Source organism: Empidonax traillii, unplaced genomic scaffold (assembly GCF_003031625.1).
Source record: "Empidonax traillii isolate 1590-97213 ecotype Southwest subspecies unplaced genomic scaffold, ASM303162v1 scaffold751:size306445, whole genome shotgun sequence".
Taxonomy (NCBI): Eukaryota; Metazoa; Chordata; class Aves; order Passeriformes; family Tyrannidae; genus Empidonax; species Empidonax traillii.
In genome coordinates, this window is record NW_020955944.1 from 137,925 (window position 1) to 282,103 (window position 144,179).

At 37.6% G+C, this 144,179-nt stretch overlaps 1 protein-coding gene and 1 long non-coding RNA gene across 4 annotated transcripts; one reads left to right on the forward strand and one right to left on the reverse strand.

Annotated features, from left to right (window-relative positions):
• Positions 1–20,310: 20,310 nt before the first annotated feature.
• Positions 20,311–63,450, reverse strand: LRIG3 (leucine rich repeats and immunoglobulin like domains 3). 3 transcript variants are annotated; one of them, XM_027900818.1, is made up of 20 exons: positions 60,637–60,934; positions 55,840–55,911; positions 55,498–55,572; positions 53,874–53,974; positions 42,269–42,403; positions 41,514–41,657; positions 39,218–39,361; positions 38,758–38,901; positions 38,195–38,338; positions 36,811–36,891; positions 36,074–36,145; positions 35,640–35,711; positions 33,052–33,215; positions 30,300–30,620; positions 29,483–29,764; positions 28,587–29,039; positions 28,226–28,384; positions 27,006–27,149; positions 26,645–26,920; positions 20,311–24,251 (listed from the first exon to the last, which is right to left on the reverse strand). In XM_027900818.1, the coding sequence occupies exons 5-20, from the start codon at positions 42,301–42,303 to the stop codon at positions 24,007–24,009; spliced, it is 2,880 nt and encodes a 959-aa protein (XP_027756619.1). In that variant the 5' UTR covers positions 42,304–42,403; positions 53,874–53,974; positions 55,498–55,572; positions 55,840–55,911; positions 60,637–60,934; the 3' UTR covers positions 20,311–24,006. The 3 variants fall into 3 exon arrangements, with proteins under 3 accessions (XP_027756619.1, XP_027756617.1, XP_027756618.1); XM_027900816.1 differs by lacking the exons at positions 53,874–53,974; positions 60,637–60,934 and adding an exon at positions 63,112–63,450; XM_027900817.1 differs by lacking the exon at positions 53,874–53,974.
• A 358-nt stretch (positions 63,451–63,808) lies between these two features.
• On the forward strand, positions 63,809–67,624 carry LOC114066265. Its single transcript, XR_003573151.1, has 3 exons — positions 63,809–64,048; positions 64,131–64,189; positions 67,263–67,624. It is a non-coding gene; the product is annotated as an uncharacterized LOC114066265 (long non-coding RNA).
• The last annotated feature ends 76,555 nt before the right edge of the window (positions 67,625–144,179 follow it).

Below are 144,179 nucleotides of genomic sequence, written 5' to 3' on the forward strand. Positions count from 1 at the left end.
GCATAGAAAATATTCCTCATTATATTCTGTGCTAATAATTAAATATTTTTAACTGGGATATGTATGGTGAAGGTATCATTTGGCCAGGGAAAATCTGATAAAGGATGGCTGAATTCAGACAGTATTAACTAATGTATTTGAAATTATTTAGGCAAGCATTTACTCTGAGAGACCACTAGCTGAGACTATAAATAATGCAAGAACCTGGAACTTAGGAGACTTAGTTACAAGTCTCCTCTTTTTTACTATCCAAGCAAAGTATCTTAACTACAAATATCTTCCTTTTCAACTATATTAGAATACTGATATTTTGTCCTATTAGGGAAGGAGAAAGGAAGAAAAACATCAGAAAGATTTCATGAAAAAGAAAAAAAAAACACATGCTACTTTTCTCTCTAAATAACACCTACACTGTTTGTAGATTATGACTCAATATCCCAGGCCTTTGATTAAGGTTTCCAAGAGCATTCATATGTTCATGAACTATGACTTAGGTACTACAAAAATTGTACATCCCAAGAGCTGACTGAAAGCTTCTTTAATCTGCTACTGCTATTTTCAGTAACTCCAGAAATACTGGAATAGTTTCAGAAACCAGAAGAAATTTAATGCTGCACCAGTATTTAAAAGGGATAAACAGGACAACTTGCCTGAAGACATTCTGTCAGGCTGTCCTTGACCCTAAATAAAGCAGTAGAACACATGCATTAAAAAATAAAATATTATTAATACCACTCAAACTAGTCATATGGAAAATAGATCTGTCAAGATAACATGACTTCTTTTTCTGATGAGATTACAAGTTGAGTTGACAAAGATAGTAATATTACTGTATACAACCAAAGTTCAGTCAAACTTTTGATTAAAAAACAGAATGCTACAAAGCTAACACAGTGAACACTACACATATTATCCATTGACCAAGTGACAGATGTCAGAGAAATCATCATCAAGCAGGTGTGCTTTTAGGGTGGTCCCACAGGTAATGCTGTCATAGTGTATTTTAATGAGCTTTTATTAGTGACTTGGAAGATGACATAAGAATATTATTAACAAAGTTTGCAGTTACCAGGAAAAACTAGAGCTTGGCAAATAATAAAGAAGAAATGTTATTAACAAAGGGCAATCTTGATTGCTTGATAAGCAATAAGCTTTCAAACAGTATGTGTTTTGATTTGAACAAGGAAAAAAAGAGAGAGAGAGGGACTAAAGAATAAAGGGCATAAATGATACTAACATGAGAGGAGATGTTAACACAGGAAAGAGTAATTCTGGGAAGATCCATGAGGATGGTCCTACTCTGAGCTAAGCTGAGCTTCATGTGAGATTCTGTATTTCAAAAGGCTAACAGTATCTTGAATTTAGTAAAAAGGGGGTACTGAATAAGTGTAAAGAGTCAATACACTTACATATTTCTCCTAAAGTAAATATTACTAGAATACTCAAATAAATTCCTTTGCCTGCAGTGCAAGAAGGATTGATATTTGGAAAGAGTTCAGAGAAGATTTGTGAGAATAATTAGATTTTAAAAAAACATGACTCATAGCAAGAAAATTCCAGGCACTTTATCTTTTGAAGTTATGAGGTGATTTTGGCCTACTTATACCTATGTAAGGAAAAAAAAAATTAAAAAAGGTTATTCATGGTCTATCTCCAGTAATATCTAAGTCAGGCTAGTCTGATGTCCTGTGTCACAGGCCAAGGTAGTTAACCACACTAGTCCATTTTTGAACATATAACCTATGACTCATACAATACTACTTATTTCAACCAAGCAGAATTACAAGTTGAATTTGAATAATTTGAATTAAGGTTATATTTTTGAGACAGACTTCTGTAAGAGATCACATCTTAAAAAGTTTGTCTTGACTGGATAGGACCTATCTAGCAGGAATGAAAATCAAAAGTTTTGTTAGACTATAAGAATAACAGGGCTTAGTTATGGAAGACATACCTCAAATATAGAGAGAGCAAAGGACTAACTTTTTTTAGGAAGCAGAATATCTGTGAAAAAAATAGTGCTCTTTTTAAATTCTTAGTTAAACTGACTTTTTCTTTTCTAGTTAAGATCCAATACTTAATTCTTCGAGATAATTAGGAATGAGAAAAGCTGTTCAATTAGAATATGAAATAAACCACATCTGTCCCAGATTCCAATCAAACATGGATGAGCATGTGAAGAATGAGGTCAAGACAAAGGGGTACTTAGTCTAAAGAGAACAAGTAATTCATATTCTTAGCTTTGCTCTGAAAAAAATGAAGTAAAAATAAGAGGCACATCTACTGCCTGAACTACAAGTGCAGCTGCATGCAGATACACAGAGGCAGCTTCAGAGAGAAATATAGCATCACATCTGCAATAAGAGACAATTCATAGTCATATTACTCAGTAAGCTGCAATCATTGAGCCAAAGAAGATACATATTAGTGAACAAAATGTTCCAGTGCACAAAAGGGAACACAGGAGGAAGGACAATATCACCACCAACTCTTGCTTATAGAACATTGCTCAATAACTTGCCTGTCTTAGTATGTTTTGCTTTATGGTTACAAAAGCTGAATTCAGTACTTTCAATTTTCTGACCTGAATACATGGAGAACCAGTCGGAGGTGTCTGCAGAAGGAAGTGACATATCCACGAAGAGCTGATGATGAGTCTGGGCTCTAGTTTAGGTGGGGAGAGGAAAAAGGAAGAAGTAACTGACTAGCATTCAAACTTTTGAATGCCTTATCCAAACCTCTCTGGTCTGGAATCAAGACTGGAAATAAACAGGATTTCTTGAAGGATTTCCAGAACCACTTTGTTTTGGCTGGGTCTTTAGTACAGCAAGAACAGACTATCTGGGATATTTCAGTATTGCTGTTTCCCATCTCAGACACAAACAGAAAATTTGGAGTGCCCTCCCCTCCCCTCCCCTCCCCTTCCCTTCCCTTCCCTTCCCTCCCCTCTTTTCCCCTCCCTTTTCTGCCTTCTCTCTCCCCCCTTTTAACTTTTCCCAGCAGTTCAGGCTGTGGTTCAGGTAGGTGTTAGGAGAAAAGCTTTGCATAGGATGAAATAAGAGTCACCATATTACCTACATGCTTTCCCAAGTAAGATTGATACACATCAAAGCCCAGGACTCTACATGGAAATAGGACATTTGGTACAGAAAGGAAATAGGAAGCTAATGAATATTATCATTCAGGAAAACATATTTCTTTATTTCTCTATTGTATAGACAGAAGCACAAATGTGTACACACACAGATTCTATCCCCAGCTATGCTCAAACTGTTCCCATTGAAGCACAGAAGCCAAACGTGTGCATTTGAGGGCAAAATGGGGACCCAACAGCTGAATGTCTTAATGTAACCACATTAATTACAGAGCTCAATAACCACTGCATACAGCTGAAACTCTGACCACACTGAGCAGATCAGCCTTGTAGTGCTGCTCCTGGCTCCTGGAGAGCAGACAGTGATGTCTGAGGGAATAAAAACAACACACTTAAAAATTCTCATCTGTTCATTCTCTCCTTGAACACGTGCATTGATACCCATCCTTCCGTCATCAAGGACTGACTCTTACATACATGGTCACACATAAAACCTTCCTGGCAGACAAAGAGCTCATAAACCAAGCGCTTTAATCTATTTTGCTGGCAGTACTCAGTGCTATGGATGTAACTGGGATAGTGGTGGTGTTGATTTGGCGAGAGTTTCTTTAGCTGTTTCTGTTAACATTTCAAGATTTGGCTGCCTTTCCAGCTGCCTTCTTTCACTGGCTTAGTTCAAAGGCCCAAGTGAATTGAGTGTATATAGACTGGTTTTACTTTGTTCTGGTATGTATATATACACACACAATTAGCTGCACTTATTGAGTTGAAAGTGGCCTGCTGTTGACAGCTGAGCAAATGAAAATAAATTTCAAACTTGTGATAATAAAAATATAAAATATTTTAAAATTAGAAAAATATGTGATATTAATAAATATTGGGTAAAAAAGATTTGATCAAAAAAAACAAATATGTAATTTCTGGGTGCTGCACGAGGCAGTAGGAAATGCCCACCTGAAATAAATAAATGTGCTTTTTTCTCATAGAAAAGAATGTGACATCATACACTGAATTCTGGTCTCCCCTTCAGTGTCTTTGACAAAAACTATGCATCTTGGCCTGAAAGTCTTGTGGAATTACAGCGTGTTGAATTTTGCTCTTTGTGATTCATTAACTGCTTGTTTACCTCTTCCTTTGTTTTAATGCACAACAACAACAGAAAGGTTCATTCTTTGGGGGAATCTTGTTCTTAAAAATAGAGGAAACACAAATTACTTTTTCCCAGTAACCTGTACCGCTGCACAGCAGCAAAAGACTTACTTTCTAACAGTATGTAATTTTTTTGCTGTGTTTGCCCAATATTGAATGCACCTTTGAAAAGTGGAAGACAAGGCCAAAGTCCCTTCCCCATACAAATAATTATCTTGATCTTTTTTTTTTTTTTTACAGACACAGTTCAACATCAAAAAGACTGACTGCATTTTACCAACTGGAAATCTTACCCTACAAAGCCAGAAGGCAGTACGACTGTTAGCATTCAGAGGAATGACACAACACGGAAAAGCATTGCCACCACAAAAGCATACCACATCAGGGGACATCTGTAGTTAATAAGATTTGAAGGGGTAGTTAATTCAATTGTGCACTACTTGATTTTGGGTTTTTTTTTCTCCCTGAAACTATTTTACAAATATTTTTACAAATATTTTGAATATTTTTTTCTTCCATGTGACAGATTGGCAACATTTCTGATTTACTGACTCAAGGAAATACTCACTGAATGCACAGTCTCCACTACAGATGATTCTGTGGCCCCAGGTTGAAAATTTTGCTCCATTTTTTTAAAATAAAAATAAATAAAGTCTTATAATGTGCTGCAAAACTAAAAATCCCACACCACAAAAACAGTGGCATTTCTTTAAAGAAAGAAGCAGTGTTTTTCACAGCAAGGAACAATACCCAGTGCAATTAAAGTAACAGAGAAAATAATAAGAGAATGGAGAATGACTATAAAGTACTTGCACCTGAGATATTTCCATTTGCTTGGTGCAGACCTTGTATTCCAGATGCTCGCTTAGCCCTCACCCACAGTCTCTGATCTTCCATGGGTGAGGTTCATTCATTCACTTCTGTTCCCTATACTGTTAATGGAAGTGTCATCCCTTGAGTTTGTTTTTGTGTAACCACGATTCTCTGTTTTCTTTCGCCGTCTTAACATTCAGCCAGTGATGAGCACACTAAGATTTTTCATTTCTTCGCATATCCTTTACTGTTCTTTAGACAATGTATTTGTACTTATTGCTTTGAAAAGAGTATTAAAAGAAAAAAGAGAAAACAAGCAATAGAATCTACTGACCAAATGGACTTCCTAAAGCACCTTCCTTTTGCTGAATAAATATAATTATAAATATAATATTGATTATTTATATATATAATCCAGACTTGTTGAAATAATATTCCTTTTAAAGATATGTTTTCTAAGTGTTTTCTCTGATATGTCACAGCACAGATTCATTAAGTACACATTCCTCAAAATTATATTTTCCAAGAGATAAGAACCTTTGCTCTGAGGCTGTAATGTTTAGCATTATAAACCTGATCATTAAGTAATATTTGGTCCCTGAAATAGATCTGAAAAAAAAAAAAAATTCATTTCTGGCATTTTAGCAAAACATTTGTAAATATTTAAAATGAGAACTTTTTAAAAGAAAATGGTATTTTGAAATAACGTACACAGAGATACTGATTATACATAGAAATACTGATAAAATTATTCTAAAAAGAATATCATTGAGTTTTTTTCATTTTGGTAGAGGAAGACAGGTTAAAAATAGCAAACTATTTACAGCTGAATTTTTTGCTTGCCTTTTTGCCTTACTTTTCTCCATGGAGTATGTTTCTATTGCAGTGATTTCACATGTATGAAAACATCCTCTGCTATAGCTGGGATAAGTCTGCTGAAGACATGACTATGTGTGAGAAGGGCAAAACCATGTAGAAATACCCATGTTAACTTTAAATGAACTACCTAAGAAACTTGGATCAAGAGAGTTTCTTTAGTGGGATACAACACTATGGGAAAAAAATCTGCCTGACTATCTTCCAGTACATATTTTAGCTCATTTAAGACTGGTTCTTATAGCTTAGTTATGCACTGTCTCCTCTGAGTTCACATTTAGTGAGTTTAATGCTTCAATGGACAACCCTTGAAGGATAACATCCTATGTCTCAGTCCAAGTCTACTCTGCTGAATTTCAATTCAGAATGTGTGAAGCTTGGACTGCATCAAATACCTTGATGCAAAAGATAGCACATGTCACTTTTAATAGCACCAAAGGGAGGATGCTGCCTGCCTTGCAACCTGGTCAAGAAGCTGAAGGAGCAGATGGCAAAGAGATTTGCTGCACTAAGTATCTGCTCTAATCTCACTCCCCAACAGTGATGGGTTCATATTACATTGCTTTATGATTCCACTGCCTCAACTGCTCCCTTTAACTAGAAATTCTGTAGCTAGACAGACATTAGGGACTTTCAGTTCAAGATTTTTAGTATCGTTATTTAAAGTAAGTGATTTTTAATTCAGCCATTGAGATGGTCAGGAGCAACGTAGCCAAGTTCTTGGTATTTTTGAGCAATTGCCAAAGATCTCACCACCTGCTGAGACACAGGTGCAAATCTCTGTCAAAGTTCTATCCACAAGTGTACGTAGATACATTCACTATTAATTTTAACTTCATTTAACTTTTATTAAATCTCATATCTGCATTGAAGCATACTGGTCAATATCTGATTCTCATTTACTGCAGAATACTTAAGGATCCTGAATACATATCACATATACCATTTTCATTATGAGGAATGCCATGTTTTGGAACACAAATCTGTGTCAATATCAAAAAATAGTTCCAAACCCCAAATTCTAAAAATTTTGAGAGGCATTCATCTCAGTGAACTTTTAAGAACTGATGCAGCAGGCAGGTACATTCAAGTTACTCAGATGGATTATTTTTATTATTGTTGGGGAGAAAATGGCCTTAATAAATCTTACATTTATTATTTAAGCCTGTTAATCAGTATGAGATGAGGTGTTTTTTAGGCATAGCTGTTCTCAAAGCAATCTGCAAAAGAAGACTAGAATGCCCTACCAGGTATAGATTTCTACAATACAGATACCTACAGTAGAGAGATTTTGAAAGCTACTATTGTTCTCTGAATATAAAAGCATCTTCTGAAATACAGCCATTCAGAAAGAGCTATACTGGGCTCTTATGTACATTAGATTGTTAAGTTTAATTACTTATTTATCCTGTCATTTCCTTCAATTTGCAAGACCTGCATCTTGGTCATATTTTTTTCCCTATGAATAATGCAGATCATGTCCCTTTTTCCTCTCCTCATGACAAAAAAAAAAAAAGAAAAAAAAAGAAAAAAAAGTTTTATTTCCATGTGCATGACACAAAGGAGAGAAAACTAAATATATTGAATGCTGCGTAGAAGATGTTCTATTAATATATGTAGGATAAATAGCAAGATACACAGATAAATGAACTACTTGTATCCACTACCCTTCTATGGTTCTAACATGTTGCTAGTATAGCATTAATTTGTGATAAGAATGTCTGCAACCCTAAGTAAGATAGGAGTTGAAAAAGAGAATAAATTAGTTAGATTTGTATTCCCAAGGCAAATTGCCAGCCTAAAATATACTATACCAGTAGCAAATTGTATCTAAAATGACTCATGTTAATTCAACAGAAACTTAGTCCAAAGATCTTTGCTTATATCTTTTTCAAGCTGTACTACTAAACCATTCAGAACAAAATAAATAGGAAAATAGAGAATAAGGGAATTACAGTCCCAAAGGTAGTTGACTGAGGCTCAGATGCTCTTGGCAGCATAACAAATTATGTACATATTATCAGCAAAAAGCATGGAAAAAAAAGCAAAATATAATGATATATTTTGCTATTGTATTTATTCTGCTTCTATTTTGTTCATTATGTACAAAATTAAAAGTAGAGGCCACAGCCAGGAAGCAACAGCTCAACACAAATTAAAACAGAAAGCCTATCCAAATAGCTGTCTTAAATAAACTGGAAAAAATATGAGGAACACCAACAAAACAAAAGAGATTTTGAGTCATGAAAAAAAAAAAAAAACCAAAAAAACCCAAAAACAAAAACAACAAACACACACACCCACACACACAAACACACACACCCCTAAAAAAAAAGCCCTCACCTTTACATCTTTTCACTCATTAAAATATTGAGAAAATTATAATAAAATAAAAATTAAATCATAGTCAGTGTTTAATTCTTGCACTGCCTTCAAGACAAACTTCTACCAGAAATCTCTGGGAGAATACTGCAGCTTCCCTGGGTCCTGCTGATTTCCGCCTTCACTTCACAGCTCAGCCACATTTTTGTGTGATCATCCTCATCATTACCTGCTGAACAAAATGAATTTGTGGGGAAATAAGAATTTTCTTCCTCAACAACAAATTCAATATGATTCCTACAGAATTCTTTTCTACGTTTACAGAAAATATATTTTAAAAGTGGAAAAAATATTAAAAAGTCAGTGTTTCTGACACCAAAAAAAAAATCTGTAGTTTTTTTTTAAAAGGCATTCTATGCCAAATAAAATTTTAAATGAAAATATTCCACCAGTTCCAACATGCTGTTTTCAAGAACATTTAAACCTATCTTTAAAATAATATTTTGCACTCTTTAAATTCACCCACCCAGAAAGCCTAACACAGGAGTTTGAGAAGCAAACCTAAATGGAGGAGAGATTGAATCCCTATAAAAATCCCTTAAAATATCATTGGTGGATATTTCAGTTTAGAAAAGATTGCACTAGTAGTGTTCGTGACATCCCTGTTATGAGTGTAAGGGGGGAAATTTGCTCAATAGAGTGGACAAAACCACAAGCTATAAATTCACTACATAAACAGACAAAACATTAAAACGTTTCTACTTTCTCTTTGTGGAGGGCTCAGCTGATAAACGAAAGTTACAAGTGTGATCCACATGCAAAATTAAGGTGATTGCTAAAGACTTAAAGGTTAAAACCAGAAATAAGTTATAGTCCATCAATAGTTCTAATGTACCCCATCTTTTTCTTTTATCAGGCAAGTGTGAAACATAGGCAGAGAGACTGCACTCTGGTTTAACTGAACCACAGTTGCTTAAGTGTTCTCAAGAGGTGATAAATTAAGAAGTGTTTTATCAATGAAAGAAATAGGTTTCTGCAAGTTGAAGAAGCAATATGGCATGAATCTAGTAATAAATTGTTGTTTATCCACTAACACTAAATTGCTACCAATAAAAATTATCTGTGAGCTTTTTAATAAGGGAGGAAGAATAAACAGAAAATTCTAGCGCAGATATGATGATGTTGTTTTGCCTTTTTTGTTGTTGTCAAATTAGTGTCAAGTTAAATGGACAGCTAGTTATATTATTTCTTGAAGGCAATTATTTCAGGTAATCTGATTTATTTTGCCTTGAATAAATGTTCCCCAGAATATATTAGATGGTTTTGTAGCTGTTTTCCAATTTTAAAATTATGACCTTTTCTGTATTTTTTCTTCTGAAAAAATTCTTGACAATTTTTAAAAATATTTGCATTCCCAAATCATATTGCATTGGTTATGTGAAGTCACTGAGTAGGGTAAAATACTTATGGGTTTAGCTACAAAAGTCTTTTCTATATTTTAATGCAATTTTTTTTTCCTTAAAATTTCCAAGGTAAAATCCTGACCTGTCTAAAGATAGCTGATTTTAGGAAGGGCAAGGTGCTATATTGCATGTCTTCTAAGTAACTTGCAATGGAATTAAACAGAAAAGGCATTTCAAAATAAGTAAAAAGGATGGTATCAGGTAAATTTAAAAATATTACCCTATATGATCTCTGCCTTTTCCTCCTATACTGATTTTGGCTGGGACACAGTTAACTTCCTTCACAGTAGTTTGAACGGGGCAATATGTTTTGGGTTTGTAGCTGAAGCACTGTTGGTAACACACTGTCGATATAGCTATTGCTGAGCAGTGCTTTCACGTCATCCAAACCTTTTCTGCTTCTCACCCTATCCACTAGCAAGGAGACTGGGAGTGCACAAGGAGTTGAGAGGGGACTCAGCTGGGACAGCCTGTCTTTTTTCTCCCTAGAAACCTTTCACAACCTTCTCCCTCTCTTTTCTCATTTCACACTTGAATAGAAGTCTTTGTTATGGAAATCAAGATCATAGCCACAACTTTATTAAAAATAAAAGTAATCATACACTTTAGAAGCCTGTTCAATAAGTGGAAACAGACATAAAAACACACCAAATAATCCCAAACTGATGGATACTTAGATCTATTCCTCCTTCTTCCCTGCCTGCACGTGGAGACTGATGGAGTTATAGCTCTTAATGGGGACCGGGCTGTGAATTCACGCAAAGACCTAAATTGCAACTTGCAAGATGCCAAAACTTGTTTTGCACCACACAGAGTCATCAGAGCCATCCAGCCATGAGACTAGATCAAGTGACACAGGGTGGTTTGTGCGCATGCTGCTCAGGACAAGCTCTGCTATAAAGCCCTGGTAGAAAATCTGTTGAGGACTGTGCTACAGCCTATAAAACCAATGGTTGTATGCCAAGGGCATGTTTTGTGAGCCCTGGACCTTGATTTAAGGCCTGTGAAAATGCTTTGCAGGGGGACCACTGTTACTCCTAGGACCCAGCTGACCACTGGGGACAGCCTTGAACAGAGTTGTGCCCAGAAACAAATCTGAATTTAATCACAGAAGGATTCACCAAAAAAAAAAAAAAAAAAGACAAAAAAGCACAAACAAACAAAAAAAAACCAAACCACAACAACAACAAAACCCCCAAAATAAAACAAAACAAAAATTAAAAACAAAAAACCAAAACCACAACCAAAAACCAAACAAAACCAAACAAACAAAGAAACAAACAAAAAACCAACCAAACAAACAAAATCAAAACCAACCAACCAACCAAAGAGCCCAACAAAAAAAAAAAAAAAAAAAAAAAAAAAAAAAAAAAAAAAAAAAAAAAAAAAAAAAAAAAAAAAAAAAAAAAAAAAAAAAAAAAAAAAAAAAAAAAAAAAAAAAAAAAAAAAAAAAAAAAAAAAAAAAAAGAAGATAAGGTCTGAACAGCGAAACTGAGATGTTAAGGCAATAAAGATACTCTCATCCACCTGCAGGGCCCCAATGTCAAAACCTTATTTTGCTGTGCAAGTTTATGGAGTTAATCTTTCTGATATCTGAAAGATGGGCTTTTGATTTATGAAGAATATCAGATATTTCTGGTTTATGAGACAAACTGATAATGACGTTTGGACATTTCTGAAAACCTCAGGGCACTGTTTGGGAAGCACCTTAAAATTCACTACAGGAAACTAAAATTGAAAAATTCAGACTTAGAACAAAGAAAGCAAAATAAAATTACTTTTTTTTCAGCCTGCATCTATTTCAGAAGCTCAACAATTTTGTCAGTATTATCAATATCAATACAGAACAATTTTTTTGTTGGAAAAAAACTGTTGATCTCTTTTTCCATTCTGTATCTTAGAAGATGCCTAATCTTTTGTTTATTTATCTGTCTAGTAGTATAAAGTTATAAGAGTTTTCCAGCAGCAAAATATCATTTTGCCATTCAAACTTACAAAATTTCTATATAGGGACTATTTTATAACAACACAGTAAATTAAATACAATACTGCTTCATATTCTTTGTCCTCACCTCTCAGGATTCATAATCAGACAGAATAGGTCTTTGGGGGATGTGTGACAAAAACTGTGCCTGTTTTCACATTTGGGTGCTTAAACAAACACTTCTTCATTCCACCCCCTGTAATAGGGAAATCTTAGCTGTTCGAACCTCATACATGAATACATTTTTGAATATTTTTTACTGATAAAGTAGTCTCTCCATCATGTGTGAGAAGAGCAATACAAAAGAAAAGACCAGAAGTGACTCTTGCTAACCAAGATGTTTCCCTCGGTCTCTGCCACTAGTACATTTCATTGCCATTAGAGAAACACAGGCACTTCCAAAGGCTTGTCTAGGCCACGGGCTCAGCCAGTCTCTTCAAGGCATGGATGACCATGCTACCCTTAAAGCACTCTTGCCAAGTGTTTCAGGAATGATAGGATGCATTAAAAAAAATAAACAACTGAAATTTTCTTTTTAATTTGTACATTTTCTTCTATCGGTGCTTTTGTACTCAGCTGATGAGGGGTTTGAACAACCTTTTCCATTAAAGAAGCATTAGTGGGGAACTAAGAATTCTGTTGTAAGAAAACTAATTCTCTTTAGCTGATGCTGGTTGCACAATACATAAGGGCAAAACCCTTCAGCAAATACACAAAGGTGAAAGTCAAACTAAAAATGAAGTTAGAAGAAAGCACCTATTGAGCTAAAGCAGATTCATCCTGCATCTGCACAGCAAAGCCACCTGCCCTGTTTGTGAAACTGTGAGGAGTGTGAGGAATCACAGAAAAAAAATAAGCATCTGGTGCCCAAAGCTGGACTTGAGGGGTGAAATAACCTGGAACTGGGGAACACTCTGCAGACAGCTGTGAGGCTGTCTCTGCTTACTGAAGGAATGACCCTTTCAAAGAATAACCTGCTTTGCCTGCTTGGCCTTCATGTCAGGACATAGACAGAGACATTTCATAAATATCTGAGCATAGCAGCATAGTAACCATTTCCACATAAAGTTTATAACTCATGTGATTTTAAACTTATAAAAGACCATGTTTCTTTCACAGTTTATCTCAGTTTATGCTCAGAAAGCAAAAGGGAGATAAGCAAGGAAAATAAGACCATTAAGTTTTGAAGTAAGCATCAACAACTCTGGGCATGTAGATGGTCTGAATATGACTTCATTTGCTTAGTTACTTTCTCAGGAAAGTTGAGGCTTTGCTTTTTTTTCTTTCACTGCTTTCTCCTGCATATGTCATTTCAGGTTTAAACCTAGAATTACAAATTGGTATAGTGTAGTTAAAATTATTTAATGTTAAACAACTAACATTCAGTGTAGTCAGAATGGAGATCAAACAAACTGAAATGTCAGAATATGTTCTTGCTTTTCACTAAAAAACAGGTTTCTGAGAAGTGACACATTTTGAACGTTGATCAAATTGATGTATTTCCATTAGTTGTAAGTGCCAATCAATTGCTTACTGCATTAATCAAAGATTAGATGATTTTAATAGAAAGATCCAAACATTTTCACTGTAAACAACCCCTTCAATCATCTTAACTGCTAGAACACTAATAAAATCCTAATTTAAATAGGAATATTACCACTCACTTCCAACAAGGCCAACTTGCACTCATTGTAACTTGACTTGTTTCAGATTTTTTTTGTGATTCTGTTCAACAGAAATTGATTTCTTCCTTCCTGGAGCTACAATAGCTCTTGTATGTCTGCAGAATTTGGTGGGGCTGTATTACAGGTTTAGTGGATTCCACAAGGGGTCTTTAATTAAACGTGAAGGGTATACCCAGATTCACTTTCTTTTCCTTCTCTTGGGGAAGGGTCAATACTCAAAGTTTTGAATAAAGCTAATTTTCCAAATTATTTTTGTTGTTTATTTACAGTGATCTTTGGTTGGATTTATAAATTTAGAAGAAAGAGATGCCCAAAATGGGTACAACTGATTAAAGAAAAGGCAAGGGGTATTCAAAAGAAAGTACAGAAATTTGGCTTTTTGAGCTCAGCAAGAGAAAGGCTGAGAAGGAATATGCTCAGTCTTTATAAAAACATTAGAATCTACATATTGGGTACTGTTACATCCACCTTCAGCAACTGAAAGCTGCCAGGGGTGGACCAGAAGAGGCCTACAGAGCGTGGAGAGAAATGAAAAAGCACTGCAAGGAAGGCTTAGAGGAAGAGATCTCTCTAAAAGACTTTTAGCAACTTCAGCTGTGCAGAACTGCCTGGGAACCAGCTCAGCTACAAGGCCGCAGCATTGCAACCTCAGCAAATTCCCTTGTCCGTGCACCCAGGACAGTTCTTCCATTGTTCCCCCAGCTCTCCCTTCCCCCTAAGTGACCTGACATATGCCCTTAGCCTATCCCTCCTAGTCCCCATATCAGTAGCCCTCAGGATTTGATGTTCCTAGCCGGGTTCCTACCCCTATTCCTGAACCTTCTGTGTTCCCCTGTATATAAGCTGTCTTCTTGTTTCAATAAACTGCCATTTTGTGTGTCACATCTCTCGTGTGTGTGTCCCATCTCCCAATGCAAAATGTGCCACTGGGTCTTGTAGCAGGTCCCCCCGTAACCTGCTATAGAAAGCTATTATTCCAAAGCTGTTATACTTAACCTCAGTAAACTTAGGTTGAAAATCAGAAAGAGATTCCTACCTTTGTGAGCAAGCAGGTTTCAGCAGACCCTTTCTAAGAGGATTGAAGGAGGAAACTCAGATGTCTTTTACAGAGGAATACTTTTTGCAATAATTTGTTTGTCATAGTATTGGCAAAACAGACCAAATTCTGACTATGTCTAGTCCTCCTGTCCTCCGTTCCTATTATGAGCATTTAAAGTAAGCAGAAAAGGTTAATGTTAAAGTCATGTTAATGATCTCACCTTCACTACCAGATGCACCACAGATTACAATTAAATATCTGTTAAATATCCAGTGGCAGTTTTTTTGTTTGCAGCTTTTATAAACCCTGTTTGGGGCTTTCTGAGGTCAGCTGAAGTGTTGTTTTTTTTTTTTTCATTTCTAGTGAGGAACAGATATTATCATATCACAAGATGTATTGACCTACCCCTACCTGACAAGTCTTTTAATTTAACCTGTTGTCTGAGGTTGTCAGCAGAGGTGTGGGCAGTCTTGAACAGCAGTGCAGCTCCTCCTGAGATAGATTTCCAAGGCATGTGGGTAAAAGCATCTCCATCTCCTGAGATGCTTATCACATATCCACTGAGCCCAGAGGAAACTAAGACAGTTACCAGAGCTTAGAGGCCTTGTCTTCCGAAAGCTAAAAGGAATCAGGAAGAACCAGAGCCATAACTACCACCTGTATCTGCTTGTATGAGTTAAAGCCTCCTCTGAGCTCACCAGACTGCAGAGTGTGGGCTTTTAATGGTGCACCTGAAGATGTGTCTTTAAGGAGTGTGGGTTGAGTGATGCTAATACAAGACAGGGAAAGTCGTTTATGTGATGATCTCTGACAGAACAAAGCTTTAACTTTGTTAAAGACTTAACTTTGTTCCAAATAGCTCACAACATGCAGAGCAGACCCTCTTTGTGGCAGCAGGACAAATGTCTGACTTTCTCTTCTCTTTCCTGCCCTACTCAATCTCCAGCCTGCAGTGACAGCTGCAGGGAGGAGCCAGTCAGACTCTCATTCTGGCTGCCAGGGCACTGCTGACTCATATTCAACTGCCAGGGACCAGGAGCCCCAGGTCCCTTTCTGTGGCACTGCTTTCCAGCATCTTTTTCCCCAGTCTACATACATACTGGGTTGCCCCACCCCAGGTGCAGAATCCAGAACTTTCTCTTGTTGAACTTCATATGCTTGATGATTGCCTAGGCCTTTAATTTGTAGAGGTCTCTAATTTGTTGAGATCTTGGGACAATGCACATTTCTGTCCCTACCCAGCGCTGCAAACTATCAACACAGCACTCCAGCTCACTGCTGATTTCTCTTGAAGACAAAGAGCAGCTCAGCTTAGACCCCTCAGAAGCAAAGCTCATGGTGGGTTCCTGAAATGGCTCTATCATCATTACCTGAAGGGCTGCTCTCAAGCTTGTCATGGCTTCTTAGGGTTGGCTCCTACGTAAAGCCACCACAGCCTTGCTTCAATTTGTGTGCACATATTCTCTCTCTAAAACTTTGTTAGCAAGATTATTTTGATTTTAATGAGAGTATTTATTTTTTTAATTTGCTTCAAGTAGCTGAATTAAATCATGGAAGTGGTGAACCACATAGAAGACTCTTTAAAAAGAATAAGAACATGCAACCTCTACTACCCACCCTCAACTCACACACGTGCACACAGGCACACATGCACACGCGCACATTATTTATGACTGTGTTTCCACCTGTGCTGACACAGATGGGAATTTACAACAGCATTGAGAAAGTTACAAGCAGTACCTCAGAAATTCCACATTTTACTGAGCTGTGTTATTATGGCACGTTTGTCAGGCAGCCAAATGCTATGTGAGCCCCACAACTGATTTATAGCAACATCTGCGAGAATATTTGAGGAAGAGGAGGAAAATAATGTCCACTTTTGAATTCAATGTTCCAAAGCAACTAATGGTCGTAGGAGATACACAAACAGAAAACACAGAAATAAACAGCATGTTTTAAGTGTTATGTGCTAAATGTTACAAAAAGGAGAGGGGAAAATAAGAAATAAGCTCAGACAGGAGAATAACCACAGCCTTTTTAGTCATGTCTCAGCTGTATAAAACACCTGGCCTTAAAAAGCAGACCCTTTTTCTTTTTTTTTCTAAAGAATATATGCTGTTTGAGCAGGAGGCCCACATGGGCTCAAAACTTGTTTGTGAAGGACCTCATTAAAAAAAAAAAAAAAAAAGGAAAAAATCCCACCAAATTTATATAATAGTTACCTTGTAATTGCTATGAACCAAATGAATAAGTCCTTACTTCTCCATTTAAGAATGTTTTGTGAGGAGAAAAGAGGTCCAATACTACTGAAGAGCTGGAAAGGTTTGGCAGAGGAAAGAGGTAGGAATGCCTTTCCCAAATCCCTCTCCTCAGCCTCTGCATCTACAATAACTTGCTCTTCTGTTAGCTTATCAAACAATTTCTTTGCAAGACAGTAAGATGTTGAAGAAAACAGGAAAGATAGCTGATGACATTTAGGAATGCTGAATATGACTTCCATTATCCAGCAACACAATATCGTTTAAGTTGTTGGGTTTTTTCAAAGTAGATGTCATTGGTCAAACATTACAGACTCTAAGAAGTTTCTGCAGCTGCCTTGTTTGAGAGATAGCTCTGAGATGCAGCCTTTTATTTGCACTTCAGTTTAACAGGAGAGATGATTTGGGCATTGCTCACACAGCTCCTTAATCTGAGGTGCTGCTTGAGATCTGCTGGAGGAAGGCATCCCTGGGGTGGGAGTCCCCTGGAGAGCAAAGCTGCCACTGTGGCTCCCATGCCAACAGCATGCACAGCAGCAATGCTGAGAGGCTGCGTAGTGCTTGTTCAGAACCCACCTTGGGTTACACAGAAAGTGCAGGGACCAGCTTCCTGCAGTTCTCAAAGTGTACAGAAAGCAGAACATTTCTAATCACACAGAAAAATACAGAGCCTGACTCTTTATGATTATAGAAACTTGTTGAGTCAGTACTTCTAAGAAATCAAGAAGAGAAACATGCTCTGGCAGCAGTGAGAATCAATCCGCAGGGACCTGCCAAACTCAGATCAGATGGATTTGGGAAAAGAGGTGAGCAGCAAGGAGAGAACAAGCAACAGTTCTACCCACTCCAGCTGTGTGTCTGGTCTGTGCTGCCCTGATAACCCAATGGGCTCTGCACTCTATATTTCAGTTCTGAATGCAAAAGGGAAAATTAAAAAAAAAAGGTCATTTCAAAGTGAAAATTCAAAGCATTTCTATTTTTCAGATTTTTTTCACATTATGATTTAAGTGATTTAGAAAAACAAGTGCAGTGACTCAGTGTCTCAGAGTTGTTTTTTTATTTCATCTTCTCTTTTTTTTAAAAATACCCCACTTTGAGTGAAAATGCTGTTCCAGACAAAACTGCTAGAGTGTGCTGGTAGGTGAAATAACACAGTTGTTACAAGCTACAGAGCAATAAACAAACACATTTTTAAAATAAGGTACTTAATAACCTCAGTTTATGTTAAAAGATAATTTTATTCATTGTTAATGCAGCTTTCTGATTAGTCATAGTTTCCATCATCACCACCATTTTACTAATTTACTTACTGTGTGGTCACAGTTGTGTGAAATTTAATTCATTCTAAGTACATTTTTAGACATAGGGTTTTGTGCCCTTGCCAAAATCTGAGAGCAGATTAACTTTTCCCTGCTAACAGCAAATACCTATGATGCTGCTGAGAGCACCCCTGACACTTTTCATTCTTTGGCTTACATGGAAGACTGTGTAAGCTAATTACAATGGAGGCCATGTTTCCCCTTTCCTAAGGGAAGGTTAATAGAGAAAGAACTTTACACTAATACAGAATCTGATCAGTCTGTGGCAGAATCCAGGCTATGGGCAGCTGGCTGTTGTAGCACTGATGCTTTCTTAATGCTGCTAGCATAACGACCCCCAGCAGGTAGCAGAACAAATAAAGTTTATTTTAAGCTAGGAGAGGGGCTAGTTTCAGTTCTAGGAGCTGGCTTGATTATACATGTCTTCTACCACTTACTCAAATAGTAGCACCTTCATTGCTGTGCTAGTCAGCCACAGCTCCTAAAAATCCGTAGAACAAAAGCCTCATTTGGAGAAGTATTAACAACTATTATGTGGTACCAGTGGATCCAATATTTTTTTGTGTGAGCTCTCTGGTTAGTCAACAGTCTGCAAAATTTTTCTGCATGCTGTAACGCATGTCATGAGGGACCTCCAGATGCCAAATGAAGGACTAAGTCTTTCTGGTTATTTCCAAGAGTCTAGAATCAGAATGAGATTGAAAAACAACTCCAAACCCCCAACATACTCTGTGTCCTGCAGAAAATGCACAGTTGTCCCCCTTGCACATTCAAGGGCTAGCAGTGTAGCAGCTCCAACTCCTTGATATGCTTATTGAACTGTGTTATGAGGAGTAAATGTTAAAACCTGCACAAATTATTCCCTTGGACCAAGGGGATTATTGAAAACCCCTCTAAGACATTACAGGAACTCCAGCTTTCCTCCCCTGCATTCACTGTACTGTATCTCTGTAAGAGAAGGAAGAGTGTCAAAGGTAGTTTCTTTATCTGGATAGGAATGGATCCGGTTTTTTATCATTTAGCCATAAAAAAAGCTGAAGCCTTTTAAATGGCTCTATAATCAATACCTGGATTTTGATAATCCAGCAGCATACCCAAATCATAAATCATAGCTTCTCCACGCACATCTACAAAGGAAGTGCTGAAAATAAGCAGGCTGCACATTGCTATGGCAAATGAGAGGGTATTTCGACTGTGCTGCACACCCACCTTTAAAAGTAAAGGCTTACAAAATCTCAAAGCCCACCTTATTTTCAGGGAATCTTACTAACACTGTCAAGTCAATCTTCATTTATTTGGCATATTTGAAATTCCCAAGTCTTAAAATCAGTCAAATTAGTCACCATTCATTTCAGAACATAGTATATAGAGGTGCTCAGATTGCAAACTCATGCACTACATTTGCTGGTGAACAGCCCACAGTCAACAGCCAAACTAAATGGGAATAATACAAAAGCTCTTGTTGAGTGCTGAGGAGAAAGGATCATGTGGAAGTGCTATCAGCAGTCCCTAATCTAGAGTAATTTATGGTTCTGTTCTCTGTTGTGTGGGAAATAAACCCCTGAACTCAAGTCACAAAGCCTAAATTTGTTTTACAAGCAGAGAAGTTAAATGCTACCAACTTCACTCCCAGGTCCTGCTGTCCCATGGCATTCTTGAGTCACACTGATCACACGCATTCTGTCACAGTGGATCCCATGACTCTGGGAAACTATGCATTGCACCAGCAATATTTAGACTTCAACACAAACACAGAATAACAAATGGATCTTGTTTCTTGTCTACAGAAAAGGAGATTTTAGATGCAGGAAGGCGTAACTCTCCAGATGACGTGCTCTTTGGTGCATAGCTGCTATCGCCATTTTAAAGCACAGAGGACGAGTGAAATTAAATACACAAAAAGCATTGTAAAGAGCACAAGAATGCACGTATTTTATTGTAAATATTTTATTTCTGCCTCCTCAATAATGCATTTACTGCACATTTGCACCAAAATCTTCCTAAAGCTGTGGCTAGCCTGTCCCCCCACCAATTCCCCTCCTCTCCTAGCATCCAACCACTCCTTACTACCTGCAACTGCACTATGCTCTGTAAACTGAATCCATTTGTCCTAGCCTGACACCACAGTGATAGGACAAGCAGAGAAACTGGAAGCAGAATAGTGTAGGTTATCAAAGAAGGTCCCCTGAGGACATGGGAGCAGCCTGGGAAACAGGAGAGGCCACATGTGCCTTCTGGTAAGCGATAGCGTGTGCACATATGCTATTTCAGTGGAACTACTGACCCCTAAATACTTAAGCACAACAACCACGAGAAACACCTCTTGCCACACATTAGTGAGCAAAGATACTGTTGCTTTTATTCCCTGCTGCAACACTTCCCTGAAACATAATAAAGGAAGGTATCTGGTAGGTTCTTCATGGAAGTAAAATGGTTACATACAAGAACTGCATCTTGTTATACATTGGTTTCTTCCCTTCACTAAATAGGCTGAGGCTCTCCTCTCCCTTTAGTGTCTTAATAATTTCATTAGGCTGGTAAATTGACATCCAAGCAGTCAGTCACATTCTCTATGACAAAGCAATACACAAAGTGAGGAAAAAAAAGGCAAAAACTGAGAAAGTGTAATTCTCTGAGATGTGTCACATCTGCAACAAGAAGTCTTGCAAGTAGCTAGTAAAATTTCTGATTATATATGTATTTAAAAAGCAACACAATCCTCAGTTATGGTCCTGGCCTGTAAGGTTGACAGAACACAAATGTCTGCAACGCAAATCTACCTTTTAGTTTTAAGTTTCTTTGAAGAAGCTCAAGGAGTAAGGCTGAAGTGTTCAAGAGATCCCCAAGACTGAAATGCTTGGAGACACTAATGAGTCCTTGGTTGGAGAAGTGGTAATATTCTCTGGCAGAAACTTTGGGCCTAGCTCTTTGCCATTTGTCAAGATCCATTTACAGTGAAGTAAAGAACTCTAAATTAAACCATTTGGTGCTGAAATACTGTAGCACTTTGTAAGGTTTTGTATTTGAAATAGTAACAGCCGCCAGTATGCAGCTATCCACCAGTGTTAACTTATGCACGACATTTAGGTTACTGTTTGGAAATGCTTGCTCCAGAGAGATTCTAGTAAATGAGTAACTCCATGTATCTAAAATTACTAAAATTATTATTCAGGGCTTGCAGAAACTATACCTCAGCAATTGCTTGCATGAGTTCAATGAGTGAAAATTCTGTTGCGTAAAGTATTAAGAGCATACTGCCTTTAAAGAACATTCTACAAGTTTTGAGTCCAAGACAAGATTTCAATTGCTGCTGGTCATGAAACTGCAAAATGTCTGTCATTCAGCAACACTTGTTACTCATTCTAAGACTCTGAGATGCAGTATAAAATTTACTTACTGTTGGCAGCAATATATTTTCCCATCACATCAACTTAAAATTTAGCTTTCACCTGTGTAAATACCCAACTCTCAATTCCCTAACATCTGCATCTTTAGAGGGGAAAAAGAAAGGGGAGGGAAAAAGAAAAGAAGATAACAGAAGCAAGTGCACTTGCAAGCCTTTAAAACAGATGTTTTGTTACATCAGTGGCCTTAAAAGAACTACTAAGATATTACAACTATCTTGAAATTTACAGATTACCACTCTATTTAAGCACAATCCATTAATTAAACACAAAAACAGACTCACAGAAAAGAGGACTTTGGAGCTTTCACTTCCATTTCTGAGTATTTAAGGCATCAAAAAAAAGTTTGAGTCATTTGTATGTTTAGGTTGCTAAATGAAATTTGATAGAAAGTATTTAAAATTCATTGACCCTGAACATTTATTTAGGTACAGAGATCCAAGCCTTTGGAAAATTAGGATCTTTTCAAGGAAGATGAAAAAGTAATAAAACGGCAATGCTACTGTTCTCAACCTTCCCCCACTACAGAAAATAAAGCTTGCCTTTTTATGATAGAGTTCTTAAGGATAAACATTAACACTGGAATGAAGAATGTACTTACTGTTTATAACTCTGGTGTTTTTAATATGTCAAAAGGACAATGTCTGGTTATAAACAGGAGCTATTACAGCCCCCAGCTCTTCTCTCCCTAAAAAAGGGGTCACTAGGGAGGGGGGTGCAAGGGGAAAAAAGGAGAGCTATTGAGTGAATAAAATTTAAGATTTCTTGCCTTATCGACTTATAGGTTTTGTTTAACTCATGAAAAATTAATCTCTTTCAAATGCACTAAATTATAATCAAACGCATATCAATGTCTGTCAGCACATCAGCACAGCTGGCAGCAATGAAGACAAATTAACAATAAGTCAAAAAATCTGGCAATATGATCAACTAAAGCACGCAAAATCCATTCTATACACTTAGACCACCAATGACTGAGGATGGATTAACTTCCTGTCTCTAATACTGGTGCCTAAATTAAAGGGAAATTGCATTGCAATCTGGGTACCAGGTTTCTGGCTACAAACATCTAAAAGCCCTTAGCTCAGCTACACCAGGCAACAAAATCTTTGCTTGAGCTTTAGCCATGATGCCTGTGATGGCCTACTTTAACAGCTGCTTGTAATTTAGTTTAAAAGAAGATATTTGGCAACCATGTAAGTTTGCACCTTCAAAGCAGGCAGATTTAAAAAGCCAGTCTCCTGCAGTATTAACCATTTTGGGATCTCACTGTTCTAACGGAGTGATGAGAACAAGATTCACAGCTTTTTAAAGTAGTAGGCATCTGCACATAGAAAACTAAGAGTGTTTTCACTTAGCTTTAATTACTATGTTATAGTAAGCATTACTCTTTCTCCAACTTCATATAGTTGAAGATATTGTGTTCATTACTACACAAGAATTTACAATTGCTCAACTTGACTGAGCAATTAAATAAAGCAGAGATCTCATCTATAACCAGAGAAGGGCAGCCAAGTAAGGAACAGAAGCACAAATTAAACTAAAGTAAACATTATCTTGTACTTGGATTACCTTCTCATGTTAGGCATGGAATGGTTGTAGGAGCAGAAAAGAGGGAGAAGAGGTATGGGAAAGCAAAAACTCAGGCATGCACTGCATATTTGGCAAACACTGAACACTAACCCACTCAGAAAAGAGCAGTGTTACCAGGCAGATATACAGTGCCTTTTTTCTTCTTTTACTAAATAGCTTAATATGCATTTGTGCATCTACTGTGTATATCCTCCAACAGATGCAGGCACACTACAACACAGGCATGGAAAAACTGCTGGTACTACAGCCTTGTGTGCATGAAAACTGGGAGCGTGTGCGCACATATCCAATAGTGGAAAATCGCTAAGAGGAAAAGATTTGCATACTTATTTTGGTTGAAACAGCTTCAAGCCACTTTTCCAGCAGCCATGGCAGGACCATACCAACTCTTTGAAGATGAACATATTTTACACAGTAAATCTAAAGGTACAAGTTTAGGTCAAACGAAGGTGCAAACATGCATCAGAGAGCACCCACATACCCAACACTGTCAAGAAACATAACTCACACTGTTCATTCTTCATACACTAATGTGGGTCAGAGACCACACAGCAGCATATTTTATTAAAAGTAATGTGCAAATAAGATGCATGATACCTGCAAACAGCATGGAGTTTCCATTTGTAAAAAGGTACAAGTAACAGTAAAAAATTAGAATGCTTACTGCTCATTTCAATAAAATGAAGTCTGACATACAAATACATATACTGTATTATTTACATCATTAATTTACAAAATATATTTGCATTTAAAAAGATAAAAAATAATTACAAATATAGTATTTTTATAAGGAATGTTTTCTTGGTACAACAAACATAGAGCACTTTGGCAATTATGCTTTATTGGAATAAAAATACATTTTTTTCTTCTGAATTCTTAGCATCATGTGGTTTCTTTCTTTCCTTCTTCTTTTACTTATTCCCTTTTTAAATAAAATTCCATACTGAGGTAGTAGTATGTCAAAGTATTTCTTTGGTTCCAGAAATCAATAGCAAGTCCAAAAAGAGCTATGTATCCAAATCACAGGATTGAAAAGTAGAAGTCCTAAAGTTTTCAAATGACTGTTTGCAAGTGTAAAAGCTATTTTCTCCTCTAGAAACTGTCCTTTCCTTTCCCTCCTCATCTGCCTCTGCATCAAAGTCCAGTGAGGCATGATGATTATTATGGGAGGTTTTTGGTTGGCGATTTGCTGGCTGTCTACAACTTGAAAGAGAGTCCAGCTGAGGCCTCCATAAAGGTTTTCCAAATGTTCCTGAAAGACAGTAAAAGAGTGAGTACAAGATGCTAAAAGCTTTGTGCCTCACCAAGGGCTGCATGTTGGAATGCAAGCCAAAGACTGACAAAAGAAAAAGTTCACCAAAGTGAAATTTTACTTAACTGTTGTTTTACCCCTTGAAAGAAAACATCCATGTGATCACAAGCATAAAGCAAGATTCTGCCACCTGAGACATTAAAAACATTTCCAAAACAGTTGTATTACAGCCACCCACAACTTTCTTTCATTTTCATAAGTACTTCCATACTCATTTTAATTTGCAGAGGGTGGTGAGGGGGGAGATGGGAACACAGACCAAACTGCAAACACTGCACAAGACACTTTCTAATGCAAAGGTCACAGCAGTCTCCCTGTTTTGTTCTTCAGTGAATATACGATCTGTCATGCAGTTCAGAAAAAATAAAACAGGTATTTAAAAAAAATTTAAACCCCTGACCTGTACTGGGTTATGCAACATCATCCCACAGTGCAATCCAAATGCTAAAGAATTTTTTTCTGGCTAGCATGTCTCATTAATAATAAAGGTCCAGCTAGCCACATGCTCCATTCATAACTGATCATCTAGCCAATTGTGGGCAAAGAGAACAGTCATAACCCAAAGAGAATTTAGCGTTTCGGTTCAATCTTTATAAATAATTATCTGGATTCACTAGTCAGAAAATAATTATCATCAACACCTCTGCAAGAAGGACCTTCTCTTTTTTCACTGATACAGTTATTGCAAATCAGTGTCTGTAAGAGACACTCAAAGGACTTATTTTTAGAGGAAAACATGCCACAGGCTGATTTTTAAGAACTTAAGATTTTATTAATAACTTAACGCTACAGTCTTTAATAAATTTTGAACTCAAACCACCACACTTGTGCTTTTGCTTAGTTGCTAGAAGCAAGGGTTTCAAGTAAAACTGCCATCTGAGAAGTTACTAAAAATGGAATTGTACAAGATCCACATTTGCATCAGTGATTTGTAGAGCAATTTTAACCTAACACAACATGAAAGGATGTTCCTCACAGCACCAAAGCTACAGATGAATCCCATCTTAAAAACAAAAATCCAAGCTATGAACTTCCTGATTCATGCATTGACAGCAATGTTAATTCCAGTTGTCTTCATTATGATTGTATAGGCAAAAGGGGAGTTAAATTTGAAGACAATGCTGAAAAAGTGAATTCACAACTAAGGACAAGAAATCTATCACAACTTCTTCCTCAGCCACTACCTCTAAAATCTAGCCGTAGGTTCTTTGAGGGAAGAGCACTAATGATTAAAAAGCATCCAAGGCAGTGATGATGCAATTTAAGTGGGGTAGCAGGATAAGAGAACAGATGAAAAGAGTAGCTCTGCATAGATTTTTAGGGCAGAAAGAGGACTATGTGCCCTTGATATGGCATTAACTCCAGGGTATACCAATGTAGAGCTGAACTGCGTTCTGCAGGAGCCCTATCTGCACAGTCCCACCACAGTAACAGTGGCAGGCAGCCAGGGGGCCGGCCATGTATAGTCAAAGGGCCTCTGCCAGATGTCCCGGCATCTGCAACATTTTATAGTTCAAACATCTGGCTTTCGAAGGGGGAAAACTTCAGAGGTTGAGCCTCCCTCCCCACCCCCTGAGAACAAAGAGCCCAGTGATGCAAATTCCCCCAGCTCCCCTTGCAGAGCCATCAGACCCAGGCCTTGATCAGCCAATGCTGACACACCAGCTGGGAAACAATCCACAGTACCAGGGCTGTGCTTGGTGCAAAGATATCACAAGGATGAAAGCAGTATGTGGTTTTATACGCATTTTAAACCAACCAGCCCAACCAACATCCAAAACTTAAGAAGCTTCAAACGTAAAGCTTTTCTCCTTACACCCACCTCTCCCTGCAATCTGGATTAAAATTGTAAACCCTAGACTAAACTTTAGGAACTCTTTTTGTTGAACCACGAGAAAAGGACAAAGGAGGGGTAGAGAGAGCACTTTTACATACTGCCTTACTTTGCAGGGTAAATAGTTCTGTCTCCCCATGTTATTTGGTACATAATCATACAAGTTCAAGTCTCCCCACCTGCCCTGAGCCTCCTGGGACCTTGCATACCTTTTGCCTGTTATGTATCCTAACATTTATGGAAATCTGCCATCTATATTAAGACAGAAGATAAGAATCACGTCACTGGGGAGACTTTCATGTAAGTATGAGCTATTAAGACCTCCCAGTAATCTAAATATTCTCATCACATAGTTTTACTATAATCACTTTTCTGTTCCTCAGCTTAAAATACTTGGGAAAGAAAAAGTTGAAAAATCAGTTTTAATTAGTGTTGTAAGGAGGAAGCAAGACAGCAAGGATAACAGCAGCTCAAATAAAAAACAACAGCTAGAACATACCCATGAAAGTGCTGTTATTCATAATAGATAAGGGCTCCAAACTTCTATTTAAATCAAATGTGTCCAAGTTCAGACTTTTGCATTTTAGTCCAGTTCCTTCATTTTGAGTATAAATAGAATTAATCAATCTGCTACTTGTAGCCTGGGTCCCAATAATGCCAACACACTGGTCAAAGGGATCGTCCAGTGGAGGCAAGTATTGATAGCATTCCTTTTTCCTTAAATATCCAGACTCATAAGGATCCAAGCATGCTGTTCTTTGGTCAGGGCTGCAACCTAAAGAAAATGAAAAATTGCTTTTATATAGATTCATCATAACACAAGACTGAATTAGGACTAAAATTCCCCCCCAACAACTTACTTGCATTGTATGCTTCAAATGCATCAGGACCATATGTGTTTCCTTTTAAATACAAAGTCCCTGAAGTCCCCAGATAGGGGCATAGGAATGGATCTGCAACACCCTCCAAGTCTGTTTCACTGCCATTATCTAGGTGACAAATGCCTTAAAAAAAAAAATTTGACATGTCAGTATCTTTTCTGAATCTTTAGCTTAAAGTTTCTTAAGAATCCCACATGTTCAATTACATTTCATAGTGTATTTTAGAGCTTGATTAGGTTTAACCTGACCTTTGATGAGACTTATAATTCTAGCAAGTGTTCGATTAATTAGCTTGACAGAGAATGTGTCACACTATGTTTCATGATACAACCCCTAAATAACAAAACAAATCCCATCACAGGGATCAGAGCCAGGGACTTCCTTCTTCTAAAGCACTAGAAGCCAGGTTCACGCTCTGTCTCACAGATACCTTCTGGAGCCCAGAATGTCAAGATAAAGTATCTGGTGGAAGTATCTGAGGGAGTCACTGGTTGCTTGAACAGCTGAAGAGATTTTCAGTTCAAATGTTCCTGAAAGCTTTAGACACAGTCTGTGGTTCTTGACCCACAAAGAGGCTGCTCCTCTCACTACCCTACAACTGTAGCACTATCTCATAACCACTCCATTGCCACCTGTTCCAACTCTTCATTGTATCTCAATCCGCACCTCTTCCCAACAAGATGCCTTTTCCTCCCTAATGCAGGTATGTTACACTGGATTTTCAGTGGCCTGATGTATAAATATCAAGGACTGCAGCTTTTAACTTGCAGTCACCTTAAATCTTTTATTGACTCTGACCCTAATGACTTTTCTAACTGTAAAGTTCAAAGAGTTAAACTAAAGTTACACTGTATTACCACATATATCTACATTCCATTAAAGGATCCTTTTCAAGCTGTAAGATCTGAAGAAATGCTGTTGTTCTGGACACCATTCTTTTGGAAATGTGATTATCAGCTTAAATTTACCCTTAAGACTAGAGAAAGACTTCATGTTTTAATAAAAGCCATAACATTATTTGGATGAACAGATCCAAGCTCCTGTCACTACGTTGTTGAAGCAATACCAAGCAATAAATTTCACATTCTCAAACTTCAGTAAAGATGGTTCTTTACTGTTATTTCTACTAGTCAGAAAACAATAGCAAAACTACAGCTACTCAAGCAACATAGAAAATTTGCTTCGCATTTTATACCTACCATTACTGTCTCTCTGCTGCAAGAAATACCCTCCTACAGAAGATGTGAGGAACTGATGATGACTACCATTTTCAGAAGAACCATATCCATCCTGCCTTTCAGCTAGTGTCCCCTGGGACGACAGGTAACTGGGAATGTCAGTAGGCAAATTTGTTTCATCTGTGGGGATGCAAAACACATACAAAAACCATCAGCATACTTCATTTTGTAGAAGCATTTTTAAATCTGTCAGCAAAGCACTGAAGTAACAAGTAATTCGCTCTTCTGAGTCAAAGCACTCAAATGTTCCTACAATAAAGTTGCTGCAAAGCAACCACAAACATTTTTTTGTCTTGGAAAGGAAAACCTTCAGCTTACACACCTGTATTTGTGATGCTGCAATCTTCATTTCTCCTTCTTGTGTGGTAGATGATGACCACCCACACCAAGGAAGTGCCCACCACGCAGCAAACCACAGCTATGATCACAATGCCAACCGTGGCCCATCCATCATCATCAAGTGATGGAGCAATATTTTGAGGAGAATCACAGGTGGGAGTAGGAATTACACTAAGACGGATGTTGCCACGTTCTGTTCCAAGTGTATTAGACATTTCACAGGTGTATTTTCCAGCATCTTCTACATCTGTATCCACAATAATTAGTAATTGATTGCCTGCAGCAAAGAAATGTCTTTCTGTTACCACGAGAGGGCTGTCATCCTTAGTCCAGTTCAGTCGGGGTGGAGGACTACCACCAGCAATACACTGCAAAACTGCAGTTTCCCCTTTTGTTACAGTTCGATCCATCAAAGGCCGCAAAAATGATGGTGTTTCTGAAAAGAAAGCACAAGCCTTATATCCTAAATGACCTTGTAAAAATGAGAACATGTCCCTTTCCTTTGGAGCTCAAGAGGAAAAGCTAAATTAAATGCATCAATAAGGCCTAATGAAGCTTACTCTGATTCTCAGAAAAAACTCAAGGACTTTGAATTTATCAGAGTCTACATCTTACTTGTCAATTGATCAGACCTAAATGCTTGATTACCTCAGAAAGCAAAAAGGCCAAAGCCTTAAGCTGCAGAGAACTAGAATAAAAATGGTTAACAAAATGTTACGAAATCAAAAGTTAAACAAAATCTACTGTCTCTGAATGCAAAGAGAAGCCCCTTTGCCCCTCCCCGGCACATCACCTGTGCACACACCGAGAAACATAACTAACTTTTATTATTTTGCATCACAATAGTGATTACGCCATTAAGGACTGCCAATATCTTACCTAGTACTGTTAATGTTGCATTAGCTGAAATGCTTCCAGCAGTGTTTTGAGCTGTACAGCTATAAACGCCTGTGTCCTCAATCTTTACATCAACAATAAAGAACACATCATCTTCAGGCATGACATGCATGCGCCTCTTGCGCGCTGCAGGAAAATCTGTTCCACCATCTTTCTGCCAAGCGATCTGTGGGACAGGATGCCCAACTGCAGCACATTCCAAACGCGCCATTGCTCCAGCTCGAATGGTTAAGTCCATGGGGATCTTTGTAAATGAAGGCAGCACTAAAGAAACGTTAGTGATACCAAAATGAATACATGATATACACTTTTTCTTTTTTGCACATTTTCTTAAAACCCTTTGTTGGCCTAAAAATGCCAGAGAAGCACACAACCTAAATTTATCAGTATCCAGCAGAGAGAAACGGAGGGAACTGTGAAGTATGTGAGACCCCCTAGATGCAAATCTTATTTCTGTGAACAGCCTCCTACATGACCTTTCTACAGCATCTTGAAACAAAGCATACACTTACCTCTGTGAAGACAAGATTAATGTTTTTTCCATCTTGTAAGATAGATTTTTGTCAGATATACTATGAATCTTGTTACTTGTTTTTTCCTATACTATGCTTCAACACAATGGGACCAGATGTAAAAATGAATGGTCTGATCTTGGAAGTAGATATATTTTCAGAAAGAATTCCAGCATAGTAAGGGGTCTTTAAAAGATGAAGATGATGAGAATGGGAAAACTATGTTCACGTATCTTGATTAAAATCATTCTACTTTTAAGTCCACATGCAAAAAGTAACATACTTACTGTTTACTGTAAGTTTGGCTTTGACTGAGTAAGATGAACCAAAGTGATTTGAAATAACACACTGGTATTTCCCTTCATTACTGAACTCAACATTGCGCAGTCGAAGGATGGTAGTGTACTCCATCACTTCACCGCCCTGTGCCCGGAGGTGCGCATAATTCTCCATTTCAGCATCTTGCAGTAATTCATTGTCTTTCTTCCATGCAAAAGTCATTGGGGAATCACTGCTGCTGGCTGCCGAACACACAAAACTCAAATTGGAGCCTTTGATTGCTGACTGGGTTTCTGGTTGGACAGTGATCTGTGGTTTAGGAAAATCATCTGCACAGAAAGGAGAAGTAGTAACACAGGGGAAGAGAGAAAAAAAAAAAAAGGTGAGGCCTGAGGACTCTTTTCAGAAAGAGTTTGTAAGGTTTGTTTTATAGGTTTGAGAGAGGAGTCAGATAACTGTTTATAAAATGGACACACAATGCTTTTAATTTTCATTAGCCTTTGCGCATTAAAGATGCGTTTATTGTGCCAAGTCATCTCTCATTGAAAAAAAAAGCACATTTAAAATCAGACTATGTGTATAGTTTGTTTAACAGTAGCACTGAAGACAGAAGAACTACCCCCTGACATCTGTAAGAACTATTCTGAACATCAAGAAGCCTACCCTTCATATTTACAACATCAGAGGCTGCTGTGAGTTTTCTTTATTGAAAGCACCGTTCTTCTGCCATCAGAAATTGTAAGTTATAGTCAAGGGTTTCACTCAAACCCACAAACAAAAAATCATGTACAAAAATCAGTGTTTCAGTGATCTGTGGCTGTTTGGTCCAAAGGGGATGAAAATCCAGTCTCCAGAAAAACTTCACAGGAACCGCATGAAAAGCCCTGTGCCTCAAATACTCTTCCCTGCACCAGAGTCCATTTTTATCTAGCCTCCTTGTCTCCTTACATCTCATTTGTTTGGGAACCACATATCAAGGTCAAAGTGTTATTTCCTAAAAGAATCTTCACGCTGTGTGTTAAAAAAGAAAATAAGATGTGCAGATAGCCTAGCCTTGAGCTGTCTGCAAAAGACATGCAGGTCTGAAGCTGTGCTCCAGTGACAGGGCAACCTCAATCTGTGACTCCAAGCATGGGCTTTAAGAATCTCCCAGGCCATTTCATCCCTTATACCCAGGCCTTACATGACAAACTATATCATTTGCAAACTAAGTTGATACTTTCACTGACTTTGCACAGGGATAACTAAAATAAAGCACTGTAAATACTTAAATTAGCCTTGTGAGAGGACAGGAGAATATATTTCAATCTTAACTGACAGGAAGGGAGGGATAAAAAAGGTCACTCAAATGAGTATATAGTATAGAATACAGAACACACCAGGATAATACTGGCACTGTGTTTTGTCAGAACAGAACAATTTGAATGCGTATTTGGATGAATGTATCACAAAGACACACATTTATACCCACATTTTAATTTCAGACAAGAGTCACACTTCTCTTTAAAATTCTATAAAAGCAAAAGCAGTCATTGTCAACTCGTAAGGTGAGGTGTGTACACCCAAATCTCTAGTGATGACACACTTTAAAGATTTAAGTGAAACACTTATTTCATTGTAATAAAAAGGTTTTAGTTACTTCTGCATGACAATTACATTAAGTAATAAATATAACAACTATTAGTATACTCCTTTTTGCTCATACATCATAAAGGGTCTGAAATTAGTTAATTAAAATGGCATTCAGCGGCTAAAAGAAACGTCAGAATTTGCTAAAGCCCCTGGTTTAACAAATAAAAGTTATACATTTAAATTCCCAATATAATTTTTTGACAGAATGAGTTTCTCATAAATAAGGACATATACTTCATATGTACTCCTTTAACCACCACGTAATCTATAATTTCCTGCACTGCTAACTTCTCCTTTTCAGCAGTAGCCAGCACCTACTCATTATTTATTAAATATTTCACTGCCAAAAGGAAGAGAGAAAACAACATTTTTTGTATACTATTTTATACTCTGTACCTGTTTTCCCACTGAAAAAAGGATATGAATTGCAACAGTAAAAATTAACCAGTTGTATTTGCTATGAGAGATAAATTATTGAGAAGACCGTTACTGTTTTGTCTACAAATACTGAGTTTGAATCCTTTTTAGCAAAAAAAACAAAATGTACAAACAAAAATACATGATATCTAGTTAGCTTTTAATTTCCTGATATTTTTTCAGTTCCCACTTTTTGTATCAGAGTACCTAAACACACATCTTTATTCTGAATACTTAGCTTTACTTTTCTTTAAATAGAGAACACAACATACAGGAGAATAATGAATGCTAGTAAACACATATAGAAAAATTTCATTTTCAAGGCAGATGCTATCACCTCAAATTCTCAAGCAAAAATGTTTTACTAGCACTTATTATCTGGTAAACTGAAATACAAAATATCAACGGTGTAAATGGAGGCATACACATTTACCAACAACAACTATCAAGCTTTCGTTTGCACACTATGCTACGTACTATGTAAGCAAGTTGTACCTAAAATAGAAGTCAAAAGACCATCACTCCCCAACTTGTACAAAGCTACGAGTTTTGAGCATCTACATCACAGTCTGGGAACAGAGGAAAATGTTAATAAATATCAAATCCTCTCCATTTTATTACAGAAGTCAAAACATACCAAAGAAACTACAACCAAAACTGAGCATACAGCAAAATTTGTTCTATGGAATGAGAAATAGAGGCTATACTTACCACAGACAAACCCATCCAGGCTGACAGCAAAAATACTTCTCCCTTTTAGCAGCTGAGGATGGGCACAACTGGCACTTACAAAGCTCTGGAAGCTGTTCTCTGACATCCACTGTGGTAGCCATTTTAACTGGCAGTCACACAAGAGACTTGATGTGTTGAAGTGCCTGAAAGAAAGCAGTTGCATTCAAAGGTGGTTTTTCTATTTGTAATACAGATCTGTAAGAGCACACATTAGTAACAAAACAAATTTTTAGGCTGAACACATGTATCACAAGAGAAAAGACAGCAATATTGTTCAGCTCAGGTGTAGTGACACTGTTGTCATGACTTCTACATTCCACAAAACAGACACATTATCCTGAACTCCCAGCTTCTGCTACAAATATGAGTTCAGGCAAACAGGTATATTTGTACTGTCTCAGGTACAAAAGTACAGTCAGCAGTATGACACGTGGAATGGCCTCACAGGAGAACAGTCCAGAAGGCAGGCACTCTGGAAGTCAACATCTGAGACAGCTTTATTCTCTCATTTCCCTCTGAGTCAGAATTTACCTTGGCGAAGATCTTTAAAAAGGGGAGTGGGGAGACAGAGAATAGTAACTTGTTGAAATAACTTGTGCAGAACTTGTTATCAGTTTACCTAACCTGTGGGAATATTTATACTCACATAGTGAAAAATTAAAAAAGCAAAGAAATATTCTGGTAAGCATCTAGAATCAGGATTTAAAGCAGGAAGAGCTCTTGGTTTTGGCTGAAAACTCAAAATCACCCTTTAAAAATATATTAAAACTCCACATTCAGTTGTAAAATACCTCTCTTCAAGTATCACCTGTTCTTCAAAGAAAAGCAAAAATAATTTCTAGATCTAGGGAGATATAAAGCTTTAGAGATAAATGAAGACGTAGTAATTCTTGATTTTTTTTTCTTGAAGAAAAGGAAGAGTGACTCTGAGCTCTTTTCTCATGCTAGCACTGCATAAAAACCTAGGGATGCCAGCTCACCATATTTACATTGAGATGAAACAGGTCATCTTTCACTGAAGTTCTAGAATCATTCTTATTATTCTTATGAGCAGAGAAACCACAGATGTTTTGCTGTCCTGACGAAGCAGGTAGGTATCTGTCATATTATTTTCATATTTAATATCTAGGGGCCTCAGAATAAAAATACTAGATATGAAGTTATACTAAATATAAAGCTTTTAGAGTCTAGTATCTTAGAGCATCTTACACCTCCTGGCACTGTGTTAGCCTGTCTTTCCATCACATTTGATCACTCTTCAGATCATCTGTATCAATTCCTAACTGTCAGCACTGTGCTCCCAATTCTCCTGTGCCAAACTAGCAACTGCCCTGAAGCTGGCTGAGCAAACTAATCAGGCCATAAAACCAGATCCAACTCAAGGAAGAGGAAAGGTAAAAAATCCCTGGCTATGGGTAGAACCATGGCTGCTGTTTCCTAGAGAAGTTACAGCACAATATGGGTAACATCCAACTGAACTTCAAATAAACCAAATATTGTCTACAAACAAGAAAAAAATATTTTACAGTGTGAACAATCACACACTGGAACAACATGTGACATGGTGGAATGCCCAGCACTGGAGGCTTTCAAGACACAACTGCACATGGTTCTAGATAACCTCATCTAGCTGCCCTTTTCAAGGAAAGGTTGTACCAGATGACCCTTTGAGGTATCTTCCAACCTGGGCTGTTTTCTGAGTCTATGAAATATGCAAGGTTCTTTCCTACTTTCTCTACAGCACTCAACATAAGAGTAATTCTGTAAGATGGAACAGAGAGTCAGCTTCTAATGATACCTGATAGGAGTCTGGAGAACACAAATGAAAAGCTCCAGACAAGCTTCAAGCAGTTTCTACTTGTGAGAGCAGCATCTTTTTGTTATTCTTTAGTCTGTTGACAGATTATCTACAGAGTAGTTAAGAGCAACAGGTTTGAGTAGAGAAGTTTGATAATAACAGAGAAGACACAAGATGCAAGAGGAAGAATTAGCTGCACTTAAAACACAGGGAACAGTGACAGTGTTGTTCCGCATCAACCAACAGAAAAAAATGGTAAGAGGACAAAAAGAAAATCCTCACTAGAATACATTTTTCCCAGTGACCACTTCACGACTTCTCTGAAGATCTGTCCCTTTGCTACTACAGGACAGAAGGACCCAATTACAAGCACTGACAACCAAGTCTTTACAAAAGAATTACAGCACTGTATTTCACTGGTCCAATAAGTTTTAGCTCAGTGATAGTACTGCTGATCTTATAGCATATTACATCAAAGTCTTCATTATTTAAAATCCCTCAGAGATCAGTCAATTTAAAATAAGGACTTTATAGACACCAAATGTAGCAGAAAACAAATGCCTCCTATCCTACACTCTCTCACTTAAATACACCTATCATATAAAAAATAAAGGAACCCAAAACACTGACATAAACTTTATACGTGACTTCAGACAGATTACAGCATGAGTTTATCACTGCGTTAGGTGACACCTTATAAGGTTTTTACTTATGTATTTATCAATATATATACATTTAATAGAGGTGATGCCTTTTGACAGAAACTTACAATTCTTTGAGTTTCTTCATTTGTGAAAATGCATTTCCTTGAACCGACATTATCGCATTGTTACTCAGATCTCTAGGAAAAAAAAAGAAAAATAACATTAGAGGAAAGCAGTAATTTATTAAACTGAATATATTTAAGACTCAAGGAACAGTTTGCAATTTTAGTGATACACAAAGGATCCTCAAGCTCAAAAGTGAACAAGACACAATTAAGGAGTTTTATAGCATGCTTAATACACAATACTTTTTGCATTAATTCCAAAATACTCAGTATAACTCTAAAACTGAAAAACCTTCTAAAGATCACAGTAGCAACCATGGTAAGTGTATTTCATCCAAAGTCACAAGTAAAGCTTATAAGTGCTGCTTTTATTTCAATTAGTATAAAAATTATTTTTTCCAATTTTGGGTTAAATGTCAATTTCTACTACTTACAAGTGTTCAAGTGCATCCAAACCAGAAAATGCTTTCTTTGTAATGGATCTTATCCTGTTTCCTTGGAGCATCCTGAAATATTTAAGGACATAATGCAGAGAAGATGAAATTAAATCAAAATTATTTTTAAGCTGAATAATTGTGGTTTTGGCATTTGTTTCCAAACAGCAACTAATATTCACTATTCAGCCTTCTCCAATGCAGCAAAATGTCTCACATGTAAAAGATAGTAATTTATTCCCCTTGAATAAATATCTAGATTTTACAATAATTTTAGAAGACATTTAAGGTGCAGAGTTAAGTGACATGGATTATTCTAAATATATATACATAAACATCTTTTTATTTCATAGATCTGCATTTGAAAATCTCACTGCAATGAAGCCACTTCAATTGGACACTGCATTACTTTATCGAAGACTATCTCTGTCACTATGCCTTTGTCATAGGATATACTTACTATTTTGTACTATGGGAAAGCCTCATTCTTTGATAAATATTTCCAGAAGTAGTAATAATAATTAAAATATTTCAGATTAGTTTGACTTGAAAAATCTGGAATTTCTTTTTTTAGAAAAGGAACATCTTGTTACAACAAAATGGTAAGGGAGAAAAAGAATCATCTCAGCTATGGACAATATAACATCATTAAGTGTTGGGTTTGCCCGCGAAACACACACAATCTAAGCTAATCTTTTTAAGAAATGATGATATACAAATATTGTAGCAATACTCACAGCTTCCTAAGTTTATCTAAGCCAGAGAAAGCACCATTCATATCTTCAATAGTCCATGATATTTCATTGTTTTTCAGATCCCTGTTTAAGAGGCATGGGAAAATCAAACCACAAAAGCTATTAAAAAGAACAAGGTATATAATTCTTCCACAGCACATTTTATTAAAAAAAAAAAAAAACACAACATTTCTAAAATAGCTTTCTGGTAGGTTGTTTTTTTGTGTAGTTGGTTTTTGTGCTTCTTAAGAGAAACTTTTTCTGACTAATTATTTCAATTTTTACTGAGACACTGATTCTTCGTACTGTTCCAACTGATGGTTAAAAAGATCACAAACTCAACGATTTTCAGAATCATTACCAAACAAACCCTCAATCCCCTCTAAGGCTATTCAGATACAGGACTATCACAAGACAAGGAGCATCACAGGATGGGAAGGGACCATCCCCAAAACACAATCATGTCTTTTTAAGTTCATAATATTAACACACAGAGAACAGAGAATCATTTCTGCATCCCAAAACATCCACAAAACTCAATTATCTATGAAGCATAAAGACATTAGAGATTTGTGTATAGAGTGGTGTTCAGCAAAGAGCCAACAGGGTGGGACTACAGGAGAAAGAAAAATCTGGGAGGAAAACAATTCCTAGACAACTCACAATTCTCTGACTTCCTCTCTTTATGATCTACACCTCCCTGTATTCTTAAAAAGACATAGCATCCATCCCTTTGAATAGCATCTGTGCTAGCCACCCAAAGTATTAGTATGTGAGCAAACCCCTGAAAGTAAAGCGTTAGCATCTTTTTCAAAACCTAGAGGGAAAGGCAATCATTTTGCTCATCTGGCCAACAGATGGGTCAATTGTATGCAATAGGATGATTTTAATGAAGCAGAATATATTTAGATTAGTTTACTTTGTTCTTCCCCTTTCTTTAAGAAATGCTATTTCAAAACATGCTCAAATGCTTAGAGCAACTGTCCAGTCAAGACAAGTATCAGCATCCATAGTAATACAGAGTTTTGTCTTTTTATTTGTACTACAAGGGAAAATGTTGATCCAGTTAAGACACATCTATGATCCAGATCCCTACAGCTGTGGGTAACAGTGCTGCTCACTGCCTTCAAATGGAGACATGCCTTTCCCATAATAATGCTACTGAAAATTCATATAATAATTACCACCATCCATTGTGCACAGCCTTAAGAAAAGATGAACTCCTCCCTTTCCCAACTATTCTGAAATCTTACTGTAAGAAAAACATGTTGATAAGGGAAAGGTAACAAAAGGTTCCTGTATATTTCACAAGGAAAAGAACTAACCTATAAACACTGAGGGTTTTTCTTAAGGTTTTTAACCTTACAAATTGAGTTTGTCAACTTACAAAATCTGTAGACTGGAAAGTCCCCTGAAGGCACAATCAGCAATGTAATTTACTTTGTTGTTTCCAATGTACAGTCCAACCAGCACGCTTAAACCAATGAAGCTTGAATCATCTAACCTTGCTAATTGATTGAATGTCAAATTTCTGCAAATTTAAGGGGGAAAAAAGCATTTTAATGTTCATCCTGCAGTGCTTATTTAACTCAAATCAACCCAGGTGAATTTTTAGGGGGAGCACATTTTTTTCCCTTACAGTTATCACAAAACATACTACACCATTTTGGACCACACAACTTATGAATTGTTTTGAACAATTCACGAATTACTGCAGAATGAATTTCTTTCATTTGAAAATGACTGTTACAGCTTTCGTACAACTCCCACAGTGAAATAAAGCAGTCACAGTTTACTTCAACTTCTTTCAACAAAATATAACTCTCTCATACAGAAAAGTTGTTGTCACCTTGGAAACTTTGTTATGAAAAATTCACAGATCAGTGGTAAGAAGCTCATGCTTTGGCATGTACCCGGTTTTCAAAATCGGAATAGAATAAAGCTACTCACAGCTCACTGAGTTTTTGGCAAAATTCCCAGGCATCAGGACTGATCCTGCTGATGGCATTTTGACTGAGATGGAGTTGCTGTAGCATCAGCAAGCCATAGAGCCAGCCTTTGGTTACCTCTGTTAAGTTGTTATGGTCCAGCTGTCTATAAACACACACAAACAGATAAGAGACATAAGGTTCAGAAACTCAGCAGCAGGCATGCTTTGCCACAGGTCCACATCTGACCTCATGACACTGGGTAGATAGCTGCAGCCTCTATTTACATCTAGAATTGTATACACACATTCAGAATGTGCTGCCCTACACAATGACTACTGACTGCTTACTGCTTTTCAAACCACACCAGAACAATTTAATTCAAAGACACCTCTAAATTTTATCACGCAATTCTATTAATTTTGTGCAATTCTACTTACTATGTTATCAGCAGAACCTCCCAGCAGAAGTTTAATACTTACAAGACTTCCATGTTGGTCAATCCCCAGAAAGCACCATCCATGAGCCTCGTAACTCCATTTCTCTGCAGCTTTAATGATTTCAAAGCTGGAAGTCCTTGGAAAGTAAGCCCATCTATTTTTTTAATTTTGTTGCGATTCAGCTCCCTGTATCAATAAAATTTACAGTTACACCACAGTAATTTTACCTGCAAGCCAAGAACCTTTCTTCCCTCTCCAGAAGAAAACCTTATTTAAATGCTTTTCTTGCACATAAAACAGAGACAAGGAGTAATAAAAATCAAATATTTTATTGTAATCTGTTACATTTAACCATGCTGATACTGTTCTGCCTTTTTGATACTGAGGACAAGTACTTGGTAGTTCATTTTTCAGACTTAAAGAATCCCTGTAGACCTAGAATGTCATGGTTAAGCCTGCTCACAAATTCAAAAGCGAAAGCAAGTTTCTGCAGTTTATCCAGCAGTAGAGCTGTTAAGGTTAGCTTGTAATTGCAACCAATAATCAATCAGAAAGAAAAACTTAACATTTTAGTTGTCATAACTAGGCAAAAATTATTATCATGGGTGACCCCTCTCTTTCTTTATCTTGAGCCAAGCACTCATTATACATTTCTCCCTCCTTCTCCAAAACCAGTTACACAAGAACATCTTCCCTCTTTCTCAAGTGGTCTTGGCACTCACCCTTCTGCCACTACACATAGCCTTTGCAGGTCAGAAATTGGGACCGATGTGTATCCTGTGAGGGAGTTATAGGGCTTAACTACCTGGAGGGCAAGCTACAGTGCAACAGTACTCAATATTTTCTATTTTCCTGCTGGTCTTTCTTAACTCCAAACCCCACACCAACCCCAAGCAGCTTTCTGACTTATGAAAGAAGTGAAGTCTAGCTTCATGCAGGCACAAAGAACAATGTTAACTGTTTTTGTAACAGGAAACTGCAAAATAGTCATAATTTTCTAAATTATTAGTTTATTTATTAGTAACAACTGATAAATAGTATAAAGAGATAGGATTAGAGACAGTACTAAGAAAAGGCCCTTGTGGCAACGAGTGATCATCTGCTCCTTCAGAAAAGTCTTAAGACTACCAAATCAAGAAGAATTCTCTCCTTCCAAAACTTACTTTCCCAGGCCTCAATAATTCTCTCCCCATAGTTATACCACCATTATTTTTCATTTTCTCTGTAAGATTCCAGCTCTCCTCTATGGAAGCCTGATAAAAAAACCTACCTAGTAAGAAAGACCTGATAGAGAACCCTACTCCTCCTCAAGTGTTTAAACATGAATAAGCAGTGAAGAACACTGAGTAAGAACAGGCTTCAGTTCTTTCACACTCCTCTCTGAATACTTCTTTCAGGTGACAATACAAGTTTTCAGCCTTCACTGCTGATAGTTGCCTAACAAAACTAGGTCAGCATACCAGTTGTGAACAAGTGGAACATTTTTAGGCAAGAATATCACCAACATCCAAAATTTCAATTCAATCTGAAGATCAAAAAGTCTACCAAGATCATAACAAAGCCTGAGTTTTGCAGGACTGTTCTCATACTCTTGTACTGAGGCTTAAGTCTTTCTGCACTTGTATACAGATGAGACATTGTTTCCAGATGTGTCAAGCATCCTAACATTTCAGTGTTCTTATGACCTTTCATGTTCAAAGTTAACCTAAGAGAATTTGTAATTTTTAACTCTTGACTATCTGATATGGAAAATAATTATTCAGTATTTGCAAAGTGTAGCCCATCCTCTTGTCCATTTCCTGGACACTTTATAAGTTTTTCAATTAAAAAAAATTCCCCAGTCTCTTTCATATTAACTTACTTATTTAATAACTTTATTATTCCTTTGGTAAAACATTTATAGACAGCATTGTATCAGTGAAGCTGAAGGTCTGTTTACTCAAGCATATTGCTTACAGTCATACTTTCTGAAAGCAAATGTATTTCCTTCATTTCACCATGAAAGCACAAAAGTAAATGACTGCTGTAGTAAACTATAAAAGGTTACTTCACTTACTATTTTCCCCATGCTTTTTTACAGGAATATTGCTATTACCCCTTCTCCAGCCTTTTTTTTTTTTTTTTAATAGGCAAACAATTTTGAACACAAAGACTATTCACATCTCACCAACATATAAGACTAGTTTTGTTCACTACAATGCTGCAGTTAGTAAGGGTTGTCGTAATGTTTTTTGTATCTGTCTTACTCTGCCTCTGATTAAATTAAAGGCTAAAGTTCAAGCACTGCCAGTGCTCTGGAAAACCTGAAAACAATTAGTCAATTGTAGCTTGCACTTACAGGTGCTGCAGATGGGTGAGTTTAAACATCTTTTGAGGGATTGTTGAAATTTTGTTCCTGTTCAGTTTCAATACTTGAAGTGTGGTAGACAAGTTGTCAAAGGTACCAGGCTCCATGGAGGTTATTCGATTATTATTAATATACCTATTGAAACAATGTGTAGAAGTTATTTAATTATACCAAGTAGCAAAACATAAAGCTCTTGAAGTGATTATTCATTTATAAATGGAATTTTGTTTATCATATTACTTAGAGCTCGACAACTTACTCTATAGTCAAATACTATTTCACCACCAACATTTTGCTCTAGTCTTCAGGAGTGTGATAATAGAGGAGGATAATATGTTGCAATACAATTACTTTATTCTCAGTCAGTATAGCTCTGGCATTGCAATATTCCTAGGAAAGATTCACACAAAGTCTATCAAACTCCATGTAACTTCAAACTAGCCTATCCACGGAGAACTTAAATTCATTTTGTTATATAATTATTTCTCTCAAGATACATCTATTTGCTTCATCTCAGGATAATGGCCTTCGCTTTTTTTATGAACTAATACATCTCATTGTAACAACTCACATATTTAAGTTAGCAGCTGATATTAAGCAGCAAAGGTGAAAACAGCAATATTTAATGTCTGTCTAATTAAAAGAAGATTTTAGTACCTTAACAAACAGTTGCCAATCTAAGTTTTCAAACAAGTTTTTTGAAAGTAACCTGAAAGAAAAATAAAATAATGCTTAGTTTTACTTACAGATACTTGAGCTGTAATGATGGAAATGATGACATTTTTAGCTCTGATATGTTGTTGTTGCTCAAGTCCAAAGTTTCTAGACTCTGAAATGGCTTCAGATGTTCAGACAAAACATTGGCAATCTTGTTACTGGTCCTGAAATTTAAGGGCAGTAGACAAAAGACTATCATTTCCAGAGTAAACACATGTTAACTACACAACCCTGACAAGAGTTAGTTCTTAACACCCCTACTTGAAAACAATTTCTCATTATAGAAAACTAATAAACTACATTATCTATACATCACACTAATTTTTAGCCATCTAAAATCACAAATTGGAATACTCTAAATATGTGTTCATTAATATTTCTTAAAACATAATCCCAGTAAACAACAAAAAAATTGCAATATAATCCAATGACTGCAATTCATCGCTTTTAAAATAAGATGTAAAACTCTATAATCATGTTTTTCTGAACAGTAGAAATGCCTGGTATTTGCATGGAACAGTACATCACAGTACTGTAATGAAATCAAATTAGAGTTGTTTTCTATTTTAAGCAAATTAGTATCACAGAACCTAGACACAGTGCTTCAGGTTTTTTGAAAACTCCCTTGGCATGAAAGTCAAGACTGAATTTCCAGAAAAAAAGCAGAGCTAGAATAGAAAAGATGGATGACAGTGTACCCCTTCTGAAAAACACTCTATAATTGTGCAATTAGACCTAGTATTTCATCCAATAGATTTTTCTAGCAAGTTGGCAAAGAACAAAATTTCTGCTTATTAGAGCTCTTTACAGGGGTTACGGACTTCACATCTGGTCAAACTTCAGCTAAGCATCACACCCAATTCAACTACAAGAAGTCTGCAACTGTCTAAAGACATGGGTATCCTAGTCTGCTATAAGGAACACCCCTTCTTTCACTTCCAATGGCATGTGCTTTTTCCAGCGATCATATTTCCTGTTCATACCCAGCAATCTACCGTTTTTTCCATCTCAGCTGCATGTACAGATTCATACACGCATATCAGCAATATTAACAGGGTTATTTTTGGGGGGCTAACAGTACATAGGGGAAAGCAGACCAATTAAATAAATATTACCTCAAATGACCCTTGTTACTTTGGGAAGTTCAAGTCAGTCCTAGCTGACCTGTACCTATCCTGTACCTTGTATGACGAACTATCAAAATTCCAAAGCTTCCCCAGCTCCTAGAGATTGTAGGCAAAAGCTCTTTCAGTAAAACTATCAACAAGAATGTTGATTCTGGGATGTGTTTGCCTTTACTGGAAATACTTGCTCTGGATTAAATAGGAAGCCACACATTAGGATAGCACGGACAATGCTCACATATTCCAAGGGTGTGGGGGGACTACTGCTCAAGACAAAAAAGTCTTAACTCAGAAACTGAACCAGAGGTTAGATTAATGGGCCTTCTGACCACATGTGGGAATGGGTAAGTGATCTTGCAGCCTCTCCAATGCTGAGCTTGTATCATGTTTCATTCCTCAGGCTGTCTGCAGAGGTACACTGCATTTTTTAACTCTTAGCTGAAAGTATTTATAATAAATGGAAACAAATTACTTTAATAAAAAACAACAAACACCACCACCATGTGTCAGTTCCACTGCCCAAATAAGACTGTGAGTTAGATAACAGGTCACAGAGCCTTGCCTTTATGCATTAGTTTGTTTATAAGGTAATTACTATCAAGGTATTAAAACTGCCAATTACTTGAGTGACGAATAAAATTTTCCTTGCAGTAAAAGTGCGCTCCAGCAGAAGCCAGCAATTTCCTGAACTGCACGCCTCCTAAATTGCAGTGTGAAAGTGTTCAGTTATAAGACGGCTTGCACAGTGCTGTCTTTGTGTCAGCACTGCTCCATAAAACAGAAATTCCTCACAACTGGCAGGATAATAGCTCCTGTATTACAAAGTTTAGTTGGACCTAATGGAACTAAATAAAACTCTTACACAACCTTCAGATTAGCAGTTACACTAACTGGCAAATTACCTGACACAGACCAGGTTACAAGAAAAACAACCAAACAAAAAAACCAGCTTCTTTGTTTCAGGGAACATTTTTCTTTATCAGAGACAGTAAGGTCATATTGTGGAGAGAAAAGCAACTTCTTTTGTTCACTGAAACTGCACTACACATCGAAGCCCTAGTCCATCTCACAACAAAAAGCAAACCAGCCCTCACTGGACCTTCCTGCTTTTGTAGAAGTTACTCAATTCCAAAACAGCTCAATGGTTGAGGTTACTCAAGAGCTTAACTCCCTATTGCTCCAACAGCCTCGTCCAGTTTCTCTTCAAAAAAATTTAAGTGTGACAATTCATACCTGGAAGGAGGTTATTCAGCATGAAAGACATCCAAGCAGTTCTACTTTAAGGCCCAACTCTACTTAAAATGGACATCTTCAAATCTAATTTGATTTTTCTTCATAATCATCATTTAAGCAAATCGAATAAAAACATATTATCTTCCTCATAACTGCCAAATCATCATTATAACTAGTCAAGAAGGAGATGTTGAAAACACAGGCCTATCTAATTGTCAAGATCGCAAGAAAAAGTATGTTAGCACAATGACATAACAGTTTGTTCACTGAGAGGAGGTTGGGGGGAAGAAACCCCCCCAAAAAAACCTTTCCAGAGAAATGCTGTTATTTCTGCGCTCAGACAAAAGGAATTGCACACACCCCATTGGCTTCATTTCACACACATTAAGGGAAAATCAGAGAAAGAGAAATCCTCTGCAACAAGAGAACCAGCACATCAAATTCTCTCAGAAGCAGACCTGCAGCAATATGATAACAATTTCTTCATGTGCAAGGAACAGCAACATGCTGCAGCTTCCTTTCAACTTCTCCTGTTACAGCTAAAGCAGCAGGAGCACCAAGCAATGCAGATAAACACACCAAAAATATCTGCACAAATTTGAACGTGCCTTTTGCTATTTGAGTGCCTATACCCTGAGTTGGAGCAAAAAAAACCCACAAGCCAACAACCCATGAGTGCATACAGCCTAATTTAATTACTTTTACATAAGCCTGTGCGAATACCAGCCTTAGACAGAATATCAGTTTTTCATTACGGGAATGAGAAACCTTAGCTTTGCCTCTCAGTATTCATAACTTTAATCACACCACTAGGCCAAAACATCTACAAGAGCCCTATCAATCATAAGTCTCAAGATTCATTCTATATAAACAACAGCTTCAACATATCTGACATATTGACTTGTACTTTCCTTGCCTCTGGGGAAATACAAAGCAGGACAGAAACTTCTGTAACCATTTTGTTGAGGATCTAGTTAGCACCTTTTAGACATAAAAGTTCTTAAGTGCTGAAAAAAAACTCCAGTTTTTTTAAGATCTGAGATAGTATGACTGGGTATCTCTTGATAAAGGTTGTCAGTACGTAATGTTTTCTACCTGTATAAGAGAAATACTATGTAAGCTTCATAACTGATCTTGTAACATGGAGAACCCAACTCATGAACAGATTAGGACCTCGCATCCTACCTATCTTTTGTTTCTATTTGAAATCTCAGAATAACACTCTTGCACTTCCACCTCCAGCACAACTCTTTCCTCCAGACAGAAAACCTCTTAGTAATATTATCCTGACAGGGAGAATGTGTAGGAGCCTCGAGGTGGAGCAACCTGGAAAAAACAAGTTGTCCAAAGACAATTTTGGAGAACTGTGTTTGTGCAGCCTGTTCTTCAAAACTGTAAGACGTAAAACAAGTGTTTTAACATCTATGTGATTTTGGACTAACACAGTACCTCCTGTCCCTCAACTAAGCTTTGAGAGGCAGGATATATTGAATCTGAATCACAAATGAAGTCACAGTAGAGTCTCTTACTGGAGACTGAGGCTAGGTGAAGAGAAAAAAAGAACTCTGCTAGAGCTAAATGTATCTTTCTGAGCAGCGCTGAAGCCAAGACACTGAGGTTCACAGATGTTCAGTTTGACCACTTTGTGTTTCCATGGCTTCCAGAATAGAGGTGGTTTGGAAGCAGCCTTATCAGAGCACAGGCAAAGCAGATCTGACTGTTCACATCCGAGAATATTCCCACTGGTATCCATTATGTGCCACTACAACTCACAGCCTCCCTTTAAATTTATGTGGTTGTTTCATCTGTTTTTCCCTTCACTCACCCACTGACATCACATGCCTCCTGGCATATCATCTATTGTTTCCTGTACTCCCCCTCCTGCCCTCCCAAACTACAAACTCCTGTAAGAAAACAATGATGTCAACACACTGAGCAGAAGTAAATTTAAGCAAAAAGATTTTAAAAAAGGCACTAAAGGTGAAAGATCAAGACTGTAATTGAAAGTGTTTGAATATATATGCTTTGTGGCTTCTAGCATAAGACTGGAAACTTTGAGAAGCACATACCAGAAGACTCTCAGTAACTACTACAACAACAAAGAGTAAAAAGGTTCTTTTTTTCTTCAATTTCTACTCATTCGACTACTAAAATTAGCCAGATTGTAATTAACATCATTTAAATACTGAAATTATGGTTTCAAGCTGAACACTGTTCTTATCAAAAAGCTCCCGATATCACAGAATATTCTGAGTTGGAAGAGACTCACAAGGATCACTGAGTCCAACTCTTAAATGAGTGACACTTACAGGGTTAGTGTCCCATGGCCTCGGTGTTATTAGCACTAAGTTTTAATCAACTGAGGTCATCTCGAATATCTGATGAGACTATTTAATGGATCTCACCATTAAGACACTTAACCACACTGAATTATGAAAATCTGTTTGGTTGGTTTTTTTGTTGTTGTGTTTATGTTTTGTTGTTGTTGTTGTTTGTGGTGTTGTTTTTTTTTAATCTTTGCAGCTGTTAGACATAGAAATATTTCAAGTGATATTGTTTTTCTCCAAGATAAAGCTGCCAGGAATGGAGCCAGAATTCTGGCTCACTTCCAGTTCTACTGGTAGGTCTACAGGTCTGATGCGTCTTTCACACACAAGCTTCTTGTGTTCCTTAAGGCAAGCAGTTGTTTTTTCTTTTGAAGTTCTCCTTCATTTCATGATTCCTGCCTCTAGCTGCTCTTTCGATGCAGATGTCAGCAAGTCTCTGGGTTTATATTTTGCGGGTTTTACGGTATACAGGTATAAAGCAGACAATGAAAACTCCCAACTCTGTAGACTACTGATACTCTGTCCAAAACTTGAAACCAAAGGTTTATTGATTCCCAAATCAAACAAACTGGGAAAACGGAAAGATGCAGACTCAAACAACTCTGTGATTGGAAACGTTTCCATCATCAAAAATAAGACAGAGGGAAATCCAAACTTTCAAACGTGATACTTCCACAGCAATTCTTTTCTGATTCCATCGTACCAATGTGAACCTAAAAAGCTTTCCTTCCCAACTCTCTTAATACCTGAAATCTGTTTCCCATTCAGTTTTCTGGCTTTTCCAAAATAATCGCAATGACCTTAGCATGTGATAGGCAAGTGAATGTGTAAGTTTATCCCTTTATTTTAACAACTGCAAACAAAAGCAATGCAAGCATAACTATTTTGGCATGAACTGAAAACAGGAATAATAGCCTATTTCAGATTTGGTGTACTCTGTGACTGTTATATAATGCTTAAGTCTTGGACAATTTTAGGTATGACCTAGATTAAACCCAGCATAGTGTCCTCCAGTGCTCCAGTATAAATCATCTTTCTAATCTGCTATATAGAGTCACTAAGTAAACATGTCTATATATATGGCTACAGAGCCAACCTCCCTTTCAGAGGATGCAGACCAAAGTCTAGGCACTTCAGATTGCACACTCTTCTAGATCTATCCCCTAACCTCAACTGTTAATACAAGGTGAGGAATGTTCTCCTATCCACTTCTCTTTCACTCAAGGCACAAGTCAGTTCACTTCTCTACTGCAATCACCACATACCAGTTCTCTAAAATATAATCCAAATACTTATGCCTGATCTCTTATCTTCATTCTCACTTCCTGTATTTTCCATACTATATGCCCAACAACTTGTACCTCCTTCTTGGTAAAACTCCTACCATTCCTACGATTTGTCACACCAGAACAGCGTTCTCTATTTTTCTGGTCCATTATTATTCTTTTTAATTCATCATTTTCTTTAACACTGTGATCAGAAAATCATGACAGATTTTTCCACTGAAAATAGCTCATAAAATTTGCATTCTTTTCCATTTTCATTGCAAAAGCATTCATCTAGACTCTCACTACTTCATATTTTTGCTACAACAAACTCTGGGTTTTTACATACTTCTTCCCTTTCCCATCATTCGGCCTAAACTGCTGCCATAAAAATCGACTTTCCATGCCTGTAAGCCTGACTAAGACAGTTTCCTTTTCAAATTCTTTCATTTACTTCCTCTTAAGTCTACACACCAAATGTCAAAGATTGCAAGAACTAATTCCAGTAAGTTTCTCCGCTCTAGCTTTTTGCTCTCAACTTCAGCCCAAGTCACACATGGTTTACCACCACTCTCATTTTTGGGACATTCTCCAAGAAGCCTTTTGCTTGAAGCCCAGTCTGGCATTCCTCTATCCTTTCTTCCAATCCTTCTTCAAAACAAACTCTTCTAGGCAGCATCCAAATCTTAATACTTCCCATAATAAAGTGGTAGCTGAAGAGATGACAAGGATGTAAAATATTTGACCAACGTTTTCTTAATATTGGGAGCCAGACTTCAGTTTAGTAAGCTAGCTTTATAAACACACAATACCACTTTCTCTGGCAAGCACAGAAGTGAAAGGCATCTACTTCTACTGAATGTAAGCTTTCATTTTCAGGAGTTTCATCTAAACATCTTTCTTGTGACTGTAGCTTTCTAAATGCAAACTGAGACAGTGTTCTCCTGGATTCTACACACAGCTTCCACTCCCAGAGTACTGTGAGATGACAAAGAGGCAGACTTCTCATACCTACCCCTATTATAAATAACTTTGCACACATGGACTGGGAAAAAAACTTCTGTCTTTACAGAGGTCCCTTCACAGTGCAAACTATTACTCTTACTTCCAAATTGCCAGCTGGGACAAATGTATAATAGATTTTTGCTTCAATTAATTAAATTGTACTTCTCAAAATGACTATCTACAATGAAGCCTGATCTACAATGCTCATTATCACATAACATACATAAATGTACTTTTCTACATTTTAAACAGAAATGAACATACAATACTAAAACAAAAAAATCCCTTCTAAATAGAATTGCCACTTTTCTCCAATAACTATGTTTGTACACAAAGTTAGATAAATAATCAGACTAATTTTGTAGTGGTTGATCAGAAACCTACATGTGAAGTTGAAACAATTTTGCTTACTGTGAAAACTTGTGACCCCTGCAGTCACCTAGGACTGGCTACTTTACAGTCCTTTTGTCCTATTTTTATCTCTTGACCTATCTTTTTTGTTAATATTTTTTGTTCATTAACCTTTTTAAACATGCAGGACACAAGACATGTCTTCAGATGATGAATTTAATCTCAGCACATATCTACAGAAAGAGATTACAAACCAAAGGCTGTAGAAAACCTACAGCAAAGGGGCTTGTGCATTCAGTCCATCACTTAAGAAACAAGTGGACACGTTTCAAGAAACTGCCTCGATTCTGGCAGCACTTTTCACTGTCTCAAAACTCAAAAGTGAATGGCCACTGCTTTAAAGGTTTCCTGTACAGATGGGGTTAGAGGGTTTCCTCAGCAGAACCTCTAACATGTTGCTTATTCTCTAATTCTCTTATGAACACAAGATTTCACATTCTGAAAAAAAAGTGAAGTAGAAACCTAATACAAACCACACATTAATGTAAAACTTGAAAAACATTCCTGAATTGTGAATCATCTATGCTCCCTTTAACTTCCGCACCATGAATTTTACATTTTCCAGTCTGACTTTACTAAGACCAATATCTGTGTTCTAGACTAACATGGTCAGTCCTTATAACATAAGCTACAAGGGTATTTTCATTTAAATCACCTACATCATATATACTAGTGCCTTTAAATATTTTTTATTCAATAAAATCTAAAATCACAAGTTTATTTAAAACACTCCATTGCTGAAAACTAGTCTAACGCTGGAATTTCACTATGTGCACTATAGACTTGGCTATGTACCTTATCCAGTCTCTACAGAAAGCAAGATGATTACTACATAGCATATCCTGGACATGGGTGATAAGAAACATGTCTTTTTAATATTAGTTCTACACATACATTTCGATTAGAACAATAAAATCTAGTTAGCGAGTCAGGATACTTTAATACTCAAAGCTGTTCTGTCTCCTCAAAGTCACTTCTAGCTTCCACTTTCCACAGTACTCATGGATACAGTGCACTGATGATGTTGGATGAAGCATACTATTACATAGTTTTAAAAATTCTGCAAGTAGCATGGGTTTCTTATTTAAGCCGTATATCCTTGAACAAACTTTAAATAGCATCACAGCATTTGTAAATCAATATCTCTCTTCCTCACAAAGCACTAATAACACTGAAAGTAGGTAACATTTTCAGAAGAACTTTAAAACAAAACCTCTTATGTAAATAGTAGTTGTTAGTTAAACACCAAGCAGGACTTCTATACAAGGTTATTTTATTTATATTACTTGGTTTCTATCAATTTCTGGATTCAACCAAGGTACAAAACTACAACTGTGATAGACCTAAAACACAATAGTGGTTTTCTTCTCATGTATCTACATCACCAACTCAGGCCAATTTTCAAGATAAACAGGAGATGAACGATATATCTTGGATAAGGAATTTCATTAGAATGGAAACAAATTCAGAACCTTTCCTTGTTCTTCTGCAATGAGGGTATTAGTGTCCATTTTTATACCTGACACAAAAACAATCCACTTATCTTGTAATGATAAAAAGTAAATTGTTTTTCTTCAAGAAATGAAGAATTTTATACTACAATCATTTAAAGTAATTCCACATTAATTTAACTATTTTTATATGCACTTCAGGAATACAAATTAGAAAACATCTAACATTTTTCTTCTAGGGATAGATAAATACACCTACACTACTCTGTGTGGTGTCTGCACATTATATATCTGTGGTAATCAGTTGTTAAATCCAGTACTCTCTCCAGAACATTATGTTGTTCATCACTTGGTGGATCTGGTCTTCTGGCTGGAGCTACTGTGCTATCTCTGGCAAATAGCTGAACTTCCTTCTTTCTGCCTTAATATACTTCTCTCTTCCTGTCTTCTCTCATAGAAGGGCTCAGTGGCTGAGTAAAAAGAACACTCTGCAATTTCATTTTCAAATAACTGATTTAAATGGTCAAACATGCTTCCTGTAACATCACCATAAGACACATGTGCCCAAGCAAATTGGCTAAACATTTAAAAAATAATCTAAATTTAGACACCTAAAAGTTACTCTAAAATCTAGATGGGGATTCAGTAGAAAAGTTACCTGAACTATCGCAGGGAAGAAAAAATCACTTCAGAGAAAGCCTTTTCTTCTCCATTTATCCTTAAGAGTATCTACAGTTATTAATTCACACTTACGATGTCAAACTTTCAAGAAATTAGGGTAGGGAATATGAATCCTACTATTTGCTCTTCCTGGAACATATTATATCTGTTCATGTCAGGCAGGTCAACACAGCTCCACAACATAAGGCCTCCTGACCAGATTTAGCCCAAAGTACCAGCCATAGAGCTCACAGGAGTTTCCAGATTCACAGGAGGCTCACAAATTCTCCTATTCCATGTGACAAGATACCTACTCATCACATGAATAAAATCATAGATGCATCTCCAGCCATGTAATGAGAGTGTGCCTGAATATACATGTATACTTCCTCACACTGACATAAGGTCTTCCCAGGGTAGTGGGGGCTGTGTGGCTGCCTGATATTTTTCTCTCCCACGATGTTCAAACCTCAACTGGCATCCGTAAAAACAAAATACTGGCATTGTTGTTTCATGTCACAGACAACTGGGACCATGAGACCGGGAACATCTGCTGCTCTGGGTATGTTTACCATGAATAATTCATTAGTATGTAAATATCTCCATTATATATCTATGAATTAGATAGGTAGAAATGAGGTAGCTCCAAAAATGGAAACTACACTAACGTGATAATCCACCCATGCTTGTTTATACTGCTCCAAGAATTTGGATATACTCAGCTGTGTGGAGATACCCACACTATTATGCAGACATACCAACAGTGTAATTTCCTCTTCAGGGCAAGAAAATTCTTGCAGAACAGGTAAAATTTTAAGGTTCTCCAGCTGAGTGACAATTACAGAGAAGTAAAAAAAAAACCCTCTTGCTGGAGAGCTTCTTCAACAATAAAGATATTGGCAAGAAAAGAGGGTACCACTTCCACAGCATTCCTTGAAGACTCCTAGGAAAAAACCAACTGGCTTTTCAACTGACAGTAGTGAACCAACATATACATATCTCATAAGAAATGTAATCAAATCAAGTTTCAGAAGACTAGCACCCTCTTTTCTGCTATTATTTGAAAGTCAGAACAAAGATGCAGCAAGGAAACAGTGGTTTGCTTTGGAAAGGTTCCACAAACTCCTTTCACATAGGAGTTTAAAATCCTGGAGAAACTCATTAGATGTTTCTTTGAAAAGTGGTTTTGAAAATTATATTCCGATTGTTCCATATGTGTTTTCTTTGCATGACTTAGATATATTAACTCAGTTTGATTCAACCCCCTTCAAATAACATCCACCACAGAAAAAAATAAATGAACATATTTTTTCACTTAAAAAAAGAAAGTATCATTATGTTGAATATTTGTCCATCTATGCTACATACATTACATATTTTTTTTTTGCCAGACAGCAGTTGTATGTTTATTCCTCTTTATTTATATTATTTTCTGTAAAATGAGATCTAATATTTTTACATAAATAACATCCAAACAGCGAGAAAAGGAGGCTCAGGGGAGATCTTATTACCTTCCACAACCACCTGAAAGGAGGTTGTAAGCAAGGTGGGGGTTGGTCTCTGAAGTAACAAGACAGGAGGAAATGGCCTCAAGTTGTGCCAGGGGAGGTTTAGATTGAAATTAGGAAAAATTTTATCATGGTAAGGGCTGCCTAAGGAAGGGGTTAAGTCACCATCCCGGGAGGTATTTAAAGATGTGCAGATGTGGCATTTACAGACAGTGGTGCACTTGGCAGTGCCGGGTTAATAGTTGGACTCAATGATTTTAAAGGTCTTTTTCAACTGAAAAGATTCTGTGATTCTACTCCATGCTTTAAAGAAAACCTTTTCAAAACAAACAAGATGCTTTATTTTTGAACAATACCACCCTAATTTTATGTTTTATGTTCATCTGATACTGAACAAACCATTAACTACTGCACACTGACAGTGAACTTATGTTCACAAGTTAACATAAAATATTTAAACACTTAATTTTTACCACATTAATCTCAAGGAATCTATGCTGTAGTCATAGAATAGTCATTAAATCTTAGCTGTAGCACAGTTATATTCAGTAATCTCCCTTTCCACACACAGAGTTAGATCAAGAACAAGCAAACACCCAACCAGACCAACTTTAACAGCATTGGTAGTATGATAACACTTCTAGAAATACCTTTTTCCCCCCTCTTACGTGTCAGCATATACAGTACAGAGCAGATCGAATGAAGATTTTTCCATGTTTGACCACCTGAGTAAATGAACCAAGCCAGGGACCTAAGGATATTAAATAACCAATTCAACAGTGTCTGATAATCATTATTCTCTCAAAGGAATACAAAAATTTTTGCACAGCCGCAGAAGGATGATTTTAGGTTCATCTAAACTTGTTAGGTTTCCATGAGAAGAACTAAAGGAGATGTTAAGACAAAATGCTCAACCTTGTATTCATCAGAAGTAAAGCAGGAGGATATAAACCATTTTATTGTGTTAATATTTCTAGCCTTGTGGTAAAAAGAACTTTAGCAAGGTGGTAAAAATTCTTTAGATCAATTAGATGCTTAAACTACAGAATGCTATGTCAGTATAAAAATAATGTCAATAGTACTGCAAAATAAAAGATGTGCTTAAATGCAACAGTTATTTCTCAGACACCATCTGCTTTTTCTTTCATTCTTTTCTGATTTTGATCCGTAAGAAACCACATCAGTATCAAATGTCACTTAGTTCTTATTCAAACAGAGCAGTCCAGACACAGCGGCTGCACCAGCTGACTTAGCTGACCTGGGCCTAGAGTAAAAACAAACCCCAATAAATCACCAGATGTAAGCAATTGAATAGTGATCAATTTAATTAACTGAACAGCCTTCCAAAATTTACTGTATTGTTTTAACCCTTCAGGCTTCTTCAAGCAAGGTAACTTGCAATTTGTATTCAAGAACAGGATTTAGCCAGAGGGTTACATATTAATAGCTTTAGACACTTTAGATTCTCATTGATAAAACACAAATCACACACATGAAAAACACTTTTTTTTTCTAATTAACAGTATGATAGTAACTATTTATCTACAAGTTCATATTGAAACTAGAGCACAGGGAAAAAACCCAACTAATTTAAAAATCAACTTTTTTGGATATGAGCTCTATTTGCCTTTTGCAACTTTATACTCCTATTACAAATGTTACTACGTCAAGTGACCTACTCATTTCTTTCAAATAAACAATGAACATGGACATAACTGTGTACCACAATCATATATATTAACTGCAGCCATAAAAAAAAATATGCCACACATTAAAATGGGCTCAGAAAGACATTTTCAAGATATTGACAAAACATCTTCTAACCTAGATACTTGTCCTGAAGCTGTGTCTCAAGGGGATTTCCCTGTGTTGCCCACTGAAATTCTGCCATGATTTAACACATGAGGATCTCAGCCAAGATGCATAATGACAGAGTATGACTCTTGTTTTAAAGACTGCATTGTACAAGTTTGTATAGTGATTACTGCTGTTTGTACAGTGCCTAGCGCAACAGGACTGAGGCTTCTGGGCACTACCACAACATAAATTAATTCTAATGCAGTCTTTGTATGTGAGGGAAGCACAAAAACTACCAGGATTAAGCTCAATTATACACATTTTAAACAACCTGCTAAATAATATGACATAATCAACTTCCTAACCACAAGCTGCTCTATTTCCAATTATTTCACTTTAATCTCTGTAATGCACGAATTTCCATGAACCCTGCAGAGTTAGTTCCACTAACCAGGGACAAGAGTAAGATCTACTTACAAAGACAGAAGAGTTATATTCGCAGAGACTGGTCCCAGATCTGGAATGATCTCCAGTTCATTGTAGTTCAACTTCCTATTAATATTACAAAAGGGTTAGCTTTGATATTAATCAGAAGTATGTACAGTGAACTTGCTAAATTGCTGAACTGTGTCACCTCAAAATTAAAAATAATTCCAACTTCACTTAAAGTAAAATATCAGAAGAGCAACCATCTTTGTTGTTTAACCAACTATGCCTAGAGAAACAGCTATACAATTAGCATACACAAACACAGGTTGGGTATTTTTAGTTGGAGTTTTTTGCTTTGGTTTGGTTTTTAATTAAGACAAATTAACTTACACTTCCTGAAGACTATGAAGGTGATCCAAGAGACTGGTCTTGATTGAAGATAATTTGTTGTGACTCAAGTCCCTGTGAGGTTACAAAAACAAACAGCCTGTCAGTTTTGCCCTACGATATCAGGTAAGTAATACAATTTCAATCCAAATTATGTTATCACTTGTCTACAAGTACATAACAAGATATTTTTATATTAGTAAAATCAGAATAGAAACTCATTTGAGCATACATGGTATATGTAAGAGCAAATACCTTGATCACTGCCAGCAGTGTCAAAGAAATTTCTCTATCTCTGAGCAATTTAAAACTGTTCATTGGAATGTGTGTAAGACCCATGAAAAACATCTTAAGATTTTGAGTCATATACAGAGGCAACCCCTGTCCTGCATCCCTTCACAACAAGAGATCTGGCTAAAACAACCTCTTTGTTGTTTGAACAAGGAAAATTCATAAACCAATAGTGACTGCAGTCTTATTCCTTCGGCTAATCAGAACATTTGTACCATTTATTCTTCTCACTCCCCTCTTTACAGCAACATACAGATCACAAATACATAATGAGGACTGTCCATAAATCTCAGTTGTATTTTCATGCTTTCATGTAATTCAGAATACCATTTCTACATAACCAAATTTAATGGAGATCTTCAGTAGTATCAGAAGAAAACAGATGTAGGAAGACCTAGTTCTATTTTAAGTTTTAGGATGTCTATATAATACTGATATTATTACCACACTTAACTACACTTGAAGAAGCAGCTCAAACACTCAGCTTGTGCCACCTTGTATTGAAGATCCCAAATATCTATTGATGCAATTTATAAGAAATCTTGTTAGCACCTTTGCAGTGTGCTGCAAAACAAGCCTAGGTACTAAAAATGCAACGCATGTTGTTTACTGCTGCCAAGAAATGCTTTTCCTCACATTATCATGCATCTTTGCCATATGTCCTCTCAAACATTTGACACCACACAATAGCAACCTAAGAAATTTTTACTGAGAAGTATTAGAAATATCAAAGCAATAAGAGCGACCACACAGTAAAACACAGAGAAGCCAACTACAGAACAAACTTGCATGTCTATAAACACCTGCAAAAGCAGTACAGACTCAAAACTGATCTTCTGACCAAGACCAGCTCTGTTGAAGACCTCCCCCTTCTGAAGTCACTCATCCACCAAAACATGCACTTCCCTGCCCCCTTACTACAGGTTGTCACTACCTCACCTCCATCAATCCAGCCAGCTGCAAGCATTTGTTGCATGTTAAAAGACTGCATTTATCCAAGCCAGCAAACAAAAACTACATTATTTTTAAGGAATTCTTAAACTCACTCCAGTGACTGTTGTAATACAGGTATATAAAGAAATGAATCAGCACATGTCAGCAGTGAACAGGTAAAAGGTGCTTTAAAAAGCAGACTTTTGAAAAAGAAGTTTCTCACACTTCATGACACTTTTCTCTATGCTTATTAAGCACTAAACAGTCATCCAATATGCCTGGGGTTCTCACCAAGTGGCACAGGCATGAAGTGTATTTCAAGTTGAATCTATGAGTAAACTACAAGATTCCTTACTTTTTCTGTGCAAGATGACTCAGTATAGTCATTCATACTGAGCATGCCAAACACAGACCTCACTGCCACAGATGTGTCTACTCTCCCTCAACAGCTCTCAAGTGAAGAAACCTGATAAAACAGCATATCCTTGAAGTACATAGACCAAAACTGGCTAAAATTAAGCCAAGTTCAGTGTCTGTGCTAGGTGTTCTGCTCTGTGACTAAGTCCTAAACAAGTACAGACCCAAAAAACTCATTTCTCTGCACCCACCACTGCATATCCTCCAACACAGGTGTAATGTTGCAACCCAGCCAGGCACCTACATTTCTTCAACAGCACATGTGGGTAGTACAAAGAACTGTATTTTAGTCTCCCCCAGCTGATTTGTTCAACGTTGGCAGGATAGTTTTGTCACTTTTGTCCTCCCTGGCAGTTGGTGGTTAGAAAAAAACTGTAGTAATAAAACTTAAATATAAAAAATAATCCCTGGCACGTATGAGTATTACGAGGGTACCACCAGTACTCAGTTACGAGGTGGGCTCTGAGCAGGCCAACTGGACCAGGCCCAGTGGGCTGCTGAGCTGTGGCACCAGCACCTGGCTCAGGGCCCTGGGCAGAGACAAAAAACATGCTGCATTTCCCAAACCCAGGGCTGCACAGGAGTGTGCACAGTGCAGACCCGCAGGTGCAAACAGCATTTTCCTGCACAAAAAATGGGGTTGAGGGCTGGGTGAGAGCTACCTAGAGAAAGTGAACACCCTCTACCACCTTCAGGTGGCCACAGAGGGGATGTTTTTGAAGACTCAGCTCTGGACTCAAGCACCTAATATAAATCTGTGCCTTCTTCCAGGTGTCTAAATCCCTACAGATTTTCCTCTTAACGATGGAAAACCAATACAGTGTAAATGTTTCCTAAAACCCACAAATGTTAGCTTCAACATTACAACTTTGAGTTCTCCTGTAAATTAGGTTAACCACACTTAAGTTAGAGGACTGCATCTTTCACTTCTTAACAATCTAGTGTAAACATTCTTCTAGCCATAGACTGGAGAAAAATCCCTTTGTTTAACATCTGAAGGCATTAGCTGAACAGATTAGAAATTCTTATATTGCATTATTAGTGTAAATACTGAAAAAATATGCTATTACAAAGATCTATATGGGAATCGAACTTGGTCCTTTAAAGCAGAGTAGAGACAATTTTCACCCTTAAACTTAATTTAATATTTGGCTTTAATCTGTAGAGATTATAAGAATAAACAGCCAAAATTCATTAAAATTATGGCTGTTAGTACCTAATATGTTCTTCATGCTTCAGACGAGACTTAAGAATCAGTAATTATTTCAACAAAGACCTTTCAACATTAGTGCTAAAAACCTGCATTTCTTCATTTCATCTAAAAACCCTGCAAAAGGTTTATTTAAAGCATGTTTGCCTAAAGGACCTACCAGACAGTAACAGACGTGAGTAGATTTGTTCTGCTGGAGTTATAACATGTTAAAAAAAAAAAATCTGGCAGAGTTCTTAAACTATAAAAATCCTACAATTACAACCACTGCTGTGCATGATCACCACACTGGAGCCAGACACTTTCACTCATAGTTCAAGCTCACATCCATCTGGAGTCTATCAAGGAGTGTAACTTACACTAAGTTTCAAACTACTTTTTTGTGTTTGTTTTTTAACACTAAAGATACATTCACATTTTCCAAGTAGCACCTACTTTAAAAAAATACATACATACAAATTCTTCATGCCCGGTTTACTTACAGCAGGTTGTCAAATACAAGTTGCAAAAAAAAAAAACAAAACACCAAAGCAAAAGAACAATAAAAAAACCTGAGCCCTCCAGACAATATTGAACTGCCTGTTTCATACAGTTGTATACATGCTTGTCCACCAATAGTTGGATAGAATATGAATTATAAATATTTTATTAAGCATTATTTCAGTACTACTGGCATGAGAAACTACAGAAAAAAAAAAAAGCTTTGCAAGTCACATTTTAAGTTAAATCAGAATGGTTGGAAGTTAACCAAGAGTTAAAATATTTGCCTTTTACTAACACTCTAAGTGAAGCTTAAGCCTGTAGAAGTTTCTCAAACTTATAAGCACTGGACTGGCGACATTTCTTAAATATAAAAATCTATCATCTCTGTTGCAAAGCTATATTTCAGTTCAATACATTTCTCAACATATCTTAAAACAAGTATGAAGAAAAAGTTGGAAAATTAGGCAGTATTTTTTCCTTCATAGAAATGGAACTGACAATGTTAAAACACTATTACTCTGTGTTTTTTCCATTTCTGAATTTTCCTTGTCTGTTAAAACCACATTATAACTGGGGAGAAAATTTCTTCTGTGATTACTTTTGCTACTTGAATTTCAGAAGTTATTAAAGATATAAAGAATGCACTCTGAAACTTTAGAAACCAGATTTATATTAAGAAATTATTTATAAAAATAATAAGAATATATACCTGTACTTCAGAGTTCTAATAAAAGTGACTGGACATTTAAGTAGAATTGCCCCAATTGAAAAAGCATGCCAGTTTTTGAGGCCCTTTAAGAACCTGTTCTATGAAAGAAACTATTTTCTATGTTCCATTACGTTTGTATGACCATCTTTCGTAACTCACAAGTCTCAGCATTAGCTGAAAAGTAAGTATGAACCACAATGTTCGTTTGATCAAAAACTGAAAGGAAGGTCTAATGCAAAGAGGGAGAGAGAGAGCAAGTGCTTCTTCACACATTTTAGAGATATAACTTTTAGACTCTAACTTAATATACAACACTTAGTCACAATTATCTTCCTTAGAGAACACAGAAACCTGAGCCCCAAGTCAAATTTTAAAATGCAAATCCAGCAACAGCTCCTTAATCAGTCCCACTGGGGCCTATAGAGCTGCTAATTCAGCAGAAATCAGCAGAGCTGAAAAACAAAAAGCCAGGCTGTAGCTGTTTTAAGACACTGATCCAAAGTGACTCATAAATCAGCCTGCTATGTTCAAGTTTTAGTCTGGAAAATATTGGAAAACAGCTGTGAAAACCATACGGCCTTTTTTCTGGCAATTCTGGTAGAGCACTAGAGGATTTATAAAATATAAATACTAAAGATGTAATATAAACACAAGTGAAAACCATCTTTCAGACTTTCCCTCCTTCCCCACCAACAGTTTCAGCATTCCACAGTGAACCTGGCAAAGGGTACGGCAATGCCAGCAGGAGTTTGCACACCTGGAGGACACTGGCTAAGGCTCAACGCTCTTCCTACCCTCCACCCCTCCTCCTCCAGCTCTGCTACACCGGCTCTAACAAAGCCACATTCTTATAATCTTGGAACACACATCCTGGAATTAAATGGAAATCTAAATTCAAAACTATTTGTACCCAAAGCCATTATAAATGTTTATGAGTTTTCTGCAGACTGTTATCTCCCACGAAGGCAGGGTAACAGAATACGGTATTTTGGGTTAAAATCACAGTAGAGTTGGCAATGATAGTGTGTTTATACCCCACTCTGTAAAGCCACTTCTGTACAAAGCAGTAGACTCACACTTATGACCAAAAAGATAAGGACAGAACTCAGAGTCTATTTTTTCTATTTCCCTCCTTGCCCACTGTGAGGTCACTTTCATTTTATTTCAACAGGGGATTTGAATACAAAAGGCATGAAAGAATGAAACAAGAGTTTCAAAAACCTGTTCACCATCTGGGCACATAAGACAGATGGGCAAAGGAAGGTGTTAAGCATAACATAGGCCCAGACCTTCTCAGGCAGAAGAGCTTTCACTCTACTGCTTGGGAGACCTCACCTGCGTATGCTGAGAACATGGGGTAATAGTTGTTTTCTCAAGAGGATTGGAAAGTCTGCAATTAAAACTTCTAGCCTTTGGCTATACCCACTATGGACTTCCATGGAAAACACAGTAAACATATAGCAATAAAATTCATAAACCATCTTTTACAATTTGTAATGTGCAGTTTGTTGCAACAATAATCCAGACTAGTTAAACCTTTTTTTTCGGATGTACAGCTGAACGCATTAACCTTACAGATTGCACAATCCCAGCTCGAAGTAGTGGGGTAGCTGGAAGTAACAGGCAACGCCACACTCTTCCTTGTTCTCTTATTAAGAGGGGAAGGAAGAAAGCTGGATACTTCCAAGGCATTTGACACAAACAAAAGAAATATTTACACAAAAGTGGTCAGACCACATGGTTTGGTGACACCTAAAGGATGTACTCCTGTGAGTTTAAAAGCAAGTGACACAGCTGTCCAATGAGTAATCACAGCAGGGTTTCTTACAACAGGCCAAAGCTTATTTATACAAGCGGAACTTATTTTCTCACACTTCTAAAGGAATGTGAACTTACATAAGGACAATTTACACTACCAAGGGAATTCTAATTAGAAAAATCTCCCTTGTGCTAACAAAAAAAGCTTGCAATGCGTTTTATTGTCTCTTGGGAACATAAGTGTAAAAGACAAATTTGAATTACTGCTAATGCAAAATGCTTTTTAAGTCAAGTCTAAAAAACGAAAGTTTTGTTCTTTTTCCCCTTGTTTTTTCGTTTACCACACCTGGATTTTAACTTAATAGCACTAAAGTAAGCTAAACTAAAAACTAAACAATGAAGCTGAGCTTAGTATCAAAAAAAAGCCTTTTGTCAGAAAACTTGTGAGCATACTGATTAATAGTTCAAAAGAACAGGAGGGATGAAATATAATAGGAAGCAAAGCCAGTTGTTGAATGCAAAGCAGATCCAGTGTTTGATCCATATGTTTCAATCACATATGCAAAAAAAAAAAAAAAAAAAAAAGTTTCTTTTCCCCTCACACTTTCCTACGCCAGTCCTGGAAATATTCAACTTCCAGAGCCATGCCTGTGTTCAGTTCCATATGGTGTCAATACAGCCATCCACATTTCATGAGTAAAGCAGCATGACCTCCAGACAAGGCAATTGAACAGAATTAGCCACAACTAATTGAAAGTCTTCCTGTTTACTTTAAAGCCCTTATCTCAATCTGCTTTGAAAATGTAATCGAAAATTAATACGACTAATACAGAAGATCTTTCAGTGACAAGCAATTAAAACCAAATGTGACAAGTCCCCCAGCTATTTTCAGGCTTCTAGAAAGCTGACATAATTTATGCTTTTTCCACACAAGTTTTTCACTGGAAATGGATTTCCGCAGCTGGCACCTGGGTTGGGTCCTTCTGCGGCTCTGGCCGAGTGAGCGCGCCCCGGTGCGCGCACCCTCGCTAGAGCCAAAACTACAGGGGAACGAAGAGCTGCACGAGGAAACGCGATTTCAGCCTTCCCGAGACACAAATCAGTGTTAGCCTGATGATTATTGAACGCTTTCCAAGAAAGGTAACAGAACTTTTTCCTCGCCCTCTCCGACACTGAACAGCGCTCCCGGGCCCGATTTCACCCGGGCGCTTATCGCCACCGCGTCCCGGGGCCGCAGCCCGCCTCGGGGACGCTGTCCTGCCGCCGCCACCGCCCTCGCCGCGACCGCTGACAGCCCGGCCACGGCCCCCGGCGCTGCCCCTCCCGCACCTCGCGGTCGCCACCACACCGCGCTGCCCCTCAAAGCCCGCCCGCGGACGGGACCGCGGCCCCGGGGGCAGAAGATAGTGGGCGGACGGGCTGGAGCGGGCCAGCGTCTCCAGCCCCCCGCGGTATCCGCCGCCCTGATACTCACAGCTGCACCGCCGCTGGCGGCAGCCCTTCGGGCAGCCGGCTCAGCTCCAGGCGGGTGCAAGCGACGAGGTGCCCGGCGCAGCGGCAGGGTTCGGGGCAGCGGGCGGAGGCGGCGCGGCCGCCCAGCAGCAGAAGCAGCAGTGCCGAGAGGGCGGCGGGCGCCCCGCGGGGCCGGTGGGGCATGGCGGGCTCGGAGCCGCTGCCCGCGCTCCCGACCCTGGCGTTCCCCCACTGAGAGAGCAGAGCGAGGCGCGCCGCGACCTCCTGCTTCTCAGTCCGGGTGGCGGCTCCCCCTCATTCCCCGGAGCAGCCACCGAGGGGGGAAGGCGGTGGGAGAGGGGGGCGGTGTAGAAAAAAGTAAAAGACAGAAAGCGGCAAGGGACCGCAGCGCCACCACAGCCCCCCGCCACTCCGCAAACTTTCCGCCGCCTCAGCCCGCCTCCACGCGGCCGGGGAAGCCCCGAGCGCGGCCCGCCCCGCCGCAGCCCCCTCCCCCTGCCATGTGACAGCGGCAGCCCCCGCCCGCCCCGCCACGGCCGGGCCCCGCGGGGCCGGGGTTGGGGCCGGGATTGTGGCTGCCGGGACTGGACGTCGCGACCCGCTGCTTCGAGGCCGTGACAGCGGCACCACTGGGCTCCCGGCCCGCCCCGGGCGGAGGCACATGGCTGGCCTCTCGTCACGGCGGGCGCTGCGGTGGCACCTTGCTGCTGTACCCCGGCCCGTGCGTGGACGGGCGGGAGCGGGCAGCGGATCCTGGGTGCCCAGAGCGGCACCCACCGCTCGCGGGCCGAGGTGAGAAGGCACGGGCACCGTGGCATTGCTCGTGCGGGATTTCCCTTTCCCGTCGCGCCAGTTAGCTCATGTCATGGTAATCCAGAAGCTGCTCCAGAGGCCCTAAAGGGTTCCCAGCCAAGCCTGGGGTCACTGGCATGTAAAAGGTGAGGTGAGGTTAACTCCTGCCTTCCGGGTCCTACATGGCTAGTCCAGACACCGTAATTAAGCCCATTATGTTCCCCACAGGATCCCAGCTCCAAAGGTTCAGGGGAGTGGGCAGGGCGTACAGATTCCACATCTCTGAGGTAATCTGTGTAATTTAAGTAAATACCTATTGTTCAAGTTCCATATGTAAGGTCGGACCCTACAATGGATTCAATTACTATAGGCTTCACACACCCCTCTTCCATAGCAGCAGCCATCAAACTGCACACGGACACTGTGCTTTCCCTCCCACGTTTGTATGTTTCACCTGAAAGATTGTAGACATCTTAGACACTGTGAACCTGGAGCCTTCAAAGTCTTACAGCTGAAAGTTTGTCCCTGTTTTTATTGTTTCCATGTTTATCTAAGGACAGAGGGATTTTGTTAAAGAAATAAAACTATGTTTTCGTCAGGAATCATGAATTTGCAAGCCAAGCAAGCAAGTCCTGAGTAGTTATGAACATTCACATGCCACTCTCAACACAACTATTCCAGGTGCATAGGGTGCGCAGAGCTGTGCAGTGTTTTGTCAGTTTGTGCTTCATTGACCATTGGTGTTCTTTAAGTAAATTATTGTGGGAAAACAGACAAACACTGCAGAAGCACGCTTTTTTCCTACACTTTTTCCTTTTGCTATAAAAGCAAGAAAGTAAAGAAAAAAAATACAGGACAAAAATTAATTGGTATGTCTTTACAAGTTCCTCTCATTTAGTTGTTGTGAATGAAAACTGCCCTGGCAGCATCAGCACATCAATATTTCGGTTTCTTTTTCAGCTTTCTTCCTTAGGAAAATTTTAGGGTGACAGTAGATCAACAAAGCCTGTGAAACACTGAACTGTTCTAAACAGACAGTAGGACAGTGGCAAATTCAGATTTTTGAAGCTATCCTTCTTTGGTCTGTGCTTGTTCACATCAAAGTCAATGGGAAAGCTTCCTTCTCTTTCTTAAGTGCCAGTTTCACACTGTTACACCAAGATACATAGACACTTGAACATGTTTTGTTCATATTTAGGTAAGATAATGCTATACTTGCCACCTTTGCGAAATTATCAAAAATTCATGCTTACATTGCTCTGGGTAATTATTGAATAATCTACTAAAATTAAAATGGATTTGAAGTAACTAAGCCTTGTACTAGCAGTTCCTAGAGTGCACAGCAAAGGGCCTCAATTATCAGGGAAAAGTGAGCTTGTCTTGAGTGTTGGCAAGGGTAGTGATTCACTAGTAGGTGGCAACAGAATCATTAAGCTGCCAGTTTTAACATCCAGGGGAAAAAAATTAGAAACAATATACTTTGAACTTATTTTATCATAGCAGTCAATAATATGTGCAGTGCATATGTGAACCATGAAACGAGAGAATCTCAGAAACAAAGGTAGAAAAAAAAAGATGAAAAGGGCAGAAACTTCTGGTTTTGTAATTTTGAAAACCACTCATGCAGTCAGGGAATACTGTGCCTTAGAAAAACCTAATGCATATTTAGTACTAATAATATATGAAGCTGTTTTAAATTAAGCAAGGTAAATAAATTCAGAAAATCCATTTGTCTTTGCAGACTCTTTTCTCAAAATACTCAATAAAACATTTTAAAATTGATTATATATTATGAATCCTAAAATGCATATATGCTGCACTTTAGAGTCCGTGACAGAAAGTCTTTCTTTCCACAGGGAAGTTTGCTCGCTTCCAAAGTCTCAGGAACTGATTCTGCATCTCATATGAATACTGTAAGGGCTGGCAGTCCCCGATCCCAGGGGTCTCTTTATCATTGATTTTAGGTTGAGAGTGCACTGTGATTGTACGTAAGCAAATACAAGATCCCTCCTTCACAGTTTTGGCTAGACTGTACCTGTCCTAAGAAAGCTTATATCTAAAATGAGAGGTCTCCCTCTACCTGGTTATCTCCACAAGTAGCAAAGGATGTCTGCCGACCCTTGTTTGGCATTAACATTAGTGTAAATGCACATTTAACAGGATTAGGGGACTGATTTGACTGAACCCCCTTAAAAAATAATAACACCACACACACACTCACTTTAATTCTGAGTTGGAATAATTTCCTCTTCCTCCAGTTTTCCATGTAGCTGCACAAGGAAGGTGCTTATGCTAAGGCAGGCCCTTTCCATGGCAGCCTGAAGGGATGATGTTGAGGAGGGGGAAGCATGGCTGCACAGAAAAATTCTTGTAAAACTAGACCCTCAAGCTCTCTTTGGCTAACGAGATTAGTTTCCTCCACAAGATTACCAAGTTTAGTAGTCTGGGTGTGGAGTGGAGGGTGTTGGGACTGGAGGAAAGGAGGTTATGTAGAGATCTGTAGACCATTCTTTGGGATGTTAGGGCTTGATTCTAATGGTGTCATTTTCAGTCTCTGATTATTTTAAGGCAGATAAACACAGGTTTATGGATTCAAGTCCAAACATAAGTTGTTTAAAATATGTATTCACTTCAGGCAAAAGACACACCCAAAAGCTAAGTATGATTTTTTTGCATATCATTAAGGCACTTAAATCAGGCACTGTTTTCAAGTAACCTACCTCCAGAAAAGTTCAACCCTAAATCAGACTGGGTTTAGCAGATTATTAAAAATAATTTACCAATTGCTAAGTTAAGCAAAGCCAAATTAAGATCTTATACATTTTCTGTTCTGAGTTCAAATTAGAATATCTTTTATAACACAAGTAAGAGTTTGATTACTCTAAATACAGGTTTTTATTCTGTTTTTAAAGGAGTTTCAAGCCACTACATCAGACAATTACATATAGTTGTATGTAGTTACATATAGCTAAATCTGCAGGATTTATGTCAGAAGGTCAAAAGGAGTGAACAGTTATATTCACTAAATAATTTTGCCCATTAAGGCCATCTCAAGAATTAAAAGTCTCCCCCTGTACTCCTAAATCATGTCATAATCCAAATTTATGACTAGTAGTCATTTTGGATTTTCTGCTTTTCATGGGTAAATAAAGTGGTTTGGGTAGTATTCAGCAGCAAAAAGCAGAAGCAAAGGAGAACAACAATGCTTATACTCTGATACATCTCAGTTCTGAGAGTGATATAGAACCTAGTAGCCCATTTATTGACTTTTCTACCAGTAAATGACCCTGTAGGAGTATTGGCCTAATTAATGTCCTGTCTATTTATTCCTAAACTTTTGCAGTTTCATTTTATTTCTAGTCAAAGATGTTTAAGGCTGTCTGGGAGAAGGAAATGAGTTCATCTTCTCAAGATCATCACTCCCTATTGCAAGTTCTCTAATATAATCCAGTAATACAAAAAAATCCTAAGGCTAACAAAACTTCTTACCAAAGCCACAGCTGGAGGGAGAGGTGAACTAGTGAGACCCATCCTGCTTAAAAAACAAAAGTGGAGCAGAACATGCTTTTTGTGGAGGCTGCTTGCATACATTAAATAACTTGCAATAGGCAAAAGAAAGTTTTGCCTCAGGCACCTGTCTGGAAGTTATTAGAGTCCCACAGAAACTGCCTATTGGATGCAGAAGACCCTTTTCACTTCTTTGCTTTTTGTGTAAAGAAGAATCACATCCAGTGTCATGGAATATTTTTCTTGGAAATTACTCTAAATGTAGAGCTTTCCCACCCTCCTTTTCTTCTGCCCATTTGGTATAGAAATTGATATTAATTTTATTTTATAATAGCACTAAGACTTCATGACCATTTATTTCAATCCCTGTGATTAACAATTGCAATTTCACTTGTATATGAGGAAAACAATAAAATATTCTTAAATAACTTCCCAGTAATTGTGAATCTCCTACCAGTGTGTTGTAAGTCCACGGGGAATGTTCCAAGGTGCATACAGAAATTTATTTTTGGTAGTAATTATACTTGACTTTATGTGATCCAACAGTGAAACCATGAAAACCGAATTATGCATAATTGAATGCACTGATTACAAACAGAAAAACCATATGAACTCTTTCTCAAAGCTTTGCCTAGGGCAGAAAATGTTCAGCTTTTATAGAATTCATCCAAACAGTGAGTGTTTGCCTCCATTACAAATAAACTTAAAACATCCTAAGGCAATCCACATTAGTGAAGATTGTTAATGTCTTCAAGTCATGTCCTGCATGGGGCTAAGTGGGAAGTTAAGTGCATGATTGTAAGGACAATTAAACAGTCAACATCTACAATGATGTAACTTCAAAGAGGAAAAAAGAAGACTTAGTTTTATGTCATTAAGGAACACTCAAGTTGAAATGTTGTCAATTTGAATAAAAATAAGTAGATATAATTTCAGGATGGTGCTACTGTAATAAAACACCTGCCAGGTCTGTTCTACCCGTTGTTTTAGTTTGTTGAGGGGTTTTTAAATAAGCAAACGTTTTGTGGTAAGAAAGATCGAGAAGTGGCCAAAAAGGGAATCCGAAAGAGGTGCTCTGTCAAACCCAGCAGTGGCTCTTCCAGTCAGGAATGTCTTCAGCATTTCCCTCCTCCTCAGAGTGGGGGGGGATGGTACTTGAAGCTCAAACATATGTTCCTTTCTGCAGTGGGGATTGAAATTTCTGCCAAAGGAGAAAGTGCTTGAAGATTGTTTTCTGCTTTAATAGTCAGAGGCCGATTTGGTAAGACTTTTGTCAATGTTTTGCAGCCCCCATTGCAGCCCCCTTGTTGAGTATTCACCATGTTTAGGTGTGCAACTCATTAAAGTCAACTCCTTAAAGAATCTCACAGTGAGAAATCAATGGGAGTCAGGCCCTAAATCTTTGAGGAATTTATTGTCTGATTGTTCCGGGCGAGAATGAGCTGCAGCTGGGACTCATCTTGTGTAATTTTAGCAATTTGGAAGTTTGGTATCTATTCTAAAGCAGTTGTCTTGGCTTCTTCTGTAGTCAGTGGAGAAAGAAACGTCCAGGAGTGATTACTACCTTTCTAAAATAGGCAATCAAAGCATTTAGAATGAATCAGTCTGTGGATGATTTTGTCCTTCTCTGTTGACTAGAAAGAGCCCTATGACTAGTTTAGGCTAGACCCTGGATTTTCAGATGATTCCCAATCTGTGCCTTCAAATATACACATTAAATAACTAAATGGAAAAATATAGAAGCATGTTTCTAAATTTTTTTCTATTATAGGTGCCTTAATTATCATTGCAAAATTTATCATAAATATGAATTATAGTTTTTAATTTTATTATACCCTGTTATAGTTTGTATAAATATATATATGTAAGAAGTTCTACTAAGGATTTATTGACAGATTAAATATTACAAGATTTAGTAAAACAAAGGGGAAGTGTGATTGCTATGCATAAGTGAAGTATCATGTAGAAATACAAAATGAGAACCGTGTGGAGAAAGATCTCATAATGCATCACAAACTTAATAAGTATGTGTCAACAATGAAACATCATAGAAGGCATTTTGGAGTATACCAGTTGGAGTTTTCTATGTGAGAGAAAGAAATAATGTTCTGGTGAGGGCAGAGATAAAGTATATCCCATCTGGGGGTCAAATATAAAAGGAGAGGAGTGGAGAGAGCTGCAGAAAGCTGGTAGCATGCTCAGGAGGACTCAGTTTCCAGCTCCCACAAAATGAACACCCAGTGTTGCAACACAGCAAGCAACACTTGAGATTTTGCACAAAGCCATCCCATTGCCATCATTGGGAAACCAGTGAGTCATTACTGACTGTAGTGTAGTCTGGACTTGCTCCCCCCCTTCTGCTGTCTGCTACCTCTTGCTTTCCTAATTATTATATAAAACAAAATAAGCAAGCGCTATCCCAGTACGGAGTTGGCCAAACACACATTGCACCACTTCCAGAGCTGCTCAAGTGGTTACTTGCAATAGCTATGTTTGCCAATAAAGTCTGACTTCTCAAGCCAGAGCATCAAAGGAACAGGCTGGATCCGACAGCAGCAAACACAGGGTGCAGATCTGGATGAGCTGGGTGCCAGCTACAGCCCAGCAGGAGTTGCAAGCAACACCAGCCCTGGGCACCAGCTGGCCAGACTGGTGTACAATGGTCTGCAACACACTCTTTGCTTTGATCTTGTTAGTGTGGAATCAGGAGAAACTGCAAAGGATACTGGTATGAACCCTGTTCATGGCTCTGACACTTTTGGGGAACCTTATGCAAACAAAAGTTTTTGTGGCCTCTTTTACATCTCTGACATTCGGGCAACATGGTATGGGAAGTCTCTGAAATGCAGATGTCACTTTCCAAATAGCCTCATTAGCTGCCAGTGAACACTGGGAAGCTGAGGTTTGTGCTTTTCCTAATGGTAATAGCACTTCTTTTGACTGTCAGTAACTTTTTCAAGTGGTTTTTCTGATAAGGTAAGCTCTCCACAGCACACATTTCCACAATGTTGTTAGATGTGTTTTTCCTTTGTTGTTTTCTCTCCTAGGTTTGAAGCCTAGTCTTCTCCTCTTAGTCGTTTGTCCCTTTCACCAGCCTCTCCAATCTATCAAAGGAAATAGCAGTGCAGAGAGTTGCACATGTTGACTCCTGAAATACTTTCCTGGTTGTGTACTGCCATCTACAAACAAGAAACTTCTGGTTCAGGGACTCTCCTTGCAGTTGTATTCTCTGTTGCTGCTCAGCTTGTAGAGAGGAAATAAATAGGATAAAAGGCTGCAATGCTTTAGCATTGCTACAAGGCAAATAGCTCAGTGTACAGTTCTCTTCAGATTGGACTGACCTCAGCATTAGAAAAAGCAACTTTCTAGAGAGACATCAACAACAATGTCAACATCCTGCCACATCCTAGGTGGATAAGAAGACACAGTGACACAGTGTGGGGTGTTATGTGTCTTGATCCACATGTACAGTGTCAAAATCAAAGCATGCCACATGCATGATCAGGCTGGGCTCAAGTCTGGCAATGGTGATTAAGAAACCATGGCTTTCACTGAATTGCAGACACTCAATAATTGAGTTATCTCTTGAGTGATTTATAATAAACAAAGGCTTTGTAAGGTTGGCTAAGCTACTGCTACAGTATAAATTTCCCAATTTTGTGGGAGGAGAAAAAAAAGAATCTAGAAACTAAAGTAAACAGGAAGAGGTTTGCTGATCATTTTAAACTTTGGGAAAATTACATCTTATTTTAATCATAATGAAAAAAAATCACCACCAATACACCACATTATACACACTAATATTTTTTGTTCTGTTTTTTTGTTAGGAAAAAACTGCTAATGATAAACACAAAATTACTTTTCTAGAATTTTGATAAAATCTTACATGCCCTTACCGAGTACCACCTGTGAGTAATATTTCAGTTATCCCACTGATGTCACTGAGATGGAATTAAAAGTGCTGAAATCTTCAGTGATGGATATTTCACTGCAGCTGTGAGCAATATGTGCCTCAGAGACTGTAATTCTCCTGGGCAATATTAAACCCTTGGACTTGCATCTTATTAGTAAAATAATACTATTTAAAAATAGTATCAAAAGAGATCTAGCCAAGAAATTTAACCTTGTGTATATTTCAGTTCTTATATAATTTAATCTCATAAATTATAAATAAATGTGCTTTTTACATTTATGACTGCATTTCATATAAAATAAACCATAAAGTATGTTAAAATAAGATCAACAAGAAGAGAGAAAAGTTAAAACTAAACCCATAATCTCCTACATGACTTTTGAAAATATGGTAGTGTCTAATAAATGGCAACAGATAAACATAAAGTAATAGATTTTTAAAAAAATTTTTAAATGTAGCTACCTGACTTCTTTTGCATTTTAAATCTCTTAAGCTTACTCTAATGCTTTCCAAATACTTAATTCCCTAATTTAATTTTCCTAAAGAGATATTTTAAAAATAAGTGTATAATTAATTATAAAATATTTAAGAGCACTTCACAGAAATGAATAATTCTACCGAAGAAGCTACTACTGACTACTTTGCAAATGCAAAGAATCCTTTGTTGTTGTCATCTTTATTTAGCAGCACACACTGAAATCCAGAGCTGAAATGCAATATTGTAAAATTAGCTGATTCAAAAGAGCATTTGAGCATGTATTTAAGAAGGAGGTGTGGACACAGAACAGAAATCCTGGAACGGTGAATGGCAAGAACCCTTACTGCCCAAGACCCCTTCATGAACTAGGATCTGAGTGTGCGACCCAAGACAAAGCTGACCTGACTGCATTCAGTGGGGACAGTCATAATAGCTGCGAGTATTCGGAGTCTGTTTCCCTAAGATGTCTCCAGCACTACCCCTTCAGCACATCAGCCTTTTGTCTGTGGCCTGAGGACCTTTCCATAACCAAGGACAGTTTTTCAAGTGGGGAGGATGAGGTAGTGTAGAGCAGGGTATCCCTGTGAACGGTTCCCCACACCATTTTCTCAAACAGCCGTGGCTGATTTTCCCATGCAGCACTCTGCCTGCTCAGACCTGCCCCAACCACCCTTTCCACAGTATGAGCACAGCTGCTTGAGGAAGTCAGATCATTACTGTTTTGTTCAAGTTATTTTTAACCTGACTCTGTTCATTTGTTTGGTTTGTCATTTGGCCCCACAAATGAGGCCAGGTGTCATAATATGAACCAGGAAACAAGTGGCAAGGCATTAAGGGTCCTGGGTGCACCTCAAGTGGTTGTTACCAATGAAAAGAGCATTTCAAATACATTGTGGCCTGAAGAATCTCATTTAATGTGGTGGTAAATGCAGTCTTTGGGCACCAAGTCTGAGTCTAGGAACATCACAATCCCTTGAAAAAAAAACTCGCTCTGCCTCTTCCAATAAATTAAATATTTTTTCCATAGACATCTTAGACTTTGAAGCTTTACTGTCTCAAATGTTTCCTTCCCTGTTTTAACTTTATGCGGAATCAGAATGAGTCTATCTGTATTTCAAACAAAGCTGGTATAAGATCCTAAAGGTAGCAGTAAGCACCATACTGTCCAGTTTGGCAGAATGCAATTGTGTATTCACACCTGATCTGTTTCCAATCTGCACTTCCATTTACTCCAGTAATGCGCAGGTCTGATATTAATGATTATGGAACCTGCAGTACAAGAAAAACAAGCTCATTTTCATAAGCCTGGCAGACATTCATAATGCCAGTAAGTAACGTATAGGGCCTCAAAAACTGAAAAATAGTTGAAAGCAAACCCAACAGCATGGATCAGTGCTTATCCTTTAAGTTCTTTTATTTCTAGTGCTGTCTAAAGCTTGTCTGAAGCCATAACATTTGCATGCATGCTACAGTTCTTTAATGCACGATTTTGTCCTGGTTTCTCAATTTGAATGCTGTACAGTTAATGCTCAGACCCCTATTTTGCATCACATCTGTAAATTCATATATAGAGATAAGTATATTTTATATGTTCTTTAACTTTATATGCATATGATATTTAACTTCATGTACTGCCTGTGTTTTTGTCAGAAATACAATAGGTTCCAAGCACAGCTACTGCAGCCTCCAACTGAGACTCTCTCTGTCAGCCTCAGGCTCAACAGCCTGGCAGAAAAACTTGCAAGTCCTGCTGCACCACACGGATTTCTGTGATTTGCAATGTTGATAGAAACATCTCCTTTGCTGAGGCATTAGAAGTTCCCAGATGAGGAACCTTTGCTTCACTCTTCCAAACGCACCAAATTGTTATACAACTGCAACTTTGAGTCTCTTTGATGCTGAACTTGGAATATATGTTATTGCCATACATGCAATTAAAAAAACCCCATCAAGTAAGGAGGATAACGCTGAAGCTAATGGGAGTTTTATTGCATGGTTTTAAAGAGGCTGGCATTTCTCCACATGAAAGAAAAGGCTAGGCATTTCTCTCCCATCAGAAAGATGCTGTTCTGCCCCACGGTTAATAGTACAGTGTTGCCTCATATAATCTTAGAGTGACCTTAACGGTCCTACGGCTGCCATGGATTTGGTGAATTATTTTGAGAACATATTTGGTCCCTTCTGGGAAATTAAATAGAGCGCTCAATGCACTGCATCAATAAGTTTTGTTTGTTTGTTTGTTTGTTTTAATTGATCTGTCACAGATCATATTCTCAGCTGGAAACTTCAGGAAAGACAAACAAATGTCTGGATAAACACTGGAGAAAAATGTCCTGTAGGATCATGGAATCATAGAATATCCTGAGTTGGAAGAGACCCGCTAGGATCACCAAAATCCAGCTCCTGATGTCAGGGCTTGTATTCCTTGTTTCATTTTTGACCTTATAAAATGGGCAAAAAAAGTACTTTATGTATATTTATAATTGGTAAAGACTGTAAACAAAACGGACAACAGCAAACAATAAATGAAACTTGTAGATATTAGAAATACAGATAAGGTAATTTAGGCCTCTGTTCTGCAAACAATTGTAGACCTGTTAATTTCAGGAGTATGAGTGGTCTTTTAATTACAGCAGACTACTCCCATATCTAAAGTCACAAAAGACATGAGCACGGTGCTTTCTGAAGTTTAATTATACAAAATGTTAAATCGATATATATAGTGAAATGTATTTTGAAATCAGATTACAATAAAAGAGACTACTTAGAATGCAAGAAAATTAAGACAAAAGTAGGTGTAGAAGCGGCAGACCAGGGAAATGCACTGCTTAGCTGACCTGAACCACAGAGGAAAGGTTTCACCCAAAGGGGCATTTGACATTTTCCTTTCATTAACTTCCTATGAAGACGTGGGTGTGACAAGCCTCTTAAGAAGCCTTTGCAAATTATTAGGTTTGCTTTTAAAAAAGAGGGAGAGCACTCCTATGTTAAACTGAATAATAATTCTAACTGGGCTTTTGAAAAGGTGTTCTTCTGCTATTTGCTTTTTGAGGTTTCCTTCTACTGAGGGGTCATAAAGAACTTTCAGGAGCCATTTCCAATGCAGAGCAGTAGTTGGAGCTGAAAGAGGAGGCCGATTAGCTCTTAATTCCCCGGCGTGGGGCCACTGCGGTGCCCGAGGCAGTGAGGGGCGGGTGGGGTTCCGCGGGCCCGGCCCGCGCACTGAGGGATGTCGCGATCCCTGCGAAAACAGAAAACTGCTAAATGAAATGTCCGACCAGAGGCAATAGGTAGGCGATAAAGGTGTTACCAAGCACTTTTTCCTTCCCGAAAAGAATTCGGTTCGTACAATTAAACGCACTTCAGGTATTAACTACTTTTGATTTTACACATTCACTGTTAAAAACCTGATTATTCAGCATATTAAAGGACACTAATCCTTCGAGAAAGCCTCTTGGTAATTACTTCTTAAGACCATCACTGGCTAATTCAAGTTTGTTTATTCCTCCAAGCTCGACACCGCAGTAAGCTTTTAGTATGGCGAAATACTTGCACCGTTTTGTGTTAGCTGAAAGAGGTAATAAAGATGTGTTTTAACGAAACAATTGAGAGACCTGTTGTGAAATCTCAAGATGTTTATTGCCCAAGAAAGAGGGGGAAAATCCCTTTTAAGACTTTTTAGATGCTATTTAATTTTAAAATAAATTTAGGATGACTACACATTATTGAAAGGAAATAGAATGAGGAAAGCAGACCCAGATAATTTTGGAACACAATTTTTGCTTTAGTATTCTTGCTGTTAGGATTTTTAAAAGCTAAAATTTCCTTTTTTTTTTTTTGGTTCCTTAAGGAATATAGCAAAATATAATTAAAACAACTGCATTTGAAGGAAGCATAATAAAGCCAATTGCACTTGAGGACTGCAAGGGCTCAGCCGTGATAGGTTTAAAAGGTACCTCTGGTAAGAGCTATTGAGGGAAAAGGTTATTATGGAAAGCAGTCTTATCTCTGGTTATGCTGATGGGAAATTACCAAGGAATGTATTAATCAAATGTTTCACTTTTCCTTACTCTACCACAAAGGGAAGACTTTATTTTGGAGAACGAGATTTTGCATTTAAATGAAGAAATAAAGAGCACACAAACTTTTGGGAGGAGAATAGTTTATAAAAAAAAACCAAACCAAATCAAACGAACACCTAAACAAACGAACAGACGAACATAAAACCAAACCCCACAATTCAAATGCAACAATGGGTACCAGTAAGGAACTTGCAGTGCTTCAGTTCTAATTAGTTTATTTCCTTGTTTTATGACCACATAGCCTATCTGTCAGTGGATGATGCCTATGAAAGAAATAGAAAACAGATCATAAGCCCAAGCCTGAAGGATGAGCTGTGAATTGCCAGATGCTCATTTACTTCATGCAGATTTTGTGACTTCTCAGACTCTTGAAAGGACAGAATTCATGGCTGGACCAAGGCTTTTGATTTCACAGAAAACTTGTCAAAGCTGGACAAAACATATATTTTTGCCTTCCTAATGAAATAAGTGAGAAAAGTAACTTCCTAAGCTGTTTCCGAGTTGAAATTAAGTAACTGAAATGCTAAAACATATTTTTTTCAAACTAAGCAAGACTCATTCCTCATTATCTGTAGAAGAAATGTGGTAATTTTCAAGCCAAGACAAGTCAAAGGTATAAAACAGCTTAAAGAAGAGCTTTGTAATGGTTGCAAACCTAATTGCAGATAGTCTATTGCCTCTCCAAAATAAACACGTAATAAAATAATAAGTAATACATAGGGTAATTACCTCATACCTATGTATAATAAATCAGGTCATTCAGAGTGGTGCCATAGAGCTCTCTGGGAATCACATTGCTTGTGGAGGTGTGAGTTCATCTTTGGAATAATGTTGTCAAATTTCAATAACAATAGAAGGTTGGGCTTTGTTTGTGTCTAGACATAGGGAAGTATTTTGTGATTCTTTGATTCATAGGAATGAGGAAAGCTAGGGTTCAGTTTAGACCCTAGTCTTACTGGCTGCCACATGCCAAGAAGGCCAGCAGCTCTGGTTTGAAGCCAGGTGGAGTGAAATCAAAGTTGTCTGGGCCTCATGCTTTGAAGCAGGCATTAACTCTTATTTAGATTTCCAATTGGAAATGTTAGGGTCATCAGGGGAAGCTCTTGCGACTCTTGAAAGCAGATGGATTCCCTCTCCTTCTGCTTTGCACCTCCAAAACATTGTGTTATCCAAAGGTAGAAGCTTCCACAGAGTGAAAAGACATAAGGTCATGTAAAGACTATAGAAGCCTGTAGACAAATACAGAAAGTCTCAGTTTTCTCCCTTACATAAGCAGAAAGGACTGTCTTAGCATCAGGTAAAAGGGATGTTACAAGCTGATCAAAATTTTATGTACAGAAAAGTAAAATCTGTATTTGCAAAATTATTTGGAAAGGGAACTACTGATGACGTCCTCTCCTTCCTTTCCTCCCTCCCTCTCTCTACCAAAAAACTAAAAAAAAATAAACCAAACCCAAAACAAACAAACAGAAAAACTCCACAAAACCCCCAACCCCAAAAAACCACGTACTTGAAAGTGATAAATAGAATGAAGTCACTCTCAGAAAAAAAAGACAGTTTACCTCTGCTTTAAGATAATCAAGGACACTGTTGCACATATATTTTTTAGATTATTAACCTGATAAAATCAGCTGTCATTCAGTCACAGGATAGCCTCAGCACAGAATTCTAGCATGTAAGTCAAAACTCAGTTTCCACTGTCTTCAATACACCATTGGGTAAGTGACTTAGGGCCTCAGAAGCAGTCAGGTACCTTAAATTGTTCCTAATCTGAAGACTGCTGTTATCAAAATCCTGCCTGCATTTTGATTGCTGGAGAATCCTACTGCACACTGCCTGGAGCAGCATACAAATAACAGTTTTTTGTAAGGAGTTAATTCACCAAGCAAGGATTCAGAATATAGTTACTTGTAGACAAACATCTGCATCCACCACTTGAAAAACTTATGACGACCATCTCCCTTTATCTGTCAGCACTTCCCTCATTGATTTCCTCATTTGGTTACTGTAAATCTGCTTCAATGTAAAGCTCTAATACATATATAGTAACTTATTTTGTTTGAATAAGTGGTGCTTCCACACTATTTGTTTTCATCTCCAGATAGAGAAAGAAAAGTGCTAGCTGCCTCCAACATGACCATCAGAAGTGTCTTGTGGATTCATGGACAGACTCAGGGAAAATCCTCTCTCAGCACCAATGCAAAGGATGAAGTTTGAATTGGAGGTGTTTCCAGGATGCTGTTTTTGCAGAATGCACAACTTAATATCTTTTTCAGAGAAAATATAGACAGTCTTCATGCATATTGTTTATAAATTATCTCCACTGAGTTAGTACTAGCTTAACATATACTTTGTAAATAACTTTGCTGTAAAGGAACTTCTTTTCACACTTTAAGATGTAATTATTGAACAGTTCCAGGCCACATCCCCCCATCTGAGTTATATATACAAGTTCTTTTAGTAACTGTTGTGTGTTCTCTGTGAAAGCCTTTTTTTACTTTCTGGGGCCAGATTTCATCAGTGTGCAGATGTTCCAGGAAGCCATCTTTTATCTCTGTTCATGTCATCATGATTGTACTGGTCTCTATGTAATTGTAAGGGTTCTATTTAATGGAATCTCTGGATTCGTTCTGATGTTTGCTATTATTTGAAGTTGTTTTCGAATGTTAAAGGAAAATCAGAAACATTGGGTGTCACTGATTATTGAGATTCTTGTAAAATTCAGATCCTGACCTTGACATAACTGCATATGACAAGGTCACTGATAACTCTTCACTGCTTGCCTTGCCTACTGCGAGGCAATCTGCCACGTATCATCCATGCACTTTGTTCCAGTGTAGCTTGGGTTTTTGCATTTTTCCACTTCTTGAGGGCTTTACCCAGATCTGCTGACCTGAGTACATGGGCTTTGGATTTTAGGATCATTGTTGTCCCCTGTAATTTACTGCTTTTTTTTGTTCTGTTATTCATTCTTCTGCTAGTGTGAAACAAAAACATTGTTCTTTGATGCATCCTTTTATGAGGTCTTTCCTTGTATGGCTGGTAACTACTGTGACACTCTAGGATGTCTTGCAACTCTGTCTTCATTTGCTTTCAAAGCAACTATTAGATGATAATTTGTGCTTAAGTTCCCAATTGACACTGACTGATTTGTGTTCCACCGTGGGGCATGGAGGCCTGTTGTCTCAACAAGTCAGGTTTGCTACACATCTTTCGAAGATCAAAAGAGTCTCTGCCTGAATTTGTAAGCTGAGAATCAGTGCACACAAGTAGAAATGATGATAGGGGAGTGCAAAGAAGCAGCAAGAAACTTTTGGTCAGCATAGTGTTAGGTCTCAACACAACCAGAGCAACTAGTTGATGGGCTTTATAAGCAATACAAACATTTTTGCCTGTGACCTTAGTTTTGTCCTCCATTCAGCACACTTCATAGAAAATGGGGTACTAATCTGCTGCTATCCTGCAATTTATGTAACTTGTAATAATTAAAAGATTTATTAGAGATCTCCTGGTTCTGTTGATTGCTTGACTAGGAATAATTTTGCATACATCTGTGTACACTACTGATTTAGCATTTCTCCTTGACGTGAGGTGGCGTCAACTCATCTGAAATGGATCTTTCCACATGTGATTCAAGCTTTTGTTCCAACTTCCAAATCCTCTAGAGCTACTGCTTTACCTTGTCTTTTTAAACTCAACTCCATCTTGTGGCTTTGTCCATAATAGAGACTGACTTCCTGAGGCTTTTCCTCCTGAGTTTTGGCTGTCTCTGGAGTGTGAACTTTTCCAATCTCTGCCATTCTCAACACTCTCAAAAGACAAAAAAAAAGTACTTTATTTTGCAGATATTTTCTGTTTTATAGAGCTGTAAGAATGCTTGTCTCCAGAAGGCATGTTTTGATGTGTCTCTCTCCCATTAGTGATACTGTTAGTGAGGTATTGTCTCCTTTGCTCTGTGGTAAAAGGCATTGTCTCCTTTGCTCTGTGGAAAACACAACAGTTCACATTTTCTTTAAGTTTGGAAACACTGAGCTGTTGTTTGAATTTGTTTAATAGACAGGAATTTCTGATACGGGCAAAGAATAACTCTGTGGAAATGTTTTTATCTCTGCAGTAATCTTTAAGGATTTTAATTGCCCAAGATGTTCAATACTTCCAAAGTAACATCAGCATTCCACTTTTCAGATTTCCATTTGTGTGAACATGAGAAAATGAAGGAATGCTTTTTTCTGGTTTGTTCCTTTGCAGAATTTCAGTGTCTTCTTGCTTCAGCTTGTTCTTTTAGCTCTCTTTGCCCTTGTAACTTAAAACCAAAACGGAAGTGAAAGAAAGATATTTGCTTAACAGCTAGTGGCTCCAGCTGAAAAATCTGCAGCATCCCATTGCTCTCACATGCTGAGTGGGGCAGCCTGAGGTTTGACTACAAAGCTTGTGAATGATTGCACATTTCTTAGTTTAAGTAGATAGCTTTTTGAGCCTTCTGCTGTGATTTTGGTAATGTTTTTGGTGCTTTGTTCTACATTTTTCTAAGGAAATGAATTTTAGAGGATTGAGCAGTCATTCTGTATTTTTGTCTGTCAGATCTTCAAGGGTTAGGTTTGTCTTGTGTAGGGCCAGGAGTTGGACTAAATGATCTTTCTGGATCCCTTCCAAGTCAGGATATTCCATGATCATCTCCTATGATTTTGAACGTTCTATCGGTTTTGACTGAGACATGGGCATTTATTCCACAGAATCAGAGAAGAAGTCACCCAATTTAAACACCTTCAAAGTATATACAGCATCAGTTTTTATCTACTGATCCATAATACTTGCTCATATAGCATGAATGTAGAAAACAGGTTTTTCTTTAATAAATGACTGCAAAGACATCCTTTTTGAGCTAACTTTATGGCTGAATCAAGTCAATTTATGAGCAATGTGTAATAGTGTTCTGCTGTGTTCCTTCTATCTAGCATCAGGCAAACCAATTGTATTTAAACTCTCAGTATTGGGGTATTTTCCCATTTTCCATTGCTCTGCTGCAGTTGCTATAGCAACAGAGGATATGTTAATGTAGTCAAATTAAAAATATTTTAATCACTTTCTTTTTTCTAAATGAATTTTATGGTAATAAATTCCAGGTCCATTTATTATAACTTTTCCTCTATTGCTACCCTAACAGAATAAACCTGAATTATTCTATTGTCAACAGTCTTGGTTATGCGTGGAAGAGACTTTTCCACTATAAAAAGTCTGAAATTTATAATTTTTTTCATCCAAAAAGAGAACCCAGGGAGGTTATAGAGCAGATTTTTGTCTGAAGTATCTAGCTTGGATATGATTCAAAGCTACACACTGAAAGTAAAAGCCTAAATTTCTTACAGTTAATGTAACGTCTTTTAAAAGTTATTCAAATCACTTATATTAGTCTCTATTCTCATACAAGGAACATATAAAGGAGGAGGACTCTCTGTCCCATTAAGTCCATTCCTTTGCAGGCAGCTAAACATAGATTTAGTCAGTGCCTAGTTTCTGACACCTCAGATTTTCATAGAGTTGAATGTTTAGGCTCTTGAGAAATAGAAGACCTGAAATTTTTCTTCTTTCTACAAGAGATGCAGATGCATAGCTGTTTATGTATATATCCACAGGTCCTGAATAATCCGGGCATGGGTCATCAAAGGTTTTCTTATTAGTTACTGCCACTGGCAGCATGGTGTCATGGCGTGTCATGCATGGCAGTGGCAGCTCTGCGTGCTGCACCTGCATGAATGCCAACTTCAGCATGTCTGATCATATCCATACAACAGCTTTGTGCTGTGCATGGGAAAAGTACTCCCAGGTTTTCTGGTGCAAATTTGTGTTGACTCTGCGCATTTCAAAAGAGAGCACTTTAGAGCAAAATCTGTTTTTTTTGTCCCTGGAGTAATAACAGAATGGCTTGTGTTTATAAACTGTTGTTTGGAAAAGTTTGTTCCTTTAAAGATTAAGTTACATAGAGTGTGAATAAAGTTCTGCATTATTCTGTATACCAAATTACCATTGCCTAGTTAAGGAAATCTTCCTCAATTCAAGGAACATGTTATTTTGACATAGAAGATTCGCTGGTAGGAATGAAAAAGAGGTAAATGTGAACTCAACTGATTTACTTCATTATAGAGTTTTTACATTTCTCCTGATTAAAATGGAAGAGTTAAATCACTGGACTTGAAAAGTAATTAGAATGTAGAATCATAAAGAATGTAGGGAAAAAACTATGGAAATAAATTATTTCTATTATCTGTTCTAAAATCTTCATATATTTGGCATTTTCCAGTTTTCATCACTACTTTTCCCTTCATAAGTTCACTTGACTCTATACCTCTGATAAGCCTATGTTGTCCCCACTGATATAATGAAAGGTCAGAAATATTGGAGACCAAATTCATCATTCATTTACTCAGTCCATTTATGTGGTGATCTCACCACATTGTGTGGTTACAGGTAAACAAACATATGTTTACCTATCCAGGTAAAAACATGCATTTCAAAACAGCTTGTGTTTCAAAAAAAAAAAATCATCTTTTTATAGCTTCTTAATTTAATGTGGGTTTAGTTAGTAAATAGCTTCAATAATAAAGAACAGTTAAATGTATGTGGCAAAACTGGTTAACGTGAAGTCAAGAATATTTTTGGAAAGTGGTTTTGGAAATATGAACTGTATTGTAACTGAAATTGTGTCACATTTCTCTGAAAATGAAAACCTAAAAAAACTCAAAGCATAGTCATTCGTCCTCCCTGATTAAAATAGGTTTAAACTTCAGCTCTGAAAATCCTCTGTTAAGTATAACCCTAAGGAATGGTCTGTGAAGCTAGTCCTGTATTCTTCATCTCAAGAGCAGTAGAGTTGTGATGAGATACACATAGCTCTGTCACTGAAACTGTTTCTGGACTCTCTACATTGTGAGCTGGAGCAGACTTAAACCACTGAAACAATGTTGAAATGGTAAAATAAGGAATCCTCTCCTCATATTCTGTATTGGTTTTCCATCTTAATTTCCATCTGTAATCTACCATATTTTTCCCACCCTTGTCTTCCTAAAATCCATCTCCTTCTGTCAACACGACCCTATCTTCCTGCATGCCATTATTATGATTTTTTAATAATCTGTTATTAAGAAAATAACATTGTCGTTTTGTTTCTGAATGGTAGAACTTCTTAAGACATCATCTGTACTCATTTAATTCTGGATGTTGCTCGTGGGCTTCCCTGCATTCCTTTTGGTTTCAGCTGCTGCACTGTTATCTTTCAGAATATTGAAAGATGATGTCTGATTTCAGGTCTCTTCACTCAGGGGAAAATTTTAGTTTGTGGAGTTCTCGAGTTGTTCCAGATCCAGTGTCAGAGAAACACAGAGAGACACAACCTTTTCAAGACCCAATTTGCAGGCAGATAATGGAACAAGAAGTGAGAGCAAAATGAGCTGTATTTATCCTTTTGATTAGTGTTCACTGACTGTCAACTGGACTGCAAGACCATTCACTTTATCAAATGTATTTTCACATCTATCACTTCTCATTACAATGCATAGAGAAGTATCTGGATTTTTAAAGTTTTCCCACGCGTCAAAGACCTTACTGACAATAATGAGAGTGTGTAGGCACTGAACTGTCTGGATAACTTCTTCTCTTCCTTTCAGAGCCTCAAGATCTTGAAAACCTGAATTCAGATATTCCAGTAAAGCATGTTTGTCTACTTGGCTATTAGCTTTTATCCTTGTAAACCAGCCAAAATACTTAAATATATTTTCAGTATTTTAAAGGGAAATAGGATATATAAAGTGTTCTTTCAACATCCAGTGTTTTCAGTGTTTGGAGTTATTTTCAGGACCAAAAAGGTATACTTAAATGTGCTACCCCAGATTCATATCTGAGCCTAAACTCCATGTCAAATATGCTGAGTACTTGAAGAATATTGAAAAGACTCTCTTGTTCTTTGTGGTAATACAGATTTACATTTCTTTCCTATGCAATGCAACAATGGTATTTTAAAGGAAGAACAACCAGAGATTCACTAATATTCAAAATGAACATGAAATATGAACTGACAAAGTCTGTTAAACAGATGATAGAGCAATCGTATATTTTACTTAAATACTGTCATTGTATGTACTAGGCTCCTGTGCTTGATTCATGGAAATATTAATTACAGTGCTAAACCTCTCCTGGCAGGCAAAGTATAACAAGTCTTCAAATAATAAAACACACCTAATTTCACCTCAACCCCTTTTCTATAAACAAATGCATAAGTGTGTCTTCAGAAATACACAATCTCATCTACATGGAAACCCAAATATTTAAACTTAGGATCACTGGGGGGGGGGAAGGGGAGGGGAGGGGGAGTTACTATGAAGGGACCTGATCTACAGCTGCTGTTTAATACCAGCCAACTGAAATCTTATGCCAAAAATGTCTAGTGTTTGTTTTCTTTTGTGAAGAAGCAGATGATCGTCCAGATGATATCCAGATGATTAAAAGGAAGCTGAATCTGTATCCTATCAAAGCCCCTCTGAAGCTCATCCGTAATTTCTCCTTTCTCTCACTTCTGCATATGTGTTTCTTTCATATGCAAAAAATTTCAGACAAACCAGGGGCTATTTATTAAGCAAAACAAACACAGTAGTGTACTGAAACTGAATTTCTACAATATGTTGCTGGGTGATCATTATCCAATACATTAAATATCTTTCTTGCAACAACAATTATCCTGTGTTCTATCCTTCTTCATAAATGACCCCAGAAACAGTAGTTTATATAAGAACTTTTGTGATCTAGGCCAGGTTTTGTAATATTTCCCCATAAACCAAATAAAAGGGCATTTGTAGTAAATTTGTTTGCCACAGGAATATTTTTATGAAGTCTGTTTGTAAAAACTGAAACCTCTAAATCTTGTCATGTCAAAGACATGAGATTTCTGCAGTAGAGAACAGATTTTTTTTAAAATAGTGTGACTTATTTTTAGGGACCACAATATTAATTTAGCACCTTAGAATATCCCCTGCAAACCTTCAGTGAAGAATAAGCACATTAGTTATATTTTTATTTTATGTTGTAACAAATTCTACTTTAGAGGTCTATTTGGCTTTTATATAAATTTATTCTCCTTCAGTGTAAATAACTGCACTTTGGCTTCTTTACTGAAGTAGGGAATTTTGGAGCATAGTTCATCTCACCTCTTTTAGACAGTTACTTAAAGATAGGATGAATCACTCCTGAGATTCTATTGATTATATACATAAGATTTCCATGTTTTTATATAGAGAGACACTTGGATATAATCAAATCATAGATTCAAATGCATATTGCATCCTATCTTCTGTCACCTGACCTCACAAGAGAAGGAATATAAACAGTTTTCATTAAAGAATTTTAGGAGCATCTTTCATATGGGTAAAGGCCAAGAGAGCTGGGACTTTTCATTTGGGGAAGAGAGGCTCAGAGTAGTCTTGTCAATGTGTACAAATATCTGAAGGGAAAGTACAAAGAAGGAGTCTGTCTCTTTTCAGTGATGCTAAGTGACAGGACCAGAGGCAATGGATGCAAACTGAAACATAGAGGGTTCCCTCTGCACTTCAGGTAACAGAAGTGCAGGTGAGGGTGACAGAGCACTGACAGAAGTTGCACAGGTAAGTTGTGGAGACTCTGGCCTTGGTGACCTGGTCCTGTGCAGCCAGGTCTAGGTGGCCCCACTTGAGCAGAAGTGTTGGACCAGATGACTTTCATAGGTCCTTTCCAACCTCAAATATTCTGTGATTCTGTGATATTACATCTGGATTCTATTAATGATATTTACATAAGGATATTTACATAATTGCAGACTATTTAAATAATACATAGGATTTTTGAGGGTGCAATTTTTCTTTACAGAGAGACATGTTACCTCTCAGCTTTTGTTCTTTCTGCCCCTCTTTCATCAGAGGAGCAAGGCATCTCCTCTTTCATAATCACTGGTGTTTTGGATGACTTGAGTGAGTCATTTGACTCTTAAATGAACTGGTTCAGGTTTCTGGGTCAGCAGCATACTGAACCTGTGGGGGGAAAGGATAAATTTTTCTTGTTTAGTTTCTTGAACCCACTCATGTGCATCATGTAAGTGTTAATAATATGAGGAAATTCACAGCCAAATGAAAATAGTAATTTCCCCTTCCTTTTGCCATTGTCTGCAATATCAAATTTAATCCTGAGAAAAGGAACAGCTTAAAGAGCAACTGTTTGATTTTTTTTTTTATTGCAGCTACTTGTAAAAGAGCTTGTGGTACTTCTAATCAGTACTGTCTAAGTATATCTCAGTCTGGACCCATATACTCCAAATCCCAGCCCAAGATGGCTGGAATCTTCTTAGAAACCTAATTTGGGTAACTTCATTCAGTACCTACTCTAAAGATAAGGTGTATGGTGTTGCATGATTTCAGAATGAAACCAAGTGAAACTCAATGGTTAGGATTTCATTTCGCTTAGGTTCATCCTGGATTCATGTGGATCTGTAAGGGGGAGCTGCGTCAGGGAGCCCCACAGAGCAGAACAGGACCAAACAGAATAAGCAAAGGAACTAAATTGGCAGCTCCAATCTTGCAAAGAGAAACTGCAACTTCACAGGCAATTTAGCTGGTAAAATTTATTCTAATTTATTACAGTAAACGACATATTAGCAAACGTTAACAGATCAGGGCAGATTTATGACAGGGAAGGCTACTGTGCTAATGAGTGGCCTCTCATTAGCATTGCCTGGAGCAACACATGCTCTCTCTCATCCCTTCCTTGCTGCATTTTCCCATTACCATCACAGCAGCAGGAAGCCTTTCATATCCTGTAATCTCTGGGAGGAACCTTGTTTGGAAGCTAAAGAAGGGATGGATGGTTTTTAAAATGAATTACAGCTCAGTTGTTTGTATTTGGGCATTTACTTGAAGAGGCACAGGAATAACTGGCCACTGGGCACTTCTGAAAAACCGTATCCCAGTTGTGGTTACTGCTAGAGTGGTCATAGCTTTTATATGTTGCATTGCTGCTAACTGACTGTGACTATCAACTTTTCTACTGCTTTATACCTCTGTATACAAAATAGTATTCTTAACGTCTGTCACAGCAAAAGATTTTTTTTTTTACTGTCTATTTTTAGCGCATACAAAGAATTTGCATTTTCAGCATTAATGTATCTGGCTTCAAGAGGGAGAAATATTTTGTGGGTTTTGCTGGCTAACTACTGCAAAACATTTGAGACCTTGGATTGGCAGGTACTGTCAAAACATAAAATACAATCAAAATACCTTTAAATCAATGAAAGACCCAGAGTATCGCAATTCAGACAGCAAACAAGCCTAATTGTTTACTCTGCGCTCTATTGCACCTTGTAAGTACAGACTCAAAATTAATGTAGTATATTTTAGCCACCCAGCTAAAACCCACAAAAATCCATATAAAACACCTTCCAAATTCCTCAATGTCAGATTGTACTAGTTTAAGAAAACTCTTTCTGTGGTACCTGTTTTTCTTTTAAATGTTTCATCTTTTATTAAATATGTAGCAATTTGAAAGGATTGTAGTGATATTTTTCACAGATTCAATTGTCCAGCTGTTGATAAAACTACTCCTAAATGTCTCTAATGGTAGACTCTGCATTTTCCCCACCCTATTCCCACAGAACTCTAAAGAAAACTTTTCATACTGGGTATTAGCAAACTGTCTGAGGACAATATTGTGATTTTTTTTTTTTATAACCTGTGAGTATATTATTAAGTCCTGGTTTATAACAATCATTTAACTCATTGTTGGCCCTTTTGTCAGGCAGTCTGGATTTCAGTCTACAGACATGTGCAAGGTTCCTAATATTTCTTTTCAAGACAATTTGTATTTGCCATATAATACCTCATAGAAAACAGGGAAAAGGAGAGAAATGCAGATGCCCAGATTTTCCAAAGTGCTCCGGCCACTTCAAATCACCCCATAAAACTTCCAGGTCCCTTTCCTTGGGGAAAAGTGCAAGTGGTGGTGGGCTGCAGGAGTTGCTCCTAAACTAAGCTCCAACTGGCTGCCAGCACAGAGGGTGCAGAGGGGAGGGAGAAGGTGTTGCTGGGGCTGTGGGTGTCTGGCTGCTGCCTGCCTGCCATTTCCCTGTGTAGGTCTTGGCAGCTGGTGAGAGACAGCGCTGCTCAGAGAGGGACCTGGGGAAAACAGCTAGAGCCTACCAGAGTGGAGACCTTCAGTTTTCCTTGAACTACTCCGTAACATTTTGAAAACTGAGGAATTCCTGAGAATAACAGAGAGAGAAGGGGTTCGTGAGGAGAGGACTAGAAATGGAGTAAAATCCCCATGCATCATTCATTTATTCACTGGTGGAACGGAGGGGGAAAGGGAAAAGACAGGAATGCAAAGTTTTAAAAAGTTGAAATTTTGGTATTTCCAGTTTAGAAAACCTTGAATTATCTGAAAAATTGTTGGGATTTGCTTTGCAATTTTCTTGTTAAAATAATAACTAGAAAATTAATTACTATTCCTTGTACTCTCCACTGATTCTCTCAGGTCTGGATAAAGCTTTGTGAGGGTAATTTTTTCCCCTATACATAAACTAATGTATTTTAAGACCAGAAGGGACTGTTCACCTGACCTCATACATAACAAAGACAATTTGTTTTCTGTATATTAATTCCTGCTTCAAGTCTGATTCAACCGCAGCATACCACCAAGAAATTTTCCCAGTTCAAACTGTTATCCCCTTGTTTAATGTCAGTGAGCTCTATTATCCACTTTTTTTGGTAAAAACAATCATTTCAGGAAGTCTAACTTACCAGAGGCTCAGATCCAGTAGGAGTCCCCTCCTCTTGGTTCCCCTCCTCCAGTCCTGGGAGAATGGTCATTAGTTTTCCTGATTAAGTACATGATTTTACTTTCGATCATGACAAAAATCATATAATTACCTAAGCAAATGAAATAAAACAATTACAACAAACCAGCATCTTTTTTTTCAACATTGCCAAAAGCAAACTGTGGCGATCTGTGGTTTGTTTGGGTTTTGTTTGTTTAGGTTTTTTTCTGGTTTAATTAGTTAATTAAAATATGCATTAAAATTAAGGTCAAAGATTGTCCCTGCGGGACTTTACTCAAAAATTACTTCATGTTTATAGCTACATTTCAAGACCTGCTGATTTCTAATCTATTTACTGTGTACCCTGTTGACTTTACAGCCTTATAGTTTATTGTTCATAACATTGTGTGGTATCCTGTCAAATAATATTTGATTTATTTACATTGTTACCTTTATCAAATCCGTAATTTCACTTGCTATTAAATACTTAATTGCCGTTGCAAACAAATGCCTCTTGGCATTTTTTTCTGCAGAGAGAAGGTAAAGCAGAGGTGAACAGCCTGGAGCTGTGACAAGGCAAGAACCTGGGAAGTATACAAAGAAAAGGATCTGATTGAGGACAATATGGGCAAAGCAGGGCTTTAACAGGAACAGTTTAAACTGGTCCCCACGTTAACAGTCTGACTCTCTAGGAAGCACATGAGAAGCAGCACTGTGGTGCTGATAGGAGTATGAAGGCAGAAACTCCATCTGATGGTCAGGGTTGAACACCTTAGAAATTGGCATCTATGAGCAATTCCTGCAAAACTAGAAGGAGATGTCTATATGACTCCTCATTTTTCTCTCCTGTCTTCAGTCTGACCTACTCTAATGACACCATAATAAATGTATTAGAGCAGAACCATAAGATTTCTCCAGTTTCATATTTCCTCTATGTTATCACATCTACCATGGGGTGGGATTATACAGTTGGTTATTTTTTACATGTACAGGATATTGAGGTCATAGACACAATTTGTGCTCTTAGAACAGCAGATATATCTGTTTCTCCAGTAATGCATTCCTCTTCCAGCCTTGAAAAAACATGAGAAATCCAAAATGACAGTTATATCACAATCAACACTCCTAATTTAATGAACTTTTGATAATAGTGTCATTAAGATAGTTTGCTCTTTGTTGAAAATTACATCTTGCAAAATTGCTATTAGCAGTAACTAAACAGACATCATCCACACAAATACTTTCATTAAGTGGAAACTCTGATGTAAATCTTATGTATTTAACCAATAACCTCAAATGAATACAGCATACTGGAAAAAAATCTATTTTTTGGAAGGTAGGTTACTTTTAGTGGCTTCACTGATGCCTTCGATATATATTCTCTACTCAGTTTACCCAGAAGCAGCTTTTAGCAGAGGTTTATTTTTGTTTTGTTTTGTATTTGTTTGTGAATTCAGGAGGGATCAGAAGCCACAGCAACAGGGCATTGAAGTCTGCCTCACTTTGATTTGTTTCATCTAGAAGGGAACAGATGCACTAGTGTGCCTGCCTAAGGTACTTTCCAAGTTGTGCACATTAGAAACTACACTGACTTCTCAAATCAGAAGAAATATCCTAGGATGAGTTTGGGAGAGAGAGAGGAGGAAAAAATTGAAGGAGATGAGTTACTTCCCCAATAGGGAAGCCTGATTAGAAAATAAAGGGATTTTCTGAAAAAATGGACCAAGACTCCAAAGCATTTGAAAAAAGCCATTTTGCATAGAATAAGGAAAAAACAATGGATTCTACCGGTGCACAGTCAATATTAGTAGGTTTATAACTATAAAAATGTGGTTTGCGTTTTTTTCCCACTCCATTTGAGACGTCCACACAAATGTGAAGGGCAAATCATGCAGGTATTTCACATGGTGCTCTCCAAGTGGTAACTCCCAGGGACAAAGGCTGTTCTAAAGAGATCCTCAGAGTCAGCATGTGGTTGGTCCAGTGTCAGACATGCTGTGTCAAGCAGTAATGACATCCTCACATGGCAAGATTGATTCTATGGACCTTCTCTGCCTATAGGCAGAGGTTGTGAGTGTGTGAACCAGGGGTATAATAAGTGCAATACTACTGCACATATTCATAAAAGATGTCTTTAAGCTCCTGTAGGCTTTGTATTAATTTCTGTTTTGTTTACAATCTGTTTTATTTCCTTTCCATTCCCTTGCTGGATAAATAAGAGTTTGCTTTCATAATAATTCTTACAGAGCCTCTGCTTTACCAGGTGACCCACAGTATAAATAAGATACGGATTAGGTATGGACAAATAATCACATCTATGCTGAATTACTGAGAGCACACAACAAACAAAGTATGTTGACTTTATGCTTCTATGCTGACTTTCTGGCAGTTGCAGGTGCTGCAAGATGCTACCTGGTCTGGCACAACATTAGAGTGGAGCAACAGACAATACCTGATTCTACATATACCTGACAGCATAAGAACCCCAGGTTTTGTTTGATTTTGATTTTAACAAATTTGCAGTGGATTGATTTCAGGCTATGTTAAAGGGTTTCTTATACTGGCTTTATCTTCTGCCTCCCTATCTCTCACAAAATGAAAACGTGACTAACTACTTCATGTTAAGTGCCGTGAATTAAACCTGATATCTGTCTTGATTTTCTAAACTACCAGTGGTTCAAACACTGTGCTTGATATACACTAAAAGAGGACAGCACTCAGTTGAAGAAAGTAGGTAGTTATTTATAAATGAGGCATCATAACACTTAAATGTTTTGAGTCCAAAGTTTAGAATGAAATCCCAAAGTTTGAGTTTATTTCCCCTGGCAGGCCTGGGGAAACATACTTCAGATGAAATCCTAAATCCTTACGTTAAGAGGCGTACTCTGAGGTGCTCAGTGCAGGTCTGCCAACAAGTGCTTCTGTCTATTTAAAATCTGTGACTTACACTCGCCTTCCCCCTGCAGTGGAAACTTCAAACTATTCCCTTAAGTAATTGAGCACGGTTCAGCTTTTCTTCTGAAAGTTACTGACTGGACAAGGACCTCTTTACATAACAGCCTGGGGGATTATAACAGTTGCAAAGGAAGCACTTAATTAATTTTGATTCTCACCCTGAAAGAATTCATATGCATATCTGCCACCTCCCTCTTAGGGAAATGTGAACCCCCCCAGGCCACACACACTGGCAGAGGATGAAGAGCAGAGCAGCGAGAAAGCACACAAAGTGCTCACAGATCCTTCTGTTGGAGCTGAAGCATGCAATTTCACAAGTCAGTGAGCCATGCAAACCTGGCTTTAAAGTCTGGTGGTTAGTCACTCATATGGAAAAGAGGTATCCTGGGTTTTGACTCATCTATTTTATACTAAATAACAAGATTTAGACTGTATGAGGATTTGTGCATCCACTCCTTCCTCCCCACTTCCCAGCCACAGTGCTGGTGACTGAGATGTTTCACAGGTCAGTTCCAGCATCAATACTGCAGTTTCATTTCAGCTGCAGGTATGTGCTTGTTTCACGGAGTCCTGCATCAACACAGGAGCCATGACTTTGCAGCTAGACTTATACTTCCCTGGACCTTGAAGGACCCTCAAAGATACCCATCTGCAAAACGTTTTCATCTGGAGTATCATAGTTTTACTTTACCCCTGCCCTGTGATCAAGTATGCTTGTCTTGTGAATGTCCTTCAGGTACATCAGACTTCTGTAGAGGATGCTGCTGCAGCAGGTTCTGGAATTCAGAACCTTGGACTTACATGCCCTCATCAAATACTTTATTTGCTTGAATCTAAGTCTGAAAAACATTGTCTATGAAATTCAGTGCTAATACTGAGTGTAAGATTGTTCATATTTATATTATATAGAAAATATAAAAGCAGGTAAGAGGATTCCACTTAATTTTTTGCCATTTGCATAGCACCAGAGGTGCCTGTGACAGTACAAAAAATCAAAGTTATGCTGCTCCTGATGTAAGGAGAAGTCTAAATGTCACACAGACCCTACATTAATGGCTGCAATCTGACATAATAGGTAAAACAAAAGAAATGGGATTCTGATGACATTGCTGTTTCATGATTAATTGAATCTTTGGCACTTTGCAAAACATTTTGCCCATCTTTCAAGCATGTGGCCTGTATCAAATTCAGGAAGTATTTTTTAGGCTTTAGAAATATGACTGTAATGATCCCAGTTGTTCTGTGTTATTTTTATTGATCACAACTTTGCGTAAGCGAATTTATGTCTCAGAAGTATGACTAGTTTGTCTGTGTGTAAATCCTACCAACCATTCCTCTATTCTAATGTCACTTTCACCTTCCAAACTGAGGGAGCAGTTTCAAACCTGGGCTGCAGCAAGGACTTGTCCAGTCTGCTCTCCTTCTAGCCTTGGCACTCCTGCCTGCACATCCCAGGGGATACTCTCTAAGTTATCCTGTTGCCTGATATTGTGCCATTGGTGTGCTGGAGATGCATGTTTGCTCCCTTGGGATAATTAAGAGCTAAATTTTGGTTCTCTCACTTCCTGGGTGAATATTCTAGCAACTAAAAATTATGCACTCAATGCTGCCGTAGCATCAGATGTGGTTAGTTGTAATCCTGGCCACTGTTAAAGTTTGAGTCTTCTCTGGGGACGTTTGAGTTCAAGTACCAATCCAACTACCCCATTATATGAGAGGAGTAGGTTAGGGATAAGCATCCATTTTTCCACTTCTGAGTATACACTGGAGACTAAAGGCAAATATCTTGGAAGTATTTAAGCTTAGAAGGGCATCACCTAACAAATTTATGTAGTTTATATGAGACAACCGTGGAAATTAGGACAGACTGTACTTCTCTCTGAGACTGTGGCAAAATTTGGACATCCATTTCACATTTTAGATAGAACTGCTTCTGACTAAATATGTCTAAGAGAATCAATGGAAAATATTAACAATATTATATTTTTTTTCTTCAAGATTTACAAATGTGTTACCTGTAATAATATGATATCTTAATATTGTTACTTCTTCAGATTTCCACTATGCTTTAAAATTTCATACATCTATGGTTTAGTCCCCTGGTTGCGTCTCTTGATTCCTCACAAAAGAGCAGATAGTAAAGGGTAGTGAGACAGGAACTCTCCTCCAATTCTCCTCAGCCTTTAAGAGTTTCTATGCTGTCTATATTAAATACTGATAACTTGTTTCAGATAGGAGCTCTTAGAAGCCTGGAAACTTCAAAAACTATTATTCTGAGATGTCTTAGATGTTAGAACATCAGCAAATGCAAAAAAAAAAAAAAAAAAAAAACAAAAAAACAAACCAAACAAATAAAAAGCCCCAAACCCAATACACTCCCCCTCACCACTCCCTGCCTCAAAAAACCCCCAACTTCTTCTTCCAGTGCTGTTCTGCATTTTATATTCCCAGATCACTGGAGTGAGAGTTTAGTGCAAATTCCCCAGACAGGTAAACAAGTCTGGGAAAACACCATCCTCTGGGAAAGTTGCCCTGGTTCACAAAGCCACATAAATACAGAATTTTTTTAAGAAGTGGGGTGGACACAGGACTCTGAGTTGAAGTGGAATGGAGAGGACAGGCCAAGAGGCAGACTAGAGCAGTTTAATGAATTTGTGTTTATGGCTGTTAGGCCCACCTAACAGTAAGCTGAAGATGTGTGCAGACCATTGACTGTCTTGTGGCTTGTTTTCTCTGTGTCTGTGTCCTAAAACAAGAGATACTCTCCAGCGCAAAAGCTACAAGGTGGCCAATCCACTCTGTCAAGGTCCCTGGGAGAGAACATGAGTCATTCTGCTGAATTTGGTCAGACCTACTAGATTATGAACACAAGGAGTAAGAATCTGGTCTGAACAGAAACAGCCATTTTATCATGCAGCAGAGAAGTGTAGAGGATTGACAGGAGCCACAATTTAGCCAGCTGCTGTAAGAACTGATAGAAGCTGTTGATCAGCCCCCTGATACAAGTCCACCCTTTCTCTTTTTGCCCTTCTGTAATTCATATGAATTTTGGATATCTCCTAGCTTGTATAATACATATTCACAATGTGGCCTGTCTGCAGGAAAAGAGATCCTGATCTTAATTCCCCATTACTTTTTCCAAATAAGAGCTACTGTCTTAGCAAACATTCCTCAGTCTTCTAAATCACTATGCCTTTGTATAATATGCATGACTGAGTACTTTCTAAACAGCTTTATGTTTAATAAGATGCTACAAAGAAGGAGTTTTGATGAATTAGGTTTCTCTTCTAGGATCGTAAAGTATTTTCCTACTAAGTTTGGAATGCATTTTGTTTCTTACGATGCATTCAGTTGAAACATTGCTATCTCTGTAAGGAAATATTGTAAAGTTATAAGCTAGTGTCTACATTCACTCTACAGTAATATTAGCTGCTCCCATCCAATTCACATGGCCTTTACAATTTTGGATAGGATAATTCTCTCTCTTATATGAAAGACCTAAGTGAAGTCCACTGAATGTAAAACCACTGCACAGTATAGTACAGCCTTACTATATCTTCTTTATCATGAGAATATAAATAAGTCACAGAGAGTATTGTTTTCAGCCAGTCATATGTTTTTTTAAATTTTAATTTTAAGGAGACAGATGACTGTACAAGGTAAATATTTTCCAAAATCTTTACAAAATTTCTTGTGTGAACTCAGAGGATCAGCTTCTTCAACACCGTTCATGAAGTCCTTACAGTCATACCTTGGTGAAGAGACACCAACTACCCTTAACAGTTTCAGCTGATTCAGATGTTCAGGAGTGCTTTACTGGTTGGGGCACAAGATTCCAGGATTCGCAAAATAGTGGTTCTTGCATAGTGGTGGTGGTCTCATGGAGTGCTAGGAAAAGTTCAGCCCACTGTGGGCACTCAGTCAAAGAGTTTAGATGCAAGACTGAGATTTTTCTCAGCTCAGTTGCCAACATTAAAGGTAGTAGCCTGTCCCAGAAAGTAAGAAGCTATCCCTCAAATGATAGGAGAGGAAGTTTCATTTAGCGGAATTACTGTTTGATATTCAGTCTTGGCTAGATAGCTAGGAGAACAGAGGTTATTCAGTGTAAGCTGTTCCAGTCTGATTATAGTATTTCAATGTTAGTTTATGCTACGATAGTCTCCTCACCTATGCAGACTTCATGAGAATGCATCCATATGGGGTGGCTTCTTCACATATCTGTTAAATCTGTTGACATGGCTGAAGAAATAATTCTAGTAAACTTCCTTCCTTAAATGTTACTCCTTGGCTAATAAGAGCAGTGTACAGAATGTGCTCGTGGACTTATCAGCTCAGGAACCAGTGGCAAAGCTACCAGAAAAGAAAAAGAGCTAATTTTTTGTGGGAATGCATCAATACCGTTTGAGGCACTCTGTACTTCTGCCCACACTCAGTAATAAGAAAGCAATGTAGTAATATCATATGATAATAGTTTCTCAGAACTAGCAATGAAGTATAAACACCTGCATTTCTAGTTCCCTGTCTTTAAATCAGTTGTTGAAAAGCTCATCCCTTCCTAATGAGTTAACAATGTATGGACCCACAGCAATCAATGAGAATTTTGTCTCTGACTTGTAAAAGGCTCCAGGGAGGACCTTGTCTATTGAGTAGTATTTAAAGTATTGTGAATATATGTGCGATAAAAATGCTAAAGGGAGAATTATGACATCTGCCACAATTAAGCACATAATGTTAGAACAACTAGTACTGGGTCACTTTTTCTGGGTCAAATGTTTATTACTTTTTGATTGATATTGATAATGGGATATTTTATAAAAGCTTCTACCAGTTTTCTTAATATGAATGTAAAATTTCCTAGTCTGCAGTTCCTTAATGCCTTAGGTAAGGTTTTTAAAAATCTTTGTCACACTGACTATTTCTCATTGCTGTGTTGTTGAGACCATTTCCAATGTTAGCTCTTCCTATTTGATAAAGACATTCCAGCTCCCTTTGCAAAACCATGTCTAATTCAAAACAAGATGCAGATTTCTAGATCTCCTCTGTGTAGTAAAAACAATCATGAAATTCTGCTTTATTTAGAACAGTTATCTTGTCCCACCGAACAGCCTCTGAGCAGTTTTCCCTTCACAAATGAAACAACCAGGTATTAGTAAGGCAGTTAGTCATTACAGTCACAACCTTGTAATCTGAGAACCCAGATGAATTGATGACTTCACCTCTGTTTACTTCAGTGGACAGGAATTAAAGACTCACTTAATTGTGCTGGGAGTTGTATACCTGCATACTCACAGAATATGCTGAGAAGGATTGAAGTTTACCAAAATAAATATTCAGTCTTCAGGCAGGAAAGATTTTCATTTGCTATGTTTATTGACACCAATTTCTGTTCTGAGTGAGACCTGAAGAGGTTTGGTTCACTGATTTTCATGAAAAGCAAACCAATTTCAGGATCACAATGTTAGGATTAGGTTCTGGATTTGTAGGACCTGAGACCTTCTGTCTCTCTGTCCAGAATTCTATATATGTCTACAGTTTGGTTTTTTTGTGGCTGTGTTTTTAGGTTTGACAGTTTCCCACTACTTTGTTTTGATTTTAGAAAGCACTAGTCCCCATGGCCTCTAATCTTCTGCCTTATTAAAATGTGTATGCTCCCATCAGCTTCTTAGGAAAATTTAACTTAATAAATAAATTTCTGAACTCAGAAATTCTACAACATAGAGTGCTGCCATCAGGAAAACAGGGTTTGGAACTGATAAAGTTTTTGCTGGGCTGATGGAAACTTGGCACACTGTATGATAATGAATGCTGGTGGAAAACAGGTCCCCAGCTCCTGGCAGCAGAAAGTAAGCCCAAGCCGTAGGTTTAGTAAATAAGCTACTCATACACAACCCCTGATCCAAAGGGTGGGATTACTGTTGGTCACTGCAACCTCAAGTACTGGCTGTGAAGGGGCAAAGGACCAACAGAGACAGGAGCTAGGCAGTCAGGGCTCCCGCAGGATGGACTGCACCAGCGAGGTCTCCCAGATCTGTCTTTATCCCCACCCTCCCTGAAACCATGTGCCAGAGGGTAGCTGTCATACAAGCACTGTCCTCTAAGGTGCTGAGACCATGCTTTAGGCCTGAAGCTGCTGATTGGATTTTATTATTGATATACAAAATAGATTCAGATATCTGAGTGCCTTTCAAGTTTGTGAAGTGTAAAATGCGTAGCCTCAAGGGGTCTCCTTGGTTGTCATTTTACTCTGCAGAGGTTGATTATTATAACGACTGAAGTTTCTATCAGTTAAATTTCTTCCACGTTTAAGTGTTTGCAACTGTTCACACCTCGGAGTTGCCAAAACATCATCACGTGACCATCTTTAGCTTAGGTTTCAAACACATTTGAGGTATATGAATCAGACCTCGCTCTGCCTGCCTGCCTGGCACAGCCTAATCCAGTCAGCAGACTCAGATCAAATCTTAATTTTTGCTCTTCATTTAAAGTGAGACCAGATGACATAATACCCCTTTTACTTTTGTGGTTACAGCATTACAACATTATCCTGCAGTTAATTTCCTTCTCTGCTTGAGTGCTTATCTCAGCAAGAGGACGAAGAGGAGCTTGTTCTGATAGAGAGCTGTTTCGATCAGCTCCTGCCCATGGAATGTTTTGGGACAGTAGGAAGAGGCTTGTGTTCAATGAAACACAACAGTGAAGGCTTGCTGGAGAAGTGAGGAGAGCCAGGGCTCTTTCCCGTTCTGGGTGAAAAAGCCAAGCTCTAGAAGAAAAGAATGGTAAGGGTTTCTGTATCCTGCTTTAGATTTTGTTGCAGAGGAAAGAATAAAGTATTCTTCTCTGAAATGCTCAGTTATCTGAAACCTAGACATCCAAAGCATGGAGATGCACATTACCCTCAGCAGGAAAAACATTAAAAAACTCTGTCTCCCCAGTCTGAGGTGAGAGATTTAGTCATTATGCTGTAGAGTAAAAGAGAGGTAATCTTGTGTGTCCCTTCCAACTCAGGATATTCTGTGATTCCTCCTCCTGTGTTTTGCAAGAAAGGGGTTGGTTCAGGATCCTGCAATCAAGGATAGATTCTTTCTGCTGGGTCCAAGGGTGTCAGTTCTGGTTCACAGCAGCTGCTCATCCCTACCCTTATTCAGACTGTCAACACAAACATACTAATTTGCTTCAGGCACAACAAAGGAGATCAGCTCAAAAAGTGCAGATTGTTGGCATCAACTTGGCTGAATTTTCTTAGGGTGAGGTAAGGAGTTGCCCCACAGATGAGTCAGTCGCAGGTAGCCTGGGGCAGGAACCTCCAGCTAGGGAAGGGAGAAAACATCTGTTCCTGTCATCACTTTAGGAGGGAGTTCAAAGCTAAATATGCCTCAGGCAGCAGGTTCCTCCTCTTATTCTAGAACTCCCTGCTGAAATCAGTGACAGAACAGGCTTAAAGTTTCTGGATGCACCTAAATTCCTCTTTGTAATAGTCCACTACCTTATCATATCTTTCTCCAAGTATGCCCTCTTTCTTGCTCATTTAGAGTCCAGCTCTGGTCTCCTTGAAACTATTGCTGAAAAGCCACTCAAATATGGCAGGAATGAGATTAGGGAAAGCAGGGACAGGTGCTCTGCAGCCTGTGACATCTGCTATCCTGGATACCTGCAGGCAGGCTGAGAAGTTCCCTGTCCACAGCAACCTCTGCTGTTCACAGAATCTGGCTTCCCCCTTAAATGTTACTGCCTCTCCTTCCTATTTCTTCTTGGTTACTTTTTCTTGTCACCTCCCTTTCACTAGATCTGCATGAGGCTGTTTTCTGCAGATTTAGGAGCGTCAACAAATTCTGTCAGGGCCAGAGGAGCCTGGGGAAGGGATAACTGAGGAATTGGCATGGATTGGTGTGTATCAGGAGTGTAGCAGCTAGCCCAGACCCATCGTCACAATTGCTTGTGCAATTGCTTCTTAACCCAGTTCAGTCATACATACATCAGTTTCAACAGATTAAATACCATATAATTTGGATCTTTTTGACTAAAGAGGGTTAGAAATTAATTACATAAGCACATTATCTTGGTGGATCTGGAGGGTGTAATGGAACAAGAAAATGGAACTTGGAGTAAAATGAGCCATAGGTGACTATAAAATTATGACCAGTCTTAACTCTGGCTAGAAGGGAAAGCGCAACATCAGTTCTGTGTGCCAGCAAGGTTATTGCTGACATGAGACTATATCTCACTAGTATTAAGCAATTTCAGAAGAAGGTATTGTCCTGAGGTAAATTCTAAGGGTATATTTTTGGGTTTGTAACTTCCAGGTTACAGACTTCTTGATAAAGACTTTTAGTATGTTTACAAGGGGGTCACCTGACTTATTTTCTTTTGTAGAGATAAAGCAACTTTCCAGATTCCTATTGTCATTTCAGCTTTCATAAATTTTTCTCTACTTTGTGTTAAGAAGGAAAAACATTAGTAATATGAATGGTATAAAAGTCAGAGGAAGACAGAAAAAAGAAAATTATTCACAAAGTTTTATTTTAAATGCCAACAATAAGAAAGTAGGAGTGGAGGTTTTTGTGTGGTCTGATAGTCACAGGTTGTGATTTTCCCAGATAGTAAAATTAGCATCTCTATTTCTAGGACAAAGCTCGAGATTATCTCTGTTAAGAAGACAAAGGGAAAGGTAAATAGGAGCTTTAAATATGGGTATGCTTATTTCCTTTCAGACTTGAGTCATCAAAAGAAAGTTAAATTAATTTCATTTGGGAAGTTAGACCAATTACTGTGTGGCAGAAAAGAGTGCTAACACATGCTTCAGACTTTGTTTTGACATTTGACAGAAAATGACTATACAGTGATGTGAACAGAGTTTTAAATCGTTTAATATCTTTTGTATACTGAGTAAATTGAAGTAAATTAAAACGACCAACTTTTCTCGCCCTCTTCATATCAGCAGCAGAAATAAAAGTGTATTTATCACATCAATGGAGTTAATTTCTTTAGATTTAAATAAGACAGTACTGCATGTCTACCTCTAAAAGCCTTTTGGTAAGGTACAGATAACATCAATTCTCAAATTAAACAAATCATCTTACTGGCAAGCCCATGAAATTTTCTTTGACTTAATATTTTTTAAACATTAATTGAATGAACTTTGTTTAAATCAGGATTGAGTGTAAGTCTTACAATACTATACATCAAATACATTGAAACTCAAAATATATATTACTTATGAATAACACAGTAAAGTTTAAGCTAGGTTTTGCCTTGCTTCTGTGTAAAAAATAGCTAAAAATAGCTTCTATTTTCCTCTATAACTACTTAGTTAATTCTCTGCTATGGATAAAGCAGGCTACATATAATTTAAAGTTATCCTTTATTCAAATTATTTATAATATCATTTTTTATAGAGGTAAATTTGTATTCCAATGATCATCCTCACCATTATATCATAAGCCTCTGACATGCAATATTGTTTATCTGCTGTATCCCTTAGTTTGCCACAGTTCATTGGCACTATCATTGATATTGATGGCTTTATTTTTTCTAGATGCTAAGTGAGCAGTTCATCAAGAGAACAACAAAGGCACGAATCAAAAGATAAAACATCAGGGTCAGTAAGTCATTGAGTGTCTCACACCTAAAAATGTGCTGGAACATACAAAAATCATGAGGTGATTTGATGTGTGGACATGCCAGGGTGGGTAGCAGTGGGAGTGTCAGTGTGTATAAGAATGCAGGTGCTTGTTGTGAACCCAAATGCTCCCCTTATTATATAATTCAGTAAAAATAGCGTGCTGGCAAAGATCTGAGGACTAAAAATAAATTTAAAAAAAAAATTAAAAAGAGACCTGTTAACCAAAAACAAATGGTTTCCTAGTTCACTTTTATGTAATACATTTCTGAATACATTTACAGATTTTCAAACCAGCATGCAGAGTATGAGAGGTATTTCACCATCTAAAGATGCAGACAACCACTAAAAGAGACTTGTAGAGCTAACTTGGGCCCAGACTTCCCAGCATGTTTCAGTTCAGGCCTTTTTTAAAAGTAGGAGCCTATGAAGATTGGGTAAGGTCTCCAAGGTCATGATATGGTTAGCCAGACCACAGAAATCTCTCTTTCTGTTAGCTATAAAATCCCTGGAGCAAGCTGGTAGGGAAAGGGTTTATAATTGAAAATCCTATTATGTATGCTCACCCCACACTTTTCAATTACTAAATAAATCCATAAATCTAAGTACAGTGCTGCTGGTTTTATAACTGAAAGTTTTGTGACTAAAAATGCTGCTCTTCCAATAAGACAACCAAGAATGGGAATGAAGCTGGAGCCATTTCAAAGGCTTCTATACACAAGAAAACAACCACACTTTACCTTAATAACATAGCTGGCAATCAGATGAAACAATCCTGAAATAATATTTTGTTGATATTTGAGATAAAAGGATACATTCCTGGCATGGTATTTTGATCATGATTATTAATAATCAACACTGCTATTACATGGGACTAGCCAGCAGCCAAATCACTTCACAGAAGCATGAGAATGTGAATCCTAATGTAATTTCTAGACCGTATTTTATGTATTTGCACTTTCATATCTTTAAACATAAAAAACCCCAAACCCTAGAGTTATCAGTTTTCCCCATTATCAGCCAAGGTAAAAGTTTGAACAGCTCAGTGAGAGCACTAATGCAACTTAAGTTTGAGCTCATTTTCTGCTTTTCCAATTCTTTCCTTTATAGTCTTTGAGCTTCTCCTATCACTATTACTCCTATTATTGCCTTCCACAATTGCATGTCCAGTTTACTGTATATCATGATTTTTTCAACTTCTCCCCAGAATCCTTTGTTTTAAAGAACAAAAACAATGCTTGAGATGGATTTCATTGCTTTCCAGATCAGGCCAATATAGCAGTAGCCAGGCCAGGGATTGTGAATTGCAAACGTTCTTTAACCAAGTTTTCTCCACTAGTAAATTTTCACTTAGGAGTTTGGCTGCTTTTGTTGTTTTCTTCTCTTTCCAGAAGAAATCTGACTTACTGAAAACATATACCGGGATATGTTCTGCCCTTGGATAAATGTATGCAACTGTCAGAAGATTATTTTTTTTCCTGAAAGAAGTTTTAAATTTTGCATAGCCATTTTAATAAAAGAAGAATGTTTTGTTTAGTTTTCTGCAGCATTGTCAGGCCTATGCCAAAAAAACCCCAAACAAAACTATAAAACACACACACACACACACACACACACACACACACAAGATAAAAAGAAACCCAAAGCCAAGAAACTCCAGAAACAACCTCGAAGATATTTGTTTTATTTGAACCTAAGACCATAACTTCCTCTAGCTGTGTGCCTGACTTGAGACTCTTGAGTATGGATCACTTGTGAAAGCCTAATTCTCCTTGGCAAAAAGAAAAAAGGGGACTGTTCCATCTACTAACTAGATTGCTTTGGAAAAAAAGCCTGAATAGTTAAGGGTATGAAAAAAAAAGAGAATTACTAGTTTCACTCCAGGTTCAGATGGCTCACAAAATAAATACAATGGTGGAGTAGTATTTCAAAATGGATTGTGACATCTTGTAGTCACGAGTATCACTTTTTTTTTTTTTTTTTTTTTTTTTTTTTTTTTTTTTTTTTTTTTTTTTTTTTTTTTTTTTTTTTTTTTTTTTTTTTTTTTTTTTTTTTTTTTTTTTTTTTTTTTTTTTTTTTTTTTTTTTTTTGTTAACACACGCATTGCAACAGTTTGGGAGATGTTAGTTTCCTTGCTGTAGCCAGAATTTGTCTGACTACACTGACAACACTTTTATCCCTTCTTTGCCTTCTCAGTGTATTTATAATTAGGGAGCTGGTTGAAAAGCCTGTCCTTGCTTAAAAATGTCAGGGGCTAAACTCCATTTTGGGAACTCTGAGCCAGCACACAACAGAGACAGCATTGGTTATGGCTGGCCCACGTGTGCTTTTCCACAGTTTACTTTCCCAGTGCTCACCATATTCTCTGCCAAAATGACCCATGTTGTCTAGAAGTCCCTTTATAACCTGCTGAAATTAACCTAGCTCTGTCTTACTGGAGTGATATAAAAATGGGATAGGAAGAGTGGATGGACAGGAACCACCTGAGCATCTGAAAAAAGACAGAAAGAGGCAGAAGTCAGAGAACCTGCCACCACAGTTTTTGAAGAAAGTAGAATTCCTGTGGTGCAAAGTTCAATTCCCTGCAGTGAAATGTGGAAATGAGTGCTGCTTCTCCATCTCCTTCTATCTGCTTTTATCTGCTTCTCCTTCTGTCTTCTTCTTCTATCCTGTGATCACATCAGTGCTGCGATTCATGGCCTTATTTGTTTTTATAGTGTGTTGCCAGGACTTGGCTGGTTTATATTTGTTCACAAGGCAAAGCAAAGTAATATGCTGTCATTCTTTGCTTTAGAGCAATAAGCAGACTATAGACAGGCTCGTCTGGAAGGAAGTATGGTTATCTTCAGTGATAATATTTTTATTGACAGGAGATGATTTAAATGTGATCAGGGTTGCAGCTTAAACTCTGAAACATTATCCACTGCTACTTTAGCATTTACAACATGCAGAGTGGGACTTTTTTTGTATTCTAGCAGCCAATTGAACTAATCATCAGGAATAATGAGTCACACCATATGGAGTTACTCCATCTCTGGTGTTAAAGACCTAAAGATCTGTAGTGACCAGAATGACTCAATTGTGATTGCTTTTCACAAGCAGTTTAGTCCTTACTCATTAGTTAGTAAATAGAAGTCTCATTCTTTTCTAACATACTGATCATACTTTTCGAACATATGCCATCACAGAAATGTGGTGGGATGACTCACACGACTGGACTGCTCCCATGGATGGCTACAAGCTTTTCAGAAAGCATGGGCAAGGTGGGAGAGGTGGAGGGGTGGCTCTATATGTTAGAGAGACTTGAATCTGTAGAACTTGAAGTCAGTAATAATAAGTCTGAGTTCCTGTGAATCAGAATCAAGGGGAAGGTCAACACGGCTGACATCCTGCAGCCAAGCAGAAAGGGACTTAGGAGTTTGGATTGACAGGAGGCTGAACATGAGCCAGCAGTGTGCCCAGGTGGCCAAGAAGGCCAATGGCATCCTGGCCTGGATCAGGAACAGTGTGGCCAGCAGGAGCAGGGAAGTGATTCTTCCCCTGTACTCAGCACTGGTGAGGCCACACCTTGAGTATTGTGTCCAGTTCTGGGCCCCTCAGTTCAGGAAAGACATTGAGGTGCTGGAGCAGGTCCAGAGAAGAGAAACCAGGCTGGTGAAGGGACTCAAACACAAGCCCTGTGAGGAGAGGCTGAGGGAATTAGGGTTGTTTAGCCTGGAGAAAGGGATGCTCAGGGGAGACCTCATCACTCTCTACAACTATCTGAAAGGAGATTGTAGCCAGGTGTGTGTTGGTCTCTTCTCCCAGGCAATCAGCAGTAGGACAAGAGGGCATGGTCTTAAGCTGTGCCAGAGGAGGTTTCGGTTGAATATTAGGAAAAAAAATTGTTACAGAGAGAGTAATCAGACATTGTAATATATCGAAAAATAGCAAATAATACATGCAGAAGATCAACAAAAAATCAAACAGCAACATAAAAGCAAACAAGTACATGATCACTTTGGGTGTAGTGGTAGACCAGGACATTTTGTGTCCATACACGCATGTGTCTGTACACAGATAACCACAGTGTGGGTGATTGACAATTCTACTAAACACCTTCAGATGATTTCTTCTATTTTGGCCATGATGCCAATTGAAGAGAGAAGAACTTCCAAGCAACCTACTTAGCTTATTGATGTCTGCATGACAGTCTTTATAAAACATCCTAATTTCTTTCACATTTCTCTATTAAGCAGTACAGAGTACCAAGGGGGGTTGAAAGCCAGCCAATGCCAATTCTTTCTTCAGGAAAACCCCAAACCACTAAAACAGTGCTTAAGATCATATATAAGGCTATCAGCATTTGTCACTGAGGGAACTTCATGTTACAGTCTGATTATAATTACAGAAAACTGTGAGGTCCAAGCCACTTAGGAGAAAATCCAACTGATTTTATGCTGTCAATTTTAATGGTTCTGCTGAGCTGATCACCTAGTTATAACTGTGCTGCAATTTTGAAAAATACATCCATTATTAGATAATTTCCAAGGAATTTAAAGTAAGTCTAAAGCTTGCAAGGGCCTATCTGAACAGTGAGGAAGGAGAATTCATACATCTCAAAGAAGAAGATTAATAGTTTCAGGGTTTTTTCACCTTGCTCAATTCCAATTTTTAATTTTTTTCTACCCCTGTACCAGTTATTCAATGAAAATGATACCAGTCTGTCAGCTCAATAGAGAGCTGCCTTACTCTGGAAGTTTCAGTTTCTACAAGAAGCTATCCAGCAAGTCTGTCTCTAGCATCTCAGAATTGTGTATGATAAATCCAGAAAAATCACTACTTATGTTCATCTATTAAACTTAGGATGCAAAACAGGACTGAAACGTGTTGTCAGTGGTTATTCATCTAGTTACATTTAGTACTGAAAGCAACTAGAAGAAATAGGAAGCAGCTAGAAAATATACAATATATAGGCCTTCAGACGAAGAAGAACAGGACTTTGCCATTGCTGACATATACTGAGAATTCTTGTTCTTGTTACTACAACTAAGTTCACTTGATAAGGGAGAGGAATTTTTTTTTGTTGTTTTGTCTATTATGCAGTCAATAAGCAGAAAACTGTGTTTCTCAAATAATCCTTTCTGCATTTGGAGAAAAAGACAGATTATATGTTTCTTTATATGATTATTACTTTTTAAAAAATTTTTTCCAAGTGGACCTAGATACATTATTAAACAAGTCCTATTATGGCATTTTATCTGTAAACTGAGTCTTACAGGAAATATGGATCTTAGATCTTTTAAAGTTATACCTATCATCTGCTTTTGTTACTTTCTCATAAGTACAAGAAACCATGAAGGTTTTCAGAAATTGCAATAAGGTTACTGTTTCTGATGGTAGTTTTAAAAAAGGCAGTGAAGACCAATCTTATTCTTGGTATGTTTTCTTAGTTTTTAAGTAAGAAGTTAGACATCTGACAGGTTAAATAACACACTCGATGCTAGATAATGCTCAGTAAACAATCAGAAGAATGAAAAGAGGATCATTTAATATGATCTTGTCAAAGTAACTACTTGTTTTATTGAGACTGTAATTTTGATCAAGATCAGTGTTACACTGTACCAGACTTCTGTAATACATTACTTGGTATCACATAGTATGTTTCAGTCAAAAAACTTAAATGAGAAATATAAATATAAGGTATAAGAAAGGGATTAAAACATTTTGTCAGTCAGTCCTGAAGCAAGATCCGTCAGGTGTCACAGCTTGGCCTTAAATGACTCAGTTATTTCTGTATGCTTACCTGGGTCTGTATTTACTTGTATACTGTGAGCTCAGGCAAAATGTTACAGTAAAATCCAGCGGACGTAAGCTAAATCCAAGTGAAATCAAATTAGATCTGTAGAGGCAATAGTTAGGAATGAGGACAATTAACCACTGGAACCAGTTCCCTAAGTGCACAGTGGACATCTCTTCAACCAATGCTTTAAAATCAACACTTGGCATTTTTCTAAAATAAATGTGGTAGTTCAGCTAAGTCATGTAGTGGGAATGAGTCCAAAGAGCTATGCAGGTGTAAAGACACATCTTACTAATCTTCTGGTGTAGGAATACATATATTGCCTGAAGAATTGGTAACGGAAGGTTAGAACTCTGTTTTCGCTAGGAATGCTTTCTGCCTAAATGGTAACTCTTTCTAAAAGGCATTTTCAATGCTTTCCCCCCACCCTGCATAGCAAGAGAAGTTCTCAGCCTTGCTCTCTTGTGTGCAGAGAGAGAATATGTTTGCAGACATATACAAGGCCTCCTTGGGCCAGAGAGGGTGGGGGAGGAGAGAGAGAGGATACAAGAAGCCTGGAGGAGGCGACACATTGCCTTTTGCCCCTAGAGGCTCGATGCGTGCAACATCATAAAAGATTGGTCCTTGCATCTGAAATAAACCTTTTTTTAATCCTTCCACTGCCTTGGCATTGTTGGGAAGAATATTGCCTATGTTTACCTTACACTGGTCACAGTTTGTCTACTAGTGGTATTTATACATTTAGTTTTGTGCTTGAGGCAGTCTCACAATTTGTTTGAAACATCTACTAACTTTAAACAACACTTTTCAGACCTTTTTTGTTTTCCTCTAAAGTATTCTGTATTTTCTTTAATTTTAAAGCCTTTATCTACTTTTAAGAGAAGGCACAGGAAAATAATATTTATTACAGTATAAAGATTTCTGGAATTATTAATTCTCTTAGATACTGAAAACAAGTAAGTACAGAACAGACTCTGATGACAAAGACTGAGTTCTGATTTCAGTTTTGCTATGTATTGAGTTTTACAAGTATTACTTTGTAAGACAGAATCTTGGGAGAACAACTTCTTTTACCCTCAGCACCTCAAAGCAAAGAAATTTTGTTGCACCTTGCTGCTTTTTATTATTGATGACTGCTTTTGATACTTGCTTTAAAAAGCAAATATCAGTGAAGTTAATGCCAAGATTTCTAACACCAAAAGATGCATTAGATAAAAGCTGTCATAAAATCATTTATTTTTGAAAATATCCACTGAACTTCTGAACACAATAGTGAGTAATACACAAGGAGAGTGTTTGCATTCAAATTGAATTCACATATGCTTAAAAACAGAAGTGACAGTTCTCAGGTTAGTCCACTGATTTCCTGTAAAAATATTTTTACTATACTGAAAATAATATTATCTTCACTTATGACATGTCATGGCTGGGCTTTGTGAACGAAGATTTGAGAAGGACTTTACCCACGCTTGCTGCAAGCGCGCTGATGGCTAAAAAGGCCAATGTGAGATAGACAAGTCCGATTGCAGAAGGCACAGCGGAAAGACTCCCCAGGTGATATCGCCGAGACACGATTCTTTCTGCATTGTCTTTTCTCCTGGAGAGTGCTCCTGTGTGTGTTCTCAAAAGTAGCAGCAGCGTTATAGATGGTGTGTCTCCAGGCCTCCCGATTGGAGGCCAGAGTAGACCATTGGTGGTGATCAATATGGCCAAGGCTGAGGGATTGTTTCAGGCAGTCCTTGTATCTCCTCTTCGGGGCTCCTCTCTTGCAGCAGCCAGTGGCAAGTTCCCCACAGAGCACAATCTTAGGGAGGCGGTAGTCCTGCATCCTGGAGACGTGCCCTGCCCAACGCAGCTGCAGCTATTTCAAACAACCAGACATAAACCATAACAAAACATTGAAGTTGTACTGCTACCGTTTCAAAAATCAAGACACAAGTATGTGTCCATTAAGTATATCTATTAAGCCTTAATTTTGGTCCCTTGTGAATATTCATTATTAGGCAGTTTAAATGTCCTTACAATGTACCATGCATCACATATAAATTTGTGTAAATTAGAAGTAATTTAAAATGAGTGAAATAAAGCTTTGAAGTGCTGTTTACTAAATAATACCAAAGTAATTGTAAAATTGTGTGTCTTAATTATGCCGTTGTAGAATAAGCATGTAGCTAGGCAACATGGATATTTAATTTTGTGTTGATTATCATGTGCAATTATGAACCGAATAATCTTAGGAAATTGTGGCCAAGATTGACACCTGAGCAGTTTGAAAGTTCTTTGTCATATGTTGTGTTTTTTGTAAATGTGCCCTAGAACATAAAGCATGTTAGTACACCAATGTCTCAGCTCATGCACTGTACAAACGGAGGTACGCAGTGGGAAGCATGGAGTACTTTCTTCTCATACAATACAGCAACTATTCACAACCCAGTGTTAAAATTTGCATTGCTTAGGGTTACTCGTTCTGTGCTCAACATATCCCGACTATAGGCTATCTTACACATTTCTATATAGTAATCTTGTTATCATTCATGTTCCCTCTCTTCAGCTTTGCATGTAAGCCCCTCTTAAAAAATGGTCCAAGCAGTAACTATATAAATATCAAGATGTTTATCATTCTTTGTTGAAAAATTAGCACTCAAACTAGTTTTGAAAATAGAAGTGAAGGCCTATATGAGAACCAAACTATTATCCGGCTTTATTAGTTTATAAAAAACTAGAGAATGCTGATTCTTACTGACACTGGCTGAAGCACCTAGTTTAGGCTGTAGTGATTAGGATATGACACAGTTTAACACCTTCACTATTCATATGGGTCTTTAGTCCAGTCCAAACCACTGCTAATGTAGTATCCACAGAGCTCCATGAAGTGCAAATGGACCTACAAGACAGTGTAGAAACTTTGAAAGAGCAGATCAAGGCTGACCTGTGGTTGTGGCACCAGGAGGCGTCTGTACATATGTATGATGACACAGTTTCAATTGCCTTTCACCTACCAGCAGCAAAGCAGGGTCTTCCTGGGCACAAAATTCAGCCTTGCTGGAGGAAGGACATATCTGAAAATTTGCTGCATTATATTGCATTTGTATGCATTCTTGGCATAATTCAGCACTTACTTAATCCTAGACTGCAGGATAATTTTTGAAATTTATATAATTTGTGATAACGATAATTTTGGATAGGAGATTGGTGTCCATCCTCCCCAAACAGGGCATTGCACTGAGTACATATAACAGCTGAAACCAAGTGATCAGGAACATGAAGTGAGGTGCTTAAAAGACAAGTAATCCCAGAAAGGAAGCAGGCACAGCTGTTGCCTAGGAATGAGCTGGGCTCTGGATGAACTGTAGTCCACCTGAATTACACAGGGCACATAAGTGATTTCTGTATTCTTCTGCAACATTTGATGTTGTTTCTGTTCAGCATCAAAGAAGAGGTTTCTTGATACCTTAGTCCAAGCAATTATCAGCCTATTTAGGTAATACATCACTTAACTTTTGACCCAAAAAAGAGGTGGTATCAGCACCTGTGGTTCACTGATCAAAGATAGAGAAGAACTGTACTTACCTCTGGAGACGTCATATTTCATTTTTTCTTGGTTGTAGGAAAAGTAATTTTCCTAAAAGTAATTTAATACCATCTAATTGTTTCCAGTCACTGCTCATTCTCTATCTGTTCTACTGTTAATTTGGAGACCACATTTTTTCAAAGATATTTTATCGCTTTTAGTTACAGTCCTGAACTGCACCCAGGGGATGTGATTTCCAATGCTGATCTCAAACCAGGCATGGACAGATAAGCTAACATCATTTACTAGGCTCGTAAAGCAGAAAAAAAAAATGGTTTTGCATGTTCCTCTTGTTAGTGCCACAACCATCAGCTTGGGGTCACCATTTGAAATATGTCAAAAGAGGAGAGTATTTGCAACAGAAGAGCTGTCATTTAAGATGGCAGCACAGCACAAAACTCAGTGTGACTGAACTGTTGTTTTTAAGATAGGCCTCACACACTTAAGCAACCAGACAGAATGTAGAGTGTTTCCGCAATCTCTCGTGAATTTCTAATTGGTAACCAATGTTACCTGCACATAATGAAATAATTTTCAATAGGGTTGTAGTATGAACAGACATCTGGTAATGTGCATGTAAGTGAACTGGAGTCATAAAAATGAGAGTGTTAGGTTATAGGATTCTTGGAAGTGATTAAATTCCTTTTCCTAGAGATAGTTTTGTTTGAATTAGATTTTGAACAAATAACAAAAATCAGTCCATTGAAAACAAGCAGTTTGGGGCTTGGTTCTTGTTTACACTGTGTGCAAGCAATGCAAACTGTCTTTAAAGGGAACGAGTATTCTATTTGCATCACTTTAAATCTGATTTATACTGCTTTACCAGTATAAAAGGGCTTTAGGAATCCTTGAAGAAATTTTCAAATATCTTAATGGAAAATATATTATATTTACATTGGTTTTCATAAGATATGAAGGCAAACTTAACAGGCAATATCTTTGACATTTTCTTCCCCAAAATAAAATATGTAAAGTACGATAGAAACAAAAATCAAAACCAAAATATATTTGAAATCAAAATGTCAACCAAGCAGTTAATCAAGAATGTTGCAAACCTCTGTTTGAAAGTGGATTTGGTTCTTAAGCTCTAAATGGTTATCTGAAAAGAAAAGGCAACTAAATGCAGAAGGTATGCGTCATATGTCTGGTGTGATGTAGTAATAATATGTTCTGATGATTACAGAGCATGTACCTGAAGGTATTTTATCTTAGTCTGTGACTTCATTCTTCTATTTCTAGTGGATCAATGCACATAATTTCTTTCAGAAAGACTTGATTAGAAAATGAAAATGTGTTAAAATACATTTTTGCTTTCTTCTTCAATGAAAATGAGAAGAAAATAAGTTGGTCTTTTGAAAAAACAATAGAGCTACCAAATCACTGAAATATGGTTTATATGGTAAACTAAACAAAACACCTGAATACTTTCTTAAGCTTGCTGGATTTTTCCAAAAGAAAATTGAAAGACATCTTTGGAAAGCAGCCATTTTATTTTATTTCAGATTTTTCATTGCTGCAAAAGTTCAAGGGTATTAAAATGACACCACCGCCACCTCCATTAGAATGCTTTTCTTGTTTCTTCCCCCAAAAATCTTTAAATCATCAAATGCATTCATCACAATAGCACAAATTCAGAATTAGGAAGTACAGTATGGGAGATAACATAATTTGAGCTGTGGGATAAAAGCAAAATCCTTTCCACAGATAAAAATAAAAGATGCTTATCTTCTTTGAGGTGTCTGTCAGGCAAAAGCTGTCAGATAAATTCCAGTTTTGTTTATTATTTTCCATTTAGCTAACAAACACTAGAGGTTTATTAATGAATTCTCTATTTTTTTTCATATTGGTATATGTTATTTTAAAAAATTATTAAATAGCTGGTTTTTTGCTCACCTGAGGCGACAGCACATAAAAATATGAAGTGTTTACTATGTAAGCTGTGAATTAGTTATTTTACAGTCCTTGAGGAGAAAATGTATACTGTACTACAAATACAGTTTACACAGGATACATAGTATGAAAATAAGGTAATACTTACCTAGGTTAAAAGAAATGTAACACCTATGAAACTGTAACAATTTGCATCTATTACTAGTATGTCTTCTAATACTTATATTTTTGAAGTATTTGCATGTTTAAACCACTTCCTCCTATTCCCATAACCTCCCATCATTTTTTTGCTGTTACTGTGCAATGTAACAGCACAGTTACACTGCTGTTGTAACTCAAAAAAAACACAAACAACCTGCCTTTAAATTATGGAACTTAATTTACAACTACCATCATGTCAAGTCATGTCAGATGGTGCAGAGAAACATCAAGAGATAACTCTTTCTCTGTTCCATGTTAGGCTATCTATGCATATTATATATAAAAGTAAAATATGTATCTAACACATTCTCCAAAGTTTGTTTGACTTGTAATGATCTGATCATGAAGTACCTGGCAACATTTGTGGGTAGCCTGTGAAGGCACAGTATCAAATATTTAGAGAAGTCCAGTGGAATTAAAAAAAACTAGATCCCACCAATGCTAAGAATTCCAGTTCTAACCCTTTTAAAAATAAAAGCAGAATCTCTTTGCGGATATGATACAGAAAATAGTGAAATAAGACATCTGAGCATAAGATTAAAGTAAATGCCTCATCTTGTATACACATATACAACTCACATGACCTAACACATTAGAAAATAATAAATGCGGTTTGGCAAGTAATTTTGTAAAAGTACAAATCTGGATTTTCAGATGCTCACTTTGTGCTTTACTTGGCTCAGACAACTCTACTTTAAAGTCCTGTGCCATGATGGAATGATAATTGGGCGTTGATGAAAAACATCAGTCATCATTGTATTGTGATTTGAGTTACATTCGTTTTAAAGTTGAGCAGTAAGTTGTTGTGAAATAAACCCTATAGGTTTGGTGGTTGCACTTTAAAAGCTCCTTGATTTCCAGTACAACAGTGAATCATTCTTAAAATCAATAGAACTTACTGAAACTCTAGGATTACCTAAAAGAGTTTTGAAGAATTTGTCAGTAAGAAAAAAAATTATGACTCTTTTTTAGTACATATCTCTTTGTGTTCCATATCCTCCCTAATAAATTTGTACCCTTACTGTGGACATTTTTCCATTCTTGCTGGGATAAGCCACCTTGATTTTGAAGTTTTGTTCAGCCAAGTTGTTCAGTGAAAGTGTTTTCTAATCAGTAATTTAAATGATCCATGTGCAAAGAAATTAAGACAAAATGTGCCAAAGTTTCATTGACATCCTAGTCTTATTTATTCCAGTTACTTTAGATTGTTGAAAGGAGAATAATATTTTCCCATGGTTAAAAACAAATATCTAATTACATAAAAGAGATTATATAAAGCCAAAAGTACTTTATATAGAAAGCTGTTTTAATTGTTACTTCCATGATAACCAGCCATTAATGACACAAGTGGTTGGTGGGCTGAGGCTTGCCAGAGTTATTCCCATGACTCAGAAAGTCCAAAGCAAACACGGGTCTTGTAAACAATGGCTACAAATAATATAATCAATATTCATTGCAACTCATGTGGCAGTGTATATCTGCAGAGAGGAATACAGATGATGCTATAGTGGACTTAATCCCTGCAGACACATTTCATCTGATTGTCCCGTGTGCTCTGTCCCTCCTTTGATGCTGAGATCACAAGGAACACAGGTTAAAAAGTCAAAAAAAAATTTGTTTTCTCCACTTCATATGTGTAGGCATGAGAGAAAGAAACTTACACTTAAATGAACTTTTTCCTCTCTGGTGCACACAAACAGAACAGTGACATTCTCTGAGGTCACACACACACACACACACATATATATATATGGTGATTTTAAACAGACATTTAAAGAAGGCACAAGAAGGTTCAGAGCTGAGGCAATTTGTTTCATGGAGTAGTTAAGGGTGAAGAGGAGGGATTATCACCTTAGGCTTTTGCTCTTTGGTGTTCCTACACTAAAGAACTAGGCTGATGTGTGAAAGTGAGTCAAAAAGTTTTCGACTAGGGAGCTTGGCTGATCACAACCAAATGAAAGAAAGCTCAGTAGTGTGACATATGAACTGGAGAAGTGTGTTGCAAATGATACAACACAAATACATTTGAAGAAGATGTTAAGAGAGGAGTGAAAAATAAACGAGTTATACAAGAGGAATCTTTGGCTTTTTACTCTTTACTGTGAAATGTGTGGGATCTTCACTCTCCTTTCCCCCTCCCCCCTTGACAACCATCTTCCCTTGTTTTCTCTTAAATCTCCTTCTGTTTGACTACAGTGTCCTTGCTTTTCCACTCTGAAAGTATGATCAACATGCCTGGTAATGCGTGATGCAGTGAAGCCAATGTTGGCTTCACTTATTTTGGCTACAGAAACTACTGTTAATTCTTACATTCCTCTGCCTCTTTTCTCATGAACACAAACAACTTTGAAAAATGTGAAATTAATTAGTGATGCCACAAGACTTCTGCCTAATTTTGCTTTATTAAGGGTTTAGATTGTTTCAGCTTGGGCCAGAGACTGGAGTTATCTGCCAGGGTTATGTAAGCCAAAACTTTTAGCTTTCAGCTTCTAGAATGCAAGATTTACTTGCTTTGTGGGAAAACAAACAAACAAAACCAAACAAACAGCAAAACCAAAAACCCACAAAAAACCCCAAGCAATAAACCATCAAAAGAACACCTACATCCTAACCTTGTACAATATTGTCAAGTTTTGCTTTCCTGGACAAATAAATAAAAATGATGCTTAGTTTCTGGGTCTTTGTATATTACTTCAATTTTCTCCAACTGTTTCTGTCCTTGCCTACATGCATGAGGCTGTGCACAGTGTCATGTTTGCACTTCTCTAGAAATTCATCAAATGTTGAATGTGCAGTAAAGTTCTGAATACTCTCAACATTAAATGCCTAATATCTTTGGAATGATTAAGGTTAATAGGCAGTTCTCAGTTGCTTCAGATCAGCTTTTCAGAAGAGCTCAGTTCTTGCATAACCTTTACTAAAAATAAGATTTTGGACAGCGCTGAGAAACAAAAAACTCTTATTGATCAGACTTTCAAAGATACTTGCCAAAATCTTAGCTTTTCTTATAATGGCCATTTAATCTGAATCTAAACAGAAGTTGAGCTTGAGTATATGCCTTTAAGTATACAAGTATATTCCTCTAAGTTTCTAAGTGTATAAGAGTATATGACTATACCTTTTATAAATATGTTGATTTCCAAGTTTTTTCTGACCAGAGAGGGAATTTTTTTCATTATGACTAAGTCCTGACTTTGAATACTAGGCTTATTTCCATGTCTTGGCATGAACTTGAAATTTTAAATTGAAAATAATTTATTAGCTATTCTCTAGAGGCATAAGTGTATACTTTCTATGCCTAGGCATGCTAAACCTTGGCAATTCTGTTTTTATTTATCTGGACTGGGTTTTACTGTATTCATTTAGATCATATTATCCTGCTTGTCTATTGCATGTAGTTTATTTTTTCAAATGATTTATTAAACTGAGCTAGCAGAGACATGTCGTTACTTCCTTTGTGTGAAAGAGGAATGTAGGGAACCTAACCAAACTCACCCACTGTGGTTTGTTGCAGTGACATTATAGATCAAAGAATGACCTCTTGAAGAGTTTGCTTTGTTTTAACCAATAATCATTATGCTATTATTGTACTTACCTTTCAATCCTATAAATAGTAAACAATTAGTCACTTTACGTTACTCTGAGGCATAATTTCAAAAGGATTTTAAGAGAAATTCAGTCAAAAAAAATGGCTCTAAAATACCATTCAGATTTTATGGAGTTCTGCTCTTTTTACAAAATCTGAGCAAATGACATCTTTGTGTTTTCCAGAATATAATAAACCAAACTAAGATATCCACAAACTTTTCCCATATCCTCCTAAACAATCTTCATTTTCTTGAAAAACAAAAGTAATGAACTCATAATGAAGAGACTGAAAAGACAAGAGGAAGGGGGATAAGGGAAATTAGAATTTGTTTAAGGAACGCTTGTTTTTGTATATTCAGACCTGCATTAACTGCTTGGCCTGTCTCCCTATAAACACAGTCAAAATGCCCCAAGGTATTAAAATCCAATGTGTCAGCAAGTACTAGGAGTCAGGTGTTCAGTGCTCTAGATATTTGGATGCTTGAGATTTTGCCAGGCACCACTGAACTGCTTTCATCAGCGCATGGTTTATAATGTGATAAAATATGCTGAATAAGAACAATGGTGGAAACAACAAAATAAATAGGCTTTCTCTCAGCTGAGATTCTGTCTGATGTAATTCTTGTTGCTTAAAACAGCAAAGTGATCTGAATGTATATTTTCACCCTGTGTTGTTCAGCCTGCATAAGCTTTCTGCATGGATCTTACAGTTGAGTTTTGAGCATTTACTTGGTAGGGGTCGTAAGCAATTTTGTACTTCTGTTTTAAGTATGCAAAGAAATCTTTCCAGCCAGCTGCAGTCCTACTAGTTCTTAATTATCTCCAACTTCCCAAGCAGTCTTCACTATCCCAGACTCTTTAGAGTTTATTGCTCTTGCCCTCCATACACATATTATTTGCAAGAGTTCTGAAAGCACCTTTCTCAGCCTCCTCTCTCAGCTATAGAGACCGGCTGCTTGCAATCAAATGACAGTGCCCGGGACTACTTTGAGGGAATGAGGGAAATTTGTGAGCAAGTGTCAGGAAACTTCTCACAACTGATGGGTGAATGAAGTTACAGAGAAGCTAAGTGTAAAGCACTGTCATTCTAGAGGGATTAATACCCTCCTTGAGATAAAAATCACTGTATATTTCTGTTTAGCTTGTTGTCTTCCCTTGGTATCTCCTATTAACTGACATCAGAAAAAGGAAATAAAAAGATACACCTATCTAAAAATATTGTAAGTTTTCCTAAGGATCAGGGTAAATGCTACAGAACTGAAAATGAAAATGGATATAGCAGACAGCTAAATACAGAGTAGAATGAAAGAGTGACTCATCGGGAAACCCCATCAATCAGACCATTTTTGTTAGGCCATGAAAGCCCAGCTGAACTTTGCTGGACAAAACATTGCAGGTTTGATGGAGTTAAGATATGAATTAGTATGTATGCTCTGCTGAAAAAGCTGTTTCTAAAACATGTTTATATAATGTGCAGATTTTTTTGTGAAGCAATTTTTATGGTGAGGGGGAGCTTTTGTACAAAGACCCTCATTTGCTCATTTAAAAGCAAAACGTTTGTTCAGCATATATGTTTGAAAAGTAGTTGACACAGACGTGCTCACCTGCCAGTTATGCTACAGCAGTGTTCCTGCTGGCAAAAATTTGGTGCTGGCAACCAGAGCAGTAACACCTTAAACCACAGAGAATAGATTCCCCCACGACTGCTTCTCAAAGCCCTAATACATCTGAAGAATTGCAATGGAAGTAACTATAACACAGCACAAACAGTGTGGGAAGTTCGACTCCAGGCTCATGTACTGTCTTTGGACAAAAATGTGTATCAGCTGGAGTCTGGAAGCAACGGTGAGTACCTCAGTGGACAAGGGAAGAGCTAAGGATGTCACCTATCTAGACTTCTGTAAGGTCTTTGAAAAGATACCCAACAACATCCCTTGTCTAAATTGGCGACATATGGATTTGATGTTGGACTGTTTAGTGAATAAGGAATTGGTTGGATGGTCGTGATTCAGTGTCTGGATGGAAATCAGTGACAAGTGGTGTCACGAAGAGGGTCTCTATCAGGACTGGTACTGTTTAATTGATCTTCATCACTGGAGATCCTTAAAGATAGACTAACCCACTTCCTGCTCAGGATATTTTATATGTAGTACATCCCTAAGGTTGGGTCAATACATGGCAAAAGGTGTAAGTACTCTAAGTGACTTGGTGTGTGGGTTTTGTTTGTTTGTTTTCTGTGTGTAAATGTCCTTTGACAATGACAAAACCAGCAGGGAAAATAAAATAAGAAAAATAATTAGCACAGTTAGTGTGTCTGCAGTTTTTCCTAATGTTTATTTTGAAGGGCTTTGCTAACATCCAAAAAGAAATACTGAAGTAAAGCTGGGCTGACACAGAAAACGCAATCTTTTCCCACTAGTGGGTGAAAAGTTTTGAGGACACTCAGTATTCAGAAATCAGAATCAGATGATAATATGATGTTTGTGTAGTTTAATGTTTACATTTGGAGTCATTCACAGAATAAGAGGAAATTATTCACGTTGTCAAATGTACTGCCTCTTCAACCCAACATCACTGTATTAATTATTGTAATAAAGTTTAGTATAGTGGGTACACTTGCACTCAAATGATTCAGACATCCTATACTTCCAAACAAAAGAGGATCATTATGTTCCTTAGTCTTGCTTTCTGTGTAACACAGAATAGAAACTTTCACCATGTAATTTATTTCATATAGGGCATATTTTTTGTTGAGGTCCAGTGTTTTAGAAAATCATCAAAACCAGATTTTAAGGCTTCATATGATAGAGAGATACCACCCCATACTGTACTGTATTTTACTAGTGATCTATCACCATTATCTTTAAATATGTACAATAATGAGTAAGGCTTTATAGCGACACTTGCTCTTAATGTGTTGTCATTGCTTTGTATAGTCAATACAAGCCAAGCTAAGAACTTATATTTCAAATAAAGATCGAATATAGATCCTAAGTTCCTAAGGCAACGAACAGTGTTAGAATTAAAGCACATCTCTCACCTGGATGCACATTCCATGCCATCACTAGTACATAATCCCATGTGCCTCTCTTTATTTTTTTCCCCATTCAATAGTCTTTAAGGAGAAATATGTTCACCCATTTAAATATCTTAAAAATAAGAATGACGAGTCATGCCTACATAAACAACAGATGCTCAAGTATACCTTGGGGTGAATACATCAGTCAGAATATTCATTATCATATAATATGCAACCACATCATCTTCATCTGTTCCTGTGGTGTATTCCCAGGAAACCTAGACAACATATTTCATTACACTAGGAGATCGCTGAGTTCAAAGAACACTCCTCAAATCTTCAGAATCCCTTTTTGAAGAGATGAAACATGCATAAATATTCCTAAAAATAGCAAAACCAAACAGCATGGGCAGTATACGAAATAAATTTTAGGACAATTTTACAATAATTTTCTCTACTCTCACAAAGAGGATCTTAATATGGCAAATCCAAGTGATGATTTTTGAAAAATAACCTATGAAAAAATGTGAAGATGTTCAAGATGAGTGTGTATTCAGAATATTTGAGATAATGATCTTTACTGTAAAATTCAGGTACAATATGGCATTTGGGTCCTGAATACACTTCATGGTTTTCCCTTCCTTTCCCTCACTGCAGTTCCTTTTCTGTTTCTTTAATCTCGAGATTGAAATATTTGTTTATATAATTCTTTATACAGTTTCTGGATGGTCAAGCACTGTACCAAGCTTCCCAGGGAAACAGTCCCCAAGCCTACCAATGTTCAAGAAGCTTTTGGACAATGATTTTAGTCACATGGTTTAACTTTCATACTGCCCTATGTGGAACCAGGTGTTGGACTGATCTTTTTATTTCTCTTCCAGCTCAGGATATTCTGTGAATGTATGAATCCATGGAAGTCACACCAACTAGGACCATCCCGCGGACTGATTATCTCCATAACATAAGTCCAAGATCCCACACATAGGGTGTGGAAAGAATTTCAGCCTCGCATTTCCATGAGAGGTGTGCTTTTAGCACACATTATGCAGGGGTACTATATATCATGCCTCTACCATGCTATTTGAAGCAGGCATTCACTTTCTGAAGACTAGACTCCAAATAGGGGTCCCTGTTCATTTTTTTTCATATTTCTTCCTTCTGCTTTCCTTGGAAAATGAAAATGTACCCCTTAACCAGACTGCATTGTCTTGACAGGCCTGGATATCCTTCAATATGTTTTCAGAAATATGTCTGTTGATTTTATGGGAAACATAATTAATTACTTTAGTTGGACTACATCAGTTTACCACTCCTTATCACACACACTCCATCATAGTAGTTAGTTACTCTTTCAGTGTGGCCTTAATTTAAACATCCAATTTAGGTCATTTGAATTCCATGAGAAATTTTATTCTTACAATAATTATTGTTGGATGACCTCCCATGACAGGGCTACAGCATTGGTGGACAGGGGTAGTGCAACTGACATTGTCTACCTGCAAAGCTTTTGACACTGTCCCACAGCATCCTTGTCTCCAAATAGGAGAGACATGGATTTGATGGATGGATGACTGGGGGGATAAAGAACTGGCTGGATGGCCATACGCAAAAAGTTGTGGTCAACGGCTCATTGTTCACATGGAACCAGTGACGAGTGGTGTCCCTCAGGGATTGGTACTGTAGCCAATACTCTTCAACATCTTCGTTGGTGACATGGGCAGTGGGATCGGGTGCCCTCTCAGCAAATTTGCTGACAACACCAACCTATGTGGTACAGTCAGCATGCTGGAGGGAAGGGATGCCATCCAGAGGGACCTTGACAGACTTGAGTGGTTGGCTGATGCAAACATCTGGGTCATGGCAATCCCAGAGATAGCCACAGGTTGGGTGGAGAAGTGACTGAGAGCAGATCGGTGGAATTGGGGTTGATGATAGATGAAAAACTCAGTCTGAGCTGGCAGTATGCACTCACAGCCCAGAAAGCTAATCCAACCTGGGCTGCATCACAAGGAATATGGCCAGCAGGTCGAGGGAGGTGATTCTTCCCCTCTGCTCTTGTGAAGCCCCACCTGGAGTACTATGTACAGTTCTGGTGTCCCCAACAAAAGAAGGACATGGAGTTGTTGGAGCAAGTCCAAAGTAGGGCCATGATATTGATAAGATTGGAACACCTCCCCTGTGAACACAGACTGAGAAAGTTTGGGCTGTTTAGCCTGGAGAAGAGAAGGGTGCATGGAGACCTTTCAGCATCTGAAGGGGGCCTACAGGGAAGCTGGAGAGGCACTCTTCTCAGGAACTCTAGTGATAGGACAAGGAGCAATGGGTACAGATTGAAAGAGGGGAAATTTAGGTAAGATACTGGGAAGAAATTTTTTACTGTGAGGGTGGTTAGACACCTGAACAGGTTGCCCTGGAGGTTGGGGATGCCCCAACCCTGGCAGTGTTCAAGGCCAGGTTGGATGAGATCTTGAGCAACCTAGTCTAGGTGGAGATGTCTCTGCCCATAGTGGGGGAGGGGGGGGGGGAACGAGATGATCTTCAAGGTTCATACCAACCTCTTAACATTCTACGATTCTATGTACAATTAGGTTCTTGTGCTCACTTTACGCCAAATTCTGCTTTCATACTTATCAGTGATATATGTGAAGTTATGCCAGATTTATACAAATATGACTGAGAATCAAAAGTTATACACCACACTATACATACACCACTCTATACTGTGGATGGTGACACCCATTTGGATTCAGATTATAAATAGTCAGTGTGTCTTCCCCATTTAAATTCCAGAGTTAACCCTGAAGATAGAAGCCTTTGCAAAATGCTGACTGTTTCAGAATGATTTTAGGCAGAATAAGGGATGAATTGGATCTAAACTCAGGTTACCACAAGAGTTTTTCACTGAATGAGATGAGTAGTTGGTCTTGCATGATCAGCCTTTAGCGAAAAAGCCATATAGCACTTTTTTTTTGTTATGAAGAAGATGATGATATTTTTCATGGCAAGTTTTTCAGGTGCAAAGGAATTTGCAGGAGAAGAAATAATGAGGAGGGGAAACAAGTTACAATTATAGAGAATTACTTATAATTTAAGTGGGTGTCCTTCAGCCAAAAACTTCCCGCAGTATTCAAGTGCAAGATAGTGTAGCTTGGAAACAAGAATGAAGGTGAGCATAAGAGGGCAGAAAATCCTGTCTTTGAAAGGAATGAAGCACATAAAATTTGGGAGTCCAGAGCAATTAATATCTCTCAATATGAGCAAATTATGAATCCGTAAAGAATCTGTATCAATCTTAGTTATTTAAGAGATAACCACAACACAAGGTGGAAGAAGACAAGCAATAATACTTCTATAAATAGCAAGGTTGTACTAGATTAGCACATCAGCGCTACCATCTGTACTTGAAAAGAATGCAGATACAAAAAGATTAAAAATTTCAAACAGTTGTGAAGATGAACTTGAGAATATGTAATTTATAATGGAAATTGAAAGGAGCTCAGTTTCTGTGTATTTCTTTGTTTGCAGAAAACAGCCCCTGTGTTCAGGTGATACTGAGGAAAGGTTTGATACTGAATGAGAAGAAAAATGTTAAAAACACTAGTCATTGTATCTCAGATCAGGCAAACTGAATGATAAAGGTAGGTGCTCTTTCATAACAGTAGTTAAATGCAGAAATACCTTACAGCAGAAAGGCAGCATATGCAGGATCATTTGGTATCATTAGAAGAAAATCAATAAGAGAGGAAATCAGAAAAGGCAGATGAATAACATGGTCACAATTGTTTTCTTGGCCTTGACATTTAATTCTGCACTTTGGGGAACTTTTCTCTGCTTCCCATTCTTCTAGGAAAAACAGAACATATTTTACAATCCATTTTACAATATGTTTTGCATTGGCCTTAGAAAACCTGTGGCAATGACTTTGGTCAAACATAGCATGTCTGAGAGTTCCATTCAGTTATATGCAAGAGGAAATTCATTACTTTTCATTTCTATTAACAAGTGATATATTTTTGAGTTAAAATTCAGAGAAAGTGCAAGGAATCTTAATTTTATGGCCTGGGTTGGTATACATCCATATGCCAGAGCTCAAACTGGCTGTCAAGACAGACCAAACCAACCATTCTCTTTCTGCAGACCAAACTGGGCTATAGGTTTTTGTTATTGTTGTCTTATTGTTTCATTGGTTCATGTTTGTCACTGAGGAGGAGAGGTTGTTTGTTTACTTGTGATTTTCCTTGGCATGGGTTACAGTTCATCTCTCTCAGATCTTTGGAACATTTCTTACTTAATGAGTACTGAAGAAGCCTCAGGCTGTAGAGGAATTTGGGCCTTTCCTGTTCACTGCTGAGAGAAAACGGTTGTTTAGGCCCTCTAAAATTGAAATGTCTTTGTTTGACTCAATTTGTTGGCCTTAGCATAAGCTATTTGGGTGAAATGGGTTGTGAATGCAGGAGGCTGGAATACATCATCTAAAGATATTATCTGGTCTTAACACTTACAGACTAGGAAACCCATTAGCAGTTATACATATAGTTTTTCTTAGAAAGTCTTCTCTTTTCTGTGTTTATGTCATAGCTCTATCATTTTGGTAAAGGAAAAAGAAGTATAATACACTGCATGTAAAAGGTCTGAAAATATAGGTAATGTAAAGATTTTCAAAGAACTTGTTTCACTTATTCTTTAGGACACAGACTAAATGTTTCAGGAACTTAAAAGCCATCCTTCTTTCTCATTATGTTTTCCCATACAACACATGCATTATAAATATTTGTACTACGCAACCCTAATATGTAATATTTGTACAATCTGTTTCACTCACTGGTTACTTAGTATTATAGTTTCCTATTTTTACATAAGTTTAGGTGGCAAATATGTATTGCTAAATTAATTTCTATATTTTCTTTGTAGCATGAAAAGACAATAACACATGTTAGGAAAATAATCAAACATATTAAAAAGGAGAGAGACTCTAACAGGAGGCTCACTATATGTTTAGGAGTCTAAACCACCCTCTGCTCCAAGGGCAAAAGAACAGGATTCATACCCCTTACAGACAGGAGTTTTTGCAGCTAGCTGTGTTTGCCCATATTTATTTAACACTTTTTCCAACACCATGCATTTAGTGTAAATAAGATTGGACAATTTGAAATAACTAAACATGTCTTGGTGAAGTTTCCTATCACTTAAAAAACCCCAAAGAACAGATTAAATACACACTGTATTTCTTGTCTTTTAGGAACTCTACAGAAAGTACTATGTAGTTCTCACCTCTATGACACACCAAACACTGGTTAAGCATATATGAATTGAATGTATCTCTCCAGGCAAAATGTGGAGTTGTGCACTCAATAAATATGAAAATAAAATTAATGTTATTTATTTTTATTGCTGCAAAGGTGTCAGTATCTGTATTCCATACAGAGAACTTTCATATCTTTTCAAAAACACATATAAATGTAACTCACAGTACTTACTAACAGATATTTTCCCACTGGGTTTAAAATTTCATTCAGAGCTGTAGACATCTCTTTTCAAGAAGTAAATATGCTGCAGCTGCACATAGCCATTGAAGGTCCTAGTTAAATGTGTTTCTTTCAGTGATTATTTTATTTTAAAAAATTTTTGTAATGAAAACTTCTCAAAAAGTGAACAGAGTCAGGTAGTAGAAATATAGAATGATTATTTTTTTTTAAAAAGTTCAAATAATTTCATAATGACAGCAAAAAATATTCTTTGGGTTTTGTTTTGCTTTTTCAGTCTTGACGTTTTCTAAAACAGCCAAGTCATTAAAACTCTTCAAGTGAGAGGTTGCAGAGAATGTAGCAGTCTTGATGAGACCTAAAGTACTATTCTATAATATCCAGATACATTATTTTGAACACTTTTATATTTTTTAATTCTCTCCACAGCAGCAAGAAATAGGAGATATCAGCATGGGAGACTTTGTGTAGCATGAAATAGTGGTAATATGTTGACGAGTCCAAACATTCAATTTGCTGTAGCCAGGGTGACTTTAATTTGGGGGACTACATTCAATTTATGCTATGTTACATTGTTCCTTCCCTCATAGATAATAAAGCTGTCTTTATTTGTTTTTTAAGAAATACCTCAGATCCATAAAAATATAATACTTTCTTCTGTTCTTTATTTGCACTGAGATCCCTTTACACTTCCCTGGCTACAAATGTCATTTGCAGCCCACACTGCCAAAATGCTTTAATGGAATTTTGGAGGTAAAAGGAGTATAAGGCCCATTTTGCTAAACACAGAGATAGAACAGAAAACGATGAAGCATGTGATCACACATCTCCACTTGCTGACATGTATAGTCTAAATAAGCCTCTAGAGAATCAAAACTGCTGGAATTTACAAGCTAGGAAAAAAGAAGAATGTATAAGAAGGTGGAAATTAAAGCCGATTTACACCTTCCCTACCCCTCATGCTAGTTATTTTTCCTCTTACCACCTTCTCTTCCAAATCCTTGGTATGCAGGCTACACTGTGCTGAGATTTACACATTTTTATTCTGATACCCATTTCCCCCCTCTTATACATTTATTTTTCAATCAAGACTGCAATTTAAAGCTTTCTGTCTTCTAAACAACACTGACAACAGCAGTATCACAGGACACGGCTTCCCTCACTGCCTTCATTCAGTGCCATTAAGGGATCACTTAATGTTCTAGTAGAGTCAGGACCATGTGAGGCTCTTACTCTATTCAGGAAAAGTTAACGGTCCCCTGCAGGACTATATAAGTCTTCTTTACTTACATTAGGAATAGTTTGATTATAGTAATACTGTGGCACTGCAGTTTTGGAAAAGACATTAATCATTGTCTTTCTGCTTCTTGTTTAGTGAGTGGGATTATGCAAAAATGGAGTGTGAAAAGGGATTTGAAATGCACTTTTTAACTTATATGCTACAGAAATTCCAAGAAATCGCAGAGGACTCCTCTGAATTAGCTTTCTTATTGAAATCTGTAGTTTATCATACTGAGAAGGGACTCTAAAGAGCAAATAAAAAAAATCTGGACGTAACAACTTAGTGTTTACAGAATATAACTGCTACAAGACTGATTGCATGATATATTACTTCTTTCATTGTGAGCCACAAAACAGGTAGAGGCATGGTAGACTAATTTGGTTTATATATTCAGCTGTAAGGCTAGACACTGCATCATTCTTTTCATAAAGCAGGGACTGGAGGCAAGTGGAACCCGTAGCCATGACAACAATAAACCAGCTCCAAGCCTGAGCTGCAAGTAAGAAACTCAGCCTTGTCTCCAACCCTTCCTGCTCATGACTCGACTCTACAAGTTCTCTGGAGAGGGGGCTGGGTGCTCATGAATGATCTATTGAGCAGTGGTACAGTATAGAGAAGCATGTCTACAACGAGCCTTTTAGTAGAATTTCCCACCATTAGACTAACCTAAGCTAGTGGTGACTTCAGCTCGAGCATGCCAAAAGTTTTGGCAGCTGCTCTACTTCACCATATGGATTTATTGCTGTATAGTAAACACTGGTCATAAGAAGACAAACATCTTGTCTACATTAGAACTCCCATTGTTGCCAGCATTGATGGAGCTGCAGGAAGAGGGTGGACACTTAGGACCCCAGTTGGAATCAATATAGACTGCAAATAATTAAGTCTTTGAAGATCAGACACAAAGTGCCTAAGCTGATATTTGATTGGCATGAACAAGCAATATGAAAGCAATATAGAACTTCTGATGTGTTACACGGATTATCTGCACACCTCACCTGAAATAAGCACTAGTGATAAAACAAAAGATCAATTTCAGACAGTAGACCTGTTTTCAGACTGTAGATCTTTCTACATACCACCAGCAACAAAGATCAAGAAAGCCGGGAATGATTTTTTGGTAAGAATTCTTCTGCTGTTATGAAGATAAAAAATGCACTTCCATGTAAGATCTAGTGATATATTACATATACTTTGAGAAACTTCTATAATCAGCTCCCAGAAAATGAATTATTACAAGTTTGTTAACTTTTGGTGAGTAATTGTAAGATAAAATTTATGCCACAATCAGCAGCAGCAGGTCTGGCTTAAGATCTCAATTGTTTTCAATATAGCTCAGATCTCAGTAGTTTTCTGTACATTGCTTTTCTACTTGTTAGTGGTTGCTCCATATTTTTCATTCACATTTGCTCATGCTGTTCAGAAAAAACTCATGAACTGGCAAAATACTTTCTACTGTTAAGTTTGTCAGGGCATAAAATTAAGTTAATTTAAAAGTAAAAATAAGTTAATTTTATTAAGGTAATTAACGTCATCATTAATTTAGGAAATGCATAGTTAGGATTTTAGAATGTGAGGATTTCTGTGTACAAACAAATAAAAGTAGAAGTTGGAAAAAAACCCATAACAGGACTTGGAACAATGCACCAAAGATGAAAAACAAATTTGCCATCTCCACACTCATTTTACTATTGTTACCTAGCTATACCATTTTGATTAGGTATCAAATACTATCTGGTGTTTAATGGACCTTTTAGTGCATATGAATTAAATGTATTGCTTTTATAATTGAAACAAAGTAAAAATTACATTTGACTTTTGTGTCACTAGTAATTTTGGAACTATTGCAATCTTTCAACTGTAAACATTAACATATAAAGTACCAGCATTTTATTTACCTGACAAGAATTTTTTTCTTTTAATTTACCTAAAGAGTCTACTTATGTAAACTAGTATCAGCAATTCCAATCACAACGGCTTAATCCTTCACAAAAAGAAAAAATAATAAATACTGCACAAGGCAGTTAATTTCTTATATAATAATAATAACTCTGAAGAGCAATTTTTCTTCAGGACAGAAGTAGATTAAATGTACTGGGTATATTGAGTTTGAAGTATTTTAACTGGGCCTCTTTTGTAACTTGTCTTTATACTTGTGAAAAGATGTCGTTTAGAGAAGTCTGAGATTTTTACCTTACCACCTCCAACGCCAAACTAACATATGGCATCCACTTAAGATGTTTGGCATCACAGGTGGCAGTTAAAAAAATTTTTATTCAAAAATGTTGTTCAGGTATTTAACAGCAGCTTAAAGGGAAGCCTTGACTGTAACTTTTTGAATTTTCCTTTTGAGTGTTGTTCTATATTACTTGTGCATCCCCAAGTTCAAGTAGAGCACCTCACATTTGAGACCATCTTACTGCTTTCTTTAATATGATATTTTAGCAATGCATCCAGGATGGTTCTGGACACTGTGCACCCCTACAGTCCTGTCCCAAGGCCTCCTGCACCCCACATGTGGCACTGGAGAACTGGAGAAAAACTATGGTGCTGTGAGAATGTCTAACTTGTCCATTCCCTGACAGGGAGGGTCAGATGTAAGCCTGAAAAATTGGAAGGTTCACATTTGTTGTGTAGATACGTATACGAGGGCTGTACATCAGCATCTGGATTGAGGCAGAGGAATAAGCAGGGAGAAAAACCACACTTAGCACAGTTATAAGAGCAAGACTATTAAATAAATGAGCTCTGTTTAAGAGGGAATTGAGGATAAAAAAGCATGTTCAAAATTACTGTCTTTAGAGTCACAGACAAAATAAAATGATTTGGTTTGCTGCAGGAATAAGGAAATTAAACAAGTAGCAATCTTTATATCCAGTCTATTAATGGAACACACATAGCAAAATTCAAAGTGCTTAAAAAGCAATAGTGAAACAATACGTTGTTTCTGTTTATTCATTGGAATCTTTTAATTAAATTTAGATTAACATGCTAGGATATGTAGGAAAAAATATTCAGGAGCTTGTTCTTTAAATTACAACATAATTTTAAATTTACATTGATAAAGATTTTATAGAGGTCTTTGTAAAAATTTTTAAGAAGAAATTACTTCCTATTAAATCAACATTTTGGATATTTTTATTACATGGTTTGTAAAAATAATTTCAATACACACAGGAGGAGTTGTTTGCTTAAGTGTGTGCACATTTTCATGTGTATGTATGCATTTGTTCACAATTCAACAATGTTAAAATCTGTAAAAATATTCATGTATTTTGGAACTATTCACAGACTTTTAGAATAAAGGATAATACAGGCAAAGAAACAATTAATAGTATAACAAATCTAGTCCTCAATTTGTAGATTAAAAATTATTTTAGTCATGAATTGCACAACATGAATGTGTTTTAGTTTATGTATTTTACCAAAAATACCAAATTTCAAAAGGATCTTTTTTGGCAGAAGAAAGCACAAGAGTATTTTTCTACAGTGTTGTCCTTCAGGGACCTTAGAATGGTTTATAACCATTAATTGAGTTTCAGAACAGTACTCTGATGTATTTTTTTGTGTGTGTAAAATGAGGATCAGAGTGACTAAGTGATTTGTCAAAGTCACAAAAGCCTTGACTTTCAATTGTTTCACTGAGAAAAAGGAATTTTTTTACCACAGAATAACTAAAGGCAGGAGAAGCAGAGCAACACCTGTAGACTTCAAGTGCAAAATTGTCTGCAGGCAAAGCAGAATATGTATACACTTCCTTCGGTACCTGGCAGTAGAAACTACAATAGCTTTATTTATGTTACAACTTTTAAAAATAATGAAGTGCCACACACATTTTTGTAATAATCTTACCTTCCTTGTAACTTAACACAAAGTCATTGAGGGCTGGCGTTCAGGTAAGCCAAGCAGAAGGTGGAAAATTTAGCATTATTCCCAGAATGCCTTGCTTTCAACCTGTAGACAAAATATCAATTTTCACATAACCTTGAGGAAATTATCTTATGAACAAATACAGGTCTTTCTATTGGCCCATGACTGTCCAGAACAGAACATGGAAATAATAAAATATGAACTGACCTTTTTGCAAAGTGCCAACTTGAGTTATTAGTTATTGTGCATTGCACAATGGAGCTCCCCGGTGCTGTTGCTTAGAATGAGCACTTTGTTCTTGATCAGATACAGACAGTTTTTATAAAATCTTTCAAAGTACCATCCATAATGCAGCACAGGATTTTGTAATTAATGGACACATTCTCCACAGATATGTATGACAAGTAATATTTATTTGTGACTATTTATTCAGTCACTTTCAAAAAGCTCTGCAGTTTGTTAATTGCCTTCCTTTATCTACCCTTTAAGACCCTATGTAACTCGTCATTCTTCTACCTTCTCTTTATTACTCTGCTGTGTTATTATTATAGCTGTTGAAGAGTACTGCAGCTTTCTACATTGACTTTACTCACATTCTTATTTAGTCATGATCTGGTTGTTGAGGGGTAAGTGAAATAGTGATGAGAGTTGGGTTTATCCTTAGCCTTTATTATCAGATAGCCACAAGGAAATAAAGCTTTGATCTACTTCCTTAGGAGGCTAATCCGGGTGATTATGTGGAGATATGTGCAGTGGGAGCTACAGGGATATACTTCTTTAATCTCTTGGTGTTGAATAGTTAATCCAGTAAAGATTCTTGGCAAGAAGATTTAAGAAAGAACAAGATAATTAAACTGTTCACAGGTATTGTTTTCAGGAAAGCAGATTTGGTAGCTTACTACTGAAGGATTTAGGTTTTTTGTTTTCATAAAAAGGCACTTAAATAATATAATTGTATCAGTGTATTGTGAAACGTGGTGTTTTCATGGTTGAAAACTGTTAAACACTCAAAGATCCAGCTTCATGTTGCAGAAATAGGGCTTTAGTATGTGTGGATATGACCAAGATGACGACAGCAGTGCAGAAATTTTATTTTGCTTCATTCAGCTTTAGCCCCAAATTTTCCTTTTTAATGCAAACTAAGCATGATGAGCTATAAAACCAACATACAACTGACTTCAGATTTGTCCAAGTAATCAAAATTGGAACCTCATTGCTGATCACTGACATAACACTTGGACACACAACTCTTCAGTTAGCATATCAGGGAGATAAATATTACATCATGCATATCTTGGGAAAGTACACAATTCTGATTATTTGTGGTTTTGATTTTTTTTTTCAGAGAAATTGGTCTTAGTTGTACACCAGCTTTGTCTCTTCGTAAGCTTTAGTATCTGGGACAGAAATCCCCCTATATATGTATGCATGCACACATACTCATGCACTCAAGATCCGGGGATAGGTACTTAAAGCAGACAGTGCTAACACCTGATTCTCCCTGGTATAAGATAAGCTTTTAGATATCTATTACCAGTGTGGCTTTTCTCCACAGTAACACTTAAAATAAGAATAAATAACATGATCAAACTTTTTAATATTACAAATCTTCCTTTATTATAAGATGATCACGCTTACTTTGAACAAAAGGAATATAAGAAAAAAGACTTTTGCTTCGCAGTGACATTTTAACAGTATTCAGTGTTTTATTAAAGATGCTGTAATCATAAAAAGGCATTTCTTACAAGTTGAATTTATTCAGTTTAATTAGAAGTGAAAGCTGTTCTGAGTATATATGCTCTTTATGAACAGGGGACAATGTATCTATCTGTTAATGGAATAGTAGTGGAGTTCTTTTGTTTCTCAAACCCAGAGTTACTATATAGTTTTGCTCTTTGATAAGTTATGGTAATGACATGGTGATTTAATGAATACTACACTGTATATTTTAAATTGACAAACATTTTAGGTGAAGTTCCTGTGCACACACAGAACTGGCTGAATAAAGATTATTTGTAGCCCAGAAGTAGGATCGGGCTTGTAGGTACCATGCTTTGGTTTGTTTGTCTGTCTGTTTGCTTTTCTAGGAAGATCACACATTAAGACTGTGTAGTTTCAGTCTGAACGATTATCTACCAAGATATTTTTCATCCATCTAAGAAAAAAATTTGCTTTTTAATCTTCCAAAATTATTGGTCTTCTTTCAACAAGGTTATAAATTACACTGAAAAAGACATTACAGAGCCTTATATAGAGCTATGCTAAACTGCTAGCTATCATCTTCCCTAACATTTGTGAAGGCTTCGAGCACGTCCTTTTTGACAGTAGTGGACCCTAGGCTTCCCTGTTGCTAAGATTTATGAAAATGAACTGTTTACAGCTGGTCCAACATTTAAGATTAACAGTCATAAGAGTTCCTGAAGGTCTAGTAGTCAAAAAATATATTCTTAAAGAAAAAACATGAAAGATGATTTATACATCATATGAATATTTTAGCATGAAATTAGAATGCTGTTTAGCAATTTCAAAGAGTTATATTAACCATAGAAACATTCACAAACAATTAAATAGTATCCCAAAATGGAGTACAGTTATATTCCTGGTTAAACTTAAATCTAGAAACAATTTTGGTGAATATGAAAGAAAATCTTTGTTTTTCTTCATTCCTAGCTGTTATCAAGTCTTGCGTCTAAAGAACGCAAGCAGCAATTAACTGATGGAACTCACTATCACAGATTATCATTTATGAATTGTTCATGGGTTCAAGAAGGAGTTAGATAAACATTCAGCATGGCTTTCCAAGCTTACCAAGAAGGATGATCCAAATATTGCCCATGGCTCAGTCAATCTCAAAACTACTATCTGCCAGATGCTGACACGAAGGGATCACACTATGGGCAGAGGAGTAATTAGCCTCTTTGTGTACTGATTCCTAAGCTGTTTTGATATCTGCTACTGGACACAGGATGTGCACCTAGGCTGATGCTAAATGTTTAGTTCAAACTAAGCACTTACATTTTTCCTTAGCAGGGAGAGACTAGAGAGAGAAAAAGAATCTCCTGAAGCTATTTTACTCCTGTCGTTTTAACATAAACAAATATGAGATGAAATGGTGCCTGGAGGTGCCCATTCCTCTACTAACTATTAAAGAAGACTGAATAACATATATTAAGATTGCAACTTGATCTAAATGATTTTTCCTAGTTTGTCTATTCAACTTGAAACCTAAATTCCATGGAGCAAAAACATAGCAAGTTTCTCATGGTAATTATAAGCTTATATAATTAAAAAAATATGAATGAAGACTCTTTTAGAGAGCCTGGGAATTATCAAGGTTCAGGAGAGTCTTTCATAACGATGAGGAGGACTCTATTACAAAGAAACTCCTTGCAAGTAAATTAACCACTAGATCCTGTTACAGATTTTCTTGCCCATTCCAGTAAAATGGTTGGCAGTTTTGACTATCACATTCCTGGCTGCATGCTGCTGGGCTGCACTCTATTTCAGCCTCTCCTCTGTTGACACCAACATGAAAGGGCAGTCTCTGTGAAGTACTTAGCTACGCTTTTCTTCTTCTTCATTCACAGGGGTTGTGCAGATAGAATTTTTTATTTTTTTGGTCAAAGATTGAAACAAGAAACTGAGAAAAGCTGAAAGAATAGGTATCAATCTAAAATTAATTTTTCCCTTGCTCAAGCGATACACTTTCTCATTTGTTTTTGTTTATTTACCTTTCAAAAATTCAATTTCATCCTATAACCTCACATGGAAATGGTTCTAAATACCATATATTCTCTTCCTCACAGTACAGATTGCTGTGGCTTGCATATTGCACTTCAGGCTCATACCTTGATACCATGGTCTGGTAACAATATTTTCAAAAGCTTGTTTGTAACAACTTGGGCTTTATTTTCTTTCCTGTGGGTAAAATTTCCCATGTGACATTTGTGTTTCACTTAAGATCCAATTTTTGACTTAGAGATGAGAGGGGACATCTTCTGCTACCCTTTTGTTTTCATTTTCCTCAGTACACTATGCCCAGGTTCACATGTGCATCTTCACCCATTCTTAGTCACACATCTTCCAGACAGAAAGGCTAGGCTGAGAAGAAACAAAAGTAAGAAACTGTGAGTGTTGCATTACTTCAAATGTTGCTCAGACAGAACTGTTACGTTTAGGCCATAGGAGTATGTACAGAGCTCTTTAGTACCAGAGTAAAAGAGTGGAGTTTTCTTATTTCTGACCTTGTATAGTAAGGAGGTATCCTTTTGAAAGATTAGGATGTAAATCCCATTGTCATTTAAGAGTCAATATTACTAAGCTATTAAAAAACCATAATTTTTGATTTCTGATATTCCTTCACTGAAATGTCAGATTATCTTGATCAGAAGAATGACATAGCAGTCACATAAAATTAAGAAATTGAAAATGTTTCCTAAGTACTTTGCTGTAAGAGTCAGCTTTATCTAAGTGACAAGGATGGTGCACTCCTTTGATGTGTCTTGCTAACATGATTCAAGGTAATTTTCTTCTCTGGTCTACACCAGTCCTGTACCTTTCATTCCAATGGAAGTTATTCCATTTGAACAGGAAAGTGATCTAACTCCTGCTTAATGAAGAAAGTGCTTACTAATATTCTTCGAGAATAAAAATCTACTTTGATAAGACCCTCAAAACTCAACTTCAGAAATTGGACAGGAGACTTTGCTAAGTAGTTTGCATTGTAGGTAGTACAGCAGCTGGTTTCTGGATAACACAGGGGATGTTCTCTATTGACTTTCAATTCTCAGTTTAAGAAGTCACACAGCATCACTGAGAAGGAAAAGGCTCGTTATGAATACAGCTGGCAAAAAAAAAAATCTATATTTTCTGTGGTTGTTTTCCCCTTTTTTTCTAAAGAATAATAATAAAAAATAAATATATATATATTCTATAAATATATTTATAGAATTTTTGAAGAAAAGCAGTACATAGATGAAGAAATATCATCCAGTCACTACCACTGCAGTAAATTTGCATGCTGATCTATATCAGATTCCTCTTCACAGCAAGTCTTCAGATCAGGATAAGGTTTGCCGTGATTCTCTTCCCATGCTCATGCTAAACTTTTCTGGAAAAGCAGAAGGAAAAGACAGTGCACATAAAGGTCTTTCTCTGACAGATATCATATCTCACCATACCTGAGAACTAAGAAGCCTTGCTGGGTCTCTCATCTTAGGTCTTGTACGTGTATGCTTCATGGGCCATAAGCTCTTCCCATTTATTGCTCTTTGATTGAATTCCTTTTACTGCTGACTATTTATTGCTGCATCAGACTGGTAAATAAAGTATAATTACCTTCACTGTGAAAGTGAGCTCTTCATCTGAATCGCAATGAACTCAACAGTAAATTTCTAACCTTGAAGTCTGATGAATCCAAATGGATTCTTCCTCTCTAAGTGGGAGTGATTAGTACTTGTATCCCATCCATACCGTAAGTGTTTTTTCAACATAGGTACAAAAAGATACAACCTTAAGGATGAAGAAGTTTTCCCTCTGTTCTGAAGGAACCCTCATTTGGAAAATAAATACAGATTTGGTTTGCTTTCTTCCTGTTGATCCATGCTATGTGGAAAGAAATTTCAATTAATCCACCATTTACATGGAATTCTCATGTCTAGATGATGGTATATGTAACATATATAATATCCATGTGAAATTGCACTTTGATTTATACTAAGACAAGCCCATGTTTTTGTGTTTTTTTTCAGTCTATGAGTGTATTTCACTCTTATTTCTGGATCCAAAACTTTAGGTAGATATTTCTGTGGAGAATAAGGTCATGGAACAAAGTCAAACTTGAAGATGTCCCTGCTCTTTGCAGGGCTATTTGTCTAGATAACCCTTAAAAGGCCCCTCCCAACTCAAACTATTATATAATTCTATGAATGTACCAATCAGCAAAAAACAGTATATTTTGTTCAGACTAGCAGAGAATGACTCTCCTTGATGACTCTGGGGTCTGGCAAAGACATGTAATTTTTTTTAATTTTAGTTTTTCTTTAATTTACAGCTGATTTACAATAATTTTACCACAGGACAAACAGGATTTTACTACTCACTACCTAAAGTAGTAAGGATGAAATTAGCAACTATGTAATGACCAATAACTCTCACTTGCATTGCCATGCATCCATGTGTCAGGGCCCTGAGGGCACTAATTAGTCTTAATGGCTCTGACCAGCCTCACTTAGAGCCTGCTCCCACACCCATTGAGCCTGGGAGTTCTACTTAACCTCAGCCCAAGGCTTCACTGCTAGTTTATGTTGTGCTGTGTGAGCCCTAAGCTATGGGTCCAGTAGACCTGTTCCTCAGCATCTGGACGTACCTACTGGCTGGCCTTTGGTCTTGCTTTCTTGTAGTATCTCTGTATGGCCTGGACCTGGTTCTAATATTGACCTACGAATTGGCTTCCTAGACTGACCTCAGACCCACCTCATGAGTGTGATACAGCCCATGATCAGGACTCCTGTGTGGACCTGGATATTGTCCCTTGGCCTGTGTCCCCTCACTTAAGAGCTGTGGGATGTGCTCTGTCCTGGGGGTTCCCAGGGACCAGCCTTGCTCTTGCTGCTTCTTACCGAGTTACCTCAGGCCTCCTCCAGCCCTGAGTTGGGCACCATGGACCCTGGGTTTTGTCCATGGCCTTGCCCCTATAGATCTTCCCAAAGGTTTAGCCTTTCCTTAGACTCTTCCCACAGTGCTGGCCTTTCCCTGGAATTAAATCAGGAAGTGACATAGTAGAGATATGGTCTTTTATTCGTTGCCAGGCAGAGCAATTTCCTTGATTTGATTCTCACCACATGGACTTGTGCTGCTCAGGTGGTGGCAGGAGGGGGAGCAACACCTTTCCATGCAAGTGCTGGTTTATTTTAACTTAAAACATTTGTTAAATTACAGCTTAAAGGTGCAGTTCTGCGACTGACTGCTAGCATGACATTAGCCAGGTTTTTTACATGGTCTGCTATAGTATCTTTGTAGCCAAATGAGGGAAGTAGGGTCTAGATGAGGGGATTGGGGTTGTTCAGAGGAGAGAAGGCTCTGGGCAGACCTTGTGGTACATTGCAGTACTGACTGCTTAACAAAAAAACACTGCTTAACAAAATTAGCAGGGCTGTTCCAGAACCCCCTCCCAGAGCTCCAGGTCTGACCATACTCTGAATGCTGGGACCACACATGAACATGTTGCTCTGCCGTCTCAAAGGGACAAGACAAAATTACACCCAACTAATAAATCTTACTGTCAGCCAGGTCTCCTTGCTGTTGGTTATTTTTAGGTTTTGTTTGTTTTACTCCTAGCATTCCATCTTGGGTAACTGCATTAAGCTTTAAATCTTATTTTTGTCTTTAATAAGTATTTTTGTTCTCCCCTGTGGCTGTGAATGGTGGGCATGTGCGGAGACTAGGGGAAGGAATGAAGTATATTGTTCTTGTCACACTATTCATTTATCATCAATGGCTTGAGTATATTTGCTCCCTGTATGCTGTGTGTACATCCACTGGCTTGAAATCTCTCAAATACAAGAGTAAACTCTGTTTATGGGATGAGGAGAAGAAAAGAGAAACATTGTCAGGGTCTTTGGCACTGTTTATTATCTCTGATGAACCACACTTGGTATTTTAGTGTTTGGCCTGGGAGAGTTTGTCCATTCAGGAAATTCATCATAAGTGCAGCTGCATCTGGAGTACATTGAAGAAACTGGTTTTAATATTAGAAATTTGCAAGAAACTGGAATAAGCCATGCTGGTGCAAATCATAGCTCAGAGCAGCTTTGTCTAACTCTGCTAGAGGCTGGCAGTGATACAGCTGTTCTGATGGAGAGCACGCAAAGGCTGAAATCACAGGAAATCCACGGGGCATTTCAAATCCTTACCTGAGACACTGCAAATGACAAGCATTTTGCAAAAGCTGGTCCAGTAGACAGGAAAGACAGCTATGCAATAGGAATGTGCAATGTGTTGTTTCTTGATTTATTTTTCATTTAGATTTTTTCAAAAGACAGAAAATGAACCTTAAGATCAACACATTTTTGTAAAGTGTAATTGTTTTAAAAGAGTCTCTCTTGAGAGAATTCACCACCCTCCTTCCTTAAAAAATAGAAAAAAAAATCGCTTGAAAAGAAAGGGAAACATTTCTGTGTGCCTCAGAGTAAACATTTCCTGCTGGGTTCCTGGCAGGCACTGAGCCTAGCCCTTCAGAAAGAAATCAGATCCTGAAGCAAACTAGGTAAAGGAAAAAAAACAACATACAACCTAAAAATGCAGCTGTTAAAACATTTGGGCTCTTCCTTCAGCCTAGTGCTACAGATGTGATCATTTCAGTTGTTTGGCTTGTGTGCTTGAAGCCTCAGACCCTTTCCAAGGGAACTTTAAAGAGGATAACATGGAACGTTCCCATCTTGTTCTTTCTTACCACTGTCCTCTTCATCACTGTCTTCCTCTCCACATTCTTGGAGAACAGTCAGAAGATTTATTGCATAATTTCTTTGGCTGCTTTTAACTGAGTATACAGCTAATGGTTTAATTAAGAAATTAGAATGATTTTTTTTAAAGTAGGTCACATCAGTTTTTTATTCCAAATCTCATAAAGTTCTAACCTTTCTGAAAAGTCAGCAGTGTATCTATAGGTTTAAAAAAAAATCACTTTCTCAAATGCTTCTGAGTGTTTTTTATGCCTGCAAATGCCATTGACCCTTTACTAGATAAATTGTCAGAGAGACCTTTGTTTGAATGTGGCATTTGGTGAAATCTATTGTTTTGCAGCAGACTGTTTTCAAATAAGTCTCATAAATACAGTCTGAGCTCCCAATTGTTTGAAGCATGGCCATGCTGGAAACGGAACAATGGATGACTTGCATTTCCTTTCTTTTTCTCTCATCACTTTTCATATTAATTGGAATAACATAAAAATCAAATATTCAGAGCTTATCAGAGAATAATGATATGGTGGCTCAGATGAAATTTTTTACATTATCTAAATTACTGATCATTAAAAGGGAGGAGCCTGATGTCTATAATGCTTATAAATTTATTTCTTTTTCTTGGTAATCAGACAGCATTCAAGTCCATGAGCATTGGCTACTGCTCTCAGAATGCCACATCTGTGTGACCAGAACAAACACAGCTGCTAAGCACCTCACTCCCTGGTTGCATTAGACTGTCAGCCTCCAAACTGACTCCAAGTCCTGTCAACCTGCCTATCCTTTCTTCTGAAGGAATCCTTATCCCTACCTGTGGTATTTTAAATCAATTTGTATTATTTTAGAAAGCTTCTTGGTCTTTCTCTGACTCAGTATCAGCAGAGTTAATGCAAGATTTGATGAATATTCCTTAGAGTACATTTTTAGATATTAAATGAAAAAAACAGTTATTCCTAAATAGTACAGCATTTCATCTCTGATCAAGGTTTCCGTGTCCTTGAAGACTCAAGTTATTCAAAGAATTTTGTAACCCACTGAGAAGGTTATATCATCTTCAAAAATATCTTTATTGCTCAAGTAAAATAAGTAATGTACAATGAACAAGGTACAATGTCTTAACTGCTTGAGGACAGGAGACACCTCTACCAAAGTGCAATGCTAATGTATACAGGAACTTGTTTTCCCAGTATTGGCCCAAATCTCAGGAATTAACTCCTGCAGGAACTTAGGACCATCACAGGCTGCGTGTTCCCCCAAACCATGCCTGGAATTGACTGGGGTATGCTCAAAAGTTTGAAATATGTAAGGGATCATGTTGACATGTATATAGTATGGACAGTCACAGTCCAATGCCCTGACTCTACATAATTTTCTTGTGTAGATGTAGTAGAGATGTAGATATAGTGTAGAGTAAGAGCCAATGTAGTCTGTTAGAAAATAAGATGCAGCAGAAATGAGAAAAAGGACAGACTCAGATGAAAAGATAAGAGCAAGCTCAGCAGATTTTACAGCATATTACTGAGGCAAAAATTCAGGTTTAGGTATTTAATATCACACTGCAGGCTAAAGAGCACTATCTATATCATCTGGAGGTAGGATGCCAACATAATGAAGCACTGTTTATTAAACCTTTTTGAAGGGGACTGGAAAGGAATGCTATTCCTCTATATCTGTCCAAGAAAATGCTTCAAAAAAGACTTACAAGCTGCATTGAGGGTCCTACTTTTCTTCCTAGCCCAATGAAGAATTGTGCTTTTCTTCACCCTGGATAGTATTTATCCACTCTTCACATCTTACACAGCCTTTCCATGTATACCTGCTTTCCTAGGTTGGCCCTGGCAGCAAATACCTGTGAAACCAGGATTGCAACGAGCAATAGTTCTTAATACCAGTGCTGTAGGAAGCAGTGATTCTTATTTCAAAGGCAGGTTTCTCAAAAGTGTGGAGGTTAGACTTTTATCAGATATAGGATTTGCAATGATACCTGGCATTATTTTCTCAGGATCAACCAGAACTGAATTATAGGGAACCAACATTGTAAAACTCAACAATGGCAATGAATTACTAGGAAATATTCACAAAGCAGCATTACCTCCTGAGTTGCTGCAAAAATCATGCTGTAACATAGCTTTTAGAGGGTCCTGGATAGCAGGAATGTGCTTCTATAACTGAAGCTCCAGCAGCTTCTTAATTGAAGTGCTCCTTCATGCTCTGATGTCCAAATTCCACTTCCAAAAATTACAGTAGCCAAACTTTCCGTATCAATACATTTCTTCCTTCTGTAATGTTTCTTTGCCCTTAGCATTTATGCTGAACATGAATTTGCTGAGCAAGATAAGGAGGCACAAATGTTTTTTATTGCTGTACCTACAGTATGGGTACAGGTGACTCCTAGTGATTTCATTATTTTGTGGTGAAACATGAAAATCTGTCCTTACAGGTGAGAACAATAAAATAACCTCCTCATTGTTTCTTTTGGATTTAGAAAATCTAAAGAACAGTTTTGACTGCAATTTTTTTATACTATTTTATTCATGTCTGGTTGTAAAACAGTTGGTTTATAATTTTATTCCAGAATGTTTCCTTCCCTTCCCCCACATTTTTGCTGAAGTAATGCGTATTTTCCAGAAGCAACAGCGAAAAAAACCTTTGCCCTGGAGCAATCTCATACACACTTGCAAAAAGCATAATTCTTCACAGTCAGATATTCATAAGGCAAAAACTGGGTAGATTCATACAGCAATAGCGAAGGGCTGCAGACAGGCTGTCTGGTGGATTGTGCACTAGGCTGGGATCCAGGAATGCTTGAATCTTAGTGCTGGCGCTTCCACCAGCTTTCTGTGTGGTCTTGGGCCTGGGCAAGCCACAACCTCTGTCTCACAAGTTGCCTATGTGTAAAAGGATGATAATATTTCCCTGTTTCACAGGAGTCAACACTCCTGTGTTAATGTTTTTGCAAAACGTTGAAAAGCTAAAGAGCTGCCAAAGTGTTAAAGATTTCTACTAAGCAAGGTGTTTCTCTTTACATTTAGAATGAAACTTGCTTTAGTGAGCAAAAACATTTTAACCATCTGAAAAGCTTTACAGATGCTTTTGGATATTCAGTGATGTTTTTAATTTACATGAGTCAAATTAGAAAGAATTTTTAAAAAAGGAACAAAGGAGTGGTTTTGCACTTTCTGTGCTCTTCAGTTGTTTATCCCCTTGCCCCATGCTCTTTACTTTATATTGTACACTAGCATTCCTAGCAAGTGATCCACTACTGAAGTTAGCAATTGAAATCTATTGAACTCATACGATCTTCCTTTTTGTTTGCACATCTGACGTTCATGCAGTCAATCAATCTTTTCAGTAAAATTAAACTAGCTGACATTACAAGATATGCAAAATAAAATCAGGATAGTGCATGATAAAATTGCCCCAGTCAAGGGCAATATTAATTCTATCCTCTTGAGCTACCAAAGCACTAAGCCTTCCAGGAGCAGAGTGTATCCACCGCCATGCTGGAGGTCCTGCATTTAACTTGACACAGACATGAAGATGCACTTTTAGAGAAGTTCTTTGCCCAAGTTGTGTAAAAGACATGGTGTGGAGCTGTGGGAGAAGAGAAGAGAATATAACAGAAAATCTTCCTTCCCTCCCCAGTACAGCTCAAGGGGCAGATGAAGCCATATGTAAACTGAGGTTGAATGTCAAGATCCATTTTGGTTAACATGACAAATGTTTCAGAAACCATGAAGTATATTGTTTAGATGTTTTTGTTATGTCATTTTTAGCACCTCTTCTGATTCAAACATTAGAAAGGAGTAACCAGTGTTAAGAAGTCGATGCCCAGCAACTTTCAGATAAAAGTAGCATCTGCCTCTGTGAGTTCTTTCTTTGCTTCATTCTCGTGAAACCTTTGCTATTCTTAAGATTCTTCTCTAATGCAACTCAACAGTAATGCAAAAGAAAAACAATTTTTCCCAGATTAGGCTTGGCCAGCAGAATGGTCTGGTGAATACATTGCACTGGCTCTGGCATGCCTTGAGGAACATACATTGGGAACACAGGACAGCTGGATGACCAGAGAATAAGAGAAACATTGCCTTTTTTTAGGGATCAGTAAGTTTGCGCTTTAATTCTCTAGAGTATCTAGAGTCTTAATAGGGCTATGACCTGTAATATAGGCATATTCCAAGTCGCGTGCTAAGTAGCAAGCAAGTCATAATTCCTTTCATATTGAACCAAGGAATAAAGGTGTAGTTACATATGTTGAGAGCAGCAACTTGCAGCTTTTGTGGCTGCATAAATACTGAGTCAAATGTGAGGGAGGGGCAGAAATCTACTGCCCTGGATCAGTGTGGCAGGATGTTACCTCCTGGAATGTAACCAAGATAATGCCCTATTTGCAAATGTATCAGTGGTGGGCTGTGAGGAGCGAGGCAATGTTGAAACCAGTCTGGCTTCAACCCCGAATTAACATCCTGATGGTGAGGCAACCAGTGGAGTCAAGTGACAGTCAGTCACTTTACACTATAAAAGTCGAGTCCACTTTCATAAGGTAAGGTTCTTCTAACATAATCACTCTCAGGATGTAAGATTCTCTACGTGTGGAGATTCTCCATGTGTGGAGATGCCTCCCTTGGGTGGGGATGCCCCTCCTAGACGTTGAGAGAAGAGATCTACCCACGAGTGTTGGTATGGGTGAGTTACATCAATCTCTAATTAATAATTATTTCTTTTGCTAGCTTTAATATAATTGCTTTTCCATAATTGCTTCAATATAGTACACTATCCTATCTTATAGTATACTACTAGTAGTGTTAGCGTTTATATTGTGTAGTAGATAATTCTGATCAAGGTCTTTTGTCTCATCATTTGTAATGATAAATGATTCATTTTATATAAATATTCTCACTTTGCCATCATTAAAACCTGCAGGGCAGAAGTGGCTCAATGACATCTCTATAATTCCTTAAATTTAAACTGTTGACAAAATCTGAGGCTAAGATTGGATCCAGGTGCACCTAGGCTAGGCTCCTCTCAGAGAAGGAGTTTTGAAAGCAAGGGGATCCTTTCTGCACCTTGTGACAAAACAGCAGGGCTTTTAATAAATTTTGTCTAAGCCTTCCACTCCTACTCGTGACAGTCAGAAAAGGCAAAAGCTCCATGTTTTTTATCACAGACAACAGTTAGATCTGATTCAGCATAGCCCGAAATCATACCCTAAGAAACACCTCAGTAGGGAAGAGGAAAAAGTCCATATTTTGAACAAATCTGAAAGAGAGGCCTAAGGTATAGAAAAAAAGAATGAATCACTAGTGTTTTATATGAGAATGTAAAAATCTTGTGACAACCAAGGTTCTCAGTTAGGACCTATACTCAGGGCAAAAAGGTGAGCTGCAGAGGGTAAAAGAAAGTTTTAAAACTAATTTAAATGCTAATTGAAACAGATTTGTTTATTCCTTGTGCTACACCTACATCTTTAACTGCTTTGTTTGCTCTTTAATCTATTTCAGCTTAGTAAATATATACTTTTGTCTTTATAGTAGTTGAGTTCAGAATGGTTTCAGTGTGGCTGCATAATTCTGAGGTCTCCTGGCTGTTGGAAAGAACAAGTCCTTAAACTTCAGGGCGTTCTACAGGGTCTTTCTCCTCATTCCACCAATTCTGTCTCATTTGTGAAATCAACACAGCACCAGCCTGTGCAGCACCACAGGTCAAGAATGCTCTCTGGCTTGTAATGGTGTGCCAAGTAACATGCCTCAATCCCAAA

What these genes read in the sequence shown, in the direction of transcription:
- LRIG3 (XM_027900816.1), bottom strand. Translation starts at nt 63,293, where the DNA reads ATGCCCCACCGGCCCCGCGGGGCGCCCGCCGCCCTCTCGGCACTGCTG. An exon ending in CTTCATAGTCTTCAGGAAGT is followed by an intron (nt 55,573 to 55,839) that starts GTAAGTTAATTT and finishes TAATATTAATAG; the next exon opens with GAAGTTGAACTACAATGAAC. An exon ending in ATTTGAAGCATACAATGCAA is followed by an intron (nt 26,921 to 27,005) that starts GTAAGTTGTTGG and finishes CATTTTCTTTAG; the next exon opens with GTTGCAGCCCTGACCAAAGA.